The 141961-nt window shown below is 32.1% G+C and overlaps 15 protein-coding genes, 1 long non-coding RNA gene and 1 other non-coding gene across 29 annotated transcripts; 7 read left to right on the forward strand and 10 right to left on the reverse strand.

The window, feature by feature from the left end:
• The first annotated feature begins 19072 nt into the window (after positions 1-19072).
• Positions 19073-20589, forward strand: LOC25484712 (elongation factor 1-alpha). The gene is made up of 2 exons (XM_013613654.2): positions 19073-19534; positions 19627-20589. Exons 1-2 carry the CDS (start codon positions 19073-19075, stop codon positions 20491-20493), a joined length of 1329 nt encoding a protein of 442 aa, XP_013469108.1. The 3' UTR covers positions 20494-20589.
• Positions 20590-22357: 1768 nt separating this feature from the next.
• LOC25484713 (mannan endo-1,4-beta-mannosidase 4) lies at positions 22358-24835 on the reverse strand. Its single transcript, XM_013613655.2, has 5 exons — positions 24357-24835; positions 23886-24080; positions 23669-23791; positions 23238-23443; positions 22358-22712 (listed from the first exon to the last, which is right to left on the reverse strand). The coding sequence occupies exons 1-5, from the start codon at positions 24687-24689 to the stop codon at positions 22358-22360; spliced, it is 1212 nt and encodes a 403-aa protein (XP_013469109.1). The 5' UTR covers positions 24690-24835.
• A 9415-nt stretch (positions 24836-34250) lies between these two features.
• LOC25484714 (mannan endo-1,4-beta-mannosidase 4) lies at positions 34251-37900 on the reverse strand. Its single transcript, XM_013613656.3, has 5 exons — positions 37687-37900; positions 37248-37442; positions 36838-36960; positions 35298-35503; positions 34251-34605 (listed from the first exon to the last, which is right to left on the reverse strand). The coding sequence occupies exons 1-5, from the start codon at positions 37846-37848 to the stop codon at positions 34251-34253; spliced, it is 1041 nt and encodes a 346-aa protein (XP_013469110.2). The 5' UTR covers positions 37849-37900.
• A 3095-nt stretch (positions 37901-40995) lies between these two features.
• On the forward strand, positions 40996-42958 carry LOC25484715 (uncharacterized). The gene is made up of 4 exons (XM_024776347.2): positions 40996-41098; positions 41842-41910; positions 42013-42156; positions 42257-42958. The coding sequence occupies exons 2-4, from the start codon at positions 41851-41853 to the stop codon at positions 42365-42367; spliced, it is 315 nt and encodes a 104-aa protein (XP_024632115.1). The 5' UTR covers positions 40996-41098; positions 41842-41850; the 3' UTR covers positions 42368-42958.
• Positions 42959-46274: 3316 nt separating this feature from the next.
• Positions 46275-47750, forward strand: LOC25484717 (putative expansin-A17). Its single transcript, XM_013613659.3, has 3 exons — positions 46275-46552; positions 46710-47031; positions 47314-47750. Exons 1-3 carry the CDS (start codon positions 46411-46413, stop codon positions 47621-47623), a joined length of 774 nt encoding a protein of 257 aa, XP_013469113.1. The 5' UTR covers positions 46275-46410; the 3' UTR covers positions 47624-47750.
• Positions 47751-48307: 557 nt separating this feature from the next.
• On the reverse strand, positions 48308-53306 carry LOC25484718 (protein COP1 SUPPRESSOR 2). Its single transcript, XM_013613660.3, has 6 exons — positions 53128-53306; positions 52816-53040; positions 52607-52730; positions 51972-52045; positions 51400-51560; positions 48308-49053 (listed from the first exon to the last, which is right to left on the reverse strand). The coding sequence occupies exons 1-6, from the start codon at positions 53250-53252 to the stop codon at positions 48887-48889; spliced, it is 876 nt and encodes a 291-aa protein (XP_013469114.1). The 5' UTR covers positions 53253-53306; the 3' UTR covers positions 48308-48886.
• A 3748-nt stretch (positions 53307-57054) lies between these two features.
• On the reverse strand, positions 57055-57250 carry LOC112418827 (U2 spliceosomal RNA). The gene has a single exon (XR_003008907.2). It is a non-coding gene; the product is annotated as a U2 spliceosomal RNA (small nuclear RNA).
• A 2730-nt stretch (positions 57251-59980) lies between these two features.
• Positions 59981-64353, forward strand: LOC25484720 (50S ribosomal protein L15). Of its 6 annotated transcripts, none has more exons than XM_039829751.1 (6): positions 59981-60221; positions 60874-60994; positions 61732-62201; positions 62883-62966; positions 63057-63146; positions 63792-64353. In XM_039829751.1, the coding sequence occupies exons 3-6, from the start codon at positions 61800-61802 to the stop codon at positions 64056-64058; spliced, it is 843 nt and encodes a 280-aa protein (XP_039685685.1). In that variant the 5' UTR covers positions 59981-60221; positions 60874-60994; positions 61732-61799; the 3' UTR covers positions 64059-64353. The 6 variants fall into 6 exon arrangements, with proteins under 6 accessions (XP_039685685.1, XP_039685689.1, XP_024638911.1 ...); XM_039829755.1 differs by having other exon boundaries at positions 61777-62201; XM_024783143.2 differs by lacking the exon at positions 60874-60994.
• Positions 64354-65566: 1213 nt separating this feature from the next.
• On the reverse strand, positions 65567-67193 carry LOC25484721 (germin-like protein subfamily 2 member 4). Its single transcript, XM_013613663.3, has 2 exons — positions 66857-67193; positions 65567-66307 (listed from the first exon to the last, which is right to left on the reverse strand). Exons 1-2 carry the CDS (start codon positions 66966-66968, stop codon positions 65760-65762), a joined length of 660 nt encoding a protein of 219 aa, XP_013469117.1. The 5' UTR covers positions 66969-67193; the 3' UTR covers positions 65567-65759.
• Positions 67194-68669: 1476 nt separating this feature from the next.
• LOC25484722 (pre-mRNA-splicing factor SLU7-A) lies at positions 68670-74342 on the reverse strand. The gene is made up of 7 exons (XM_024775067.1): positions 74333-74342; positions 70773-70954; positions 70599-70711; positions 69592-69987; positions 69346-69481; positions 68936-69235; positions 68670-68711 (listed from the first exon to the last, which is right to left on the reverse strand). Exons 1-7 carry the CDS (start codon positions 74340-74342, stop codon positions 68670-68672), a joined length of 1179 nt encoding a protein of 392 aa, XP_024630835.1.
• Positions 74343-76399: 2057 nt separating this feature from the next.
• Positions 76400-83183, reverse strand: LOC25484724 (protein phosphatase 2C 32). Its single transcript, XM_013613667.3, has 4 exons — positions 80339-83183; positions 79505-79618; positions 78235-78499; positions 76400-76683 (listed from the first exon to the last, which is right to left on the reverse strand). Exons 1-4 carry the CDS (start codon positions 82520-82522, stop codon positions 76568-76570), a joined length of 2679 nt encoding a protein of 892 aa, XP_013469121.1. The 5' UTR covers positions 82523-83183; the 3' UTR covers positions 76400-76567.
• A 13019-nt stretch (positions 83184-96202) lies between these two features.
• On the reverse strand, positions 96203-99892 carry LOC25484725 (uncharacterized). The gene is made up of 3 exons (XM_013613668.3): positions 99345-99892; positions 97363-97530; positions 96203-96646 (listed from the first exon to the last, which is right to left on the reverse strand). Exons 1-3 carry the CDS (start codon positions 99789-99791, stop codon positions 96437-96439), a joined length of 825 nt encoding a protein of 274 aa, XP_013469122.1. The 5' UTR covers positions 99792-99892; the 3' UTR covers positions 96203-96436.
• A 1225-nt stretch (positions 99893-101117) lies between these two features.
• Positions 101118-104208, forward strand: LOC25484726 (peptidyl-prolyl cis-trans isomerase, chloroplastic). Its single transcript, XM_013613669.3, has 7 exons — positions 101118-101331; positions 101640-101795; positions 101922-102063; positions 102182-102270; positions 102375-102429; positions 102614-102699; positions 103770-104208. The coding sequence occupies exons 1-7, from the start codon at positions 101263-101265 to the stop codon at positions 103926-103928; spliced, it is 756 nt and encodes a 251-aa protein (XP_013469123.1). The 5' UTR covers positions 101118-101262; the 3' UTR covers positions 103929-104208.
• On the reverse strand, positions 104100-106410 carry LOC25484727 (uncharacterized protein C24B11.05). Of its 7 annotated transcripts, none has more exons than XM_024783173.2 (8): positions 106295-106410; positions 105800-105866; positions 105614-105682; positions 105372-105469; positions 105116-105241; positions 104847-105038; positions 104646-104711; positions 104100-104531 (listed from the first exon to the last, which is right to left on the reverse strand). In XM_024783173.2, the coding sequence occupies exons 2-8, from the start codon at positions 105846-105848 to the stop codon at positions 104379-104381; spliced, it is 753 nt and encodes a 250-aa protein (XP_024638941.1). In that variant the 5' UTR covers positions 105849-105866; positions 106295-106410; the 3' UTR covers positions 104100-104378. The 7 variants fall into 7 exon arrangements, with proteins under 7 accessions (XP_024638941.1, XP_024638946.1, XP_024638942.1 ...); XM_024783178.2 differs by having other exon boundaries at positions 105614-105679; positions 106295-106409; XM_024783174.2 differs by having other exon boundaries at positions 105614-105679; positions 106289-106355.
• A 12313-nt stretch (positions 106411-118723) lies between these two features.
• On the reverse strand, positions 118724-121592 carry LOC25484729 (uncharacterized). 2 transcript variants are annotated; one of them, XR_003008053.2, is made up of 4 exons: positions 121249-121592; positions 120016-120290; positions 119588-119664; positions 118728-119069 (listed from the first exon to the last, which is right to left on the reverse strand). It is a non-coding gene; the product is annotated as an uncharacterized lncRNA (long non-coding RNA). The 2 variants fall into 2 exon arrangements; XR_003008052.2 differs by lacking the exon at positions 121249-121592 and having other exon boundaries at positions 118724-119069; positions 120016-120417.
• Positions 121593-127621: 6029 nt separating this feature from the next.
• Positions 127622-135783, forward strand: LOC25484730 (protein ABC transporter 1, mitochondrial). Its single transcript, XM_013613676.3, has 8 exons — positions 127622-128342; positions 129285-129510; positions 130257-130409; positions 131228-131386; positions 131689-131848; positions 132925-133034; positions 134344-134460; positions 135112-135783. Exons 1-8 carry the CDS (start codon positions 127792-127794, stop codon positions 135505-135507), a joined length of 1872 nt encoding a protein of 623 aa, XP_013469130.1. The 5' UTR covers positions 127622-127791; the 3' UTR covers positions 135508-135783.
• Positions 135784-138005: 2222 nt separating this feature from the next.
• On the forward strand, positions 138006-141699 carry LOC25484731 (pectin acetylesterase 10). The gene is made up of 12 exons (XM_013613678.3): positions 138006-138380; positions 138989-139071; positions 139248-139377; positions 139523-139596; positions 139794-139880; positions 139955-140079; positions 140169-140229; positions 140525-140578; positions 140669-140746; positions 140888-140993; positions 141141-141286; positions 141415-141699. The coding sequence occupies exons 1-12, from the start codon at positions 138221-138223 to the stop codon at positions 141526-141528; spliced, it is 1218 nt and encodes a 405-aa protein (XP_013469132.1). The 5' UTR covers positions 138006-138220; the 3' UTR covers positions 141529-141699.
• Positions 141700-141961: the final 262 nt, after the last annotated feature.

Here is a 141961-nt window from a genome sequence, read left to right on the forward strand (position 1 = left end):
CTCGTACAGCTATTAATGTGGTACCCTCTAGTTGGAGATTTGGTCAGTCTTTCATCAGCAAGGTTCAGTTCCGATTGAAAGAATACTCATAGATATGATTTAGAAGGGAAAAGATAAGATTATTAGTGAATCTCTAATTTGATCTTCAAAGTGTAAGGATCGGACAATTTAGTCCTCAAAATTACGAAGTATGTATTTTGGCCCTTTAATTTTAACAACATCAATTAATTGTCTGTGCTAAAACATCTTTTTACGACTATTGTTGCATCATGACAATCACAAGGCTTTTAAATTCAAAATGAAAACTATTACCATCACATCGAAACATTCTCGGCCACTGTTGCCACTCAACCTTTCTCATCGAACAGGTCAATTTACATTCTTATATTCAAAGAACTAAATGTGACTTCATAAAAGAAAAATTGTTATTTCAATGCCTTCCAAATTCAACTATGAGGACCACACCAACTTGGGCAAATATGTAAGCAATCAAATGAAGCTAGCCCAGTGGTGCATTCACAATCAAGATATCTATTTTTGGTATTTAAATAAGTTTTATGTGTACCGATTTTTTAATAGTAGTACTTAATAATCACTCATCTCTTAAACTCAACATTTCACTCAAATTTTTTAAATGAGACTCATTAATCAACTATCAATAATTTTATATTATTACATTTCAGGTTTTTTAATATTAAAAAGCGTGAATCTCCCTTAAAATTAGATCTTAAATGAGACTTTGAGTCTTGTAAGATCTCAAAAACTTTTTTCTCCAATGAAATACCTAATAGGTACTAGGTCTTAAAAGTTTGAGATCCCTCGTTAAAGGAGGTTCTTAGAAGTATTTTTTATCCTAATAGTGCATATTTTTATTGTAAAAAATTTAAAAAATAATTAATATTGTTATGAAAATTTAGAAAGATTGAGGCATTCAAAGCTTTTTTTGTTGTTGCAGGTAATTGAGAGTCTAGTCGTTGGAATATAAAATTGTTCCACTAAAAATTGAATTCACATTCTCTTAATAATTCCTATCAATAAAACTCATTAATCATTGAGCTGAATTGTTTGGTTGTGTGATTTTGAGTTTGATGACTTTCTTTCTATCTATCTTCTAATCAATAATTTTTTTTTTCATTATCCATTCTTTTTTTCAGGGAATCATTTATCTATTCTTTCGTCTGATCTAAAATACACTAAACTCATTCAAGTATTTTCCGATGAGAATTGTTGTTGACACATTTAGTTTGACTGAGACACACGAGTAATTTATCTAAATACCCTTTGGCAGTTAACTGTCGAATTTTGTGGATACCGGCTGCAGTTAACTACCGAGGTTTTCCTCGGCAGTTAACTGCCGCTAGTTTCATTTTTCCTCGGTAGTTAACTGCCGAGGCGTCCTGAAGCCATAAAATGGCAGAACCTGTTATATGTGTTTTTACACATTGTAAACACATTGTTTCAATGCCAAATCATAAAGTCAACCAAAGAAAATTACCAACATAATTGAAAATATGATACGGAAACGAACAATTGTCATAAATATATGTCGTCGAAACAAAGTAACAACAAATGTCGTGAAAATACAACGAAACGGCCAAATGTCCTGAAAATATACACCAAGTCATGAAAATATATCCTAAAACATAAAATATTACTACTCCTGATCCTACTGATGCTGCCGGTGCCTCCTCCTCGGCCTTTGGCCTAGCCTCCTGGTCAAGATCGGCACGATCTGGTCCCTAACATGGGTCATCGTCTGAAACCACTGCTGAGGGCTCATGACCTCCTCTTGACCTATCTGCGCATCAGTGTAGGCAACAACGACACTAACCATGTCATAGGTGTCAGGCGAGCTTCTCGCCTCGTACCACTCCCACTGCTCTACAATGATCTGCTCTTCATTTGCTGGCATCGGAAGATCTCCTAGAAGAGGTGGAAAAATCTGAGGATGGGTTACCTTAGTGTACCATAACACATAGCCCTCCCTCATACGCCATGTCTGCTCTGCTACCTGCTCACCCCAATCGGCGGCCTGAAGCGTGTGAGTGTGGAAGTCGACGAATGCCTGCACAATCTGAGGCAGTGTCAGCTCTACAACATCCGTCAGATGTTTAGGGATCGTCTGGACGTATCCGTACTGCCTCAACACCCTCTCAGGCAAGTGACGGTACACCCTACGAACACCGCTCCATCCTGAATACTAGAATATCTCCTCAAAACCCTAGATCTCACTGTGCTCTTCGTACGACCTCCAGCATACATCATCAAACTGAATACGATCAAACAATGAGCGATACGTCAACCCCTTTCCATTACCCTTCTGTAGCTTCCACCTCGTCGCAACCGGAAAGTTTTCAACATAGTCGGTGTTTGGATCAACACTGAAAAACTTCGGAAAATGGGCCAAAAACCATGCTTGCATAAATCAAACAAATCACATTTATAAATTATTACGCACGAAAAATATAACAAAAAAAATAAAAGTTAAGGTTCACATTTATAAGTTTCTTACAATGAGCAGTGTCACGCTTTCCGCAAGAGCTTTGTTTGCAGGCTTACAGGCCTCAGCTAACTCGCCGTATAGGTATGCCTATGTCATCCCTCCCCATGAATAATTACGCATCCCCGCATAGCCGTCCTCCATGGTCGTCAGATAGACCAACTAGATGCGTTTGTTGTTTCTATCACCAGACAACAAGCATCCTACAAGATAGAGAAGATAACACCTCACACAATATTTTCTAACCCTCTCCAACTCCTCCATCTCATCTGGATCCTCTGTATCCGCCAATATGTTAGCCCTACCAAGATACCTTGTATATAATTCCCTCAACTTCGGATAACTAATGTACCCGCCATACTCTGTACCGCAAATTTTCTCTGCCTCCTGCTGCGACACACCCAAGTGCCTCACCATTAGTGCTGCTCCCTCATGTTTTAACATCTTCTTCCCATGGCTCAACATCCGTCTTTCAATCTGAAGATGCATAAGAGATGTGATGAAGGATTTTTACCTCTCATAAAATTATTTACACGTAAGTATAATAAGATCGTGTCCACAGGGAGTTGCGTATTTCATAAGCATTTTCACAATATTTGTCACGTTAAGTGTTTGGGTATAAATTGTTTGTTTGTGTGAAACTATTTTCCTAATCGACATAAAAGTAAAACGAGAAGAGATAGGGCTATTCCGCTTGCGGTCAGAGACATCAACCAAGCGTAACAGCTGCAATCTCTCGATCGATTAACGGATTCTAGCTTTTTAAACTATATTATCACAATCACTCGACAATATCATTCGTGTACAAATGATATCATTATTTCTAAGGGATCGTTTAAACATCGATTTCCCAAACATTTAAACGATCACAAAGTCGTTTGGGTAGTTTAATCGACGATTTCCCAACCGATTAAATTACCCAAAAGCATTAAGTTCTAGATTAAAAGTGATTATCAAATATTAACATCCATGTCTAGAGTGATAACTTAAGATAGATTGTTATTCTATTTCTAGATTCAAAAGTATGTGTCCATATCATTCTGAATCTCAATAAAACAATAAAAACAAGAATAACAACAATATTGAATAAATAAGCTAGAACCATATATTAAAAGATCAAAAGATTACATAATAGCTTGTTTGAATACCTCAAAACTACAAGAGTAGATGTAGCTACATATGTCTATGATAGCTTTGCAAAGGATGAAGAAAGGGTGAAAATTCCATGACAAGATCCATGATGTCTCAACAAATCTTGGCTTGAATCTTCTCCTAACTACCTTGCTTTGTGTTTCTCTCTCTAGAAAAGCCCTAGTCTCTCTCTAAAACCAGAAAAATATGAATAAAAATGTAATAGAAATGTTTGGAAAGAGAAGAGAAAACTATTTATATGGGCTGACTGCGTGCCAGTTCGCTTAAGCGAACATCCAGGAAATCTAATGTTGACCATTAAGGAGCTGCCACGTGGTCCTTATCTTCTGAAGTTGGATGAACTTCGCTTAAGCGAAACGCAAGCGAACGTGTGAGCGAACTTTCCTGGAGCTCTCTGTAAGTGGTTCGCTTAAGCGAAATGACCTTTTCTTCATGAGCGAACTGGAAGCGTGCTAGTAAGCGAAGAATCCTTGTGCTCTCTGGAACTTGTTCGCTTAAGCGAACCATAGGTCGCTTAAGCGAACTGAGCTTTGTCATGAGCGAACTGAAGGCGTGCTTGTAAGCGAATAGAACAGTTGCTCTCTGTAACTGGTTCGCTTAAGCGAACAGGGGTTCGCTTAAGCGAACAGACCTTGGTTCAGGAGCTTCCTTCTTTTGGTCCTTGCTTGTCATTTCCTGCATAAATTGGGTAGAATCAGGCATGTAAAGCATAAATGGTAATATTACACTCAAATGGTAGCTTTTCCTTAGATAACTTGCAAAACAAGTCACTAATTTGCCTAAGTTAACACATGAAATATGTTACTTTTGAGCACTTATCAAGATGCGACATCATCCAAAGTCACAGTCATCTCCCCCAAGGGCATGTGAAAAGTGTTGGTCTCGGGATGCCACCTCTCGCATAGAGTCATCGACAAAGCATGAGGCACATTGGCGTAACCCAGGTAAACCAAATCATGTAATCCGCTCTCCCTAAGCGGATCCCAAAACCAATCATGATTCTCGTTTGGACGTCCGAGACTTAAAGTCTTAGCCCCATGATTAATTGATTTTACAACACGCAGCTTACGAACATGAAATAATAGAAAAATAAACATAGTTTAAACAATGTAAACATTTAACTAAACTAATTAAAACTTAACAAATGCAAAAATAAAACATAACACATGTAAACCTTAAAACTTAAATAAAACACATAACAAAAAAATTTAAATCATAATTAAACATAAAGAAAACAATAAACGTTGAAATAAAGAAAATTTAAAGAAAAGAATTAAACAAACACACATATAAAAAAAAAATTATAACAAACACACATATAAAAAAAAATTAAAACATTAATTTGTGTTGCATATGATAATTTAAGATAATTAAAAATAACATTTACATTATCTGAATTATACCAAATCGGCAATGCCTCATGCTTGACATAAGAGTGTGTGCTCGCGATTTTCGGATGTCAAACCATTAATTGATTTGAATCGTCAATCTTTGAACTCTCGATTTTTATTCTTGGGAAGGGAAAAAATGAGTAAAAACCCTTTCGAGACTTTGGATTCGGGGGTTGGTTACGCGAAGGGAAGGTGCTAGCATCCTAAGCGTCTATGGTATTCCATAGGAACCTCTTACCTAGATTATCTTGTGCTAAACTACTTGTTTATTTGAAAAATTATTGCCTAATGTCTAAGTGAAAGAATGGAGGGAGAAGAAGTATGTTTTTGGTTATTTTTATTTGATTTGGAAGGATAAAAATCCTATGCCTACATACCCTTAAAGAAAGGGATCAAAACCAATGTAGTTCACCTCAAAAATTTCTTTGGTGGGTTAGGTTGGTTTTAAGATTTTTTTTGAAAAGGGTTTTAAGAAGAGAAAGAGGCCTCAAGGCATGAGATAAAAGAAATGAGTGAGGTTGATTGATTTTAAATTTTGGAAACGATTGAAGTTGAATTAAAATTGATTGAGAATTTGATTAAGAAAATAAAGAGAAAAATGTTGCTAAGAAAATGATTTTTTGAATTTTGACATATTTGATTTTTTTGTGAAAAATGATTTTTTCTAAACTAACGGTAAAAACTAACGTAACGTCGTAAAAAAAAAAACGGAAAGCGGTAAATAAAATGTGGTAGTGTCGGTGTATGTGTCGGTGCTTGTGTTACCTACATTATTACATCAATTCCTAAATACAACCCTAAGGCCTTTATGCCAAAATAAAATGCAAGAAATAAAATTACATCAATTCCCTATTTATACATACTAATCCAATGACAAGATAAAATGATGAGAAAATTAAATATGCATGCTATGATCTAAGACAAAAATTAAATGGTTAGTGATCACAAGAAATATTATGATGAATGAGACATAAGAAATAATAAGCAAGAAATAAAAATAATAAAAAAAAAGACATTTAAGATCATCATATAAGAAATAATAAATAATAAGTAAAAAAAACAAATTAAAAGAAAAAAAAATAGGATGGATTTTTAACAATGAGAAAAAACATTTTTTTGGAATTTTTTCTAAAACATAAAATGTCAAAAAAGAAATAAAAAAACAGCATTTAAAAAATAGAAACAATAACAAATGAAAATAATAAACAAATGGTTCAGCAGGATTAATTCTGGACCATTGGATTAAATCAATGGTCCAAGTTCAAACCCCTGGATTCATCATAGCCATAGGATCTAAGATCCAACAGTTGGACAAAGCAGAACATGGAACACTGCAAGCAAAGGACATGCGTGTGATTTAACAGAATCATCCCTGACCGTTAGATTAAAAATCAAATAGGCTAGATCTGAAAGTGTACTAAGGAACACCATAAATTGCACATTCATGACCGTTAGATTAAAAAAAAAAGAAAAGATCTAAAGGTTTAGAAAGAAAGAGGAAGGAATCAAATGGACCGGTCCGGTTCAAGTGAACCAGACCGGTTCACACATGCTTATAAAAGTGGTTGGGACCGGTTTTTTTTCTCATTTTTCTCCTTCCTCCTTCTCTCTAAAACTTTTGCTCTCCCTTCTCTCTAGAAAGAAGAAAAAGCAGCGCCCCCTTTTTCCTTTCTTCTCCGGCGAGACCAACTTTCCGGCGCGGTGGCCGGTGGTGGCACCACCGCGCCGGAGTTTCAAAACTCAACCAAATTCAAAAAAAAATTCAGTTTTGAATATCCTTTTTCTTGCTTTGTGCGAATCTGAACTTAGATTTTTGAAAACAAACTCCCGCAAACCTAGATCTAACAAAGAAAAATCAAAGAAAAGTGAGCTAAAAACACTACCTTTTGATCTTCTCCGGTCCGTTTACTCTTCTCCGGTCCGTTCTTTCCTTTTCCGGTTCGTTTCCTTGTTTTGGTTCGGATTGTGTTGCTTTTGGTTCGGATTTGTGTTGTTGTGGTTCGGATTTGTGTTGTTGTGGTTCGGATTTGTGCTGGTTGTTGTTGTTGTTATTGAGTAAGGTATTTGAAGTTATGGTGTTGCTGGGTTTTTTTATGAATCTATGAATGTTCTTCCTAAACTCATACTATTTTCTTTGTAATTTTTGGGTTTGATTTGAAAAAGGTTGGAACAGTAGAAAATTAGGGTTTATGAATTGCTGCTGGTTTTCTGACGTGAACAGTGACTTTTTTTTCTTTCCCAATGATTGACAGTGTTTAAATAGTGACAAATTAGGGTTGGCTCTGGTACAAAACAAAAGACCAAAATGCCCCTGCAGCTGAGACTTGGAGAAAAAGATTTGACCAAAAAGATAAATAGATAAATAAAAAAACAAAATGAATAAAATAAATAAGAAAATAATAAAAAAAAAAAAGAAAAGAAAAGAAAGAAAGAGGTCACGTGAGTGACTTCTTTTTGTTTTTTTCTAAAAAAATAAAAATAAAAAAGAATAAATAAAAATAAACAAACTAGCCTAAAAGAAAATAAAAAAGTCCCTTCGGAATCTGACATGAGGTACTTCAAAGTATCCTCCTTGCCGAAATTTCGATTGAAAAGATTAATAAAAAAAACGCCTTTTAAAATGCGATTAGCCATTTTAAAATGACTTGTCTGTTATGACTAAAAGGATTATAAAATGCGTTTATAAAAATGCAAATGGAGTGATTTTAAATGTTGTAGAAAATGCAAGCGAGGACTTAAATGCAAGATGAAAGTTTTTTTTTTTTTTTTAAATGATTAATGACGAAAAACACGAGTTTTAAAAGGTAAAAAACGAATAAAAGAGAATCTGAACTATTAAAAAATGTGGACAAAAAAGATTTCAAATGGTCCAAATTTGGGGTATGACAGAGTGCAGTAGAGATATATCTTCCGGTCCTCCAGAAAAGAGAGGCTCCAAAGGTAACACTACTGGGGCAGCCGCTGCTGCAATGTCATCATCATCTACTATATGTTGCTGCTCTGGTATATGATCCTGGTCATACCCACCATCAGTCACATCGTTGTGTACCTGATCCTAATAATTCAGGTACTCCACCTCCTGGCTCGGATCAACCACCTGCGACTCTTCAGGCTGTGTAGTATGAAAATCCTCCTACGAAGTCCCTGAACCATCCCCCTCCGACCTCTTCCCCTCTTTGGGATGTGCCCACTTTGCCTCTCCTTCCGGTGGCTTTGAGTCATCGCACGCCTACCACCAATCATCTTAGATGGATCAACCGGGTTCTGATCAAACATATCTACACAAAAAATTTAAAAATTAACATCATTCAACTTATACATTCAACCACTTTATCAAACACATTAAACCTAAACATAACCTAAACTTTCACATTCAACCACTTTATCAAACAAACACATTGAACCTAAACATTATCATACACACTATCATTCACATTCAAACGTAAATAATCAAATGCGTTATCATACACATTCAACCTAAACATAACCTAAACTAAACATAAACATTCATCTTCGGTGAAAAATCAAAACCACATTCAACCTAATTCAATATACACGTTTTCAAACTACAATTAACATCATACCCATAACCTAAACTAACTAAGTAATCAATAAAATTTTCATTGAGACATTTTATCAAACACTTTGTGTGCAAAGTATCAAACATACTAAAAATGTGTTTTTTTTGCCACCATTCAAAATTACATTATACTCTAACATCATTCAAACATCAATTAAAGCAACAACATTCAACTATAAAATACATGCAATCATCAAATTTTCAATTCCAACATCAACCCTAACCACGTGCAAACTACCATTTTTTTTTTTTTAAAAAAAAAAACCTAAACAAACTAACATTATGATTAAAAATGAGTCAAGATACTTACTTGTGATTAAATGGAGATGATGCACTTGATTTTGCTCAAAAATCGAAATTGGAGGAGTTGGATGGTTTTGGAAGTTTTTTGAACAATTGAAGGAAACTAGAAAACTGAGTTTTTGTTTCTGTTTATGTTCAGCACGCATCGGCAGTTAACTGCCGAGGAAAACTTCGGTAGTTAACTGCAACCGGTATCCACAAAATTCGACAGTTAACTACCAATAGACATTTAGGTAAATTACTCGTGTGTCTCAACCTAACCAAATGTGTCAACAACAATTCTCTTTTCCGATTGTTTCATGCAAGTTGTTTTGTGGTTCACCACGAAGTAACTTATGGGACCCACCCACCAATAAAAAGAAAATGCTTAATTACCTTTTTGGTTCTCTAACTATTTAATTGGTTTCGGATTGGTCATCTAACTAAAAATTGATTTATTTCGGTCCTCTAAGTTTTTCACTGTTACTATATTTAGTCCTTGCTGTTAGTTTTATTCAAATAAACGTTATGGTTTGTTTTATGTGGGTCCTCTAACTTTATTTATTAGTATCATTTTGGTCTTATGCCTTATTAAGGTATTATGATTAAATAGTGAATGATATTATTAGTAACTGTTATAGTTCATAAGATAAACAACTTAGTTAAGCGCTTATAACTAGTAAGTGCTTATACTGTATTGGATTATACTGTTTTCGGTAATAGGGGAATAAGTAATTGATCAAGTAATGATGGAAGATATTCAATAGAATGGACTGAACTTTGACTTGTGATTACTTTGTAATCTTTTCAAAATAGTAGTATGCATGTAAGAGTATGAATGAGTTGAATTGAGAAAACACTTGAAACTTAGGTTTTACTTGCTAATAATGATGAAGCTCAAGCTTGAATTTTTTTTATTTTTTCTTATAAAAATATTAGAATCATAGGATTAAGTTAAGAAGTTTGAAACTTTCCATTACACATATCTGTTTTCCAAATAACCAGTTTTTGTATTTATATTTAAGTTTTGATTTGGACTTGCTCAAAAGTTCGAAGTTTGAGCTCAGCTTACATGCATAGCTAATCTATACGCTCTATTTTGGTTCTGGTTCTGCAGAGCTAATCTTACTTGTAATGAACCTGTTAATAAAATCTTCATTTTAGGTAGAGTAGCTTGGTAGTATTTAACCAACTACCCTTTTTCGTTTCATTTTCTCAAACATAAAGCAGATACAAATGTCTCTGAATCCTAAAGGCCATGCAATCAAGGCATTCCAGGAGCATGATAGTCAAACAGTACATGAACTCCTAGAACAGTACATCCTTACTCTGGTCCCAGCAGGGGTATTATCTCTGATTTTTTTTTTACCTCTATTTACTAAGATGTATTGCTATCTGCTGGCACTAAATCTGTAGTCTGGTTGTATTTTTTTAAGGAAAACTGCAATTTACTCCATCCAACTTAGCATTAGGACCATCTTCAAACTGATTTTATCGTCATTGACTGCAGATGGCAAGGGGAAAACTGCTACAACTGAAGCAAGTTATAACAATGTGCTTGAAAGAGGGTTTCTAATTGGACATGATTTCTGATGATTCCTTACAAGATACAAACTTTGCCTGTAAGTAAGCCCCCTTAATTTCACCATAACCTTGGCACCGGTGCCATTATAGTTTTACACGTACTAATATTATCCCCGAACCCCTCTTTTAAGTGATGCTACTTACAAAGGTACCTTTGTATGATTTGGCCGAGTTCCAGTCTCCAATCCTGGATTTATTATGCATCATTTGCAGGGGAAAGATAAGATACATCTCATTTGTTAGAAGGGAAATTGTTTTTTTTTAAAACTGATATGCCATATTAAGAACATCCTATTGTATTGTTTACTGTTACTACTATGTTAGATAGGAATGTGTTGAAAGGAATGTTTGTTCAGATTACGTGGGCTGAAAGGATTGTTTACACGATATGTCTTGGTCAATTATTGAGAAATCATACACTAGAGTACTAGACAGTAATCGAAGATGTCGAAATTATCACAAACATAAAAATGAATTGAAAAAAAAAAAAAAAAAAGGGTTCTAAGATAGGATATGTAATATATATAATGTAATTGTCAATTATAGTGAAATCATACACTTGACACTAATCGACGATGTCGAAACTAGCACAAACATAAAAAGAAATTGGAAAAAATAGCAGGGTTCCAATGTATAATTGGCAATTATTGTGAAATCATACGCTATACACTAATCGACGATGTCGAAGTTGTCTCCGAAGCTCGACTGCACATCAGGTTCCACTGCGGGAGGAGCTGGAGGAATGGGATGAATGATGTTAATGACATCCCATGGCAGTGTCAAGCTATGTGTGTAAGCATTTGCTATTTCACGATCAATCCTTGATTGCATCTCCCAAAGTGGATGTTGGTTAAAAAAAGGCGCCAGCTCTTGATCATTGATTATAGCTTCAACACTATGATATCTTCTGTACCCATAAAATAGAGCATATAATTCCACGTAGGTCCAGTTTTCCCTGAACAAATAATTAAAAAATAAAAAAAATGGTTATGATTTGTTTTAGATAATAATTTTCAAACAAGCATACAGTAAAAAGATCACTAATACGTACATGGGTATTTCATGCCTGTAATTTAATTGAAGCCCTAGAGGAAATTGAACTTGAGGAGCTACTTGAGCTGCAGGAACAAGAGGTATTTGAGGTACTGGATGGAACACATTAGTGTAGTCCCACGAGGTTCTGTTAACAGGAGAAATCTGAAGCTCTTCCTCAAATCTATTTCTCATGGACTCAAGAGATTGCCTAACCAGGATGTACCCAAGATGGGGATCAAGCTGGATACTGCGGATATTGCCCCTATATCTCACAACGCCGTGGAACAAGGCAAACATCTCCAAGAATGTCCAAGAAATTCTGAAAGAAGATATGAAAACATTATTGTAAAAACCTTAATGTCCAAGAAATTCTCAAAGAAGATATGAAAACATTATTGCAAAAACTTTTAAAATTTAGGAGGAGTTGTTAAAGAACTTACAAATGCATTCGGAGAAGATGGTCAAAGTTCATCCCTCCACAGGTTGAAAGCCCTCTACCTCTACCATTGTTGTTCATCATCCTTGCAAATAACAGCAACTAGTAACAAAAAAGAATGCTCAGTTAATAGAGAAAAGAATCAGAGGAGATATCTAATGATATTAAAGAAACGTGATTGAAAAAAGATCATACACATGAACATTGTACAAACAGATCATACGGATGAACAATACCTTGGGAAAAATCAAGAAGGAAAGAAGCAAAGAAGTATCAGGATTTTTCAAACAGTAACTGTGAGAACTCAAAGATGGAGGGAAAATGACGAGCGTACCTTTAACTTCTTAAATAATGCAACACTTTTACTTTTCTCACCCTACTTATTACCCGTGCACCTTATTTATTTATTTATTTATTTTATTATGAAAATGAAATGCCCATGTGATTTTTAGATTTTATAATCCTAATTAAGTTTTTCTTTTGTATTGGGTGGAAAAAATGAGATTTACATCAATTTGGATTTTATAATCCGAACACCCTAAAAAATAGGGTGTGTTCCTTGTTTTTTTTTTTTTCTTCTTTCCGGATTATAGAATTCGAACATCCCCTAAACACCCTTATTTAGGGAAAAAAAATAGCTCGGATTATATAATTCAAACTCTATCAAATCAAATTTTTGTAATATGAATAGTCAATTCAAGGATCATATTAACCTTCTTAACTCTCATCTTTCTATTTTAGGTCATTGCTACCTGATCAAATTGCTCCACAATTTTCCTAGAAAATCAGAAGAAGAAAAAAAAATGAAGGATCAAGACTCCCCTAAAATGAACTTCTTTCGGGACTCTGCCCCTCAAAATCCAAAACTCCATCGTTTAGACTCATTCTTAATTTTTTTATTTTATATTTTTCATAGTGTCAAAAAATTCCGAAAAAAATTGCATCAGTTTTATTTCATTTTATTATTATTTTTTATTTTATTTGACATGTTTTATCATTTTTTTACTTTATTTTTTGTTGTTTTTAAAAGTAAAATTTGCAACTATTGAAATAAAAGAGATTCTAATACCGCTTATGTATAAGGATATTTTAAATTATATAATCCGAAACCTCATGAACATTTTTGTAAAATAATAGGACGCGTGAGAAGGTAATAGTATGAGAAAAGTAATATACTCATAATACAAAGCACTTTAAAAATTGGGCCTTAAAATAGCACACAAACACGTACAAACTTAGATTAGATAATTGATATCTTAGATGTGCTTTTCTAGCACCCTTCATTGCTTCCGGACCCTCAATCAAGCTTGTAAATTTTCATTTTCCATATTGATTAAACGAAAATTTTGAAGGAGTAGGATATGCACTTAATCAAGCTTGTAAATTAATTTTGAAGTCAAACAATCACTTATCGTGATTTTCTTTTTTTCTTGTTAAATAAGTTTTTAGTCTACTTTCAAAAAAAAAAAAAATTCAAAAAAAAAAAAAAAAGTTTTTAGTCCTTGTAAAATTCATGATTTTTTAAGTTTAATCTCTACATAAAAATTCATCGGTTTTAGTTATGATTTTTCTTTTATAGAGCTTAAATATTTATAAAAACTGAAACTATATGTAAAAATTAAATGAAAACAGTATATAATTTTTTAAAAATTTTAATTTTTCTTCATATTTCACTCCCTCGTGAAAAATAATACGACTTTGTCATTATTTTTTTTCCACCAAACATCACATAAAACAAAAAGTGTTATTAAATACCTTCCAAGTTCATCCTATCAGGTCATGTCTAATGATTTTCCGTATAATATTTATCTTTACTAAAATAACCTTACTTTATAGGAACAAGACATACTTAAAGTTGCATTGAAAATTGTGTGAGAAAGAAAAGTTGGAAGAAAAAAATTAAAGTTGTATTGGAAATGTAAAGTGACATTCATTTTGAAACAATTTTTTTGGCTAAAGCGACACTCATTTTGAAATGGAGGGTGTACATTCGCAATTAAGATGTATCCATATTCTCGTTTCTTAAATCTATAAATTAACCATAATTTTTATGAAATAAAGAGTTCATTATCAACTTTTATATTTTAAAAAATTTTCTTGTTTATAATGATCATAAAATAATTTATTTACTTTTTGTTGGAAAAAATAATCAATATTCTCTATTATGAGTAAGAAAAATTAAATTTTATTTCGCCGGCACTTTTAATAAATAAGATTTACTAAATGAGGTCAGGGGTGTTTTCGAAAGAATCTTCATATTTCAGGGACGGAATCTAAACTTTTTTTTTATTGGGGAATAAACCGGAACTCGCCCAAATTACAGGGGGTAAAGACATATTAACCCTAATAAATATTTACTATTTACTTGTTTTTTAGGGATACTATTTATTAGTAGTAGAATAATCCTAAACATAAACCCTAAAAGGCTCCATTTGTGCCGTCTAATAACATAAAGTCACATATTTCTTTTAAAAAATAATAATGTTTTTTAAAAAAAAGGTAAAATTGAATATATTACCAAAATAAAGTGTCTTCCTTAAAACAAGATGTACTAAGGATGCGACAACAAAGTCGAAACAATATTTACAAAGGGAACCGATACAAAATTAAAAAATTAAAAAACACAAGAACATAAATAACCACTAGCTTATGCCCAAATGGCAAATGGACTAAGCCACCATCCATTGTAGTTGAAGGGAAGAAAAACAAATCTCGCCTTCAACCACGTATAAGCAAAAGACTTAATGTTATCTATCACCTGAATAACCGAGCAAACTTTGTCATTGAAGAGCCTGTCATTTCTTTCCTTTCAGATTTCGCACACCGTAGTGAACCATATAACCTGAATAATTGAGCGGCGCACCTTGGAGATACCACCTATGAAACTGAATTGATTAAAATGGTTCGACACATAAAATGGGACAGCCGCTGATATGCCAATCCACCTATTAATGAAATGCCAAATTGACCAAAAAAAATATCACAATGTAAAAATAATAATGTTAGATACTATCTCTCATCACTTCATAAACAAAATACAATTTTTTAAATTTATTAAATAATTAATGTATCTGATCATATTTATAGGTCAAATATATTAATTATTCAATAAATCAAACAAGTTGTATTTTACTTATAAATGTGATCGAAAAAGTAAAAGCATAATGTAACACCCCATTACCCAAAAGTAATTAAATAACAATTATTCATCAGAGTTAAGCACCAAACGGGCATGCTACATTGCAAATTCAAAATTCTTTAAATAGAAAATAAAACTATTTAAATCGACATCATTCATAACCTCAAAAATTATGCAGCGGAAAGTTTGCATTTCAAATAACCACAACAACGGTTAAAATCCTCCAAATAATATCTTGGCATAAAGCCTAACAACAATATCAACCATCAAAGGGCCACATCATCAAGTTCCAAAAATTGATACATAGGAAGGAAAAACAACAATAATATAAATAGTAATTCCCATCCCACGTATCAGAGCCCTAGACACGACATTGAGCCACCACCGACTACTCAGGATCACCTGCAAGTTACCCATAGGAAGGGCAACATTTTCAAGCAGAAGGGGTGAGATTCACAACAATAAATATAGATATCAAAATCTTCAATTGAATCTAACACCCTAAACATCAAATACATCATCTTGCAAATATAAACATAATAATTCACAAGCAACAACAACCATCATCAATATCCACACATCACCATATGTATATAAATATTTACATATATTTATCAACAACATCAAGTGGCATCTACAACCAACAAATAAGACTCATGCAATGGACATGACAACACTACTAAGACAACACCTTAGACTCCTCAAATATGCAAATATGCATGTGGTACCAACCAGGACCGAAGCCCTCACCGCTTTTGAATGGTTAAAGCATTCATCAGGACCGAAGCCCTCACCGCTGTTGATCAACTAGTGCTCCAGGACATGAGTCCTCTCCGCTGTTCATGCATATGCAATGGACCTACTTGTGTATATCTACATACGACTGACCATGCATACAAACTCCATGTGACTCCACTTAAACAACATGTATGGTTAATAGTTAAAACATACATTTCAGTCCTCAACAACAATCAACAAACAATAGAGATTCAACCATCCAGAAATATGCATAATTAAATATAATTATGCTTAAACAACAACACTCAATCACTACAATTCATGCAAGCAAAACAGCACTCAACAATGCACAGCTCACCTCGCGAGCACATCTGCTCGCTATGGCGAGTTCACAAAACCACTTGCTCGCCATGGCGAGTTCAAGGCGAACTCGAGGCGAGTGAAAATTAGGTGTTCTCGGGAAAAATGACATTTTCTCACTCAAACCTCAATTCTAAGTTCCCTATTCATCTTTTTAACCTAAAACTTGTTCCAGTCATCATTAGTATCATCTAGGTACCTTAAACCATCCCCAAAACATCTTATAACAACTTTTCAAAAATCAAGTTTTGATCTGGGCTACTCGCGAGGCGAGCTATGAAGTTGCTCACTCGCCATGGCGAGCAAGGCTACTCGCGAGGTGAGCGATGAACTTCTGTACGGGCAGAAAACAGGTTTTTCCCAAAAATCCCATTTTTCTTCAAATCACTCCCCAAATTAGTTTACAGATGAAAAATGAATGTTTCTATGCAACCAGAACCCAATTCTAACATCAGAACAGCAATATCTACCCCAAAGACCATTAATTCAACTTATACCCAATTCCTCAATTTCACTTCAAAACCTGTTAAACTCAAAATCAGAAATTAAAATCTACACTATTGAAGTAAACCTCACCCTTACCTTAAATTTGCAGAATAAATGCACAGCAAAATCAACTCTTGGTTCTTCCTTGGTTCTCTCTTGCTTTTCTCCCAAAACTTGTTCTACGTGAAACTGGTTTTCTAACTTCTCTGTCTTAACTTCCCACTTAATTGTAACTTCCTTCTATTTACACTTAACTCCCCATAATTTCTATCAACTCCTATTAATCCCCCAAGCACCAAGATAATTATTATTTCATACTCATTTTAATTATTATTAAATAAACCATATAATAAAATATTACACCACATAAATCACCCAAAAATCATATATATATATATATATATATATATATATATATATATATATATATATATATATATATATATATATATATAGACTCCACATAAATCAAAATAATTTAAATATAACAACTAGGGCGTTACACATAATGTCAAAAAAGGAAACTTATACGGTTCACCCGTAAATTAAGGTGTACTGACACTGCTATTTCAAAACTCTTTAAATTAACTATTATTTTGTAGGGTTAATAAAATTTTTAGTCCCTGTAAATATTCACAGTTTTGTTTTTAGTCCCTAAAAAATAAAATCACAGTTTTTAGTCCCTGTGACATTTTCCTTAAGCATTTTAAGGACCAAAAATGTTGATGGAAATTTTTGACAGAAAAAAAAATCTGCATCCGTGGATATCCTCGAATAAAATCCGCTACGGACACGGAGCATATACCTTAATGGATACGAATGAGGATTTAATGGTATCCAGACCCGCGGATATCCATACCCGCTATTAAACTAAGTAAATTACATAAATAACCTCAATATCATTCAACTTCCTAAGAAAACACCATAGATATTATGATTGTTATAAGTTATTACGCTCCTTTAAAAGGAAGTGAAAGTGGTTGGGATTGTTGAAGCAATAGCTTTGTTTTTGTTGAATATGATGAGTTTTGCTTATGTTTTTGTTAAATCAAAGAATTTTATTTTTATTAAATGAAAGGGACTTTATTTATGTTTTTGTTGAGTCAATGATCTTTGTTGTTATTTTAATGTATGAATATTATGTTTTGCTAAAAAAGAAAAGAAAATGCATGTGAAGAACCTTTGTTTCTAAATTTTAGCTAAAAAAAAATTTAAATTTTTTTTATTTTAGTTTTATAAATGTTATCCATGGATATCCGTATAAACCGACGGATACCTCAAAATTCGCGGATTACCCGTTAAACGGATATCCGCGCGGATATGGATTGGGTACGGATTTCATATTTATCTAACGGAGCGGACACAAATATCACATTATTCGATCCATGGATATCCATTTACATCCCTAATTTTAGTGATAGAAAACAATTTTTCTCTTCAAAAAATAATACATTTAATTATTAATTTATTGATTTAGTGCACCAATACACTCAAATCTGCAGGTGTACCATAGAATTTGCGGTCAAAAAACAATTTAGGCTAAAATATGGTTTTGGTCCCTGCAAATATGTCTCGTTTTGGTTTTAGTCCCTGCAAATTTTTTTTGTTGTTTTTGGTCCCTGCAAAATATTTTGTTTTTGGAAATAGTCCCTGCAGGGACTATTTCCAAAAACAAAATATTTTGTAGGGACCTTTTTCAAAATCAAAAGATTTTGCAGGGACTATTTCTCTAATAAATGGTTAAGTCATCATGTGACACGTGTGCAAATTATCACAAAAGTGGAGCCAGGGACCAAAACCAAAATGAGACATATTTGCAGGGACCAAAAACAACAAATTTTTTTTGCAGGGACTAAAACCAAAACGAGGCATATTTGCAGGGACCAAAATCATATTTTAGCCAACAATTTATTAAGGTTTAGAGAGTAACAAATTAGGAAAAGAGTGGGGAATCTCGTAAAAATAGAAAAACAAAGTTGCACCTATATAAATTACGTAACCCTGTTTATTCTTCATTAATAACGATTCTCTTCCCTAATCGTAAAAAGAAAAAAGCTTCTTCTTCTCTGCCGTCAAGGTAAATTTTTCCCCACACTTAGTGTACTTATTTGGTTACATAAAATCGTTAGATACTATTATTTTTGTTTTTGTTTGTTTTCTGCTTTTTCTTCTCTTTTCGAATATGCTGTATTGTTGTCACATTTGCATTTTTTGACTTGTTGTTAGTATAGTATATTTATTTTAGGGAAACGAAAATAGAAATATTGTGTTGGAAAAAATTGTTGTTTTTCCTTTATTGTAGTACTGTTGAAAAACATTTATTTTACTTATAACTTGTTTTTTGTGTTGAATTGGCAGATATTTTTTGTGATTTCAAGTTTAAGAAGTAATGGTTAAGGATAAAGTTCATATTAACGTTGTGGTTATTGGTCATGTTGACTCTGGGAAGTCAACTACTGCTGGTCATTTGATCTACAAACTTGGAGGTATTGAAAAGGATGTCATTGAGAGACTTGAGAAAGAAGCTACTGAGATAAACAAGCCATCGTTCAAGTATGCTTGGGTGCTCGACAAGCTCAAGGCCGAGCGTGAAAGAGGTATCACTATTGACATTTCTCTGTCAAAGTTTGAGACTACCAAGTACTACTGCACTCTCATTGATGCCCCCGGACACAGGGATTTCATTAAGAACATGATTACCGGGACGTCCCAAGCTGACTGTGCTGTTCTCGTCATTGATTCCACAACTGGTAGTTTTGAAGCTGGTTATTCTCAGGAAGGTCAGACCTCTGAACATGCTCTTCTTGCATTCGTTCTTGGTGTGCGCCAAATGATCTGCTGCTGCAACAAGGTATTTATATTTTCATCCTGTTTGAAGTTGTATTTCATTGTTTTTATATTTCATTTGTATAAGTACTAATTGTGTGCTATCTATATTGACAGATGGATGCCACTACACCCAAATACTCCAAGGATAGGTATGAAGAAATTGTGAAGGAATTTTCACCCTTTTTGATTGATGTTGGCTATAACCTAGATGAAATTCCATTTGTTCCCATCTCTGGTTTTGAGGGAGATAACATCATTGAACGCTCTACTAACCTTGACTGGTATAAGGGTCCCACCCTTCTTGAAGCTCTTGACCAAATCAAGGAGCCTAAGAGGCTATTAGACAAGCCTCTCCGATTACCACTTCAGGATGTCTACAAGATTGGAGGAATTGGAACTGTGCCTGTGGGACGGGTTGAGAGCGGTGTCTTGAAACCAGGAATGGCGGTGACTTTTGCCCCAACTGGGCTGAAAACTCTTGTGAATTCTATGGAGATGCACCATGAAAAGCTCAATGAGGCCCTTCCTGGTGACATTGTGGGATTTAATGTTCAGCATGGGTCTGTTAAGGATCTCCGGCGAGGCTATGTTGCCTCAGACTCCAAGCATGACCCAGCCACGGAGGCTGCTAAATTTACATCCCGTGTTATCATCACGAATCAAACTGGCCGGATTCAAAATGGCTATACACCTATTCTGGACTGCCACACCTCCCACGTTCCTGTCAAGTTTGCTAAGCTTGTTACCAAGTTTGACAGGTTTTCTGGTTTGGAAATCGAGAAGGAGCCCAAATTCTTGAAGAATGGTGATGCTGGTGTTGTTAAGATGATTCCCACCAAGTCCATGGTGGTAGAGGATTTTTCTACTTATCCTCCACTTGGCCGTTTTGCTGTCAGAGACATGCGTCAAACTGTGGCTGTTGGAGTCATCATGGTTGTGAAGAAGAAGGATCCTCATGCAGAAGGTAAGATCGCTAAGTAGGCATTGAAGAAGTGAATCTTGCAGGATGATCTGTCTAGGGAAGTCTATTGTATTTATTTACAATAATGGTCTTTGATCCATAGTATGCTATTTCTAGTCCAGTAAACTTGATTCAGGTTAAGTGTCAAGTCTGCACCGTCATCTCACAGCTTTTGTTCCAAGAACTGGCTTCTAGATTGATGGTGGCAGGCCGTTTCTTTTTCGTTTTTATGCTATGATTACTGTGTCTTGTGTGAATACTTGATTTTGTAAGCAGCAAATTTCCGGACCTGCTGATTTTCTTTTGAATATCAACTATTTATTTGTGTTTATTCCTTGTTGTGATGTTTTAAGTTTTTGCTGGGTCATGTCTCTGATTTTTGCTGGGTCAGGCATGTTTTTGAATGTCACTTGTTGCATAATCTCTTATCATTTGTTATTTGTGTCTAAAATTTACATTTGCCTAGTAGGAACCCCCACATTTACAGAAGTTATATTTGCCAAATGCCAATGTTATTATATTAGCATATACTGTAAATATTATACCTAGGTAATTAAACTGGACAGGACATTGAAACAGGAGGGAGGTATCAGTTCAAGTTATAAATGTCTGACGGGTGTCATGTTACTAGTATATTTTTATTTTTAATTACTAGTTTATACACCCGACGTTGTCCAGATTAGACATATGTACTCATGAGTCATGACATTTGGTGAATCTTGTTGGTGGTGTGGTAATAGTAAAGACATAAATCCGGTGCATTTTAATTTTAGGGACGGCATTTCAGAAACAGGACCAACGTTTTCTTGAATTTTACAAGTGCTGCATGGTAAAAAGATGCAGTAATAGTCCCCCTAAACAGGACCAACCTTTTTTTCCCCCTAAATGTAATACTGTTTTGAACTTGCCTTTGTTTGTATTTAACTTGCCTTGACCAATTTGTTGATGATGATTTGAGCTTTGCTAAAGATTTGCATTTTTAAGGGTTACTATTGAGAATGAGATTTTAGTAGCAGGTTTTCCAACGTCTACTGATTAAATGAACATTGAATTAATTATGTATATAGTTAAATGTTAAGGAATTTTGTTCTAACATTTCCAATTTAGCATTATTTTGTTTTGTGGCAAGTGAAAAATAACACCCAAATTTGTTGTACCAGAAGAGGTTTGGCTCTGGTTTATACTCAAAGTCTTTGCTGTAAATAATGAGTAATGAGTCACTGAAGACATAAGGATAAAAAATATTCACAGTTGATTGTGATCAAACTCATGTGTGATATAATTTTATGTCGCGACTTCTGAGTAAGCTTTGGTAGATTTAAGAGATGATATAGTTTTTGAAAAAAATAAAATAAAGTGATGCTAACCAAGATAAGGCCGTTGCATGTTACTACTGTACTTCCAAGTCACAGAGTAATAAAAACACCAGTTTCATCCTTCAATCTTTTAGATATTAGAACTTTCATAAAAGATGACTGTGTTTGATCTCAAACAGAGTTTTGGCTTGAAAAACTTATGGGAAATGTTTTGCATTGGCAGCTTGGCAGAAAGTACGCTATACTTTGCTCTCCCTGGTGACAATGGTGGTTGGTGTAATCCTCCTAGAGACCACATTTTGACATGTACATTATACTTTTGTTTACCGTCTTATTTTTCAATTTTTTTACATTAGAAATATATGGTGCTACTCTTTTATTAAAAAAAGACAACATGCCTTGAAACATTATTTCTTAGGCAAACACGACTCACGAGTAAGAATATTTATTTAACTTACATAAATTTGTTCTTCCATAAAATGTTCTTATTTTCTATGATATGGTGTGATATATTATATCATGCACATATTCTGATGGACAAAGAAATTGGATACTTTCTGCAATTCTACTATTTGATTTTTGACATTGTCACAGATTGTTGTTTGATGACCTCGGCAGTTGAAGGATTGTTCTCAAAAATGACTTCATAGCCATCTCCATAGGTATCCATTCCTTGAGACAGAAGTAGCCAGAAAATTCCACCTGCACATGAGCCTCCACTCATAGCACTTTTAGATATGGCATTGTATACTTTCTTAAAGTAACTATCCCTTATAGCTATGCTAAATCCAGGTGTCTTTGAAGACTTTCCAAACTCTTGTACAATAATGGGTTTTCCTAAAATAGTATTTGAGTCATGAAAATGAGCTTCTATCCATTTGTCAACAAATGCACTTTTGGCTGTCTCGTTTGAGCCTTGTAACCTACATTCATTCATATATAATCCAGATTGGTATTTTTTTTTTTATGTGAAAAAAATTAGGTTGATAAGATGATGCATCAGTCCAAAACGAGTTGATATTATGTTTGGATACTTATTGGAAAATTTAATAATGACATATTACTCTAAATGTGTGTTTTTATAAAAATATTCCATTCAAAATTGGTTTTCTCTCCAAAATTCTATTTATAGAGTGATAAAATATTTAAACATAACTTATCTTACTTCAAACTCAATACTAACCAAATTAATAATTTAAGCTCGTATTTGTTTCCATTTATAAGAGTTAACTATTTGACTAAAAAATTTATGTAAATATGACTCGGTTGGTAGAGACATTGTTATATGTTGAAGTTAGACGTTTGAAACTCAAATTTTTATTTATTCATCTCAAGAGATGAATTTATAGTCATTGAATTACATGAAAAAAACAATTTGGCCAAAATTTAAAAAGTTAAGTTTAATAAAAAAAAAAAAAAAGAGATTAGATGAATTTATATAGGATTACCATGTATCGGGGTATAAATGAATGGTTGCAAAATCAATTTGAGGAATTTGATTGTTGGAGATAAAATCAGTTCCAACCGGAAGAGAATTGGGATTGAATAGCTTCTTTTGTGGCATCGTTTCACCGTAGAACCCTTCAAGTCCTATTTCCAGCAAATGATTGCTATCAATGGATTTGACATAGGCCGCCATCTCAACAACCCAATTCTACAATAAATAATTAATAATATAAATTATGTGTCAAAAATTCATAGTAATTTGATTCCAATGACGACATTGTTAATGAATGACCATAAATATAAATATATGGGTTGTTAATGAAATTCATAGTAAAAGTCAAATGTTTCTAATTATATAACGATTGCGAATGATTGACAATCTTAAAAAAATAACACTGAAAGTGTATATGAACAAATAAAAATAAAAAAGGACCTGAATTGATTTTCCGGAGTCATTAAATATGCAACGAGGTTCATTCATAAGCTCCCATGCAAAAATGGTTGGGTCATCCTTATACAATACTCCATTAATGGTGTTCTTTCTTGTCAGCACAGCCTGCAATCATCAATCCATCCAAAATATTGTGATACCACACTTGAGTTATATATAAAATCATTAAAAATCCATACAGAATTATGTATGATGATACCTTAACATTGTTTTTGTAGTATTGCTTAACAAGAGGATTAATAAAGAAGTCATCTTCAATTTTGACATTTTGACCACGTTCTCTTGCCCACTGCACATATTTCTTTTTGCCTCCAAAATCATTCCAATTATTCACTAAGCTCAGTATAAGTTTCACTCCATATTTGTTTGCCTCTGATATCACAAAATCCAATCCCTACGTACACATGCAAATATTCAACGAAAAATCCAGCAAGTAAAATTGAAAATGATGTAAAAGTATAGTGGAGTAATAACACTTTTTATTTGTAGGAACACATTTTTTTTATATACTGTTTTTATAATGCGAGAGACACATTTTCATGCAACGTCAAAAAAAATACCACACAAAAGGTTTTAAATTTGTACATATCAAGCATTTACCCATTAAATATATATTACATTTAGAGAGCTTTTTATATAATTAAGCTAGTTACGAATCAAGAAATATTACCTTGAAGACATTTTCATCGTACTTGCCAGGAGAGATCTGAAGAGGTTTATAATCTCCATCGTTGAAAGCCAATGTTCTTCCCACATTTAAACCATGTTGAGAAGCTTGTTGAAAATTGGACGTGACCTTGACCCTTGTAGATGGGTCAGATGCCATTGTCATCAACCAGTAGGAATTGAATCCATTCACATAGTGTGTCTTTCCATTCAGAATAAAATGAGTACCTTTTCTTTGAACGAAACCGCCACCAACGTTAACTCTTTGGCAATTCCCATGTTGAAAAATAACCAACGACACTATGAAATACGTCAATAGTAAAATTTGGAACCCCATGACTTAATTTTGAATCACAATATCACAATAATCAAAATGTGTGTAGCTCACACCCAGTGTACGTAGTCCAATTTATAATCTTTGAAGAAAAATGTAGAAAGTTTATTTTCACCAATCAATACGCACAAACTAAGCAACTAATTAAACTCTCTGACCATACATAATATATATGTAATAGTTATTTTTATTAAACAGGTTCACATTAGAATTAGAATTAGGAAGAAAAACAAAATACTACCATTTCAATAGTATATATAAAGTAATGTTTTTGATGTCACGTGTCACTTCCACGTTTATTCTTAATATTTTTATTTTTTTCTATTTTTTTAAAACAGAATTATCTATTTGGACAAAACTTATATACAATACCTAGGGTTTCTGTTCAAACTGGTATCCAATAAAATCCTGACACATATGTTTTCATTCCAAATTGAACTAACGCTATGAGTGCTTCTCCGTTACTAAAACTAAATTAAAGTATTAAACTATACAATATTGGGTCACAAATTTGCATAGAGGGTTTGACACCAGGCAGGGAAGACATTAAAGGACATTGTGAGCAGCCACGGATATAGAGGCATAGTGGATTGGGGGCAACTGCCCCCGCCACTCGTCCGATTATGTTTATTAAAATTTTGATATTTTAATGATTGTCCTCTCTTAAAATAATAATTGCCTCATTAAATAGAAATTTATATCATAAAAAGGGTTTCGTGCATGAATTTTATAAAATCAAATGTGTAAATGCATTTGATGTGAAATTTTGAATAATTTCCACCATTCTTTTTTAATATAAAGACATGTAAAGAACAATTTTAACTTGTAGATGTTGACGAGTCTCTAATTTTTCTAATATATAATAGGATAGTGATTATAATCTCGATTATTTTGCTCAATGATAATGATGTTATTATTATATCATTTTTACATTGCTAAAAAATTTCTATATATAAATATTTATCATATAAAATCTTGCCTCGCAAGTCAACATTTTTGTATCACTCGCTGATTGTGAGTACTTCGTAGAACTTAAGGACATAGATACTATTGTCAAAGATTTCCACAACGGTGGCAGAATATCGTTAGGGAGTGGTGCATCAGATCCTGTACTGATAAAAATTTCTCTCCTCTGCTTTCCGCCGGTGCCAACGATGGTGGGTTTTCCAGTGAGACTCATCGATCTGATTACCTCGTTGTGTAAGATGGACCGGATAGCCATTGGTCGGAGGATGGGGAACCGACAGCGCCGGTGGTTGAGGAAATCAAACCCATTGTTGTTATTGGCGTTAACGGTGGTGTCGAGGTTGAAGGAGTGGTGAGGGTCAGAGGTTGGTGGAGTGGTGGGAACATAACTGCACCTTGAAATGTTTGTTTAATTGATCGGGTTGAGTACAAGAACCGTCTTTTTTTTTTACGGAGAAAGTATAGAAGCAACGCCGTTAGGTTTGAGTTGGAATAATTGAAACGTGTCAGATTTTTATTGGCGACCAATAGGAACAATACATAGTGTACTATGTATAAGTCTCGCCCTAACTATTTAACATAATTATCTCAACAAACTGCATATATTGCTTTGATCTTATCCAAAAATATATTTTATTTACAGTTTTAATTAATTTTTAAAATTTCACATGGCATAAATATCTCAACAAACTCATAATAAATCTTATCTTTAAATCCTAACTTTTATGAAGACTTCAATTGGTTATTACTTTATCTTTTATGAATGTATTCGATTCAAACTTCAACTATAAATAAAAGGTTTTCTTCAACAAAACAAAAAAAAAAAACTATAAACAAAAGATTTCTCAACTAATCACCCGATCACAAATTTAAGCACATACAGAGAGACCCATCTCTAAATCTAACCTTTTTCATTCTCCGTAAACATCTTACATATACTTTGTTTTTAAAGATATTTTTACATATACTTTTAGGTTTAAATTTATATAATATTTCAATATCAATCGCTTCCATGATTTGTTATTTTTTTTTTCTTTTTTTTCCAAGACATGCTTTTCAAAGTCATCCTTTTCTTTTTTCCTTCAAAAAAAAAAAGTCATCCTATAAAGATTCAACAAATGAATTCATATTTAATTTTTCAAGCTACTACGTTACCATATGAAAACTATACATTTATATTGAATTTTTTTCGTGATAAACACTATTTTTCTGTTGTTCTCTTTAATAATATTTATGGTTGCCTTTTCAACAATTCAAACTTTGAATTGCTCAAATATCTGCCATACAATCTTATTATATACGTTATTTCTAAATGTATATAATAAAATCATACATAAAAATCCTATAGACAAAGTGTATGAAAATACTTAAATTTATGAATTCATAAATTTCTTAATGGGCAATATTTGAGACTGAAAAGTCTCTCTCGGTGATTCAGATCGTCCAAAAATTATGTCATTTCATTTTCAACTTTATTGATATAACTCTTTTGTGATATCCGAATAATCCCTTGAGAAGAATCTCTAAGTATTGAAATGCCTAATACAAAAGAGGTGTCCCCAGGATCTTTCATCACTAACTTTTGTTAGAGATTTTGGTTTCACATAACAAACATATATCATCGTTGATTGAATAAAATAAAATTGACATATTAAACTAGAAATATAAAATTACTTCCAATGAACTTGCTAAATCCACAATTCTCCATAATATTATCTCAAAAGCAAATAAGACAATTACTTTATGAGAATTTTTGCCAACACTAAAGAGACAAATTTCTTAACTTATAAGTGGATTTCATGACCATGCAAACCGTTTAATTTGTATCAATTGACACAAAAGTTTTATTCAGATGCACCATATTGTATCGTTAATGTCACCATTAAGAAACACTATATTGAAATCCATCTTATGCAGCTCCAAATTTATAATAAGCAAACTAGTATTATGACTGTCCTAATAAAGTCTTTCAATTAAACTAAATAGAATTTCTCTTTTCAGTCAATTCTTAATGACACTAGAATCCCTAATTCTTGAGGGTGTTGAGTTTGATCTAGATGAAATAGTTTCTTAACTTGATTGAGAGGTAGAACAATAATGTCCTCATGAGGATCCAAATATACTATAATAATAGTAACTATATGAATTAGTTTAGAACTAATTCTTCCTCATTCAATTTTGTTCTATTACCATATATCTCCCCCAAACTCAATATCCTCAAAAAAACTTAACAATTTATGTCTCAAAATTTCCTTAATTTGTGGGACGAAAAACTTATAGTTTTCAAATCCTTCAAAAATATAGTATGTCACAAATCATAACTGAATTGACTCTAAAAATTGAATTTAAAAGACACGTTGAATCATCATTTGTAAATAAAAATCAAAATATCTTGATTTATTCAAAGAGAAATTAAAACAAAAATTCATTCAAATAATGATTCACCAAATTGTCTTTTAAATACAAAAATAAGCTAGTAACGACAATCTAAAATTGGTTTAAAAATGAATAAAGCAATCTTTTTTCGAATTTGTCCATTCTAAATTGATATATCTTTCAATATCATTGGACATAAGTCAGTCAAGATTACTTTTCTTTATTTGCCCTTATCTTTTGAGGTATATTCCGAATGAGCACTATTTTATTTTCTCTTGCTTCAGCTTTTCTTTATTTGCACACTTTATGAATTGATCATTCAAAAGATCATTTCTAACTATAACAATTATAAACTTAATTGTGCAAATAGAATATTAAATGCTGAATTTTCGAACAAGTCAACTGATAGTCGAAATTATAGTGTTTCAGCAAGATTAAATATTTACATAATGTGCTCATAATATTTTCTTTGCTTAATAATCTTAATAGAATACTCACTCTCCAATGAGAGATTGTCTTTCTCTGTATTGCTTAAAAAACATCATAGTTTAAACAAAGGAAATATGACCAAAAAAAAATCATCTTAAACAGCACCTCTAATATATATATGATATTTTAGCTTTATGATCACACGTGACCTATGAAATTTAGTGTATACTCACTTGTCAAACTTGATTCTCACATTAGGTACTGAATTTGTGAAAGAATGTGAGTTTCACCATCCTTATCTAAGGTCTAGATCTAAGAACAATATCAATGTTCTTCTTTAAATCCTAAAAATTAGAATTTTAAGAGTTAAAAAATTTAATTCAAATTAGCAGATACCCAAACTATATTAGCTTAAAGAGAACAAGAGTAGCCAAATGTACTCACCAAAATACCTATTGCACTATCAATATCAAGTCTTTAAACAATAATATCAATTGCTAGTAGTATTTTACAGCATTGATCAAACAATGACAATTTACTTTGACAAAGATTAAATTCTTATAATTGTCATATGTTTAGAATCACATGTGTGGATGTAAACTCTTAAATACTAGAATGAGTTTACATTCACACAACTTTAGTAGACATGTCAAAATTAATTAATTATAAGACATGCACAATTGTTATTTATTTGTAAATTAAAAGACAAAAAACAAGATACCAAGCGCACCATATATTAAAACACAATCTTTTGATTGCTAAGAATTAATTGCAAGCGGTACTCTCAATGCAATGATCAAATATTGGTAATAAGTCATGTCAGATAATGAATGCATTTTGACATCCTCATTACCCGCATGAAAAACTTAAGAAGTCTTGTAAGATAATGGGTGTCTTTTGACATCCTCATTACCCACATGAAAAATGTAAGAATTACCACATATTTAACATCACAAGTTGTAAATTAAATGACCAAACAACAAGATACCAAATCACCATTAAAACACAATCTTTTGATTGCTAAGAATTAACTGCAAACGGTAATTTCAATGCAATGATCAAATATGGTAATAAGTCCTGTCAGATAATGGGTGCCTTTTGACATCCTCATTATCCACATGGATGAAAAGAAGTCCTGTCAGATAATGGGTGTCTTTTGACATCCTCATTATCCACATGAAAAAACTTAATAATTATCGCATATTTACCATCGCAAGTATGTAATTATCCGGTCAAACTGTGCCTTCCTTTTAGCCGACTAAAACAGCTCGCATGAACAATTACATACTACATCTTTTGTAATTCCAACTGAATCAAATCTACGCAACAGAGGTTACTTTTGCAACTTGTTGTTTCAACCAACTCAACCAAAATTACTAGACATTTTAATAAATAAATTTAAATGAAAATGGTCTTAAATTTACATGTTAGATGGGAAATATCTTAAATTTACGAGGCACTATCGACATAATGTAGGTCGCCGAATTAGTTCATTATGCTGCTGAGTAACCATATTCAACAACTCTTAAGTGTGAAAACAAATTCACAATAATTGAAAATAAAAATAAAAATGCAAGTCCCAAAAACAACACCAACGTGTGTATGACAATGCATTTACAAATATCACATAAAAGCGACAACAAACATAGCATGAAAATCATCCAAATTGCATGATTAACAAATATATTATTGTAGAAACTTAATAACAATAAACTCTAACATCATAATCATGCTATAAGAAAAATATTCAATTTCAAACCAAAAGAAAATTGAATCTTATATACACAGAAATATTCATGTCACAATTGATTCATATATACCAATTGATTCTTTAAATAAAATAATGAATAACTCTATACTCAATTATTTCCTAAATAAGGAAATATACTTTATGTTTATAAATAAACAAACAAAACTAGAATTATTATATCTCAAATTTTAAAGAACCAAATTCTTACCTTATGTACAAAAAAGAAAAAATGTTCATAATATTTTGAGATTCATTATTAAAAGGCAATAAATATATCATAAATATATTTTAATTTTTTTTTTAATATAGAATCAAATCACCAAAATCAAAAATAAAATCCAAATATTTGTCACTGCCATATTCAAATCCTTATTTTATTTAGGAAACCGACAATCAAATGCAAATAAATTCAAAAGCATACACAATTGATTTCACAAATTTGAAATATGCAAAATGCATACTTCTAAAACTTCAAGTATGTGATTTCAATTGCATTAATGAATGTATCCTGCTTTTGGAAACTGCAGCAAACCAAAATCATATCCCAAAATAAAAAAAAACAGCTCACACAAATATGTTGGTGGACGAAAACACAAGCAATTGAATCAAGTTTCTCGTTGCTTCATATTCCAAAATCAACACTTTACTTTTATGACATTCACTTACCGATCAAAATATTTGATTTTAAATTACACAAAATAAAAAATAAAAAAAAATCCATGACCAAACAACACTAAAGCAAAGTCATTGAAAAATACTCCTTCCGTTTCAAAATATAAGCAAAATTCACTTTTTAGGTTCATTCATTTAATGATGTATATAGTTTATAATATGGACCACATACATCATTAAATGAATGAACTTAAAAAATGAATTTTGCTTATATTTTAAAACGGAGGGAGTAAGAGCCAGCAAATTAACAAAAGAAACTTTATATCTTTGTATTTCAAATTCAAGAGAAAACATAATTGATGATTCAAGAGAAAACCATAATCAAAGATCATAAACTCACATTATATCAAATATATATGTTACCGGAACTTACTTGTACCAATATTAATTGCAAAACAACTTGATCCACCGAAACTCTATTCAGTCATATGATTATCACTTAATACTAGCAAAGTTCCCAAATAAAATAGGTTTCATGCGAAATAGGAAAGAACATAAAATCCATTCAAAAACAAAACCCTTATTTCTTTAACCAACTGAAAAAACTAGTGAGTGAAATTGAAGCCAAAAATAAACACCAGAAATTGAACGACAGTGTATATAGAGCAAACGAAATTCCAATACACCGATCGTGATCTCCGGCAATCAAAACAAAAAAAACGTGTAAACACCATGAATTTTCAATATATTGATATGCGGGTGGGTGAGGGAAAGAATTTCCCGAAAGATACTTTTAAATCATTAGATCAAATAATGACTATGATAATATCATAGTCTCTCAACATTAAATTCTTTTTCTATTATCTTCCATCATCATTTTCTCTCCCCTCCATCCATGTCTCTACTCACTCACCACCACCACCAACAACAACAATAACAACAACAACCTCTCAAAATCCATTTGTTCCTCCCAACACTATATTTTTTTACACTATCTTTCACCATCTTTGTTTCTCCTATGTGTCATGTCCTCCCTTCCCTCACCACCATCACTACCGCCACCAGCAACCTCAAAAGTTAAATTTCACCTGGTTACCACCGTAGTTCCTAATACAATAGCTTTAATCACCATTTTAAAAAACAAAAATATCTCAGGTTAACAATTTCTAGCATTTTTGTAAAATGACCCAAATCCAAATTCACAACAGTTCACATTCTCCGTCTAAGATCTGAAGAAAATCAAAAGATCTGTTCAACATAGATGAGGCACGTTTATATTTGTTCCCCTTTGCTGGATTAAGCAACTTTAAAGAATATTAAACAGCATATAAAAGAATCAATTGAAAGAATCAATGAGTTTTTAGAAATTAATGGGTTTTTACTTTTTAGAAATTTAACAGTTAATTATATTCATTTTCATTTTTGTTTTCAGAATCAGAAATTAATAGATTTGTTCTAATTCAAGAGAGGCTCGAATTGGACATGCAATAGAGGTTAAAGTTATTGATGGTGGTGTAGATTAATTGCTGGTTTTAAAATCTGAGGTTGAAGACAATGCAAAGAAATAATATAGTAATGGCAGACCATCATAAAATCTGTGCTCCTCTTTAATCTAATGACCAAAAAAAAAAGGTTAAAATATGGTTTTGGTCCCTGCAAATATGTCTCGTTTTGGTTTTAGTCCCTGCAAAAAATTTTTGTTGTTTTTGGTCCCTGCAAATATGTCTCATTTTGGTTTTGGTCCCTGGCTCCACTTTTGTGATAATTTGCACACGTGGCACATGATGACTGAACCATTTATTAGAGAAATAGTCCCTGCAAAATCTTTTGATTTTGTAAAAGGTCCCTGCAAAATATTTTGTTTTTGGAAATAGTCCCTGCAGGGACTATTTCCAAAAAAATAATATTTTGCAGGGACCAAAAACAACAATTTTTTTTTACAGGGACTAAAACCAAAACGAGGCATATTTGCAGGGACCAAAACCATATTTTAGCCAAAAAAAAATTTCCATGGTAAAAAAATATTTCCCTCACCCACCCTAAATGCCACCTGATATGCGTGTGTACAGACCAAAAAGTTCACATCACAAAAAATTCACAAAACTCAATCAATTTAACAACAAAAATGCTAAATGGTGCGAAAGGATATTCGCACAAAACACACGAATGGATGTAAAACCTTTGAATTGCTACGTGTGTTTTTGTCAAATTTAATCTCAATTGAAGACATGCCTTTTAACTACACCTCTAATATAATTTTATATTGATGTAGCATAATCCTAGTCCTTCTTCTATCTCTCGTTTGACACCAATAGTGGCTTCTTGTAACAGTTATATCCAACTTCTACCTGTTTTACTTTTCACTCTACTTTTTCATTTTTAATTTAACTTTTTGATTATTCATTCCAAAAAAAGAAGCTGGGTTGTTGTAGTTCTGAAGAGCATGCACGTGGATGAAGTTTCATAGGAGAAGAAAATGAATAGAATGAAGGGTCCTTATTATGATCAATTAGATGAAGAAATTCCACCGTCAAAAAGAAAAGAAAATTCCCAAGCGGTTATATTAACTTTTCTGTTATTTAAAAAATTTACAAGTGGGATGAGTAGGACAAAATAAATCACAAGAGTTTGTAGGATAAAAAATTTACAAGTATTTTCGTTGAATTTGCGCGACAAGTTTATCGTGCGATATAGCACTTCTCATTTAATAAATCAAACATGAAGACTCGCTCTGATACCACTTGTTAGAAATCCAAGTCTTAATAAAATAGATTTCATAAAACATGTTCAACAATTATTAATCAACAGCGGAAGCAAACAAAATATTGAACATGATCAGATCTACGACATGTTTGATTTATCAAACATATTAAGAATTAGGGTATTAGGAATACCTGAATGAAACTTTGATGACAATCCTCTCAACAACAATGATGGAGAAACCATGATCTGAAATACACAACATACGTTAGCGGCAGCTAATTTGGTTCTTCTTCAACCGGTACCTTTATGCTTCAAGTTTTCTTTAGATGGGGAGAAGAACGAGTTTGTCGTGTACGGTGTATTGGGAACCATAGCCTCTTTTATATTGGATGGTCATTAGGTTTCCCATTATTCCGTTAATGGGTCATCCGGACATCATTGAGTTCATATCAACTAATTAAATATTTAATTAATTATCCAATTAGAAATCTAATAGCCTTATTACTTAATTTGATCACTAATCAACTAAGGCCCACAATTGATAAATAATTAATATAATTATTGTTACAATATTTGTCCGATAATGATATTGAAATATAATAAAGAATAAAATATTTCAACATGATAAACGTTAATTTATATTGAAGCTATATTAGACTCTTATTTTGATGGATAAGGAAAATGGATTGGTTCTGTAAAAAGAAAAATGGGTACTTTCTGCAATTCTACTATTTGATTTTTGACATTGTCACAGATTGTTGTTTGATGACCTCGGCAGTTGAAGGATTGTTCTCAAAAATGACTTCATTTCCATCTCCATAGCTATCCATTCCTTGAGACATGAGTTGCCAGAAAATTCCACCTGCACATGAGCCTCCACTCATAGCACTTGTAGCTATGGCATTGTATACTTTCTTGAAGTAATTATCCCTTATAGCTACGGTAAATCCAGGTGACTTTGAAGACTTTCCAAACTCTTGTACAATAATGGGCTTCCCTAAAATAGTGTTTGAGTCCTTAAAATGAGCTTCTATCCATTTGTCAACAAATGCACTTTTGGCTCTCTCGTTTGAGCCTTGTAACCTGCATCATTCATATATAATCCATATTGGTATTCTTTTTATGTGAAAAAATTAGGTTGATAAGATTGTGCAATATCCAAGACAAGTTGATATTGTGTTTGGATACTTACTGGAAAATTTAATAATTACATACATTTTACTCCAAATGTGTGATTTTACAAAAATATTCCATTCAAAATTGATTTTCTCTCAAAAATTCTATTTGTAGAGTGATAAAATATTTAAACATAACTTATCTTTCTTCAAACTCAATACTAACCAAATTAATAATTTAATACTTTATCCGTTTCAAAATGCATATCGCAGTCAATCAGTTCACATATGTAAATGCACAACTTTGACCGTTAATATCTTTAATTATCTAAAGTAAAAAATTATAAAAATTTAATATTTTATAAATATTTATCGAAACAAATCGAAGAACATCTTACATGATAACATTTGTATTTATATGTTAGTTAAAAAGTATGGTAACAGTAAGTCATGTGAATAGTGCACATTATAAAAATGCGACATGTATTTTGAAATAATTTAAGTTTGTTTCTGTTCACATTTATAAGAGTTAACTATTTGACTAAAAAGTCTATGTAAATTAAATTCAGTTGATAGAGACGTTGTTATATGTTAAAGTCGACGTTTGAAACTCAGATTTTTTATTTATTCATCTCAAGAGATGAATTTATAAAGGATTACCATGTATCGGGGTATAAATGAATGGTTGCAAAATCGATTTGAGGAATTTGATTGTTCGAGATAAAATCAGTTCCAACGGGAAAAGAATTGGGATTGAATAGTTTCTTTTGTGGCATTGTTTCACCGTAGAACCCTTCAAGCCCTATTTCCAGCAAATGATTTCTATCAATGAATTTGACATAGGCCGCCATCTCACCAACCCAATTCTACAATAAATAATTAATACAAATCAGGTCAAAAATTCATAGTAACTTGATTTCAATGACATTATTAATGAATGACCATAGAGGTAAATATATGGGTTGTGCTAACATGTGTTTAAGGCACAAGTTAAGAATTCTATAAATAGTAATTTATAAGGATATTTAGTAAAAGTATTATTCTTTCTCTCTTTCTTTTTTATAAAAAAAATAAAAATAAATAGAGATTATTACTTTTTCCATCATTAATTTTTGCAAATGTGCTTTTAAGTTTTAACTAATCATGCAACTGTTACATGTTTCTTTGTCTTAGAGAAATGCATATCTATATGGACGTCTCATATATATCTGGTCCAAAAGTAGACCTTACTATTTTTAATAAAAAAAATTAAAAATATATTTTAATTATTCCCTAATTTTTATTATTATAATTTCATTTCTTACTAAAAATGGTAAGATCCCACCTTTGGGCAATTTTTCAAAAAACCATATTAGATTGAGTATTTTATAATGCAAGTATACTACAAATACCTAGTAAAAATAAAAATAAAGTACAACTAATGTATACTCTCACTTTTTAAGGATATAATTAAATGAAAAAAAAATCAATTATTTCTTACTTTTTTAAAACAACTAATTAAACCATTGAAACAAAAAATAATAACCATCCAAATTTAAAGATATATATATATATATATATATATATATATATATATATATATATATATATATATATATATATATATATATATATACACACACACACACCATCATATAATACAACTCAAAAGTTAACTACCAATTAATTACTTTTTGATCAAACAACTTTTTAGACATTTTTAGATTTAACAACTCAATTTTTTAAAAAAATTTATTTAAATTTAAGCTACACCATAATTATAGGAAAATTGAAAACTAACTACCTATTTTTGTGTAGTTCTACAGCACATTTATATATCATTAACAACATATATTTTTCAATAAGAAAAAAAATTAAAAACACATAAATTAAATATTCAAAGTAAAATTTAATTAATTTGGATAAAATAGATATTATAAAACAACATAAATAAAGTCATAAAATTAAAGTAGATATTACAAGATAAAAAATATGGATAGACGGACATGTTCAATCGTTTTGCTGGTATATATAGTACGACCTTTTATAATTTTGAGAAAGACACACACGAAAGGCTTGTTTTAATATGTAGAGCAAACAGAAAGGAAATATGATTATAATAAAAATCAAACGTTTTTAATTATATGATGGTTGTGAATGATTGACAATTTTAAAAAAAAAAATTACACTGACAGTGTATATGAACTAAATAAAAAAGGACCTGAATTGATTTTCCAGAGTCATTATTTATGCAACGAGGTTCATTCATAAGCTCCCATGCAAAAATAGTTGGATCATCTTTGTATAATACCCCGTTTATGGTGTTCTTTCTTGTCAGCACGGCCTGCAATCATCAATCCATCCAAAATACTATGTTACCAAAGTTTTGAGTAATATATAAAATCATTAACAATCCATAAATTAAAAGTGTTTCTGAGTTATCCACTTACTATTGTAAAAAAAAAAAAAAAAATTGCATCTGTTAAACTTAGTTGTTAAAAAAGCCTCCTATACTAAAACTTGTTTCAGGACCAACTTTTTATTAAAATTATTGGATCGACCGGATAAATGAGAGATGAAAATATATAGAGCTAACGGTAGAAGATATAGAGAAATAAAGAATTATGATACCTTAACATTGTTTTTGTAGTATTGCTTAACAAGAGGGTTAATAAAGAAGTCATCTTCAATTTTGACATTTTGACCACGTTCTCTTGCCCACTGCACATATTTCTTTTTGCCTCCAAAATCATTCCAATTATTCACTAAGCTCAGTATAAGTTTCACTCCATATTTTCTTGCCTCTGATATCACAAAATCCAAACCCTACATACACATGCAAGTATTCAACGAAAAATCCAGCAAGTAAAATATGAAATAATGTAGAAGTATAGTGCAGTAATAACACATTTTTTATATACTAATTTTTTTATAAGGGGAGAGACACATTTTCAGGCAACGTCAAAAAAATACCACCACAAAAGGTTTTAAATTTGTACATATCAAGCATTTACCCATCAAATCAAAGAGAGATTTTTATATAATTTAGATAGTAATCAAGAAACATTACCTTGAAGACATTTTCATCATAAGAACCAGGAGAAATTTGAAGAGGTTTAGAATCTCCATCGTTGAAAGCCCATGTTCTTCCCACATTTAAACCATGTTGAGAAGCTTGTTGAAAATTGGACGTGACCTTGACCCTTGTAGATGGGTCAGATGCCATTGTCATCAACCAGTAGGAATTGAATCCATTCAAGTAATATGGCTTCCCATTTAAAATAAAATGAGTGCCTTTTCTTTGAACGAAACCGGCACCAACGTTAACTCTTTGGCCGTTGCCATGTTGAACAATAACCAGCGACACTAGGAAATACATCAATAGTAAAATTTGGAACCCCATGACTTAATTTTGAATCACAATAATCAAAATGTGTGTAGCTCACACTCAGTGTATGTATTCCAATTTATAATCTTTGAAGAAAAATGTAGAAAGTTTATTTTCACCAATCAATACGCACAAACTAAGCAACTAATTAAACTCTCTGACCATACATAATATATATGTAATAGTTATTTTTATTAAACAGTAGTTCACATTAGAATTAGGAAGAAAAATAAAATACTACCAATTAATTAAAACCAAAAGTATATTGGTCTTCACAAAAATTCTCACTGACATTTTTTTAAAACATTCTTTTTGCAACAAAAAAGAAGAAGTTGTTTTTTTTGTTTTTCCTGTAGAAGAGGCCTACTTTATTAACTCAATGGATGTGATTAATAGAAGTTAGTTTTTTTTTTTTTTTTTAAGGTATAGGAGTTACTTTTTAGTATATGCCAATTTATTTAAATCAATATATTAAAACACGTCAAATGGGCATTTAATTTTTTAAACTAAAAATCAGATTAGCAAATCTTGAAGCACTTATTAGTTATTAAAGACTTAAAAAGAAAATAACTGATAAATTATATATAGAAAATGTTGTTTATTAATGATTCAATATGTCGAATACACAATTTTAAGATAACATTTTCATTTTTAACTTTTTAAGAAATACCTAAATGACATTTGTCAGTATTTTTCTTAAACAAAATCAATAAATGTTTTCGTCTTTGATAAATATATTTTTTTCTTTTAGAGTGCAAGGCCATTTTTGAGACATGACTCAAGTGATTCAACCGATAAAAATGTTGAAATTGTTAGATCGAATGTTGTGATCGGGTTTTAAACTCCGGCTACTCTACTTGTGTAAATGAGTTTCCAATATTCATTGTTATTTCGTCTATTTAAAAAAAATGAATGCATTTTCTTAAGGATGGAAACGAATGTAAGGATTTATAAAAATATATAACTAGAGTATTTGTTTTCTTATAACAAAAATGTCAAATATATATAGTAAACAACAATGGTTAGATCTAGCGTTAAGTGTGTTTGGAGGAGAGTAGTACTAGAATGAAGGATCTCGTAAAAAATTCTTGTGTTGTGTTGCACCTCTCCCACCCTTTTTATTTCACAAAAAAAAAATGGTTAGATCAAGCGGAAAGGTTAGATTCTCATATCCTACGCATTCTAAATAAAACTACCTCAAGTAGAGAAACCTACGAAGAAGAAGAAGAAGAAAAGTTAAATAATATGAATCAAGATGGACATATTATTTTAAAACCACTCCTATATTATTTTGGATTATATAATCGTTTATAAATTCTGTAATAACTTCTGCTCTAGAGGGTTTAACATATTTTAAATTATATAATTCGAACTAGTCAGATACATATTTTTTCTATGGTTTACGACATACAAAAACTTCTATAAATTGTTGTATTCATTTGATTCATTCTATGTTTAATGATTTTTAAAAAATTTCCGCATTATGTAATCCAAACTCTGTCAAACCCTCTAAACCTCAAGTTTTAACACAACCTAAGAAAGTTTCAGATTGTATAATCCAAAAAATCATGAGAATGAATTCAGATTATATCTAATCATTTATTTTTGCATTGCACCCTTGCAAGTAACTTGTGGTTTAATGTGTGGAATTGGTTAGGCATTTCATCAGTGTTATCAGGTGATCTTCGACACCACTTTATTCAGTTCACCAAGATGGCGGCTATGCCTCACTTTACTCACCATTACCTTTTCATTATTTGGTTCGCAACTGTTTGAATGATTTGGAAGGATCGCAACAACCGTGTATTCCAAAATTCGGCTTCTAATCCTTTAACGTCTATTGAAAAAATTCAATGTTTGTCATTCTTATGGTTGAAAACTAAACAGGTTAATTTTGTTTATAGTTACCACGACTGGTGTAACCAGCCACTTCTTTGTATTGGTGTTAGGGTGTAATCTTTATTATTCTTGGTTGGTGCTCCTTTTGTAGCACTTTGACTTTGTAAATATTTAGTGGTGATTTTTCTATTGCACACCTTGTGCGGGAGAGTCTACCGTTGTGTTTGAATATCATTTTCATTTGTTCAAAAAAAAGATTATATAATCCAAATCACTTCAGAATATGAATTGTGGCGTTACAAACAGTATTTGGATGATTTATGACGTGTTTAAATATGTATTACAATTTTCTCATCCTATCTATTTCTCGCGTATGGGTTTCAGGTTATAAGATCCAAACACAATTTGGATGTGCTCAGATTATATAATCCAATATATATATAGCAATCAGAATCTCTTCCAATTCAGCAATTGCGAATTTTGCTTTTAAAAACAACAAAAAAAAAAACAAAGTAAAAATGATAAAAACATGTCAAATAAAATAAAATGTATATAAAAATACCACTAAAAATTCTGAAAATCAAATAAAAATAATGCAAATTTATTCTGGTTTTTCTGAGAATATGAAAGAAAAAAAATGGTATAAACGATGAAATTTTGAATTTTGAGGGGCAAGGTCCTATAAAAAAGCCTCTGCTATGGTAGTCTTGATACTTGATTTTTTTTCTTCTGATTTTCTGAAGAAAAAAAAAAGTCTCGACTAAATGAGTACAACTAACAATGACCTAAAACAGAAGGATGAGAGTTAGGAAGATTAACATGATCTTTATACATCCATGTTAAACAGGCTCATAATATATGCTTATACAATTTGGATTATATAATCCAAATTATTTTCCCCCTAAATAAGGATGTTTATGGGATGTTCGAACGTCTTATATTTTGGGGTCTTCAGATTATAAAATACAAATTGGTTAAAAACTCTTTTTTTTTTCCAACCCAAAACATGGGAAAAACTCATTTCGTTTTATTGAATCTAAAATCTCATAAGTATTTTCGTAAAAAAAATAGAACGCAAGGGTGAGAAAAGTATTAGTTTTTTTTTCCGTTATATTCAGCGCAATATGCAGTTTCATGCGAAAACGCGCGCATTTCAAATTCTGAAATTTAGATTTAGAAAATTTTGAGATCGCTCTTCCACTCTTCTTCAATTCTCTCACAACTTGGAGACTCCAACAATCAAAAAACCTAACTGGTAAATTCATCTCAACCGTTTTTCGTCTTCTTCGCTCTTGCATCCGTAATTTGAATTCATCTCAGTATCTGATTAATGCATAGAACTTCCCTTTTTACTTCGTTAATTAATATTTTTGTCTTTAATCGAAGCTTATTTCTCAATCAATCAATTGAAAATCTATGTGATATGATATGAGCTTACTGTTCTGATTCTGTTCAATATTATTGTGTTATTTATCATCAATAATTTTATCTTATCTGTTTATTTTCGAAAATCTTCAGATTTTGCGTTCCATTTGGTGTTTTTGTCTAATTGATGAATTCTCTACATGTTTTGGTTACGTGTGTAAATTTGATTTTAGATTAGTATTTTTGGATGAACTTCTCTAAAAAGAATTCTGTAAATAAATGTTATCTAGTTTGAAGATAAACTTCTAGTATCAGTTTGAAATGAATTTTAGTATCTTAATTATATTTTTTTAAATATCTGATATGATATGTTTGTCAACATCAGAAAAACCTGTAAGAACTTTCCAATAAATGATAATAGTAAACATAGTCCCTATTTAGATTGACTTATTTCAGCTTATTTTTCATAAATTCTCCAAGATAGCTTATACGAAAACAATTGAACTTTAGTTTATCTTTTCTCTAGAAATGGCTTATACATAAGCATGTATCATGATAAGCGTGTAAAATGACAAGGGCTTGCGTAAGCCCCAACTCTAGAAACTATAATTCAAAATAGTTTTGTACCTGTAGGCTTAACCAATGTCTGCTCAAAAGGGAAGCATGGACAGTGGAAATACAAGGAAACGTATGAAACCTGAGGTAATTTTTTTCTTTCAAACTTTTTCTCTGTCATAAATTTACTGCATTTCTAATTTTGTAGTCCTTTGATATGTCATTTCTATTTTGTTTCACAATAAACAGGTTCAGGAAAAGACACGAGATGAAGCAGAATCACAGATTGTGCTTGTACAGGAGGAAGGATTTGAGACTAACCAAATTGGGTCTGAGGAAATGGAACTCAATGTTTCTCTTGTTCTTGAGAAGATTGAGAATTTTACTCAGAGGGTAGCTATATAAAGTTACACCTACACACTGTTTGAAGCTTGAAATCATACTGTAGATGAATGTTAAATCTTTGAAATGTTTAATTGTGGATTTCTTGTAGGTATCTGAGCTCTTGGAATCAGGGAAAACAATGCTTAAGGAGCTATGCAATGAATTTGAAGAGAAACTGATTATGCGAGTTATGAAGTTACCATTGAACATTCAAAGCTGAAACTATCTTTCACTTTTAATATTGTTAGTTTTTGACTTTTTGTGGTGTTATTCTTTTAACTTTCCAATATGCAGGATTCACAAGGAGCAGGTCGAAAAATGGCAGGAAGAAATCAAAGAACTGCGTGCACTTGATGCCTCAAATGAGGAAGCCAATGCTCTTCTGCAAAATGCTCGATATGTACTTCAGCTCACTCGAAATGATTAGTCAATGTAGATGCCTCTTGTCATGTCTAGGTATATGCATAATCTCTCACCCCTTTAAACATTATTAATCAGGTAAAGAGTATACTTCGATAGAAGATGTGTGAATGTGCCAACTCTGGGAATACTTAGGTTGTTTTGGATCATTAATATCCAATTCATTTCTGTTGGGCTGTGTTTTACGGTTTATCATTAGGTTGTTTTGAGTCATGGCATTTGGTTACTCTTGTTGGAGGTAGTGTAATAGTAATGACAGATAAATCTGTAGCATTTTAGTTTGAGGGCTGGCATTTCAGAAACAAGACCAATGTTTCTTGAATTATGTAAGTGTGCATGGTAAAAGAGATGCAGTAGTAACAGGTTTTCTGTTTTGAACTTGCCTTTGTTTGAATTTAACTTGCCTTGACCAATTTGTTGTTGATAATTTGAGCTTTGCTAAATCCTAGCATATTTTAAAGGGTTGATATTGAGAATGACATTTTAATAGCATGTTTTCCAACGTCTACTGATTAAATGAATGTTTATGAGGTTTATAATATGTCTTCTTAACCTTTACCTGGAACCCATTTGTGCACTGTTAAAAATAATATAGTGAACAATGGATTAATTATGTAGATAGTTATATATTACTAAAACTTGTTGTACCATCTCAATACTGTATTGTAATTTATAATTTCTACCAAGGTTCACTTAATTCACTAATTCAGTATCTTTATAAGAGGGAAAAAGTTAATTGGTAATTCTATAAAAGGGATCTTTGTAATTAATTCCACGTTCAACAATCACCAATATGGACCTCTCTTGTGTGAACTGTGAAGCAGTGGTTGTTTGCACATGGCTGCGGATGTCATATGACATCGCACAATATATGACATTTATTAATAATCATTTTATAGCAAACTTGTTCATGTTTGTCGATACTATTTTTTGTTTTTATTATATAATATATTGCCAATTCTCTTCTTTGACATTTGATACTAATATAAAAGATTTCCTTTCTTGTTAACTAAGATAAGGCCATTGCACATACTTGGCCATTGCATGTTACTACTATACCAGTAAAAGCAAATATCTGTGCACATTTTCTTCTATTCACTTGCGTGTACGAATTGACTTTTATTAATACACATAACTATTAATACAAGACTTAGGATCTGTTGATGTTGACACCAGGTGTAAGTTCCAAATCTCAATCATTAAAATTAATCAATTGAATGACTCATGTTAAATGAATTAAAAAATAGTTTCCTTTCCATGCTCCTGCACTGTAGCTCAGTATTGTTACAGGAGATCAAACGCACGGCTTCGTATATCTCCTTCGGTCGTTCAATACATAGTAGCACATTATCTAAATTTTTAGTAAAATTCCCAATTTCACAATCGAAACCATGGTATTGATTCCAGTTTTATCTCATTGGAAATTTCCATCAGTGATTAAAGGTTTGAATCTCTCCTTCTGTTGGATAATTACTTTGAATTCATAATGAAATTTTCTCAAATTTGAGACTCACAATTGTCCAATTTTAAAGGTTCAGCACGCCAGAAATTGATATGAATTCAGTCTAATATATGCTTGAAATCAAAAACCCAAGTTGTATCTAATCGAAATCTCAAATGGCCTATTATTATAATTTGCATCTGATGTTATAATTTCATCTCGACAAACCACAACTTGATCATATTTCAATCCTAAATTCTGAAGATCTCAATTGGCACTTTGGAAATAGAAGGATAGAAAAATAATCTAATGATTATAGGAGAAGAAAGGGAACAACCCAGATGAAGTCTTCTTCAAATTTGGGAAAATCCATGGGTTCAAGTAGCATCGCGAGAAGGCAGAAAAGGGAGACGAGAGGAAAGGGAATTACATGTGACTCACTTGTGGTGTTTTTTTTATGGGAAATGTTAACCGGTGCCTCCGGGGCACTGGTTAAGGGTATGAAAAAGAAAATTATATAGTAGTTAATGCATTGAAATTGTGTAATTAATTTATAATAATGTCAAAAACAGTTTCCTTTTATGGTAATAATTCCCTTTTATGGTATGCTTAACCCGTGCCCCGGGGGCACCGGTTAGCAGGACCTTTTTTTATTTTAACTTGACAGATGATTATGAACCATTTGATTAATTAAATTTAATGGTTAAAATTTGGTGTCAGTCTTTTGACATCTGGTATCAACGGATTCAGACTTTTAATAAAAAAAACTGATTTCATCATTTATTCTTTTAGACATTAGGACTTTCATGAACAGTGTGTTTGATCTCAAACGGAATTTTGGCTTGAAAAACTTATTTTAGTTTTGCATTTCAAAATTAAATGAGATTAAACCAGCTAAAATTCCATATTACGGATTTACTGTTGGACCAGCCTACTACAAACAGTTAAATCATGGATGAAGTAGATAATATTTAGGGTTAAATATGTTTTTGGTCCCTATAAATATATCAACTTTTCGTTTTATTTCCTCCAAAATTTTCCTTCAACTTTTAATCCCTATAAAATTTTCAATCACTACTTTTGGTCCTTATTTTTAAATTAACTTTTGTATTTTTTTTTTAATGAAATTGTGCAGAAATGTGTAGAATATTGTAAAAAAAAATAGAATTTTTTACCAAAACATAATTTAAATATGAATTTTTAACCATCAAAAACATAAAAATTCATATTAAATTCATGCTTTGTTAAAAAATTCTTTTTTTTTTTTTGGAGAGATTCTTCTGATATTATGAATTTTTCTGCAAGTTTTTATTCAAAAATATGAATTCTATGAGTTTACTTTAAAAGAGGGACCAAAAATGAAGATGAAATTTTTTTAGGACTAAAAGTTGAAGAAATTTTTTAGAGGAACTAAAATGAAAAGTTGACATATTTATAGGGATCAAAAACATATTTAACCCTTCAATTTAAAACATACCTAGTTCACATTTTAATTTGTTCAATTGATTGGTTCATTCCAATTGCTCCAATTTTTAAGAAGGTTAAAATATGGTTTTGGTCCCTGCAAATATGCCTCGTTTTGGTTTTAGTCCCTGCAAAAAAAATTTGTTGTTTTTGGTCCCTGCAAATATGTCTCATTTTGGTTTTGGTCCCTGGCTTCACTTTTGTGATAATTTGCACACGTGTCACATGATGACTTAACCATTTATTAGAGAAATAGTCCCTGCAAAATCTTTTGATTTTGAAAAAGGTCCCTGCAAAATATTTTGTTTTTGGAAATAGTCCCTGCAGGGACTATTTCCAAAAACAAAATATTTTGCAGGGACCAAAAACAACAAAATTTTTTTGCAGGGACTAAAACCAAAACGAGGCATATTTGCAGGGACCAAAACCATATTTTAGCCTTTTAAGAATTATTCTGACGAAATAATAATTTAATCATGTACTTTATCATGCATGTTAACTAAGAAATTGGCAGGCTGTCACAACAACTACGTTTGATTGTACCACTTACGTACCACGGATGTATGACCGACAAAGCATGTTCTTTCACAGGACAATGAGACTTTGAACCATATTGGAGAATTAAACACTATATTCTATATATCAAATTTGCATCCATCGTAGTATATTTTGGATGGGTCGAGTCTTGTTCACATTTCCATGCCTGTGTTTATTTTTTTTATCTTTTTTTGGTCAAGGCCAGTGTTTATTTAATGCGAGTATATCACACAATAATTATTTCTATAATAAGAGAAGAATAAGTTTTCAGTCAACATCACGTTATTTATTCGACAATTTGAATTTGAGGTAGCTTTTTCTATGGACTAAACATCCTCAACTAGAGTTATAAATACCCACATGAGGTATAATCTTAAACACAAAAGTAAGAAAGTTTGACAATGGAAAGGGCAAGTTTCATTGGTGCAGTAGTACTAGTAGTGCTTGTGGGGTTGTTCACCTCAGAAGTAAGAGTAGAATCAGCAGCTTGGCAGAAAGCTCATGCAACTTTCTATGGTGGAAGTGATGCCTCAGGAACTATGGGTAAAAAAATGCAACTACACTTTGTCTTGTGTGTGTTTTTCTCATTATTTATAAAAAAAAAACTTCCTAACCTGCTATATTCATGCTATTGCAATTACGTAGAGCAATTTAATTAGAACCGTGAAAATTAACTTGTTGAATTTGTCTGTACTTGTAGGGGGTGCATGTGGGTATGGAGACTTGTACAAAGATGGTTATGGAATAAAAACAGCTGCATTGAGTACTGCTTTGTTTAATGATGGAAAGTCATGTGGTGGTTGCTATCAGATTGTTTGTGATGCAAGTCAAGTTCCCCAATGGTGCCTCAGGGGAACTTCCATAACAATTACTGCCACTAATTTTTGTCCCCCAAACTTTGCTCTTCCTAGTGACAATGGTGGTTGGTGTAATCCTCCTAGACCACATTTTGACATGTCCCAACCTGCTTTTCAAATGATCGCCAAATATAAGGCTGGGATTGTTCCAATCCTTTACAGAAAGTATGTTATACTTGTGTTTACTGTCTTATTTTTCAATTTATTTTTTTCTTATTAGGAATCGAGTTCGGTACTCTGGAGTTTACAACACTCGCACACTTTGTGCATTATTAACCATTTGTTCTAAAAAAATCTGTCTATTCTAAGAAAAATCTTTTTTTTACTTACATGTAGTACAGTTTTCCATCAAATTTTCTCCGGAAAAACCATTTAGAAAGTTAAAACTTGTTAAAGTGATTAAGCTAGCTACCTAATGTTGCTGAATGTTGTATTGAATCTATACAGAGTTGAGTGCAAAAAAAGTGGAGGCATAAGATTTAAAATCAATGGAAGAGACTATTTTGAACTAGTGCTTATAAGCAATGTAGGGGGAGCAGGTGATATCTCCAAAGTTTGGATCAAAGGGTCTAAAATGAGAAACTGGGAATCTATGTCAAGAAATTGGGGTGCTAACTGGCAAAGCTTAAGCTATCTAAATGGTCAGAGTCTGTCCTTCAGAGTCCAACTCAGTAATGGAAAGACTCTCACGGCTGTTAATGTGGTACCCTCTAGTTGGAGATTTGGTCAGTCTTTCATCAGCAAGGTTCAGTTCTGATTGAAAGGATACTCATAAATATTACTCAATATACATTAGTCTTCACTTCATCCTTTTACAAATATACATCCATGTCAATTTACTGACTTGTCTTCACTTCACTTCATCCTATTATATTAGTGAATCTCTCTATTTTCATCATCAAAGTTGAAATAATCAGACAATTTAATTTAATGAACATTAATTAATTTAGTCTCTCTACTAAAACATCTTTTTACGACCATTGATGTATCATCACATACATAAAATGTTTAAAATTAGGATTTAAAATTAAAAAATTGATTAACATTCTTAAATTTAAAGAACTAATTGTGATTTCGTAAGACAAATTGTCATTTCAATGCCTTCCAAATTCAAGGATGAAGTCCACATAAACATGTGCAACTTTTTTCCCTCCGTATAAAACGAATTTAGGCAAATATGTAAGCCAACAAATGAAGCTAGCCCCTTAGAAGTTTTTTTCATCCCGAGTGCATTTTGGATTGTGAAGCATTGTAGTATACAGTTTAAAGTTGTTTTTGTTTTATGTAAAGTCCTATTTAGAATGGAAGAGCGATATAGGTGCAAGATATATTTTCATATCAACGCAAGGGAATGTGAAGGAAAAAAAATGTAGAGTATATGTAAGCTGTATCTAAAACGCACAACTTATAACCTTTTCCGATTAACACGATAATATATTGGTACGAGAATGTTTTTAGTCACGAGGCAAAGCAAATAGCTACCCATATCATGACCATTAAGCTTACATTGAGTGACGAAGCAGAGCAAATAGCAGCTATTGTGGAAGAAAACAGAAATCTAATGAATTAGTCAATTCAGAATCGTGAATAACAGAGTCAGTCCTAAACAAGCAACTCTTCACTTGCAAAAACATTCTGGAAATATCATTACAGTATAATATTTGAAGTTCGCCTAACAAAGCCCCCGATCCTATTTAGCCATTACCAGAAGTTCATACAATATCATCTTACAGGCTAACAGCAAGTTATTGATGACCAAACAAAGATGTAATTAACACAATTCTGTTGCCTCAGTATTGGCCACAGCATACCAGACACTGCTCGGCTATGCTTTGGCTGAATTGATACATTCTTGGTACATCTTCGCAGTTTTCCTCAGAGATTCTTGGTACTTCTTCGCAGTTTTCCTGAGAGAGTCAACAAAATATAAAGCACAAGGAGCTGCATGTTCTGCTTCTCTTTTTTAAATAACGATCTTGCACAGATTAATGTAACATATGGCACTAACATCACATTTATGCTAACGCCGAACACGGTGACGTTCTCGTTTCTTGAAACGCTCTAACATGAATTGGTCTGTTGCAGCCTGCCTCTGTACTGCTCCAGGAGCATCACTGCTGGACTCGTTTTGTTTGGATGCAGAATTATCATCCTGTTGACTTCTATCTTTGTACAACTCAGGATGTTCTGCAAATTGGTTACATTTTTTGTCAGTAATAGGAATGGTTTAAAACAAAAGCAAAAGAAATCAAAAGTCGTTTATTTATGAGGCAAATGGGGTAAGATAAATTCATTGATAACTAAATCAAGGCTAAATCAAAACTCAATTTATCAAAACACTACGAAGGTGTTCATTCCGTTAAACAACAGTTGAGCTATTCTAATTATATAAATTAACATTAGTTGAAAAGGAAAGAAAAAAAAAAGACAAGGCACGTCCAAATTATTGTGTTTCGTGGGCTAATATTCTGTAAGAGTAAACAGACACTTTAGTCCCTAAAAGTGACTCGATGTCATACTACTCATCGTAAGAAAAGAAACATTTAAAACTCTACAAATGTAACTTCCGTTAGTCATTTTCAACCCTTCCATCAAATGCCTTTCATTTTTCTGTTTGTTTAGGCTTCAATATTTTTTTTACACATTACTCGCTCATATGGCATTTTTTTCATTCAAAATTGAAATCCACTCAGGACCAAACTGCAAGTTAATTAAAACATATAGGACACACACATAGACCAGCTAAGTTAACCTGCTTATGAGCTATGATACACTTGTAAGTGTCACCATCACCACTACCGATTTATGTTTCTCAAATTGCTGGTGCTATCTTGTTACGAGTATGATTGCTTGCTATGCTCCCCCTGTTTCATACAACTTTATCAATCTTATTCGCCTATTATAGCTCCTACTTTTTTTTTTTTTGGTACAAAAGAGGGCTCTCAGAGCCCAAAGGAAAGAAAACTAAGAAATTAAACGGACGTTCCTAGGCATGCAAGCCCCGGAAATATCATCAAACAAAAGACTCTGAAGCTCACTAGGAGGAGTCTCCAGAATATGAAAATCTTCCTACTTTATTATGGGTGTATTCGGTTAACAGTTTAATAAGGCGTATTTAGTAAACTATTTTACGGTGTTTAACTAGTTAAGCATTTTATCATAAGCTATTGTGGAGAACTCCATGTGTATGTATAGATGGATTAGGTATTTAGGTACAAGACTAAAAGAAACCCTACTAACTAATGACTAAAAAACCTACTTGAAAATCAAACAAATTACTAAAATACAGTATAACTTAATCAAGAAACAACATGTCAACAATATATGATAATTGATTCCACAATGTATTCTAAAGAATATTGTGTGATATTTGAAATATATCCTACTAATTATATACACACTTTTGATTGCAAGTAATTTCTTTGACAAGGTATTTGAAGCTGAAGATATAGATGGTTTTGATCCATCAGGGTTAATTGTCTTGCAGAATGGTTTACATGCCAAGTCTTAGCCTAAGTTGTTTAAGCTCTAGTTCAAGTTAAATGATTGATCATGTCTAAACAAGGATACCTTAATGTAATGTCGGATATGGGATATTGAATTTAATTGTGACACCGTTATTGATGATTGAACTCATAATTTGTAGGACGGTGTTGGTCTGTCAGCCCAAAACTTTGAAGGAAGAGACAAATAGATATAGATTAGATTGAGTTGATCTGTCTGAGTGTCAACGAGTAAAAGTGTAAAACATCAGCCTTCCCGGAGAGGACGGAACCAGAAAAAAATGTCGAGGGTGGCGAAAAAAAATGAAAATTATTACACTATTATTATACTATAAAATTAGTGTAATCATTACTTGATCAAGTGTAACAACTTATATTTTCAAGATAAAGCTTCTATATATGGATTCCTTAACCAATGCCCTTGGGCATTGGTTAGCAACACCCTATATATAAAATGATACTCTTACACTACTGTTATCATACTATTATCAAGCGTGTGAATACGATATTATTTTAAAAAGGTGCCTTGGATGATTACTTTTATACTAATTCTTTGTTTTGATATTGCTTACACAAGGGTGGCGAGTGCTATTATAACATAGAGGGGTAATTAGTTCGACATGGTTGTGGGGATGTCGACCTCCCCTTTTGCAATGTACTTAGTTCCATCCCTGCTTCCAGTTTTGAACAAGAATTATGTTTTAATAACTTTCAGCTTGGTCCTTGCTAGAGTGGGTTTCAATTTTGAATGAGAAAAATGACATGTAACCATGTGATGTATAAAAAAATTGCCATTTCAGACAAAGCAAATGGAAAATTGAAAGGCAATTGACGGAAGGGACGAAAATGACTAATGGAATTACATTTAGGGAGTTTTAGATGTTTTCCTTTCTTACAGGGAGCAGAATGACACCACATGTCACTTTTAGGGGCTTAAGTGAAGGTTCTACTCATTTCATAAAGAATATAAATGAGGTAAAAGTAAATATACATATGTAATTTATAATGAAAGAATCAGGGAAAATGATACCTCTTCTAAGTTTTTCAGCATAATCCCTGCCACGCTGGAAATAATCAGCACTGTAACTTGATGGAATGCTGAAATCTGACTTTGCTCGACCCACCATAAGCCTCTTTTCCTGCAGAAGCTTTTTGGCAGCCTCGGTTTCTTCAATATTTTTCAATTTATATCTGCAAACACAGAAACCCATTAAGACACCACTGATTTTTCTTGCTCAAAAAATTCATACTTTAAACAAAGACCACAAAGTACCAGCATCATAAAAGAAAGAGAAACCACTACACTTAAAAAAGAAAGATAGAAACCAATTGCAAGATGAATCATCTAGATTATATCATTGAGATTGAGAAAAATATTTTTCAACCGAAAGGCTAAACTTGTTTCTTTTCTAGTTGCTTTTTTCTAACTACAGGCACTCAGTAACCATACAGATAAACTTATCACCCCAATTAGATAGACATTGACAAAAACTAACTTGAAAGCAAAATATGAAGAAAAAAATTGCTAGATTACTAAATGCTTCTTAAACAAACAAATCTAACAGGAACTTTGTCCATGGGAATAAGTATGAGAAAGCATACTCTATTGGAAGCTGAATCTCAGCAATACCAGTTGTCCATTGTGTAGAGCTTTCTTCTGAATTTCTCTTTTTTACCTGACAAGGCATAAGATTTACATTTAGAGTTCATTCTGATAAATTTCTGAAAAACCACTTATAAATAGAGAAATATTACCAAAAAAAAAATTCTAATTATAACTCTAAGTTTTTTAACAATAGCTTCTGAACAAGTTGGAATTAGCTTTTGCATATCATTTTTTTCAATTGAGAAAGCCTATTCAAATTGACTTATTTAACCTTATATACTGGCATGAACACTTGTGAGACTGCTTGGGAGAGCTTATGAAAACAGCTTATGACATGTTCATAAGTTGTTTTCAGCTTGTTTTCCTAAGCTCTTCAAATTAGCTTACAAAAAAACAATTTATAGCTTATACGAAAATAATTTAACTTTTATTTTATCTTTTGTTGTAGAAATATCTTATAGCACGATAAGTGCTTATGCAATAAGCTGCAAATTTAACTATTTACCCGGGTCAAACTCCTATAATTCAGATGTTAATCTAAACTACAAATAATATTACCAGCTGCTAGAAACTAAAAATAAACATAGAACAGAAAAATTGTAACCATTGTAAAAGGGAAAAAATGACTTACTTTAAGATGGTCAGGGATTGTATATAATTCATCTTCAGCACGTTTCAACTCATTCTCAACTTGATCTTCTTCATCAATATTCCTACCTCTCTTCTTCGCCAATTCCTGCTCAATATACTTAACCCTGTTCATTCATTCATTCATATATCAATATCCATTCAAAATCAACAACTTCAAAGAAAAAAAACTGAAATTCAATAAACACATACATATTGGGATCTTCATCCATAACAGCAGTCTCTTGAGCAAAAGTATCTTGAAGTACAAGATCATCCTTATCACCGCCATCGCCGCCGGCGTCATTCTTATCAACGGCTTTAGAAGCTAAACCGCTGGAAATTCCAGGCTGAGATTGCTGCAGAGTGAGGGTTGCAGGGATTCCTGATTTTCTTTCTCGTTGTTTCTGGAGAAGCTTGATTTCTTCCAATGCCAATCTGTTACACGTTAATTTGATTAATTATTGGTGATAATGAAAACCTAATATAAAAAAATTTAAGTGAAAAAAATAAAAAGAAAGAAACCTTCTTTCGCTTTCGTCATCGGAATCGTTGTTTTGTTGAGATTGTGGAGGTTGGTCGTGTTCTTCAGTTGGAGTTCTCTTTCGGTAGTTTTTCCTTCGCGGCTTCTCTTCTTTCGAATTTTCCATTGTTCTTTTTTGTTCCTCTTCTTGGTTCTAGCTCTAACTCAACATATGCTGAATATTTTTATTTTTATTTTTTTTTTGGCTTAACATAGCCTTATCTTTTTTTTTTTTTTTTTAATCTTTTTTTTTTTTTTTTTTAAGTTCAGTTTTAAAGATGAGCATTTATTTTTGGATGCACTCTTTAAGCATACTAAGGCTCCGTTTGCATTGACTTATTTTGAATTTATGTGAACTTATCTACTCACATAAACCTTTTTAAAGGTGTTTGGATAAATAAATAAAAACAGTTTATCATAGTTTCATAAGCTGCTTATGTGCCTAAATTTTCAGCTTATCCTCCGGCTTAAGAATGAGCTTATGAATTTATGTAACCTCCTTCGATTCTCTCTAGATCCACTTTTTCAAAACATATATTTTAATTATAACTTTTTTTGAAGGAATATTTTAATTATAATGTTAGTTATCTTTTGTGGTGCATGAGTAACAAAATTGCTATATACTTATCTTACTAATGTAACACATCTAACTAAGATTTATTTTTTTTTAAGGAAGATTTTTGTTACGTAACAAAATGAAACTGAATAAAAAAAACAAACTTAACTTGTCTTTTTTTTTTGCAACAAATTGTACACTAATATCTATATATATGATAAGTTTATTTACACTTCTAATGTTAATTTTGTCTTATATGAATATTGATATTTTTTTTAAGGACAAATATTGATTATATTATATATATAATTATAATTAATATATTATAATATTGTTTTTTTACACCTTGATTAATTTCATCAAAAAAAAAATTTGATAATTATGGTTCAATTCTTTGATTTTTTGTTAAATTAAAAATATTTAAAATTTCGATAATTGCTTATATAATGTTACATCCAAACACTTCAATTTATGTAAGTACTTTTATCCAAACATAAATAACTTATCAAGTATAAGAGCTTATGATGTAAGCTCTAATGTTATAAACCCTAATGCTATAAGCATCTATATAAGATGTTTATCCAAACGGGGCCTAAATTAATTATTCTTTAAAAATGTAAAAGTTTTTAATTTTTAATGCACTGATTACACAAACTTTTATAAAAAGTTATCATTTAAAGTCCTTAACAAGTGCCCTAGGCCACTAGTTAACACTTCCCTTTATTTTTTCTTTGAAATCTCAATTTTTTTTTTAAGATCCGACTAGTTTGAAGGACCGACCGTAGTCGATGTCCACTAAAAGAAGCTCAATTAAAGGCAAAAGAAAATCATGTATAAACCTACTCAACGTGTGAGTTGTTAACACGTAAAGGATTCGAGCATGTGACTTTGAGAGTATTACAGTTTGACGTCTCATTTCTACACCATCATGTCAACCCATGAACATTAGAAAAAGACATTCTTTTATGCAGTCATCGACCAATAAAAGTTGTAAAGAGAAAGGGGGTTGGACATTTCTATAAAATCAAATACCTCGTTGGAAACTAAATTAGTGAGATTATTGACACGATGAGTTGACGAATTTTGTGATACCAATTAGCTCGATCAAAAGAGTCGAGATTTAGAGAGAGTAGATGATTATGAGTCTTTTTGCACTCTGATCATAGAGATGTGAGATAAGAGTGGGAGCGCAAAAAATATTTTGATGTGCACCACCAAAGCTCATGGTGAAGTAGAGATGTGGGATAAGAGAGGAAGGGCAACACAGTAGTAGGTCAAATAATATTTTTATTAAAAAGGTCTTAACCAAAAACGTAAAGCAAGAAGATAAAAAAATGCATAATTTTTACTCAATACTTCCTCCAATCACATTTATAAGAAAAAAAATATTTTTTAGGTTACAAAATGTATTTAGTCTATATTATAAACCAAATACATTAAGTATTTCAATGAACCTAAAAAATACTTTTTTGCTTATAAATGTGACTGGATGGAGTATGTTATAAATAGGATAAAAACGATATAGATTCGAATGCACTTTGTAAAAACAAGAAGCTTTCATGTATGAAGCCCCTTAAAAAAAATCTATGGGAATTACGCCTCACGGGCCGTGTGAAGCTTAGCTTGCTTTAGCAGCCACATGATGATTCAAGATTCGTGGTAGGCGTAGGAGTTGGGCGAAGCGGTAGCGAAGCTCAGGTGGTGATGCAAGTGCGCGGTAAGCGTAGCAGCCCCCTCGGGCGAGATCCAAGTCAGCACCGGCAAAAATCTCTTGATTCCTCGCGGTCCAATTTAGCTTTATAGAAGCACCTTTATCTCCGCTTCGCCCAATAGTCAAAGGCATTATAACTACTGTACGCTACCTCCAAAATCAAGATCTACATTCCGGAAAAAGATAAATTATAGGTACTAGACTACTTCAAAAAAAAAAATCAGAAAAAATAATTTATTCAATTAATTAAATAATAGAGAATAATTATTAAATTTAATTAATTATTAGGGTTAATATGTCTTTACCTCCTGTAACTTGGGCGAGTTCCGGTTTACCCCCTGTAAAAAAAAGTTTAGATTTCAACCCTATAAAATAAGATTCTTTGATTTTAACCCCTGACTCATGTGACTATGCAGAATTACTGACGTGGCAAGTTGAGTCGCATGCTGACTATGCATATCTCATTATGTGGTGTGCTGACTGCATAATTAATTTTTTTTACAAAATTAAAAAAATTGTAAAAGTTAAAATAAAATTCAGGATTTTTTTTTTAAGAAAAATATTTTCCAAAATTTATAATTTACGCAAAAATATAATTCAAAATATTTTAATTTTCCATAAATTTTTAAAATTAATTTCAAAAATTTTGAAATACATATTTCAAAAATTTTATCACGAAAAAAAATTCAAAATATTTTCGAAAAAGTAGTTTTTTAAATTTTTTAAACAAAAGAAAATCTGGAAAACATATTTATTTTTAAAAATTTGGATACAAATTTATTTAAATATATATATATATATATATATATATATATATATATATATTTCTCAAAAAATAAAAAATTCCTAAACTTATTGTATTTTGAAACTTTTGAAAAAAATTTAAAAAATCCAAATTAAATTAAAATTTTAAAAATATTTGAAAAATTAATATAAGCTAATTTTTGAATGTTTTGGTAAATTTTTTTTTTTTTTTCTGAATATTTTTAGTTTTTGAAAAAAATCCAAATTTTTTCGCTTTTTAAAAAAATTTGATTTTTTTTTCTTATTTTTAAATTTTTGAAAATTAATTTTCAGGTTTTTAAAAAATAAAAATTATACTACCTTCATCCTTAATTATAAGACCATTTTGATAATTTTTCTTGTCCCTTTTTATAAGACTATTTTGCTATTTTTAACTACATTAATTATTTTTTACATACACGCCCTTATTTATTATACATCTTTTCATTCAATCAACAATAAATAACATGTTGAAAACATAAACCAACACTCTCAAAGAATAAAATTGTAAAAACAATAACAATTACAAACATATTTAATACAAATATTCACTATCTTTAATTTCCATTATTTTTTCAAAAGAGTCCTATAATTAGGGACGGATGTTGTAATAAGGGACGGATGTTGTAATAATTACACAATGGCATGCCACATTAGTGTCCTTTACACACATGTCAGGTTTTAAAAAAAATGGCCGGATGAGGTCAGCGGATGTTTTATGAAGAATCTTGTTAAAGGCATGTTTTGCGAAAAATCTTCATATTCTAGGGTTAAAATTTAAACTCTTTATTGACAAAAGTAAACCAAAACTCGCCTAAATTGTAGGGAATAAAGACATATTAAACCTAATTATTATTTGAAAAAATTGAACTAGAATTGGTGGGGTGCGCCAGGCTTATGTAATAGTGCAACACATAAGCGACACATGATAAACCCAGCAGCAAGCTACTGAGGTGGTTTCTCCCCCTCAAAAAAGTAATTTAATATCGTGTGACCCATTGGATCACATATCAGATATTAAACTGATAAGAACAGATACTACACTTGATCTTAGCCAAAAGGCCGAGAAAGGTATGAGTTGAAATGAAGCCTCGCATCTGCTTTTATATGAACTGTATACTTAGTTTCTTTCTTCATTACCCGATGTGGGACTTATATGCAGTACCACCTTGTGACCGACTCTTACTTATACACCACTCCCGTTTATCTGCTGCTAAGTTTCGTTTCCCTTAAATTTTTAACGTGATGCCTCCGGCATCAAAATGGTAAATAAATATCATATCTCAAATTAAAATCAATCATACAAACTATGAGGCCACACACACAAAATTTTACAAACTATGCAATCAATCATATCTAAGAAGTTGATGGCTATGTTCACAACCAGGGAATTCACTTGATAACTTATGACTCTTATACACTACAAATTTCTTTATTCCCAAGCATTATCATCAGAAGGAATTTCCCCTGTTACCAATTCAGATAATATACTTCAAAGCTACAAACACTGCCCTATCCCTTAATTCAGATAAGAGGAACTCTGAGTTTTGCTTCCACCAATATCAGCTATTGTGTCTTAGCAATATCCTATAACTGTTGGGAACAAAGAGTTACTTTATTCTCATGTAGTTATGCAACCACCATGTACCTTATTTTGAAGATCACCCAGCATGACAAGTCCTTAATGTAACTTTTTGGAATTTTATCTTCTGATCCAGAAACTTCTTAAATACCAGTAGTTGTTAATAAGTTTTTACCATCCATCCCTACTAAACATATTGATCGACTACATTACTGCTTAATTCATGTATTGGTTGACATAGGTTAGTCCTAAATTTGTATATGTCATCGGCACGTTGACAAGTTCGTGCATTCTAAGGCAACCACATGCCTGCTAGACACATGGCAAGATCTTGTTGGTATAGTGGCAAAAAGTACAATTGCTCCATGTTATAGCAATATAAGCTCTTGTCAGTAACCAGGTCATCGCACTAAATAAATGCATGCTTTCAAAATCTAATATACGTTTTGTTGTGAACTTTGGTAGAAGAGGTCAAGATGATGGATATACTCTGATGTGAACAAGTTCAACACTTTCAATTCTAAAAAAACAAAGTCTAAGGGATCTCAAGTTCAGCAAATCAACTAAAGCATGCTGATTACAGATGCCAAAAGTACATGTAATTAAGATTAAGCTGTAGTAATTAACAACAAACAAAACAAGTAATTAATTTCTAGTTGTTGAATCATGACACATTAAGAAAACCTTGGCCCTTAAGACAAGAAATTAATTTCCTCTATCTTGAATATTATTAGTAGTAGTTGGTGTTCTTTCTACCCCTAATTCTCTATATCTATGCAAATACCTTCTCATTGGTTAAGCATAATCATCAAAACCAAGTGTCCCCAAAGCCCAACATATATCATCACCATTCACTGTCTTTCTCCTTTCCTTCCTGCATTTCTCTAATGCCTCATTTGTCACACACTCTTGCATTGTTTCCTTTTAGATTTTTGGATTCTGTGGTAATATCTGCTTCATTATCATCCCAACATTTGCAATTGATAACAACCTATCTTGTTCCTTTATTAACAAAAACTAACACATAAAGGATTCGAACATGTGACTTTCACAATCTAAGAGACAGGTGATACTCGTGAAAAAATCATCAAAAGTGTACCACTTTACATCAATCTCTGTTTTACGCTCTTCCATATAAAAAAAACCAGCAAATAAGAATCTAAGATGATGATGATGAACCATAGTGAGGTACATTTGCAAATTATTCAAAAGTTGCTTAGATCAAAAGAGGACCCTAAGAAAACAAGTTGAATTTTATCGATCTATAATAAGTTAGTCATGATTCTAAATAAAATAGGTCAATTTTAGCTAAACAGTTATTGGTTTGAAGATTAAAATTCAACCACATTGATAAACAAAGACTAAAAATGAGTTCCAAAGAACATCTTTCAATAAAGCAAACATTTTCCTCAAGGTCATTGACAACATCACAATATTATAGTGTGAATACCGGCGCCAGTTTTAAAATCTAACTTTTCATTGGATCTATCATCTTATTTATTTTTTTTCAATAATATTATTCAAACACATTATGGGACGCAGATATGAGACATTCCATTTTATTGTTCATCCCATATTGTGTCTAACACAATTCAAATGAATGATTAATTCATATAGTAGATGATTAATGATAACATACATTTATTTAAGGCTGATTACATAAACGTTGTTCATTTATTTATTTACATAAAAAAACAACAAATTTAAATTATGTTCCCTAAAAAAAAATTACGTTAACTATGAAAATAAAAAATATTAGCATTGTTTCCAATAAATATTTACATAAAAAAAAAAATATCACCATTATTGCCAATAAATATTCATTCACTTATCGCTAGATGGTCTACCATTAAGTAATTTTGTAAGCATTCTTTAAGTTTTTATAGTTTGCTGTTACTTTGATAAGTTTTAAAATTCAATTCACCTAATTTATTTATTTTAAATAAACAGTGTTGTGTGAAAGAAAAAAATCAACTATTTAAAGATAATTATATATTTGAGTGTTTGTTTGTATCTCCTAACTCAATCGATAATATCAAAATTATTAAATTAAACATTTTTGTCCGAGTTTAAACATTGTAATCAGGTAGACTTACATGTAAGTTGAGTAGTTGATTTACGTCAAAATAGAGTTAACATAACATTTTGTGTGAAAAATTGTGGTAAATAACATTTGTGAAATTCCTTACAAAAAAAAAACATTTGTGAAATTAAAATGAGGGTTTAGAAATGGTTACATCACACTCTCCCTCTTCATTCTCATCTCTCTCACTGTCGCGACCAGCAACCTCCCTGACCCCCGCGGAGCATATTCTCCTCTTCTCCACCGTGCCGTCTAACACTCTCCTCCACCTCAACATTCTTCCACCTAGCTGCGCCACCGGTATCCATCACGCCATTCCATATTCACATAAGTTCCGCGTCAGAATCCGCATCAGTTCCACCAACTCTTCGAAATTAATTGGTTAGTACACTATTGTTAGGGTTTTAGTCTAAAGGAATTTGGGGGTTCTTTTTCAATCATTTTTAAGTTTGTATTAGCATATTCCATTTTCATTTTTTTTTTTATTTTAAATTAATCCAGAGATCAATTTAATTTATATATTCCATTTTGTACGTTATTCTATTAGTGTTGTAATGTCACTAATGAACCTGAATGCAAGTTTTGTGTTGTGTAGTTCTTTTTTTTTTTTTTTTTTGTCTATTTCAGACTTTGAGTCACAAGATTAATGCTATGTCATTTCCATTGCTTAGGTTTTGATAACTAAATCTAGCTTATTAATTTAATTTATATATACGAATTTACTAGATATGAAGAAAAATTGACATCAGGTATGTTGGTTGCTCTCTTGCATGTTGTAATATGTCTATAAATCAAGTATGTTGTCATCATGTGAATTTAGAGAAATGCATTTTCAGGGTTTTATTTGATGCTTAAATGAAATCCCATGTCTTTGTAATGTGTGATTCAGAAATCCGTGCTTCTGGTTATGAACCTCTTTATTTTGCAATAGCCATACCAGCCCAAGCTTTTTATTTTATTTTTTATCTGTCCATCCAGTCTAGTTCATCAGACACACTTTCTTTCCTTCTTCTTTCCCAACACGTACGCGCAGCACAACCTGTCAACCACTATCACCAACCGTCATCTCTCCTCTCTCAGCCCAGCACCCCGCAACAGCTCTGTTTTCCTCTTCTCTCATTGACCCATCTTCTCCTTTTTCCTGACAATTTTAGGTTAGTGGTTTTATGAAACATTGAAATTGAGATTGAATTGTATAGAATTTATTGAGATATTAAGTTTTGATACATTAAATTGAAATTGATATGTGGTTTTAGGTTTTGGTTACTATACTGTTGAAATTGTTTGAATTAGGTTTTGGTTACTAAATTGAAATTGATTTTAGTTTTTAACAGGTAATCTAATACATTGCTTGAATTTTTTTTGGTTAAGATTGAAATTGTTTGAAATTTCCTTATGTTGTATTAGTAGTAATCTAATATATTGTTTATTGTATAATGAATCCGAATGAAGAACTTTTTTTTATAGTAGTGATTTCATTTTCAGTAAATGGATAATAGAGTATTTTCTTTCCCCTCAAAAAAAGAACAAATAGTATTTTGACAAAAAAAATAGCCCCATTGGTATTGTCTGTCCAGGTCTGTCCCTGTTTGTGACAGATAAGATATCACATTGAACAATGCCATTCTTTGATGCGTACCTGTTGTCTGCGGGTTTAACTTTGCAGCTGATTTTTCGTGTTATGGTTATTGATTTTATTGTTGGTTGTACATTTTGGCATTTAAGTGTTGTTTACAGACCTCACTTGTTTTTGTTGATTGGAAACTTGGATTCAAATTCTACATGATTTATTTTTTATTTGGAATTGTAATTGTAATAAACTGATGTCTGATGCGTGTTATCTGATTCTTTTAGCATTTTTGTTTACGGTTCTATTTTTGTTGGTTTTAAGGTTTGAAGTTATTACCATTTGGAAGTAACACTTCCTGTTTGTTAGTGAAAGATTAGCGTTGAAGAAAGATGCTAAGGAGAAGGCTTTCTGTTCTCTCGGCTTCAATCATCAGAAGTTCGACTCACAACAAATCTGTTTTCGGATACCCGTCTATCCAATTTCATCCCTTGCAGCTCCCTCACTCTCTCAACGTTCGTGCCACATTTAATCCCAATGCTCACCCAGATTTTCAAGGTTTTAGAGCTTACAGTCTTCTGGCCTTGAATGATCTGAGAGATAATGTTCCCCGAAAACAGAAGACAAGGAAAGGTCGTGGTATTGGATCTGGAAAGGGAAAGACTGCTGGGAGGGGTCACAAAGGCCAGAGAGCCAGGAAAGGTTCAAAGTTGGGGTTCGAAGGAGGCCAAACCCCTCTTCGTCGTAGGATGCCTAAACGTGGTTTCAAGAACCCATTTAGCCTCACTTTTCAGGTATACTTTTTCCTGTTTATATATCTTTTTTGTTTTTGATTAATGATTTCAGAGTCCTTGTGAAGCTAAAGTGCTATGCTTAATGCAAATATTAGGTTTTAATTTTATTATTACAAGACATCATATGCAAGATAAGATTTTTCTTTCAAGGACTCTGAAATCTTCTGTAAACATATGTGGCCGAGTGGCTTGACTGTGTTGGTTTTGATTGATAAACCTCTTATTTCCACATATCAATCGCCAAGTATGATATGCACTAAAAAGTAATGTGAATGCCGACAACAAATGTATGTCAAAGTTTATACTTTATTGTATTGACATTTGACGGATATTTACCTAATGTATTTAACTGTGTGTGATTTTTGATATAGAATGACATAATGCCAATTGTGTACTTCGCTTTGGCTGATCTATTTGAGCCTTCAGATTTATGAGCGTTAAGTATTCCAGGGGCCTATTCAAGTTGTATTAAATAATTGTGTGCATAATTTAATTCCTTAATAATTATTATTTTAATGTCTAGATATGTTTATGTGGAGTAGAGTAGTCATAATCCCCTAGCCATGGTTTGAGCTCATATTTTTCGACCTTCCCTGTTTGTTATCCTTCCCCTTTTTTCCTCAATATATTATTCATGTGTATTGCTATATTCAAAATTTTGTTTTATTTCTTCTTTTGCAGCCAATAGGTTTGGGAAAAATTGCAACGTTTATCAATGCAGGCAAGATAGATTCTTCTGAATTGATCACAATGAAAACACTCAAGGTTTTTGTGACCACTTCCTCACTTAAAATGAATTTGTTTGCTTCATGTGCTCCCTCTCATTCTTTTGTTTATTATTCTTACCATACACAGGATGCAGGGGTACTTGGGAAGCAAATTAAAGATGGAGTACGATTGATGGGGCGTGGTTCTGAGAAGATCCAATGGCCAATTCATCTTGAGGTATGTATACTTTGATTTGAAGGCTAAGTAAATAAGTGTTTTTGAGGACCACGATAATGCCTTTTGATCCTTAAATCTTAACTTTAGAAATACTTTCTAACTTTTTTGAACTTATCTTTATCTAATACGATGAATTTAACCATTGATCCTAAGCTCATAACTAATCACCATTCTTGCATTGTTAAATAATTTATTTATCATTATTTAAACACTGGCTTGAGAGCCTGCACTCTCCTTTCTCTTTTGGAAAGCATAAACCATCAAAAGTGTGGGCAGCCATGTTTTAACTTTGGCAACATGAATGGTATATGAAGTTTCTATAGTGTCTAAGGATAAAGAACAAAATGTTGGCTTGCGGTTTTGTAATTTCGATTTTGCTATGAAGAGATGGAATAGCTCTTATATTTTCAAAGTTTACTCTCTAATTTTCTCAAACTTAGGTATTTTCCGTTTTGTATTTCAAATAAAGAATTAAACTCATATAGTATGAGATTATGATTACATGTTATACTTCTGTTTATCAATGAGATAAATAAATGTAAAATTAGTACTTTTTTCAATTCTAAACACTTAAGGTGTAGGTTTTATACAGTCATAAACTTTATAGGCATATAAGAGGGGTGTTATAACATATTGAGTTTACAGGTAACAAGGGTCACTGTCAGGGCCAAGGAAGCAGTTGAAGCGGCTGGTGGGTCCGTCAGAAAGGTCTATTACAATAAGTTAGGCTTTCGGGCACTGTTAAAGCCCGAGTGGTTTGAGAAGAAAGGAAGATTGTTGCCTAAAGCAGCTAGACCTCCTCCAAAGCAAAAGGATAGAGTTGATAGTATTGGACGGCTGCCTGCCCCGAAGAAGCCAATTCCATTTTTAGTTGAAGGAATCAAAGATCTTCCAGTAGGTCAGCTCAGTTAAATAACTAACATGTTTAGTACTCTTTTTTGCTGGAATTTGTAATTTTTTGTAAGCGGTTTGCTCTAAAGGTTTTTATACAGGCTCTCACGATGTCTCGGTAGTTCATTCCTAATAGATAAATTAATTTCATTTGGGACAAATGAAATGAGGAAATCTTGTTTTTTATGTAATTTCTTTTCAAGAAACTAGTGTTGATCACTCAGCTGAACAGAACTAATTTTTGTGTGTGCTGGGAGGATGATGCTGGCCTCTTCAATAATGAAAAATGGCTAGAACTATTTCACCTTTCTTTTTACTCGTGTAAGATTCAAAAGGATGGTAGGTCAAATAAATTGGTTGATTTTTTTTGTTTTTTTTTTTTAATAGAAAAAGGTGATATTTTTAACAAACATAAAAAATCACTTGAGTGGTTTTGTAATGTCAAAGAGAGTTTGTGTCTCCAATATTCTTGTGGCAGATCATGCATCTTGATCCGAACTTAGATATGAGTTTGTTTTTGAGTGTTGATGTTAAAGTTAGGACCCTTCAGAAAATAATGTTGAGTTAGGAGACCATTAAGACAAACGAAGGATACCCGGCTTCGCACTCCATGCATCCACCATCCAAACACTGCGTAAATCCTCCAGAGAAGAGAAACTGAATTCACATAACCCCTTTCCTAAAGATACCATCTTCCACAAAGCGAAAGGTTTCTAAAGTGAATATAGTTTGGTTTATTTTCGGTGTGATAGAGTATCAAGCGATTAAGGTTGAAGGGTATATTTTCAACCAAGTGATTCTGGGATATCCGGCATATTGTTTGGTTTGTAGTTTAGGAGCAGATAACCTTTCTCACCCACCCTTCAACACGATGATATAACAGTGTAAACTTTTTTTTTTCTTTTTCAACCCTCATATTCATCCTCAGAGATTTTTATGGATATGCAATCACCTTTTACACAAGGTTAATGTAATTGAGTCGGTCAGATGAATATCACTTGAATTATTTAGCACGTGAACATCAATAGAGCTTTACCACCAGGTATGGGATTGGATCAGGTTCCAGAAAGTATGATTGTAATATGCAATCACCTTGTAAGATTGAAAAGTAATACCATATATGGTCCTAAAACAAATTCTGCATAAATTGACTGACACTTACGTCTAATATGCAATCACCTTGTAGTATTACTTTTTTCTTTCTTTCTAGCAACACCCCAAAAATATTCAGTTATACCTAAATTTATTTTAAAAAAATTGGATAAAAATATTGAAATTGATCTTATTCATATAGTTTTTTCAAAATCCCTTTTTTTTTTTTTTTTTTTTTATCTCATTCCTTTTTTATCTGATATATTTTAAGATGTATGCATCTCACCATATTGATTTAACATCTAACTATCATGAAAGAGAAAGTGAGGTTATAAAGCTACAAGTACAATCCTTGTTCAATGCCCACAAAAGCATCTAACCACAGACAGAAGAAAGAAACAATATATCCCACATAAAATGTGACACATTCTAGCTACTTCATAGAATTTGCATTATTATTATTAATATCATCAACAGTTCAACACGTACTTACTATATGTAACACCATAATAAATGGTACAAATACAATAATCATCATAACCCTTCAAGAATTATTTTCAAAAATAGAAAGTAAAAATGATTGAAAACAGTCAAAACACTGAACTTTTTTCCCCTCTTGAACATTATAAATTAAGTCTTCTTAGGAGCAACCTTTGTCTTTATTTCATCAACCTGTTTAGCATCAATCTGAAAGGCCTGAGCAAGAACATCATCAGGAACAGTTGGTGTAGAGTCAAACAGAGATGAAACAATTGACAAAGTACCAGGAAGTTGACTATTAAAAGCAGAAATCACAGAAGCAGCTTTATCCCCATTATTCTTCTGATAATGCACCAATCCTTTTGGGAACACAAAGATTTCACCTTTTTTTATGGACTTAGAAATGAGTTTGTTTGATGTGGTGATAAAACCTACATCTAATTCACCTTCCAACACAAAAACAACCTCAGTGGCACGAGGGTGTGTGTGTGGTGGGTTAAGACCTTTAGGTTTGTAGTCTATTCTTGATAAAGACACCCCTAATGTGTTGAGTCCTGGAATTTTGTCAACATTTGCTGCAGTAACCAAAGATCCTACTGTGTTGTTGACAACTTTAGGGTTTGCTAAACCATCAAAGAAGAAATCAACTGCTGTTACATTTGACTCTTCCTTGCAAGCAAATCCATTCACCTTAACACCTACATAATACATACCATATATGTTGAGCTTTCATAGACATAACTCTGCTACTTCTATTAAAATAAGTTACAAATGCATAAACAGTTCAATTAAGTGTTTATAGCATACAATAAGTCAAAATATTACAATAAGTTATAGCTTGTTTTCATAATCACACGGGAGAGTTTATAGTAATAAGCTGAAAATTGCTTGTATAGTGTGTAGTTCAACTCGGTTGAGCTAAGGGAATTGAAGGAGTTAAAGAACCGGAGTTCAAATCTTAGCGAAAGAGAAAATACTAACATAAAAACTAACATATTCAAAAAACCAATCCAAACAGACCTTGAAGAGTACATAAGGGAATCAAATTAGTAAATGAGAGTACTAGAAACTCAATGTGAAAACGATATAACAATGAACCTCCGCAATTTTAGCAGAATCTACGCATTGAAGTTTCAACAAAAAATTTTGGCATCTCTTAGTTAGAGATACCAAAAAAACGATAGTCGCATAATGTTTTGCTGCTCAAAAAAATGATAATAGTGTATACATGAAACATTATACATTACCTGAAGATGGAAGAGCTACACAAAGGTCTTGAAGTGTATCAGGATCAGAAGCGATGGTAAATGAGATGGCACAGCACAAAATGACCAAAATTGTCCAATTTGTTGGTGACATGATTATTATTATTATTTTGTTTCAAAAAAATGGTTATTATTATTTAATGCGTTAGATCAATAATGAATGGAAACAGAAAAAAGAGAAGAAAGTTGAGTTGGATGGTGAGAAATGTTGCAATAAGATTTTATTTATATATGGCATAAGGCAATGGTTGTTATTGACAGAGTAGATGAACCAAATATGATGGTAAGTATTAGTATCAAGTTCTTCAACTTAAATTCAAAGCAATTGCCTAAAAAGTCTTTATTTGAAAGATAACTATACGTGTGAAATTATTGGAATAGAAATCAACATACACATTAGTTTGTTTGCTGGTTGCTGGGAAAATGTGAACATTGACAGTCCAATGAAAAGAGGTTTGGTGAGAGATGTATTGTAAGGTGATGATAATTAAGCAGATCTAAACTTTTATATTCCATCATGCACAGTACTATTAAGCAGATCTATCCCCTTCTTACTTCTTTTTTTTAATTTTTAATGTTGGTCGAATGAATCGTAATCAATACTTGGAATTAGTCTTCGCAGCTGCACACATAGAACATCCGATTTAAAAAAAAAGATTGTAATTAATACTAATATTTAATTACTTAAACTAAGTATTACTAGACTATCACATTATTTACAATTTAGTCTCTAAACGGTGTAAATATAATAAGTAGTCCCTAAACATATAAAATTCGTCAATTTAGTTTTTGAAATTAAGTTGTTATATACTAAATTACTGAATTTTTCATATATTTTAGGGTTTAAATTAACTGATATCATTCACTCTAGGGACTAATTATTTTTTGTATAGATAGATTATGGACTAAATTGGAGATAGGGAGATAATTTGGAGACTAAATTGATAGTTTATTTAGCAAAAACTATTAGACTTCCACAACAGATGAATAGTTGATGTTCATAAAAAGTTATATAAAATTATTGAAATACATTTTTTATTAATTTAGAAATTTAAAATATTACAAATTAGTCTGAAAAATATAATTGTTTCACAAGGATAATTTTGTCGCTTGAGACGAAGAGAAGCATGTCAAACAGAAAGAAAACACACAAGGGAAGAACACGGAAAGCGTAGCATATGGTCACGTGACAATTTAATGGAATAATTTTGAGCCTCTAATTTAATTGAAATCAACAGATATGATTTAGTGTCATTTAAACTTTGACACCTTAGTGTATTACAAAATAGATGGTTCAATTGAAAGATATTATAATATAAATAATGTCATTTGATATGTTAATGAGATACACCAAAATTAACATCTTATGAATTTTTCCGATTAACATCAAATTTTATAGATATGATCTATGTTATAATACCTTTCAATTCAACAGTCAATTTTGTAATACCATTATGCGATAAATAATTATCCGAGATGGCATATTAATCATGATTTCAATTGATCATGTATCATATAACGTTGTCATATTTGATATCATGTGCGTGTCAAAGGCATAATAGGATAATTGTTATCTTGTCTATATCATATCAAATCCTGCTTTATATCTTACCCCTCTCGATCATATCTTAGACACCAAACATGTCCTAAGAGGAAGCATGGAGTGAATCTGGCATTTTATTTTGCATGTGAGGTAGACGGTGAAGACTGATTAACATATGTATTCTAGGAAGATGGTATTTGTAGAAAAATGAAAACTACTCGTTGGGGAGGTGGTTTCCTACCACCATGAGCCCTAAATATCTTCTTCATCCTTGCTTCTGGGGAATAAAGCTTCCTGTTAGAAGCAACAAATATATATATAACAGTTATTATCATCCTATAGAACAGCAAAGGCTAAAAGCATAATGCTTAAGAGTTGAACAAAAACCAATAATGAATCCCTAGGGAAATTAACAGATCATGTCTAAAACCAGTGATATCACAAAGAAGGCATTTAGTGTAAGACTGATATGCAACTTGAAATTATGAGGCAATAAATATATAGAATGCATGTCTTACCTCTCCCTTAATAATTCTACCAGCGCGATCATACAGAATTTGCCTCTCACTCTGACCCAGCAGAAGTTCTCTTGGAAGTGGGTCCTTCAGAGCTACATAGTTATACTTCTCTATGATAGTTTTCTTCCATTGAGACATCGATTTCTCCTTCATGACCTTGAAATTCTTATGGAGCAATTCAACTTGGGAAGGACCTGCTAGCATGTGAACATCTTGTCCCTTGTCAAATGCTTCCCGAGCATTGTTGTTTAATTCCTTGACTTCCAAAGCTTGACCACTATTTCTATAATGGTTATCACCCTACAGAACACAAACAGATTTTAACCCAAATACAAGATAAGCATGCAACAAGCAATAACAAATCAAACCATCAAGTTCCTTAAAAAAAATAATCCTTAAGACTAAGTTACCAAGTAAAACTTTTCATTTGGATCTGACTCTGGAAGAGGATCTTCACGCATGGACCTAGTCTTGGGGTCATAATGTGCAGAATTGACATCGAGATTGAGAAGATATTTTGCAGTATCCTCTCGGATACGTAGGTTCCTGAAGATTAAGATATTTCAGTTACAATCCACGTAAGAAAAATAATAGAAGTGATAATTACCAATCAACTCTGCTATGCACTTTTACAATGACAGCATCATAAAAATTACCTCACAGTTCCTCTACTCCCACCACCTGTTGTACGCACACGCTTCTCAACCTTTGCGAAGTCCATTTGTTTCATTTCATCAACCTTTGCCTCGTCTAACCTTAAATCATCTTCAGACTCATCAATTGCAGCACCCTCGTCATTTTGGTCCCCCTTCTCCAATTTCTTCAGCTTCTGTTCCTTCAAGTACTTCATTCGAGCATGGTCTCTGGCTTCATACACCTTAACGACTCGGGCGTATGTTGATACATCAAAACCCTCCCACCTGTCCCGTTTTCTCTCATAGTCACGCTCAGCAGTTTCAAAAGTTTCTTTTTTTTCATCAGCAGCAATGCTCTTGTCTACCTTTCTTGCTCTTTCCATGCATTCCTTGGCAACATGTGTCATAGCTCCACAGCTATAAAAACAAGATTAATATTAAAGAACTAACCTAAACTTGTAAGAGAGAATTTATTAATTTGGCCATGAACAGAATTTAAAATTGTTATAGGTAGAGACAAACAAGGTTATCAAACTTGATAGTATAGGTAGAGACATGGAATCCTAGACAACTCAAGTTGAAAAGAATTTATTATATTCTGCCTTTTTTTATCTTGGCAATGAACATAATTTAAAAATTAACTAGCTCTATTACTTATAAACCTAATGAGCAGTGCAAAGTAGATGCAACTCAATTCAAATATCCAACAAAAACAGCGAAAAGGTCATTTTGATGCAAAAACCATGTATTAATCCAAGCTTGTAAACTAACTAGAAGAATTTAGTTAAAAGACTTTGTGCATGTTCACTTGTATTAGTTTGACAGTGTTTACAAACAAGGCGAGTGCACAATTTTCATAAACTCAAAAGAGAGTTCGACAACTATTGAGACAGGCATAAACACAGTCCGAGACAGATGTTACCAAATACTAAGTCTCAATTTCTTATTAAGTTGATAGACAAGAAGCGTCCATCACATTTTGAGGCACAACACACATGCATTTTGTAACAGTGAAAGAGATAACTTACTTCTCACATGCACCTTTCCTATACTTGCTGGCCTGAAAAGTTTTAGTAACTCTAGAGCTCCTTGATGAGGTATTATTGGGATGAGATATCCGTTTCCTTTGATGTTTCAAACTCTACATTGAAAGGCAAAAACAGAAGAATATGTCGGTAAGTAGTTTTTATGTCAAATGTGACAATTCTATGTGAATGTGATTCTAAAAAACTGATAAAATACCAAGGTGGAGATGAAATAAACCGAGGAATATGGGGATTGATTTCCTTTCCATCTTCATCAAACTCAGCAGGGGCAAGCCCGGATTTACAGGCTTCCTCAAGCTGAATCTGTTTTTGATGATCCTCCCTGGACCTGAATGTCGCTGCAATCCACCACCATAAAAATTTAATAAACATGCACAAACCGTCTAACTAAGGCATAAGGCGAATTGAAAAGTACATAATCAAATTTAAATTTAAATTACAAAGAGGCAAAAGCAACTCGCTAAACAATTATACAGAGAGTTTTAAATCCATGAAACCCTAAGGGGCAAAAGCAACTTCACATTCACCGGACACTACAAGCTAAGTATTACCATATTGTTTGCATCACAAGTAACGAAACAGAATTAGATCATGTTTGGATAAACAACTTATTTGCAGTTTATAGCACAAGTAAGCTTACATAAGCTATTTCTATAGCAAAAGATAAATAAATTGTTATTGTATGTTATAAATTGTTTTCATAAGTTATTTTTCTTAAGCTATTTTGGATAACTTATGAAGATAAGCTAAAAAATTTACGAGAAAAGGCATAAATTGTTTTAATAAGTCAATTCAAACAACCCTAAGTATTGAGTAATAGCTTTGAATAGAAGTCTATGTGTGATTTCATCAGGATATAACTGAAAAAACAATAGAAACTTCCTAAGGGGAAAAAAGTTCAATCGGATCCAAAAGTTGCACGATGAATAAGTTGTTACTTGTGCAGCAAGAAAATAATTTACTTATCTTTTTCAATGATATCAACAATATACCAAAATAATAATATAAATTCTTATCTTTTTGAATTACAACAATAAAATAGTATTCTTATTCTTATGATCAAATTTGTTTAAGGGTATAATTGCAAGTAAAAAAAACAAACCTAAAATCACGTATTCCCTTAATATATAGTAGATTATTATAGGTACTAATGTAGATAAATTACGAACGGTGATTTTTAAGCAATTTTGATTTTGAACAAAATTATTTTGATTTTAATTAAAACTACACGTATAAATATTTTATATTGTAACAAACTATGTTATCTTTTTCAATGACACAAATAATATAGCAAATATAATATAAAATCTTTTTTTTTTTTAATAACACCAACAATATAGCATTTTTATGGACAAATTTGTTTACGTGTATAATTGGAAGTTAAAAAGATATGTCAAAATCATATATTTTCTTTATATATAACTAGCGTTTAGACGGGAACTCGGTGCTAATTTGTTCACTTTTCTTATTGCGTTAACGAGTATAAATCACGAACGGTAGTTTATATGAAATTTTGATTAAAATTAATTTGATTTTGTTTAAAATTATAGGGCGAGTATAAATTTCGAAAGGTAGTTTTTATGAAATTTTGATTAAAATTAATTTGATTTTGTTTAAAATTATAGGTTAGATATAGATATAGATTGCTTCAGTTTCTCCTTAAAAAAAGAAGAAGAAATTACTTCAATTGAGTAAAAGTATTCATAAAACTCAAAAAGTTCACCTTATTTTATGTTAATATTTCCACAATAAACATGGGTCCAACTACAATAAACATATGTACTCCCTCCGTTTTTTAATATAAGCAAATTTTGACTTTCAGATTCATTCAATCAATGATGTATATGGTTAATATTATAAACCACATACATCATTGATTGAATGAACCTAAAATTCAAAATTTGCTTATATTAAAAAACGGATGGAGTACTAACAATATAATCATTATATTGTTAGTATATATGCAACATATAATCATTAACTACTCTCTATAACTCCTTAACACCCGTACATTTCCTTTGACAAATTTAACTAGTGCACTTGTAAAACAAAACAAAGAAACAAAGTAGAAAAACGGATAATCTAATAAAAGGAATATTTTTCTTTTAAAAAGTGAATAATTTAACTGATAAAAATATAAATAAGATTTTGAAATATATCTCTAAAATATCAAAATTTAATTTTACTAACAAAAGATTATCTTAATGTTGATTTACAATTATAGCATTCTGTCTAATGTCTAATGTTGATTTACAAATATAAATAAGATTTTGAAATATAAACTAGCTCTTCCTGTTCCACACCACCAAATCACACTCAATTTAGTAGCAACCTTGGAAAAGAAAGCATTGAGAAACACGATACAATAATCATAATTAACTTCTTTACAAACCAACATCAAGAGCTTTGAATAAGTAAATAATTGTCATCTAAGAAAATGAACTTGGTTACCTTCATGTTAGGTAACTTCCTTAGATAATTAGTTGCACTAGCTAATTATAAAGTTGGATACAAAGAGAGATCATAGGTTATAAATAATAGGAAAGAAGAGATTAGAGAAGCTTACATTTTGTTTTGGAAATGAACGTAGCATGCGAAAGATCCAATTATAAAGAGTTTTCTATCAATTATCATGTAAGCTTTTTGAAAAAAATTAGACTATTCTTTATTTGGGTGAACCTGACTAACAATCCACAGATTTTACATGTGTTTTTCTTTGCATTTTGCTATTAGCGGACCAACCATAGTGAGCTGAGACATTCAATGCACTTTCCTAATTCAACTCGCCCCGTCCCATTTTAGGCCGATTGGTGGCGAGGCTGTTTGGTCTGTTTTATCAACCCTAGTTGCTGGTTATTATTTTCAAATTGAGTTTTACTATTGCACAAATTCTCTCTGAGGCATTCATACAGAGATTAGAAGTTTGTAATGATAGTGATTAGACTTTTGAGGGGAGTTGGCAGCAAAATGGTGAAAGAGTTTCTCATTTGATTCTGCTGAAGCTAGAAACATTAGACAATGGCACCCTAGAGGGACTGTTTTTGGTTAATCTGTCTTAAGATTTTGAGATAATATATGGTGTTAAGCTTAGTGAGGTTACTCTTTGCCAATTGAAGGGATATCTTCAATTTTGGACTCCACGTGACCTCCTAATTAAGTCCTAACTAACTATTGTTTTTGTCGGAAAGTACAATGAATATATTTATTCAAAGGTTTAGGATCCCCTTAGCTACACAAGGTTTACCATCACAAATTGGCTAAGGGAAGAAAATGTTTTACACCTGCATAGTTGTAGTGCAATGTGGTAGCATAGGATTATTTGGAATTTTCTGTTAGAAAGAAAAATCAGCATAAAATAGAGTCTATCAGCTATAACTATAATCAGACAGCATAAATTTACAAGGTCTACCAAATGTTTCAGATTCTTCTTTCCCAATCAAGCTCGATCCAATAGCTTCCTAAAAAAATAATTGCTTTTAAATAAAAATACCAAGATAATGCACATAATGTTAAAGAACGATAGAAGTTCATTGATTACTTGACCATACACATTAGCAATACTGTATAACAGTTGATCAGGTTTGATAGGTTCAAACTTGAAACAAGGAGATTAAATTTATGTACCTAAATAGTTAAAAGTAACCTATGTATTTCTATTCAATCAATGCAAAATTGAAAAACATCTCCCCTCAATCTTATTTCCTTCAATTTTATACTGCCAGCCATAACGCTTAGGATCTATTTTGGTGGAAAGAATGGAGAGAAGGGGAGAAAGATGGGAGTAATTTTAATGCAGGGAAGAGAATGACTTGATGAGAATTTGATTGAGTGGATAAAAGGGAAACTTAAGGTCCTTTTCTTGGGATCCCGATTCAGTGACTTTACGGCGGAAAAGTTATGGAGACTTTGTGTTTATCCTTCTCTTGTATTACTCTCTCTCAACTTATTATGTCTCTTTCATCTCTCTCTCATAAACAATATTATCAATTGCGGATCACCGAAGGTAGTGGCTTGTTCAAATTCTGCTATGGAATAGTGTTATAGTGCCGCTATAGCCTCTATCCACAATATTGTGTACTACATAGCTTATTGCAGAACAATTATAGCGCTATAGCGCCGCTATTTAACAACACTGTTCATAAAACACACAAAATTACACTAAGTCATTGTGACTTTCTCGCCTTAAAGTCATCGAATACCAATCCCCTTTCTTGCTTGACACGCAAGGAAAATAGATAGATATTAATGAAGAGAAAATGCTAATTTATGTAAAAATATTATTAATACATCTAAATTTTTTTAGAACTTTACTTCTCTCCTAGACTAGACTCCTATATAATTACAAATCCCTCAATTTTGGAAAACAATCAAAATTGAATAGACATTACATATTTAAAATAATCTGTCCACTCGCATATCCTTCATCTTCCCCAATCAAACACAAAGTAAGATAAACCTTGAATTTAGTTACACAACCCACCATTAACAAGGAAACTTTAAAAGTGAATTGTTAGAAAAAATTTCAAAACAAAATAAATGACATCTATTACTACATCATCTTTAAAGTCTTAAACATATGATTCGTGAAAATTCTTGATGATACGGAGTTCAACAAGTAAATTTTTATTAAGAATTGTTCTTGTAAAGTCTCACAAATATATTATCTAAAGAGAGGTATAAAAATCACAAAAGAAAGTATGTTTGAATCGCCGCATAATAGTGAGCATTAAATAAGTTTTTCTTCCCTATGAAATTGCAAGCGAATTGAAAATAAAATTAAAAAAATGTTGGTTTAAATGCAATTTTGATTCCCCTATTTTCAAAATCGTTAACTTTTGATATCTATTTTCTAAAACCAACTTTTTGATCCCCTAGTTTGAAAGTCAACAAAAAACTTCGGTCCCCCTCCTCTCAGGAATTAGGATGATGTGGCATGCTCATTAATGATGTGGATTATACAGGACATTGTCTACATAGTACATCATTTGACACATCATTTCCTTGTCATTTTAATCAAAAATGTTTAAACTTACCAGAAGTGAAGTGAAGGAGAGGAGAAGCAAAGGTGAAGTTAACGAAACAGTGAGAGAAGAGGAGAAATCGTTGTTGCACGCGAAAGACAAGTTTGTGTCACATCTTGTAATGATAGGGATTATAGGAGTTGGATTGGATTTAACTATATATGTATAGGGGGGCATATCACATGAAAATGAGTATCTTATATGAGAATGGTGAGAATAAATTGCAGTCATCCTATGTATAGGTATACTTAAAAGTATCTTTAAAAAAAAAACATTGAATTAAAGAACAGAAAAATAAAAATAGGTAAATTAGTAGTAATTGATTAATTAAACTTTTTTGACTCAACTGATTAGTTTACTCAAAATAAAAAATAATGATTGAATTGTATTAATGTCATAGTAAAAAAAAATAACTTGCACACTTATAACGAGGAGAACGGAAATAATTAAGAGATTGGGATAAAGAGATCTAAGTTTCCAATATAGCTAATTCCTCTCACTGTCTCTTCTTCATTGCATCTCAACGAACTAGACTAATCCAAGAAGTGGTTGTAAGGCTTCCACGAGGATTTCAAGGGACAACAGGAAAACAAAAAGAATGAGTGAATCATGTTTGAAATCCCAATCTACGGAGAACATTGAGTATCACGAATCTACGGATGAAACACAGAGGCAACAGAAGGGCAGCAGTAAAGGATTTTAGGGTTAAGAACTTTCTTATTTATGAGGTAAATTTGAAACCAATTAGGAAGGACTGCAGTGGATTAGAAGGAAAATATATTAAAATTAAAAGACTAATTTTGATTTCTAAAATCAATTTACTGGCCCAAAATTGTTTCAATATCAAGACAATATGCAAATATGGGGGCACCTAGCCAAAAATTAACAGAGAAGCACTTAAAAGGATGAAAGGAAAAAAAAAATAAGGTTTTATCCCGATGATCTCCAAATCCTTCCCTCCAAAGAAACGACCATGACAGATACATCATCGTGATATTTACGCCGATCTCCATGAGGAATATCAAGCAGTTCATGAAAGTCCATTCCTGCGTATTGGAGGGAAAATCATATAAGATATAGATATAAAACCTCAAATATTTAATTTAGGATTGAGGTATTTGTCACACAGTTGTAATGATTGAGAACGAATATTAAGAATGTCTCAGACACCCTTATTAGTATTGATATTATGTCATGGACAATGTTTATTGTTACGAAGGTTAATAAGAAACACAAGAATCATAAATGGCAGCCTATGTTTGTTGTTACAAATAGTAACTACCTACTCTGGTGTATGGTCAGCCACAACTTGATTGGTCAAATCTCCTAACTGTATGCATTCTTCTCTTCCTTGTATAAATCATCAGCAATAAATAGCATTGCTCTTATATTATTAGGCAGCAGTAACTACCTAAGGGCTCTTGTTAGCATATTTTCCTTATGTTATTAGCCAACAACCAGTAGTTATGTTATTAGGCCGGCTTTGAAAACAGAAGGAAAAATCAGAAAGAAAATAAGAAGGAAAAATCAGCTGGCAATTATTTGGGGAGTGAATATTGATTGAGAGAGGCTAAGCTCTCTAATTCTTGGGGGGAAGAGACCGAGACTCTTGAACTTCTAGGATAGGAATCCTTTATCTTTTATTCTATTTCTGTCAAGATTGTAAGTGCTGTGTGTCTCTATATTGTACTACAACTTCCTCTGTTTTGAGAATCATCATCATCCAGAGGGCAAAGTAATAAACTATGAGTTTATTCATTTACTTCTGAAAACAAACTATATGTTTAACTCCCTATGTTGTGACAAATTCAGAATAAAAACAATAAGTCTCTTGTAGAGGGATTGGATGGGATGAATTACTGAATGACCCTACATGGCAGTAAAAATGGAATTCTAATAAAGATGTTTGGACTAGAATGACTGTGTGTGTGCTCGTGCACGCATGTGTTTGGATTCTAGATGCGATGTGTCAAAATTAGCTGTCTTTCTATTAGTGTATGCTTAGTTTTGCAGCGGTGAAAATTGATTTTTTTATAAAATTATTTTGCTAAACTGATTTTTGTTAAAAGTAAAATAGAATGAAAAGTGACTTATGCTTGGATACACATTCAAATGAAAGTGAGTTGACAATATATTTGATGATATAACTCAATTTTGGAAACAAAGGCTCTAAATCCCAACTTCATGTCAGAATGGATTCTGGAGGCATCAAATTTTATGCTTCAAAAATCAATTCTGCCCCTCCCAAAATTGAAACTAAAGATTTAGTTCCAAACTTCAGTTTAACTAAAAGTACTAAAAACAACAACTAGAGTTGGCTTGAAAAATAAAAAATATGCACTAAGTTTTACATTCAACTTAATTTTAGAATAGAAATATGCAAACAAGTCACTTCCCTTCCCTCTAAATTCAATTATAGCAGAATGTTTTTACAAAATCAAGCTCGTTCAAATCATGTTAGTCAATTGCTCATCCAAGCACAGAAAATTATGAAAAACTTGAAAGGGAAGCCAAGTTAAAATGAAAATTTACTCAGATATATAAGTCTTTACTGTTAAAATAATATCTGGGGGGAATAGGAAGGCGAAGAAACTGACCATTCTTTTTAGCAGCACAGAAGAGAAGCTCTGCAATAAGGTATTGAGCAGGATCGCCTTCTGGGACATTTTCCATGAACCATGTGACATGGGCAACCACTTCTTCATTGCTGAAATATTGGTAAAGCCCATCAGAGGAGAGTACCAAGAATCGATCACTTGAAGAAAGTCGATGGTGAAGTATAGAAGGAGTGCAACTTAGGTAAGGAGCATGGCCGATATATTTAACTTGAAACACCTCGAGTAGAGCTTCATTAAAAGATGGCTATACCACAAAAACATTAGGGTTAAAAAAGGCCTCAATGTTTCCACATTACGCAACAAAAAAACAATACAAGTTTAGTGGGTAGCTTAAGACCATTTAATTCACAACATAAACATATATACATAGATTCTTTCCACAATTAATACCTATTCCGAAACCCAAGAATCATATACAATCATGAGCCATATGAACCTTTACAACTACAAGTAGTGATCAATTAGAAAATGTATCTGATGCAATGTGATGCAACAATAACATGTCAAAGAAGACACTCCTAGAAGCTTGTTTGTATAAAGTAATTGTACTAACACAATCCAACCCGCTCGCTAATCCAATGATCTACGCTTTAATCGACTCTCCTTCCCTTTGAACTAGAATAGGGTCCGTTTAACCTGACTTATTTTGGCATTAAAAGCTTTTCTAAAATTAAAACTAAAATAAGAGCTTTAGAAAAAAAGATAAACTTGTTCGGTAGTTGTTTAAAGGTTTTTTTTATATAATCATCAAAACTTGTTTTGAAAAGCTCCTCTCAAATCTCAACAACTTTTTTAAGATTTCTTATATCTAATTTTTTTACATAAAAGATAAGCTCTTTTTTAATTAATATATACTTTTAAAAATACTGATTGGCCTGATTTCTTCCTTAAAAAGAAGAGAAGTAAAAAATAAGTCAGACCAAATGGAGCCTAGACCTCAATAGCAAAATTATGTTGGATCCACCATTGACTATTTCATCAGTTACTACACACCCACATGAGATATAGTTTAGCTATCACACACATGACCCAGGCCCAGTGATTTGTATGATTCAAGGTGCACTTCCTACCATTTTGTCGACAAATTTAATGAAGACACTGTTAAAATGCATAAGCCTTTTCTTCCTAAGTTTTCTGTATGTTATGGAAAAAAATAGACACGAGTAGATTCCCTACTTATATAAACTATAAACAAAGGGACTGCATCAAACTGAATTTCAGATGGGTCAAAGTCAGATGATCAACTGACCCTCTTCAAGAAACCGGCGCCAAATGCTCTGGTAACTTTTAAGTGTCCTTTCACTCGATCATTCAATATGGCCTGACTATCATCAGGGTGTTCTGCTCTTATTCTTGAAACTTCCTGCAGGAAACAGAAATTGAAAAATATTAGATTACACATTTTATAAGATACTAGTGTACTACTGAAGGTTACTTTCTAGTAAATGGTTTGTATTCTAAACAAGTTAAAAAACATTTGACACTCGACAGGAATTGGATTCTTGTCGGTGAATGTGAGAGTATCCATAAAATAGCAGAAATCTTTGGAAAAATAACTTGCAAAACAAACTTAGTCTTATCTAGAGAATTGTACACAGAAATGATTTCCCTGTTTAGTAACACACTTCATTTCATATATTTTTCTAAAGCCAGTGAATGCAAAATCACCAACAGATCGTTCTGTTGTGCATTTAGATTCTTAATGTGAATGCAAAATGACATACTTTTGTTGATCATACTTGTGAATGCACTTAGCAATTCAGTGTATAGGAGAAAGTTTTTGAGATCAGAAAGTTCAAAGATGATCGGCACATAAAATAGTCATAGTAAATATGCTAATTCTAAATAAACAAATTATCAACATACTTGTGTGGGCACCAAGAAGCAGAACCAAATACAAAAATTCAAGTCTGATAAAATTTTAGAACAGGACTAGAAGATTTGACCATAAAAATTTTCAGATCTTCAAACAAGTAGCTGTGAAATTTTAGATATAGAATATTTGACCATAACTGTTTAGATCTTCAAATAAGCATTGCAAACTATTTGATTCACCAATAAACAGGAAGGAGGGGGAACATACCTCTTCAATACTGGTGCTGTGGTCTGTAGAAAGCTGCAGAGCCCTCATTTTTAATTTGCAAAATGATATCTCACGGTTTTTATTCATCTTGATAACATGATTGTTATGGTTGTGAATTGGAGACTCCTCTGAAATCCTATCAAGCTCCATGCGTACTAATGACTCTCTAGATCTATTTCTATGCCTCATGTCATCCTTGACTGAGCTTGAATTAGGATGACGATCGTTTGATCTTTCTTGAGCCAGAATCACACGACTATCTCCCAGATTCATGACATAAACATCTTGATCCTTCATCAACATCACTAGAACACATGACCCCATTATAGCAAGTTCTGGATTTTTGTCCAGATTATTCTCCGCCGTTTCCATGTATGCCTCTTCTGTTCTTTCAAGAGCTCGAGCCATTGCTGTTAAAACTGCATTATGATCTACTCCAGACCTGCATTTTCTAATAGGTCCTGAGGCATCTAATATTTTTTCATCAACACTACTTTCTTCCCTATGCCAATCATAACTCCAAGGAAAGAGTTTCTTACACAAGGACTTTGGCTTCCTGTACATTTTTTTAATTTTTGCACCGATAAATGACTTTTTTGAATTCTGCCTTGATACAGAAGCAGGAAAAACAGCTTCATGCTCCTTGTTGGTTGAACCAAACCCAGTGCTTCCATTTTCCCCTGATGTAGACGGGCCTTCATCCTGATGTTTAGAGCCATCTTCTCTTACAGTAGACGAGCAAGGTCTTGTATGCTCATCTAGTTTTGACTCCGTCGGAACTGAGGAATCATTACATTGATCATCCCAAGATTCCATTTGAAGTAGCTCATAAAGCCTTAAACTTCTTTTACCTTTTCCAGTCAACTTTTCATGTTGAACAGAATTAGAAACAGTAGACAAGTTACTTCCACAATTAGATAACTGGTGTTCAACATTTACATTAACTTCATCCTTTTCCTCAACTATCTCATTGTTAAATGATTGATCCTTGATTAATTCAGGACCAGAACAAGCTTCAAAACATTCTTGATTAGAATTAGTATGAGTATCAGACATTTCCGACCGACTGCATTCTGGAGCAACGGCGGCTTTTACAGTTTCAGGGACTTCAGGTTTAAGGGAATCTACAGGATTATCTTCATAATCCCAAAGTAAACCTTCCAATTCTTTGTCTAGAAATCTATAAAGATGGCTCATCAAAAAATCAGGTGCATCTGGTCCACTAAAACCGTCATATATCCCAATAAACAACCACCCTTGTTCTTCAGAAAGAACTACATGAACCCTATCTTCACCAGCCTTTCCCTGAGCCCACTGCAGATTATGCGTGTGTTTATACTCAGCTTCATACGGTCCAACATCAATACCACAATTCCTAGAGATGTCCGGCCTACACTTTGTATCTCTGGAAGGCCATGCCAATTGAGTAACCGGTTGAAAGAACAACCTTTGCATCCAACTTCCACCGATGGAGTGCTTAGAGAACGTTCGAGAAAATGTGTTCTTCACCGGTCCACTAACACTTCTCATGAGATGTTGTAGACGCGGCCTCCTACGACCACGCGCAAGCGGTGCCGAAAAGTTGGATTTGTCAGTGTCGTCGAGAGGACCTGACATAACCCCCTTCTCTATCGGCCCAGACATGAAACCGCCACTTCTATCCAATGGACCCGAGGCAAAACCTCTCTCCAAAGGACCAGACATAAAACCATTCAAAGGTCCAGAACCACGAGGAACCGGCTGCAAAGGAATCGCAGCAAACGAAGCAGTTCCCTCAAACGATGCAGCAGGTTCCAAGAAATCACCAGCAAACAAAGCACTCTGGTTACCACCACCGGTCCTTGCTGTTGAAACATTAGCACTAACAGAAGCCCCCGAAATTGTCTTAAACGTAGTTTCAGGGAAATTCTTCCCCTGCTTATGTAAACCAGAAGAACTAGAATGCTCCATACTATCATGCCTAAACGAACCACTCAAGGTTTCAGAATCAAGAGTACTTGAATCAACTGTAAACCTCTCGGAATTCGATGGACTAATAGCAGGAGATTCAAACATAGTTGGTCTCACATAACAAAAAGAATGTCCTAAACCTTCATCTAATGGCTCTAAAAACTCCAAATCAACACCATTTTTACCATTGAATGGCACTAAACAACCAACAACACGAGAAGTGCCGTTACCCATTTTTATTATTGCACAAAATTCCTAAACCTCAAAACCCTCAACAAATACAAATACAAACGAGAAACCCAATTAGCTAAAAACCCATCAAACACCATAACCACCCCATTATTACTCACTTGACCATGCATCATCATCAAATTCCCAACAACCTCAAAAAAACACAAAACAACCCATATGAATTTTTCAATAGTAGAAACATAAAATGAACTAAAAAAACACTCTTTAACTCAAAGGGTCAGATCAAAGCACATAAAAAAAAATCTTAAAAAACATGTTGATCTAAACTCTTGTGAACAGATCTAAGAGCAACATAAAAAAAACACAAAAACCCATTTCAAGGTTATTGTTTAATTTGATTGGTGATGGTGGAATCTGAGAAAAAAACGCAGAAAAGAACCTTGAATCATTGAGACATAAACACAAGTAGGTTGAGGGGGACAGGGTATAAAACTGAGAAAAGAGTGTGTTGAACAAAGATTGAGACAAAGGGGAGAAAAAAAAAATGTGATGTTTTTGGCTGCTATATTTAAAAAGAAAAAAAGAAAAGATTTAAAAAAAGGAAAATAATAATAATTGGAGATTTGGTTTGATGATGAAGAAGAGTCAGCGTTGAGATCCTATCAAAGGACGGGACGGTCTCTTTCTTTCTTCTTTCTTGGGCTTTTCAAATGCTTTCGGAGGGTAAAATTTGGTAAAATGTGGTAAGCTTTTCTTTAGAGGAGATAATAATATTTTTCTATTTTTATCTCTTTTAATTTAATTTATATGAATGATTGGTGTTAATTATTTTAAATATGCATTTAATCAAATTAATTAAGGTGGATGATTATTGAGATATTTTGTTTGAGGGAAATTATTGAGATATTTTATTAACTACTCCCACCGTCCCACAATGTATGACGTTTTGGAAAAAAAATTGTCCTAAATTATAAGTTGTTTTGCAATATCAATGTAAAATTATTCATGTTCTTCCTAATTTGCCCTTGTCTATTCTCTTTTTCCAAAACTTTTTATTCAAGGTTCTCATAATCGATAATTCACTTTTTATTCACGGTTCCCATGTATTTATTGTTATTCACGGTTCCCATACTAATCAATATTTTGTGCTACATTGATGTTTAAATCAGGAAGATGATGCATTTCATTTGAATTTTGTTGCTGGACGTCTCCATTATCAATTTCTTGATTAAAAATTTCAGCATTTAAATCTATATTAAAAAGAGAAGATTCATTGAAGTCATATTGGTATGTTTTTGTTTAGTTCAATAATCTTAATTTATAGGAAAAAAAAACAGCTACATACTAATTTTTTTGAAGGGAAACTTGAAATATTTTCATAAACAAATCGGAGGTTTTTTTTTTTAAATCAAATGAATTTTTTCAAGTTTTTACATGGGAGAAAGAGACAAAGAGGTATCGTTGGATTGTTTCATTATTTCATTGTCTTGGTACTGCAATTGAAGAGAGAGAAGGAACCGTGTGAATTCATTGCCTTGGAGTTGGAGGAATTTGGGACGGTGGCAATCAAGTTGGAGTAATTGTGTTGCCAAGGGTAAAAGAGGAAAAAAACATATCTAATTTTAACAAAGTTCACAAAAGTTAAATATTTCTTAATATGTGTAAAAGTGTCAAAGCAACATACAATTTAGGACAGAGAGAATAACATAGTAAAGTTACATTATATTGGGATTTGATGTTGATGAGATAGATACATGCCTAAACATGGTTTCTAAATATTAATCTTTTTAAACTTTAGAACTATCTATTTTGTTTTCTTCTCAACAAAACTTCTATTTTGTTTTCTGTTTTTACATACTTATTTTGAATACAAAAATTCATAAAGATATAGATGTAAATAAGCTAGATCAGGATAACATTTATGTATTTGACACATTTTAATTAATGAAATGCAATAAATTTCTTCCATCAATTTTTTTTCAGATTAGGATAGACTTTGCAAGACATAAGTATGATCTATAATTTTTTTATTTAAGTCAGATATTATTTTAAGTATAGTTAAGATGTTTTTATCTACTTAAATGATAATTTAATATTGTCTTTGAATAAGTAATATGTTATGTAACCAAAAAAGGAAGAGCTAAATATGTTTTTGGTCTCTATAAATATGTCAACTTTTTGTTTTAGTTCCTTTAAAAATTTCTTCAATTTTTAGTCCCTCAAAAAAATTTCATCTTCACTTTTGGTCCCTCTTTTAAAGTAAACTCGTATTTTTGAATAAAATTCTGTAGAAAAATTCATAATATTATAAGAATCTCACCAAAAATTTTAGAATTTTTTAACAAAACATGCATTCAGTGTAAATTTTTATATTTTTTACAGTTAAAAAATTATATTTAATTTAATTTTTGTTAAAAAAAAATAGATAATTTTTTTGGGGATCTTTTTTACAATATTCTACACATTTCTGCATAATTTCATTAAAAAATAAAAAAATTAACTTAAAACTATGGATCAAAAGTAGTGATTGAAAATTTTATAGGAACTAAAAGTTGTAGGAAAATTTTAGAGGGACTAAAACGAAAACTTTGTATATTTATAGGGACCGAAAAAAGAATAAGTAATATGTTCTATTTTTAAACAGCTTAACGGGCATGGATGAGATTATGTTAGGGGACGTTTGTTTCAAGTCATATTTGGAGATTCCGGGTAGCAGGAAATATATACTCATATGTTTGTTTCAAATTTTTAAAATTTTATTTTTGGGAATAGAAGTTTCCAAGGAATGTTGTTTTATTTCTAAGGAAATTAGGAGGAATAAAATCATTAATTACCATTCATAAATATTGTTTTATTTGCCATTTCCAATAATACTTTGAATACTAACCAAACACATTTTCTCAGTAAACCCAAGAATAAAATTATCATCCTTGCATTCCCAAGAAAACTATTCCAAGCAATAGATGTTGAGGCAACGAACGAGCTTGACTGGCACAATCAGGTTCCACTGAAGGTTTCTTTAGTAGCTTGGAGGTTGATAAAAGACAGGTTACCGACAAAGATCAATCTTCAACATCGCGATTTAATTCAGGGGGACACTACTAGGTGTGTCTGGGTGCGGCGCCGAGGAGACAGCATCCCATTTGTTTATTCATTGCAATATTTTCGGTTCATTATGGCAGCATATTAGGTCCTGGATCGGTGTGTCTGGAGTGGATTCTCTCACTATTACAGACCATTTCGTTCAATTTATTAATTGTACAGGTCACACTAAGAAACACATGTCTTTCCTCCAATTGATTTGGCTTATTGGTATGTGGCTGGTCTGGAACGAACGCAACAACATGCTCTTCAATAACATAGAAAATATTGTGTTACAGCTCTTAGATAAAGTGAAGTTTAATTCGTTTTAGTGGCTAAAAGCTAATAATGCTACATTTGTGTACGACTCGCAAAGATGGTGGTCGGACCCTTTGATTTGTTTGGGTATCGACTAGCCTTTGATTTGTATATATTTTGTATTGACACTTTGGTTCTTGGGGTGGGTTCTCTGGTACACCTTCTACTGAGGGACCTTTACCATCGTTATTAATATATCTCATTTTAGTTTCTTAAAAAAAAAAAACTATTCCAAGGTTTATATTTTATAAACTTGAAACAAAAACCCCCTTATATTTTGATATTAAAATAACGTTTTAAAAAGGTGATTTTATATGAAATCATATTTCAATTATATTTTATAATAATACTTCTAAAAATATGAAAATTCAATATATATTAATATGCCTAAATTAATGAATATATGTTGATATGAAATTTATAAAAATTAAAAAAAAATTGTCACAAAAAATTTAGGTATATTGAGCTCTGAGATTCACTAGGATTAGGGCAAACCTCCTCACATCGACAATGAAAATTGAATTCACGGTTTTGCGGATAAATCAACAACTGGATCAACTTTTATTGATTAATATGTTTTACCACAGAGTCCCCGTGAGCTTAGTCCAATTGGTATGGACAATGCATAATGAGGGATCGGGGTTCAAACTCCAGACACTTCACTTTTCTATATTTAAAATGTGTGAGCTTCAGCCGCTAGACTACTTGACAAAAAAATAATGATAGAAATAATAATATTATTTATATTTATTTAAGTAGATTTTAAAGGCTTATTATGCAATGAAGTCTGAAATTTTGAACTAAACACACTTATAAAAAAAAATATTATTCTTATTTATTAAAAAAAAATTGACTTGATGTGAATGTCACATTCACTGGATTGTAAGTATTTGTCGAAACAAAGGAATACGTGTTTTAAAACTCGGAATAACATTTTTTTGAGGCTAAATATGTTTTTATCACTATAATATTCTAATTTTAACTGCGAAAAAATATATTATATATACTATATTTTGCTTTTATTCAAGTGGAAACAATATGTTTATAAGGCTCGTCTCCAACTCTCCTACTTCCCATATAATTTCTTTCTCGACTCATCAAGTAGGACTATATCATTTACAAAAAACATATATCTCGGTTCAAACTCTTGGATATGTTACGTAACTACATCCAAAACTACAATAAAAAGACAAGGTCTTATAGTCCAATTTTGCTATGGGAAGATTGCAGGTGTCTTCATTTTGTGTCCATACATTAGTCATGACTCCCTCACACGAATCCTTAATAACTCAAATATAGGTAATCACATCCCCTTTCTTCTATAGTATTCCACAAATTCTCTCTAGGCAATCTATCATATGACCTCATATATATAAATTCAAATTAGTTATCAACAACTTGTATCTCTATTCTTAGTCTCCGTGCAATTGTTCTTTTTCACAACTCTATGACATGACTCATAAGTTTAACCCCCTATAATTTACACACTTTTGCATATACCCTTCTTTCATAGGTCAAAATTAAAGTGTTTCTTATCCACTCATAATCTTGTTGAAAGATTTGGTAAGATATCAAATGACTATATCTCCGAGACTTGTCAACACTTCGATAAGTATGTCGTATTGTCCAATCGCTTTGCCATTGCTTGTCATATTTGACGCTTCTTTACCTCGTATTCTTGAAAGTGGTGATAATATTTATAATTTTGACCCTCCTCTCTAATATTTAGCTTGTTCGTGTCCGATAAGATCTTTTATGTGTTATTAAATAGATTTGGAAACACTTATAGACACACACACACACGAGATGTGTCAAGTGATATGACTTTTATTGTGAGAGAGATAATAGGGTTAAATATTGACTATTGAATTAATATCAACGATCTATAAAAATTTATAACATTTATGGTCCTTCTGTATGTGAACACCATTCTTCCTCTTCTTCTTTCGGTTCCCCTTCGTCTCATTCCACCATATAAAATTATCCCCTTCTTCTTCCTTCCAAAACAAAAAATTGTTCATGTATCAATAAAATTAAAGTTTGGGAAAGAGGGCTTGAAATGATTCCATAGAAGATGATTGGTCAAAATTCAAAATACAGTTTGACGAAGAAACCAAAACTATTATACTCTCACAAAGGAATTATTCTACTCATAAAGGATCCAACTACCCTTGTTTTTCAAATAATTCCTTGTCCATTTCTTCTATATTTGTTTCATGTTTTAATTGATGAAATTTGATAATGAATGATGAATTTTAAAGTTAAAAATTGGTGTGTAAAGATTACTGCAACTTATCAAAAGCTTGAGTTATTTCTTCGCTCAACACCTTCTTGGTCTCTTACATAACTTCCTTATAAAAAATTTAAGTGCAAGTACTTTTAATTACACTTAGGCCTAGATTTAAAACATTTTGTTTTAATTTTAACCTTACTCTTAACACTTTCATTCCACCACCAAGAATTTTTTACCCTGGGAGACAAAAACTCTTGATTCTCGCTGTTGAAGTATAATTAATATTCTAATGTTAGTTAGTAGAGGATAAATTCAACTATGTTTGTTGGTTAGTTAGTTAGTAACTAACTAGTTAGTTAGTTTGTTAGAGGCTTGTAGTGCAAGTTACTCAACTTAGCTTATAATAAGTACATGTTTGTATTCAGTAGATTACAGATTGTATAACACACATCTTGTATCTCTCATATTCAATAATAGAAGAGTTTTATCATTCCTTTATAGTTTTCTCTCTAAATGTAAATGTGTAGAGATCATTCTAATCTTTCTCTTAATTATGCATGTGCATGTTCTATCACTCGCAACATTTCTTTTGTTCCTTTTCTAATCACATATGCTATCTTGTCCCAAGTATTATTTGCACTTCTCGTGGTTGTCCGAAACTTCTCTCTAGAATATTGTGTTGAATACTTATCTATTTTCATCCTTCAAACGTCGCCACTTGATTCGTAGAGCCTGCTGTAACTTATTGTCATATATATACGACTATATCATTGCACAACTTATATAACTAACATAGATAACTATTTCAACGTTACTGCTTCTCTTGTGACAAAATTTGGTAAATTGAAGATGTTAAAATCTCATTTACGATATATACTATCATGTATTAAGATAGATTGAATAATATAATACTTTAGTTTCTAATCTTTTTTTTGAAGGATTTAGTTTCTAACCTTGATAATTATAAAAGGGAACTTCTACGGTACACCTCATAAATTGAGGTGTATCGGTACTTCTGCTTCAAATATTTACAATTTAACGATTATTTTATGAAATGAAGAGTTATTTATCAATATTAATATTTTATAAGTCATCATTTTATAAGAATAAATATCATTTCATTGTTTATAAGAATCATATTAAATTTTTAACATTTTCTCATAAAAAATGTAATAAATATTCTTTGTTATATGTAACAAAAATTCAAAAAATGTAAAATTTTATTTCGTCGACACTTTCGGCAACTAAGATCTAATTATTGTAATTGTTAATGATAGAAAACAATTCTTTTTCTTTGAAAAACAACTCGTTTCAATATGAATTTGATGATTTGGTGTACCGATACACTCAAATTTTTGAGCGTACCATATAATTTGCGATATATACTATCATGTATTAAGATAGATTGAATAATATAATACTTTAGTTTCTAACCTTTTTTTTTGAAGGATTTAGTTTCTAACCTTGACAATTATAAAAATGTTGGTTTCAAAAACAAAAACTGTATTCGTAAAAAACAAAAATTGTAAAAATGTCACTACCTCCAATCTTTGTATAAGGTGGTTTTTTCGGATACTTTTTTCTTGTTCATTCATAAAAAAATGCCACAACTCTTAAGACCGTACTTATTGTTTAGATTTTTTTTTACCTTCATTTTGAAATATTCATCTTTTAATATCAGTGTATGTATTTTTTATTAGGAAATCATTAAATTGGTTCTGTCTTTATACTAAATTTTTAATTTGGTCTCTGACTCTATTGATAACTCAAAATGGTTTATATCTTTGTCAAATATTTCTCAGATTGGTCATTGACACTATTAATTATTTTGTATTTTGAGTGTAAATGACTCAATGTCTCTTGGATATTATTTAGTGGTCTCTTGGATATTATTTAGTGATTAATGACATAATGTCTTTTGGATCTTATTTGGTACTTTAGTGGTTTAAAATGCAGAACAACTAATAGAGTCAGGGACCAATTTGAGAATTTGGTACAAAGACAGAGACCAATTTGGTGGTTTATTCATTTTTTTTGTACAATATCAGTGTATGTATTTAATGTCTCATTATTATTTTAAAGGGTATATTTGCAAAATATTAAAAAAAAAAACCAAGACAATTAGTAACTGTGACTAACTGAATTGTTGAAAACGACGAATTGATGAAATCGACTAATTCGAGACAGCTATTAATTAAATTAAAAGACCAAATTTTTTTTTTCAAACCAAACCCCAAAATTTAAAAATTTAATGAAAGACTTTTTTTTTAGAGAAAAATTTAATTAAAGACTTAAATATATGTTTAGTCCATACAAATATGGCTCATTTGAGTTTTCATCCCTATATTTTTTAATCCTTCTAAATTGTGTTGCAATTACCAATCATCTGAGTTTTGATCTTAATCTCACTTAATTACTTATGTGGCACATTGATCAATGACATGATACAAGTTGATCGGATTAGAACAGTGATGACTCAGCAAAAGCCACATGAAATGACCATTTTACACCACGATCTTCTTCTTCCTTCTCAAAAAACCAGATTCAATAATTCACGAGACTTAATAATTAATTAATTAAATGATTCTTCTCTATTTTTTTTTTTAGGATTACTTGCATAAATGTAATTTGATTATTGGACTTCAACGGCCAAATCCAGTAGAAGAACACGAATAAATAGAAAACTACGTAAGGTTTCCCACTACGTACTCTATTAACCAGACGCTGCATGGCCATTGGACGTTAGTGATTAGTACTAGTAGTGATTCTAGTTCTAGTGAAAAAGAAGAATGGATAATTAAATTAAAGAAAATAAGAATAAAAAAAGTGTTAAAAAAACATGATCACCGATTCCATAATAAGCACCAACTCCTCCACAAATGTTGACCAACCAAACCAACTAAATTATGACGTTGAGGTAAACTATGTGGTCCCCATATGTTCTATTTTCAACGCTATATATGATGAAAAAAAGTGAAACAAAAAGAAAACCATGACTTCATGGTACATCTTATAAAGTAGATATGTGGATGAAATAATAAAATACCCTATTCATTAATTAATTAATATATTAATTTTATGAAGCCCACCATATATGTCTTCAATCAAAGTCTTCGCTCAGAAAATTCTTAATTTATACAAGGATAAGGGCAGGGCAACACGACAATTATGCAATAGAACCCTCCACGTGAAATCAAACAATACCATAGGCTTTGAGAATGGCCACTATGGACATAAAATAAAGCATAAAAGTTGTAACGAAAATGGAGCAGCTAAAAGGAATATATTTGATGATGATATACATGTATCTTCCAAAACCACTTATGAGTCATTAATTAAGTTAACAAAGAAGGTACTAGTAACTTGGGATTTGATTCTCGGTAGTCAGCATGCACGTTTGTTTCAACCAATTTGGGAATAAAATTGTGTCAAGTCATTTGTATACTAAAACTCAATTTACTAAAACTCCGATCAGGATCCCATGTAACAACCGCACACGGTACATCTACAATTGTTCTAAACAACAATTCTAAACGTTGTGAAATTGTTTAGAATTGCACTTATCTAAAAACTCCATTGTTTTTGTGATGCTTTATTTCTTATTAGGTATAAAAAAATCAATTTTTGATTCTTTACTTTTAAATTTAATTGAGAGGGAGAGTCCATCTTGTGTGTTCAACAGATTCTCTGACGGAGATTATTCACCGCTAAAAGATGGTGAATGTTTCGTTCCAATATCATATTCATATTTACTATCAATCCACCCTAACTAGAGTTACAAGTCAAAAATTGTCATTTGTGTATGCCTCGGTGTGGTTCCGTGGCGAAACTTATGTGTTTTCAGAAAACCAAGGTGAAATTTCCACGTTAACATAGAAGCTTCATTTTGTAACTTCTTAAAATCACGGTAAAATTGCCTAGTTAAACCTGCAAGTACACGTCTCTTGTCACCAAACGTGCAACTAAGCACACAATGTCTTACACTATACCCGTTTTTTTTTTGTCGGTACAAATACCCGTTTTAATTAGTAAGAATGACATTACAAAAATTAATAAATATTTTTTAAATATTGTAAAATTGAAACAAAAAAAAAAATTAATAAATAGAATTCTTTTGAACGAGACACTTATAAAACAGAATGATTACTTTTGGAGGTTATACTTTACTAGACCATTGACCCGTGCTAACGCACGGGTCATTTTAAGAAGTAAATATTCACTGTAAAAATAAAACAATGTAGTTCGTTTGAATGTAAAAATTGTCGTGAATCAAAACATAATGTCAATTACCATAGACTTTGTTATTGTTCCATAATTCTAAGACGCAGTTCCTGTTACTTTAACATAACATATAATTTTAAAAGGGAAACTGAAGTTCGTTGACATGCAAATAGTTTCAATAAGTAAGAAAATGAACAGTACACAAAAAAGTCCTACACATTACGGAAAACTTCTTTGTAGACCACATTTGATGCAACATCGGTATCATCGCCGTCCTCGTCATTAATCAATATCTTTAAACCACCCCTCGAAGTAACTCGTGATATTGCGACGTACAACTGTCCATGTGAAAAAATAGGAGACAGTAGGTAGACACCAACATGTTCTAGCGATTGACCCTGACTCTTGTTAATAGTCATTGCAAATGAGACAGATATCGGAAACTGCCTTCGTTTAAATTTGAAAGGAATTCTATTAAACTAATTATAACCTAATTGTCTTTAGTAACATCATACTCAGTTATTTTTTTTCGAAATCAAGATTGCATAGCGCCCAATTTGATCTCCGAAATCACCGCCAAACATGTTTGGCAAGCACACTGCACCCTAAAAAAATAACAAACAAAAACATCACAAACGTTGATAAAATAGAAACAGTATAAACATTGATAAAATAGAATGCAAATAATTAAGAATATGTATATTTCGCCGCAAACACATACAACATCAATGTCATATTCAACGATATATGATATGTATTTCAGTCTCAGCTTGTTGATTACTTTGTCAAGATCGAAAATAGGGTTTTTCACCAACGGACCTACAAAAGATTGAAAGGGATTGAAATTTATATAAGTGCAAAAGTTTCAAGTTGATTACCAGTGAGGGAGTGGTACGTATGACAGCAAAGTCTCAATGTTTCTGGAAGCCATGTTGATTAAGAAATTTCGGGTTAAGAGAAAGGTGTGGATTTTGAAAAGAGATTTCGGTTTTGATAAGTGTTAAATGCAGAAGTTGTTAAATATAATTAGGTTTTAAAGGAGGGAAAAATGGCTACAATTTTTTAGGTTAAATATTAGGTGGAATTAGTGCAACATTGTTAGGTTTATAAATAAAAGATACTTTATAGTCTCGAGTACTCAACTTGAAAATCGCAAACTTCCTGTTTTTTTCCTATTATTAAGGTGATGATGGACTTTTCATTTTATATGTTTAAGTTGAATGAGATATGGGACGAGGAAGGTAGAAGTTCACTCTTTGTTGGTTAATCAATAGAATTTATTTTTTTTATTTTTTTTATAAAAGTTGATTAATAAATAGTCGATACTTGCCAAAAGAGTCATAGGTTATGAGTTATGACAATTAAGTGGCTTAGACCATTTACAATGGTTTCTAACACTTAACACACACATTTTCTTTTCTCAACACTCCACGTTATTTTCTTTCTTTTCCACCTTATAGTTTAACACTCATTCAACTTTTACATTCTTCAATTATTTTTTTAAAAAACATTCAACACTCTACCCCCACTTTTTATTTCATATTCTTATTTAATTTTATGTTTTTGTATTTATGATTACATAAAATTACAATTATCGATTATAATTAAATTAAAATAATAAACACTTAACAATTTATCTTTTAGATTTTTGTAAAAACAAAATTTATTTAAATAATTTATTTTTATTTTCTTATCTTATATTATTAATAAAAAGTTTCGTCTTTCAATTAAATAAACTCTAAAAATATCAATAGTCATTGTCAAAACAAACAAACATTACAAATAACTTAAAATGCAATACAATAAACTAACCACGCGACACACAAATAACTTAAAATGGGTAATGATAAGAATTATTATTGGGATCCATTTCACTTAAAATAAGATTAAAACTTAAAAAATAAAGCAAATAGAAAGATAATAATATTAAGATAGTGAAAAATTTCGTTTTTTTCTGTGTCCTAATCAAATGAAACAAGATTCTATTTATAGACAAAAAAAAATCATGAATTTTGAAAGAAAAAAAAATCATTTGGATTGAAATAATTGAGTTCAAATAATTAAGATGAGATATATATAGCCAGATGTAATAAAAAAAAAAGATAAATCTAGCCAGCCAACCAGCAAACGCCACATGACATTTCTTATCCACCCGGTTGCACGCGCTCGGTCATGCAATAAAATGGCGCCATGTCGCCTGCTGTTGCCCCATCTTTGCAGATTTCAACATTTTGAGTTCTTTCAACATCTCTCTCTTCCACTTCATTTTTCCTCAACTTTCAACTCGCATTTGCATGTTTTTTAAGGGGTTAAATATGTTTTTGGTCCCTATAAATATATCAACTTTTCGTTTTAGTCCCTCTAAAATTTTCCTTCAACTTTTAGTCCCTAAAAATTTTTCCATCTTCACTTTTGGTCCCTATTTGAAAGTAAACTCGCATGTAGAAATCATATTAATGAATAAAATTTTCCAGAAAAATTCATAATATTATAAGAATCTCTCCCAAAAGAAATTAGATTTTTTTAACAAAACATGAATTTAATATGAAATTTTATATTTTTGACGGTTAAAAATTCATATTTAATTTATGTTTTGTTAAAAAAATCTTTTTTTTTTAGGATTTTTTTTTACAATAATCTACAAATTTCTGAACAATTTCATTAAAAAATATGAAAATTAACTTAAAAATAGGGACCAAAAGTAGTGATTGAAAATTTTATAGGGACTAAAAGTTGAATTTTTTTTTTAAAGGGACTAAAACGAAAAGTTTATATATTTATAAAGACAAAAAACATATTTAATCTTTTTTAAGTGTTGAAAATCACATTCAATACACCATTGCACTTGGTCTTAGTTGCTATTGATATGATGACTATCAACTCTAATATTAATTCATAAAGTCTTTCCTTCATCATTCTGATAGTTTGTCCCATCCTATCACCTGCATTATGGGTATTATATAATATATGCAACATCATCTCCTAGGTGGTAACATACTATCATGAGCAGATCAAATGGCAGCATCTAAGAAAGAATAGTTTTTTTTTCCTTCCTTGTACTATGGCATGGAGCATAAAATCTGTAAATAAAATTAATTTTGTACCTTTGACCAAAAAAAAAAATTGTACCATCGACATAACCATAACGATAACGATGATGGCATATTTTTTAACATAATGCTAAATATCTTTTTTTGGTGGTGTCCAGAGTTTGAACCCAGACCTTATATATATTATACATTGTTCCTACTAACTGAGCTAAGCTCACGGGAACACGATACTAAATATCTAGAGATTTTCTAGTATTATAATTGATTCCGGCTTAAGAAAATCCAAAGGTAGATGAATTGACTCTTGAATTTGTTTAAAGTCTCTCAAATCAATGTGGGTTTAGAGACGAGGCCAGTACCTCACTTGTGAGAACCACATTTTAGGCTTTAGCGTTCATATTTTGTATCCGACACGACATCGGAATATCTTTTATTCTTTGGCTCATATCTTGAAGTTATGAACCAATGACTGAGTCAATATTATCTGATGCTGGATCATATACAAAATAAAGATGATATTGTGGAAACCAATAAATTAAACTCTCCAACCTATGTCCAAAGCAGCAACGTTTATTTGAACTACAATATCAGCTTTTGATATCCAAATTCACGCTCGTGGGAAGTAATTGAAAACCCAAAACAAAACTAATCCAAAAGATATTTGTCCATTTCTCAAGTTTTATTTTTATTCTGTAAAGTATTTGTATAAGTACGTGCATTCTTAACTGATAAATGATATTATTGTTGCTCGTTCAATCTTCTTGTTGGGTGTGGTTCAGCCAAATACATGGCTCAAATCCAGCATTCAGCACAAAAGTATTGAGAACTGTTGCCAGTAACAGAAAATAACAAGTTGGTAGTAGATAGTATTCACTTTTTCTCAAGGAGTCTAAAGGGGTCTTTGTTCAAAGTAAAGATCAGTGTGGTCCAGTCCAGAACTTGACGATATTTTAGCGGAAGAATATGGTCAAGCTTGCAGCTTTACCTAAGTGAGAATTGACACCAAATGAACTTTACTTGTATTCATTTTTTCTATGATATTATTTACATAACTCATTCAAATTGATTTGCATTCACAGTTCTGTCAGTAGCTTTCTGAGCTTCACCCCTTACGGATTTAAGGTTCTTTTTTATCTCATTGCAAAGTCTACCCTCTATCAGCCGAACGGGCAACCACATTTTCGGCTTAACATCAACAATGTATGAAAGTGTCGTGTTAATTTCTCGAACCGGAGAGTCCTCACAACTTCCATTGCTGAAAGTCTGCAAAACCATCGTTGTCTAGGAAGTTAGCATTTTATTTGTGAGTCAAACTTGTTAAATACTCCTACATGGTTTCAAAATGTAATACTAGAATTAGCATCTTTCAAAACAAAGCAATTGCACATATTGAAAATTGGGGAAGGCTGTCTATGTGAAGAAAGTCAAGTCAAAAGCAAACAAGATTCCTTTTTGTCAAGTCAAAAGCTATTAAGTTCATCATAATCACAATCCCACTTGGTCAATAACCTGAATAATCGCAGACTTTCCAAGATAAGATGCACTCCATTTGTAGTTGGTTACCAAAAAACGCTAGCTAGAATCCACAAAGTTTATGTAAATTTTAGAAACTAGGACCATGTTTGGTTTAAGAAATTGTTTTCCTAATTTTCAACTCCTGTTTTTACTTTTAATTACAAAAATGATACATTTTTTTCTTAGTTTCATGTTTTCCAAGACCAGCATAGGAAATGGTGAAAATAATGAAAAATTGGAATTTATACAATTTTTTTTAAATCGAAAACAAAATAAAAATAAGGTATCATTTAAAGAGGAAAATCGAAAAGTTTTCACATACCAATTCAGTTCTAAAAATCCAACATTTGAAAAATACTTGTGAAGTAGAGAAGTGCATAAAACTCTGGTTTGCGCGAGTTTGCATGGTTTTTATGCTGGATCCAGAAGAATTCTAATAAGAGGGGAAGAATAAAAAATCATACCTGCAAAATAGACCATTTTCCTTTGAAGAGCTGAAAATCCCCTTCAATCATCTTGAAGTCTATGTCACGCTTCGTACCAGATGGAAGAGTCTCCAATTCTTTCTCAAAACAATCTATAACTCCTTTAGCATCAAATTTTAACCCAAATGCCAAGTTCTGCTCTCCAATCTGTTAAGATAATGGAACCTCAATAAATATATTTCAAACCAAATTTTCTTTTCAAAAAAATAATTCAAACCAAATTTACGAAAATGGAAAAAACAGAGAAAATATATCAGTTTGTAGTTCATTTCAGGGGGAAATAAAACCATGCTTTGCCATTGAATTTCTAAAGGTTAAGGTTGTAACTTGGAGAAAGTAAATTAGGCAAAAGTTTTGAAAGCAATTCTTTGCAGCAAAACCATACTTGGCTATGTTATGATGTAGTAATTCCTTATACAGTTTAATTTTAACCTAATATTCAAAACCATACACTGTCTATCTGTCTCAAAAAACTAAGCATAAGATCACTCTGACTCAGTTTGAAAGAAAAATGATGCATCAACTGATGTGTATCGTGTGGACATTTCATTCACCAACATCAATACTACAGTTACATTTGCATTATCATGACCCACGACCACGATTGATGCATACATAATTTCCATGCCATATATGGGAACCACAAAGCTAGTTCTAACCAAATATGATACATGATTGTATGTCATTAAGTAGGATGCTTCACATCTTTAAAATAAAAAAATCACTCATGGATGCCTATGCTTTAACACTTTAGGAGAGTTAATGCTTTTCAACATAATCATGTTGATCTATATATTTTTATCTTATCTACTCCAGTATGAGGTGGTTGTGGTGGCTACGCCTGTGGTTGTGGGAGTCTATTAGGGTAATGCAAGTTATATTTGAGCATTTAAAACCAGTCCAAAGGACTGACCGTATTTGATGAAAATAACAATCGAAAGAAGAAGAAAGTACAAGACATATCATATACCAAACTACATTGCATCGAAAACTCGCAAGCCTTAAAAGCCCCTCAATCAATAAGCCTTTTGTTTATATTGCAAATTTCAGTAGCAAGGGCAGGGTAATACGGTCCATTACAGAAAAAGTAAAACCAAACTATTAAATACAGCATTTCATACTGAGCATAACATTCTAAATTTCTAATGCATTCATTTCACATGTTAGATGCAGCTGTATTTGGAAGCTCCCTATTTAGAACTATACAGTTTTTTTTGGTAACTTCTAGTTTGCTCAGGGAGTCCACATAAAATGACCTTGTTGATAGATGAGGAGGAAGCCCCTTCCTACTACTTTTATACCTAGAATGACTGTGAATTTAATAAAATCAAGTTGGCACCATGATCTTAGCTTTGGCACATTTTTGCTTGCCCAATGATTCAATGCCACTGTGGGGCAAAGTAGAAGCTTCTCAAATACAGCGACAAAATAAATTGTAGTTCTATCCTATGTGTCTCGGGACGTGAAAAATGAGACTTTACTCAAAGTGTAGTATTTGTCAGAATCACAATGAGTTTGACAAAATAATATGACATATTGTGATTCTACCAAACTTGCCAAATCAAGCATGCAACTAAACTTCTATACCTTATAGCACAGTTCTTCGTGAGAACTCTGCCGAGTCCAATACAAATAATCTCTAAAACGGATAATGGGCAATAATACAACCTACGAAGTACAAATTACTCTAACTCTCCAATTTTTTGGTTTGTAGACGGAGTGACAAGCACCAGGTTCAAACCTGTCAACATGGTTGAGCTGGGGTGCTCTTATACTATAATTTTAGCTCCGCCGATTAATAAAAAACGAAAGCGTAATCAAGTCCAAAACAACACAAATGTAATATGAATTGAAAGATATAAAATTAACAAAAAAGTATTGAGACATAATTCGAAAAACAAGCAACAAAATTAATAAATAAAAAAAAAAAAAAAACTTTTAAGACCCCAATTGCATTTTACCTGCAAGAGGCGAGCAAAATTTGGACCCTTTTGGATCAATTTACTGAGAGCAAGACCAGGAATAAAATCAGCCAACCTTTCATAATCAGTTAAAATGTTCCAAATGGAATCGAGTGAAGCGTCGATGGAAATCCTAGACTCAATTCTGCGTGAATTCTTCTCCAGCTTGGTGACTTCTATGTACACCCCATCTTCAATCAATGATTGTGATTCTTCAATTTCAACGTCCTCTGTCACCAACAAGTTGCCAGAATTTTCATCGTCGGCGTTTAAAGTGGCTGTGTTGGGTTTGGAAGCGCGATGCAGGAAAGTAGTGATTTTAGAGTTGGAGTTTAAGGAGCATGGTTTGGGAGAAGGTGTGAAATGAAAAGGGGGGTGAGAGAAGAAAAGGGAGGAATGTGGTTGAGGAAGTAGGAAAGCTTGCGTGGAAACTGGAATCGCGCGCATTGTTGTCTTTCTCTTCTATTGTCTTCACCTGTATATTCTCTTCTCTTATTTAACCAAAATAGTTAGTTGTAATTGTCGCCCATAATTGATAATAATGCAAGGTATCTAAAGTCTAAACATAGATCATCTTTGACTCAACTAACTTAGGAGTTAGGCTATGAAGCCCGATACTTCAAAATGGATGACGTACCGTATCCCTTGCGTATCTCCGATACTTCTTGATACGTATCAGAAGAGTATCCGAAGATTAAATTTTATTTTTTTAAAAAATAATTATTCGATACTTCCCGATACATATTAGGAGAGTATCCGATCATTATCCTACACCAGTATCTGCCCCGATACTTCCCAATTAATATTAGCTAAAATAACTTAACTCTTGAGTATTGATGTGTTCTTTTTTTAATATAGTGTTTTTTTTAGATCGATATAATATAACACTAACAATGTTACTTTTGGATATAATATAACACTGATGACGCCCTTTTGGATATCGTCAATATTATTTATATTTATGTTGATGTACTACGAGCCTATGACTGGTTTATGTTGTTTGTTAATATATTTTCATATTAAAAAAATAGTATAATTATATTGTAAATTTATATATATAATTTTTTTTATTAACGTATCTCAGCCGTATCGTATCTTGATTTTTGAAATTTTTCCGTATCGACGTATCAGTGCAGTATCGTATCTTGTATCCGGGCTTCATAGGAGTTAGGATATATCTATCTAGTAACAAATTACCAAAATATTTGTTTCTTTTCGGTCCACAATCTAATTATGTAAAACCGAACCAAATCAACGAAACTGAATTAGTTTGGTTCGATTCTCAAATTTTGAGATTCAAAGAATCGATAAACTAGTGAATAGCTCCAAACCAAATCTACATGTTTGGTTCAATTCCACTTTTAAAAAGCATCGAAAATCAAACTAGATCAAATCAAAGTTGATAAGGTCGGTTTATACATTATTTTAACTAAAAATCGAACCAAATTATTACACCCTTATATATAATGACCAACATTTACTTTTTAAAGTAATGTGAGATTTCTAACTCACACTTATTATATTACTCACTTTGTTGTAGAAAGTAACTTCGCATTTGATTCGCAAAATAGTAAATACGTAACATAAAAATACATAACAAGACAAAACAATACTTAAATGATATTTAAAGAAGTGCTCTTAAAAGTTAGAATATTTTTTTCCCTTGGGAAAAAACCTATAGTTAAGGACAAATGTATTGATTGGTTTTGAAAAAAAAAAAAGTCATTTGAAATAATTTATGTGAACGGATAAAACGTAAAATCAGTTTATCCTTTTAGATAACACTGCGTGGTTGTGTGCCTATAAGTTTGAGCTGAAGTGAGAAGTGATAAGCTAAACTCGAGTGTGAAGAAGATTAGGTGATAAACCTAGAAAGTTTTGTGCCACATTTTCCACCCAAAAAAGTTTATTGTTAGTCATGGCATCTTTGTTCTCAACACAGTTGGTGCAGAGTCAGAACCTTCTTTCTGGTTTCAATGCTGCCCAGGTTACTATCTAATTCTTATTATTCATTCTCATCTTCTTAGACCCTGTTTGGATAAACATCTTAATTTGCAGCTTATAGCTAAGCACTTATGAAAAAGATAAAATAAAGTCAAATTGTTTTTATATGAGCTTCTATAAGTTGTTTTCATAAGCTCTCTTGAAGAACATATATATTAAGAAAACAGCTTATGAATATGTCATCACTCATAAGCTGTTTAATACGTCTTTAAATGTGGATTGATGTTTTCTGTAATGTAATTTTTATGTATATCATTTTATCTTCAATGCATCATTTTGTTTTCATTTTAGGGGAAGTCACATGTAGTCTGTAGCAGTACCAGGGCACACCTTGGATGCAGTAAATTGTCATCAGGATATCATTACGCAGCGAGGCTTTCTGCGTCACAACAATCTAAAGCGAAATCAATCACTTCTCGGAGAATAAAATGTACCAGTAGTGCTAATGTAAGTGTACCATTAAAAATTTAGTGATTTGGAATTTCGTTTGCAGAAAATCTTGGTTAGCCAATTCTGCAGTGATTCAAAACATTGGTTTCATTATCTTACATGGTTGTGTTGTGTTACTTCTAGGCTGCAGATCTGCAAGCCAAAGTAACAAGCAAGGTTTTCTTTGATGTAGTAATTGGAGGTGAATCTGCTGGAAGGATTGTTATTGGCCTATTTGGAGATGTTGTTCCCAAAACAGTTGAAAATTTCCGAGCTTTGTGCACAGGTAAGCAATCAAATTTTTCTTTGGTATTTTTGTCGTTGTAGTTGTATGAGTATTTTGTTGAAATTGGTTATGTCACACAATCATCTTATTTATCAATTTGAGAATAATAACTGTGCAGGAGAGAAAGGATATGGTTACAAAGATTCCACCTTCCATCGCATAATCAAAGATTTCATGATTCAGGGAGGGGACTTCACAGAAGGAAATGTGAGCACCGTTATATTTTGTTAGTACGCTTGCATGTACATATACACATGATGCTAAGGGTGATAATGTTTGTTTCACATCAAATATGTTTTAATTGGATGCAGGGAACTGGTGGAGTCAGTATCTATGGTGGTAAATTTGAAGATGAGAATTTTGCTTGTATGTATCTTTTGTTGCTTGTTCAGTAATATCGAGTTTTAAATTCTTTATTCGTAATCAGTATTAAAAGTTTTGCTTTGGCCATTATTCAGATTTAAATTTGTGATTTTAAATCTTTTTACTGGACCGTCAATGGATGACTAATATCTAGCATACATGTGAATAATCGAAAATTTCCTTGCAGTGAAGCATGTTGGTCCTGGAGTTTTGAGCATGGCAAATGCCGGTCCTAATACCAACGGAAGTCAATTTTTTATTTGCACTGTACCGGTGAGATACATTTTCCCACCTTCTATTACTTTAAGAATCAGATAAGGGGAATCCTTCTGTGTTTGGGTAAACAGGTTAATGAAACTCTAATCTAATAAACTATTCTAAGGAGCTTAATTAAGTAACTACACCTAAGCTGTCCTTTGAAATTTATTTAAATAAGCTTAAAACAATTTCTAGACATGTCACAAGTTACTTTTATAAGTGTATCCAAATGTTAATACAAATGCTAATATCATGATAAATCCTTATAAGTTATTCTAAATGCTATTAAAGCTTATAAGTTTTTATGCATATCCGTTGAGAGTCCCAAGTTAAATGAGATATGGCCTGGAAATGTATTTTTAAGTGGGAGACATCCCTCACCTTACAAGTTGTTTTTTGAGCTAGGTCCAACCCAAGTTTTAATAATATGTTTTCTAAAAAGAAGTTCCCTTTTACATACAAGGAATATTATGGGAATAACGTTACTTCAAATCTTAACTGAAAACAGTGAAAGATGACAGTAGAAGACATTATCTCTTTTAGTTATGTGATGAAATATCCAAAATGAAACACACAGCCTATATTTCAAAACTCTAATTTTGCCTATAACTAAAAGTCTGTACTTTTTATGGATTTTAAACTGCGGTTATTGTCTAAATTGTTTTGACCTACTGAAAAAATAAAGGCTTGACGGTGCTTTTAATTATCCCAATCCCACAAATGCAATTATAGTCTCTCTCATTTCAATTGCTACAATGTTATCTTGGTAATTTTTGATTTGACAATTTAACATCAACAGGGCACTATCTTTTGCTAACATGAAAGTGCCTTTTTATTGACTTTGATTGCACAGAAATGATTTACTTCATATCAGCAACAATGTTGATTCACATATTTTAATGCTCAGTCACTTAATCCTAATATTTAGCATTTCAACCAGCACACACACACACACACACTTTTTTTTAAATGACAAATGCTAGTAGTTAGTTGTTAGATTGCACAAATACACATTGTTGAAGATTGTTTAAATTTGTTTAGATTTAGGCTTTGATACTAAAGTATATGCTGTGATTTTCTTGTAGACTTCATGGTTGGACAATCGCCATGTTGTATTTGGACATGTCATTGATGGAATGGATGTTGTGACGACACTTGAATCACAGGAGACAAGCAGCTACAACAATGGTCCCTTGAAATCATGCAAAATTGTTAACTCTGGAGAACTTCCTCTAGATGGTTGATCTCTCCTCTGAAGTGCTGTACATTCTTCTGACTGTCAATTACAATTCAGTTAAGGAGGGTGGTTTTGGGGAGGAGGGAGGGGGTAGTTCAATTCATGCGTTTGGATTGTCATTGCTCTCTGCTGAAATCAAAATTAAATGCCACCGAAAGGGCATTTAGCCAATTACTTATTTTGCAAGGAGAGATACATATTTTGCATTAGTAAACTTTGTACCAAAATCCTTATACATTAATTGTCATTTCCTATTATAAATTTATGCTCCTGAACTTTGCATTTAATAGTTGGCATCCATCTTGTGATGCCAATTGCAAGATTCATACATTTAAGCACTGCCATGCTATGGAGACCATTACAAAATTATTGTAGATTTAGATAGACAAAACTCTGCTGAGGTAGAAACTCTTGATTTGCTTGATATTTGTACTAAAACATTTCATCGAAGCAAAACTTATGCATGGACCGTGGCTTCGACTGCAAGAGATCGGATCATTTGTTGTTGGTTGCATTCTTCAACCTCCCATATTTCAGGTAATGCTTCTCTGATATTATGAATGCTGTTCAGAGCATGGTCAGCACCAGGCACTAAATCCGATCGACCCACCTGCCATCAGTATGTTGTTACTTGTTAGCTTTCATTACATATGATCACAGATTACAGAATTATCGATTGCGTAGATCTCCATGTATGATACATAGATAGAAAAATATATCTTACAATAACAGTGTGAAGTCCAGCTACTTTTCCGCTTGCAACATTTCTAACACTGTCATCAAAGAAAATCTACAGAAGATATAAGAGAACTGTCATGCATTGATTCCAAGAGTTTCAAACCTAGGGGTAAAAAAACCTATAGAAATAACCACATAAAAGAAGTAATCTCTCCATGTCACTTTTTAGGTAAGTAATCAATCTTACTGTTTTCTTTGGGTCCACGTTCACAATTCTAATAGCAGCCTCAAAGGCTTCCACAGATGGTTTACAGAGGATTCGTTGGTAGGAGTTGATAGGGTTAAGCGTTTCGAAGCATATAATGCCCTCAAAGCAATCTTCCAAGCCAAGCCTGCTGAGAACTTCAATCGCATGTGTGTGATCTGCGTTGGTGAATATCTGCAAAGAATATTGAGTATTATGGATGCTCTTTAATGAACAAACTGGTATAGAAGATTGAACCTTTTTCCACATACGATTTTACGCTGAGGCATGGAAAGCAGAAGGTTCCTTAACACGAAATCTGGCTTCAGTTTCTCATATGGTAATCTTCCATGCACATAAGCATGAAAATCATCATTGTCAAACTCGTAGCCAAGGGCCTGATAGTAGGAAATTAAGACTAAAACTTAGAAAAACTATTAAATTATATCACTGATCATTTATATTGAATTAGTATTTCAGAAGAAATTAAGAGAAGAGAAAACTGAGGTTAATGCCAAATCTGTATACCTTCATTCCTGCCATAGTTGTCCCGTGTTCCAGATACAAATCTAGGCACATTTTTGGTACTTTACTTTCTTCAATATGTAAGTGTTCCAGCATATACTCTGTAAACAAAACAAGATTGAGAAAACTATAGTAATTTTTTTTTTGGGTACAATAAACTATAGTACTTCTATTACATAAGCATATAAAATAATCTGAACACATGAAAATTATATGCTCTGAAATAAATTATTTATGTTTTGTACCTTGTATGTTCTTGCGACATGCCAAATTGATCCCTAAGCTCAATGGGTAGAGAGTGTCATCCATATCTGCTACCAACATGTGGAACCATAATCAATATTTACTTTTAAGTTCCTTCTATATTAAAATTTGAAGAGGAAATGCATCATCATTAACCAATATTCTTGCAAGATTATTATCCATCATACCAAAAAGCAAGCACTCGTATTTGACTCCAGCAATCCTTTGAGTATCCATCTTGAAAGAGCTTTGAATCTGCATAAAAATTTCAGTAAACAAAATTTAAATTTTCTTTGTTCTTTCTCTAAGGCAAGTTTTGAGATCTTAAGTTCAAGAGCACATTCAGTAGCTTAATATTTGAAGTTTGATGAACATAACCGAAAAGTCTGAAATAGAAAAGCTACTAAAAGTAAAACACACCTAACAAAGTAGTTTCAAAGAAAAGACTGCCAAAACCTAAGCCATCAACACACCAAATTTGACCATAAGAAAGACATACTTGTTGATCACAGAATTAAATGCTAGGAAATTTGATCATCAATCATTTCATGGGTTTGTGATAAAATAATTCAATGCATATAACGTTGTCCATCATTATGGACCATAATAAAATAATTACATCAATCATCAATACTTTATATGCACGTTAATAATATCAAGACTAAAGGAAACAATACCTGGACCTTAGACTATGGTAAATTGTTCCACCTCTGAAGTATGAATTTGTTCTGGCTAGCAAAATTCTATTTATAGTTATATACGTGTGTATAAATTTGAGGGAGGACCCACCACTAAACCGAAAGTGGGATCTGACACAATTTCTGAGGTGTTCAGCATCCATTATTTTTCAATTGCGATTAGTATAATTTATCATCTTAATCAGTCATTTTCTTTGCCATAATTGATCTATTTTTTAATGTGAAGTTATGTCACACATGACTTATTAGGTGCATTTAGTTATATAACTTTATGCTCCATTGTTATATTTTTAATTTCATGATCTGATATAACTTCATATTCCATTGCATGTGCTGGGTGAACAATCCTATCTCTCACCAAATATAAATTGGGTCAAAGAATGGGGGAAGTTTATGCTACTTTGGGACCTTTGTATCAAAGAAAAGTGAGGCATATTCTAGAGTTTAGATTATGAAGATGAGGTTTATTCTTTAAACTGTGATGGAATATAACTATATAGCATCATTGTTATCATCATAAAGCATGTGATAGTTGAAATGCTTGTTACTTGGTGTCTTTTGTGTCCATATCAGATGCCACCGTCCTGTTAGGTTAGGTTGCTTGCAACTAGTAGAAGCCGAATCATCGCCACTAGCTAGCACTACTTTGTGAGATTTTGAGAATTAAAAAATTAGATCAGTAAAAGTGGTGGGGAGAAAATAAAAGGAAAGAAATATATAATACTAGAAAATAAAATTGTTATATTTATTTTTGTTAGGAGAGAAAATAAAAATTAATATTTTTGTTTTAATAAAATTGTATCTTCTTTCATACATTTCCATGCATAGGATATAAAAATATTTTATGTATTCATTCTCTTTCATGCTCTATGATTTTTTTTTTTTTTTGAACAAGCAAAAATGGATTATATTAACACTGCTAAAATAGCCCTTTCAGCACAAGGTGTACCGAAAAAACTACTTAACACGAAACACACAGTTTACAAGATTACAACCAAAAAGTTAGCCAATGCCAATATGCGTTTGGTTTATAAAGTGTAAGTAAGAGTTTCACATTGAATAGACAAATGGATGCTAAACAACTTATAAGTGAAGGGATTTGTATATTTAATGCCTTAGAGGTTTGGATGAAGTTGTGGTGTCCAAATCTACTTGTGCGGTTGCCCTTAAGTTAATATGATAATATATCATATTCCCTTCATGATCCAACAATGACACTAGGATTGATAGTTAGAATAATGGTGATCAACTCCTTGTACCGAGAGTCTTTCTCAAAATGGTGATATGAAGTGTCTCATTGATGTTGAGTGCCACAACGATGCAAGTCTATATGTGGATGAAAAAATCTTTCACTTAAGGAAGTGCAATCTTAAATGAATAGAAGTACTCACATTTTAGGGGGTGATTTTATAACAGTTTGACAAGTGTACCAAATTATGGCTCCGTTTGGTGAAAAAATGTTGATAGTTGATAAGCTAGCTTATAATTGATAGCGTTTGGTATCAAGTAACTTGTAAATATGAAATGGACATAAAATTGATGAAGGCTAACCAAACACAAATTGATGAAAAATGATTGGGTCACTAATATATATTATGAGGAAAAAAAAAGTGTAACTTACTTAACAACACACAAATTGATGAAAGTTGATTGGGTCACTAATATGTTTGTTTGTCAAAATGAGGCATATATGTAAAAGCATCACAATGAAGGTACTGATCCACGTGAGCACATTGAAACACAATCTAACCGTAAAAATATATCTAACAACGGTCACAGGTTATTTACACAGCTATGCATGGAATAGTAGCATATGCCGTCGATTACTTTAAATCCAAGGAAGGAAATCAAAACTGAAAACTCCTTTGAAATTAAGGGAGAGACAAATGTATATTGGTGACCCATTTAATGCTCAGTTAAAACTCATCTAGACATTCTTCAAAACAAGCAGCATCTCCTTCAATTTCAACCCTCAACTCCATCATATTTTCATACTTATTTAGTGCAAATAACCTAGTTAGTTTAACTCAAACAAAATTAGAAGATTAAGACAAATGTAAAAGGTGTAAATTGATAAACTAAACTTTATATATATCTTGTAAGCAAATTGCTCAATAATTCATGATGATACATTACATGACAACGTCAAGGGTGTCCATCCCATCATAATATCATTAAAAATCACAAAAAAATATAAACTATGACGAGACACTAATTGGTTTTATCTTCAAACTCATCACTTGGAAGCTCGTTCAAATCTAAATTCTTCACAACTTTTGACCCTGATTCAGTTTCACCTTCATTATCATCACTTGGAAGTTCGTTCAAATCAAAATTCTTCACATCTTTTGACCCTAATTCAGCTTCACCTTCATTATCATCACTTGGAAGCTCGTTCAAATCAACATTCTTAACAACTTTTGACCCTAATTCAGTTTCACCTTCATTATCGTCACTTGAAAGCTCGTTCAAATCAACATTCTTCACAACTTTTGACCCTAATTCAGTTTCACCTTCATTAATCGTCTTCTTCTCTTCAATATCATGACCGCCACTAGTTAGTAGCACACCTTGTTCCTTTTTCTTCCGCTTCTTCTTCTCATTATCATCCATCATATTGCAAGAGAGATTTTTCCTTTTAGCACCACGGTGATTCACATCCTCATAACCCATGCGAGATAGTTGCAATAGAATTTCTGCAACTGTTTCAATAACATCATCATCGTCGTCGTCAATATTCATATATCTTCTTCTCCTGCATGGCTGTTGTTTCTCGAAAGAGGGTGCTGCAACTGTTGGACCGTTTTGACGACAGTGACATCTCATATGTCCATTCAATGCTTTGTTAGAAGTAAAAACCTTGTTGCAAACATCACATGAGTGTTTCTTCTGTTTTACCACATCATTATGATTATGAGCAACAGAATAAGAAAAACGCCATATGATCTTCTTCTCAGGGTTCTCTTTTCCAGCATCATTAGTTGTTGAAGACTCAACAAAAGAGAAAGACGGGTATCTGGTTTTTTGAAGAGACTGATTATTGGTTTTTGGTTTTTGATGGAAAGAATGATCATGAGAAGGAGATGAAGAAGAATACATATTCTTCTTCATGATGATGCGATTGATGGAAGCAACAAAAGAAATAGGTTTTGAATTGGAAAGCGTGGAATTAAAGCCTCCAGAATAGGGTTTATATATTCCATAGGGTTTAATTAATGCTAGGGTTTTTACTTCCCTTGTTTTTCTCTATATTTAAATGGTTCGTTATTCTTATCTTAATCTTATAACATTGTAGTCTCCATCATTAGATTTAAACTAATCAATATGCTGATCCGTGCATAGTTGTGTAAATATATATTTGTGACCGTCGATAAAAATATTTTGACGGTTAGATTGTATCTGCATGCATGGATCCCTTGTTTCCTGTATTGTGATGCTTCTACTGCATGCTAGCGTTTTTGTTGTTTTTAAGCGTTTAGCAAAACTATTATTTTTTTACGGTTCCCTTGTTTTTTCTAGAAGATCTTTTTTTGAGGGGTTAAGCAATTTTTTTTTTAAGGAAGTTATATAGAAAGTAGAGTTCAATTTATTATATAAATCGATCTTTCTTATAATCTATTTTTTATATTAAAATATAAAATAAAATATGGGAACTAATACACGTTATCTATAACATTTCGTCAATTTTCGCCACCAGTTAGAAGGATTAAGATTATCGTTGTTTATGTCATGGAACAAATATACAATCATGCAATTTTTTTGTTTGTTTAATTTTATAAATATATATGCTCCGTTTTGAAGAAATAATTTTTTAAATATATATATTGCATGCTGATGAAAATGAGATAAGTGTGCTTTCTCACGTAGTCTTAAATAGACAGAGAGGCGTGTTTAATTTTGTTTGCAAGTTGGCAGAGAAAGATACTTTCTTTTCACAAGAACATGTCTTTGGAAACACTATACTACATTTGGTGGCAGAGTTGCCTCATTCAGTTCGTGCTCTTCATAAATGGAATACTTATTTTAAAATACAAGAAGAATTTGAATGATACAATGTGAGTTACAATAACTAACTTTTATTAATTCTAAAAAAAACTTATATTTATTAATGATATAGTCTAACTTGATTGAAAACATTTCCTTATTTACAGAAGGTTGAAGACATTTTACCTACCTTCAAAGAAAAGAAAACCAAGATGGAAAGAAGTCATCCGAAGTGTTCACCATAACACACAAAGAATTTGTTGAAGAAAGTGTGAAATAGATCAAAGATGTCTTTATAACGTTACTTATTACTTTTTTCGCCGCCAATATTTGGGGCGAATCAATGGCTAATATTACCCACAAGCCTGAAAAAGCATCAGAGTATTTTGTGGTGGTAAATAGTGTAAGGTTTTGGACATCATTTGCATGTTTTTTTGGGTTTTATGGGGGATTAGAATTGCGTTCAAAAGCGATGAAGTGTTAATGAGAATCATGCAGCATAAGATTTGTTTTGCTCTTATCACTTTGTTAATTTCTATGGAATTGACCGTAACTGCCTTTTTGTTTTACCCAACCATGGTTGGACCAAAAATGTAAACACAAAATGCGTAAGTGTTGTATTTATATTTATATTTATGTTATGCTTTCTCCTTTGGTAATAATTTGCATTAATGACCGTTAATTTTATTTGGAGTACTTTTTTTTTTTTTTGGTACAATTATTTGGAGTACTTTATTGGATGTTAATTGAGAATGTGTTAACTTCTTTATAAAAGTGTTAAGTATTCCTTTTATACAAAAATGTGTTATCTTCTTTACAAAACGTGAAAACAAAAATCTTTCTTAACATGTTAAAAAATTTCTTAACATATTAAAAATTTGTGGTCTCTTGAAAAAGTGTTCTTATATAGCAACAAAAATGAGTGTCTTAGATCTACACCTTAACAATATTTTTAACATCAAACATTATTAAGAAATATGCGTATTCTCTACAACATAAAACATGGAGGAAACTTCTTCGCAAAATGTGTTAAGTATTCATTCTATACAATAACGTATTAACTTCTTTACGAAACGTGAAAACAACAAGCTTTCTTGACATATTAAAAATTTGTGTTCTCTTAAAAAAAATGTTCTTATATAAAAACAAACATTTATACCTCACAAAACTAACATACTAGAAATGAGATGAGAGAAAGAATGATTTACTGTTGTTGTGTTGTTGAAGTTTAAGTGAAATGAGATGAGAGAAAATGTGCGGTTGCCGATGAGAGAAATGAGAGAGAATACATTGAAAAGAACGTGAGCAATAATGAGAATTAACTTCATTATATCATACTCGCTAAACAAATTTAAATTTCAAAACAACGAAACCTTTGGGTCAGAGAGGTAAAGTACAAGTCCAAAAATACTTGAAATGTATAATGATGTTAAGTAGTATCATGACGTTGTCTCCCGTGTCTCTGGCACGGTGCATGACCAAGAATGGTTCACGTTGACAATTAATGGAAAACTATTGGATTGGCTCAAGAATGATTGGCATTAAAAGGCACGGTTACATGTAAAATTGAGCTTGTTTATATTTCATAGATAATCAAATATGTTTTGGAAAATGGAATGTCAATTTAATAATTAGGACAAATCATAAATTAGGAAAGTAAATTTTATCATATAGTATTAAAAATGGTTAAAAATTAGAACAAATCACAAAAAAATGTTTCTTCTAAGTTTCAAACCCCTTTCATCTACTAATAATTATTCATTTGTTTTAAAATACATTTGTCTAAATTACTCGATGTTGTAATCGCTAATCCTCGGTAAGTAAATGATAAATATTACTAAAGATGTCAATATATATTCGTAAATAGTTATCCTCAATGAGTAATTTAATTGTCTTTTCATACGGTATATGTAAAGAAATTTATCTTATATGCAATGTTTGCGATAACGTCTTAAAATTATACTCATTTAATGGTGAAATTTTATATTTTTTCAACTATATTGATTGGAATTTGATAGAAATTTAGTTATTTTTTTATATCGATGGTAGATCCTCGTGGACAATGGGGATATGCAACGCTGTGGAGGAAAAACTTCATGTGGTGGGGAATGAAGACAACTAATAGATCATTTGGATGAGAAAGTAAAAAATCTCTTTCAATTTAACCATAGGTCTTGGAATTGAGTCATGAGAATATAACAATGTTAAATCTCTTGAGAAAGAATTTTGCCATCAATTATAGTCTTATCCATCTAGAGAGATTAATCTATGCAATTGTGCAAATAATACACGGTTGAAAAAACATTCAATGCTAAAAATGTTCATTAATTTTTTCTTTGAAGCAAGAAATGTTCATTAATTCATTTAACCAAAGAAAAAGAATGATCACTCATTACATTTTTTTTGAACAAGTCAAAATGGAATTATATACGAAATAGGGTAGTCCCAAACGCACAAGGTGTGCCTTAGAGACAACATCAGAAACCAAGAGTTACAACGGTTACAAACAAAACACACCAGGAAAACATTAGCCAATACCCAAACAAACAAGAGGGCGTGACCACCACTGATGAGTCCCAAAAACGAAGGTAGCTTTTTTAGCTTTCAACCAACCTAGAGACAACAGCTTAATCTTATCTAGTAAACAAGGGATGGGGGTAACAACATGATTAAACATACGGTTATTACGTTCATTCCAAACAACTCAGGCACATAGAAGTCATATTAGTTGCATAAAAGAACGTCTAGCAACACCACCACCTGTCAAAAAAGTGAAATGTAAAAAATGATATGAAATATTATCTGTATCCACTGATCATTCATTACATTACATTTATATATAATTATTTACCATGTTCTAATGTTCATTCATTCGATTTTTAGGTACTGAGAAATTTTTTATTTACCTATGTTTTTCAAAAAAAAGTATTTACCTCTCAAACAAATGTCAGGTTACCAACTTCGTCCTTTGAATACCGAGGATTAAAGAAAATTGCTTGTATCAAATCTAATGAAGCTATAATATCATGCACATGTAATAGTTCTACGGCGTGAGTGGATAAAGTTCAGGGCGAAAATTGATACAATAATTTGTGCAAAGGAAATTGATAAAATAACTTTAAAAATTATCCTAATTGATTATGAAAATTTAGGTGGAACATTGGAGAAGAGGAGGCGTGATATAACCTAAATATAGGTTAGAAATTCCAAAGGTCAAATAAGGTAGGATTAGACAAGGACTTAATTTATCATACCTCATTAATGCATTAAACACAAGAAATAAATAGGATATGATATGTTTATCATATCTTACTTTCTTATGATGGCCATCAATCATGCCCTTAAGAAATACGACTTAGATAAGAATGTGTTAATAAAAAAAATAAACATAGGGTTGTTTCAGTTTGCATCCTTTGAGCACTTTTTCTTCTTCTTTGGATTAGTCAATATTTTAATCGGATACCGAGTTAAAAAAAAAAAAAACAATATACATTTTTTATAAAGATTTTTTTTGGTGAGGGGATGGATCCTATTCAACCCCTTATTTACAATGGTACACCATACTTTTCTTATTTAATCTTCAAAATTTGATCCTTATACTGTTGTTTTTTAAGATTTTAATTTTTTTAATGTTACAATTAATTTTTCTCAAGGACTGAAGTTTGTTTTTATTTTTTAGGGTCTAAATTGGATAACACAATATTTCGTAGACAATAATATATTTTCACTCTTCTTTATTATATATATAAGATGTGTTTTTTAACATCAAAACTTATTAGATATTAGATAATGAGAGAAATACAGAGAGTACTTAACTTACAATTTGAGAAATTAATGTACAAGGGATACTTGCCCCTAAAGAAAAACATCCAACACAGAGAAATAAGACAAAAGAGAGGGTTCAAAAACCATTTATAATACAAACAAGGATCCACTAATTTTCTACAATAAACCATCTTCAAGAGGTGACTTTGATAACTTCTACAATCTCCTCCGTCTCCCAATTTTAGAAGAAAAATAAACCTATTCCAAGCTTCCAAAATTTTCCAATTGTTGCATGCCAAATGAAGGTAAGCTCATTTCGATGTTTTTTAGCCAAAAAATATGATGAAAAATAGTCAAGGAGTGAAACAATATAGTTGGGTAAAATCACCACCATTCCTTTCCATTTAAAATTTGCATACCAAATCCTTCCAACGAAGCTACATTTATAAAACAAGTGATCATCCATCTCTTCAATACTCGGGCAACACACAATCCGAAGTCACATCAACAAGTCTATAATATAAGAATGATTCATGTTGATTTTATAAATCAATTTCATCAAAATTTACCAAGTATTTAAGAAAAAAATAATTTATTTTAGCATTCACGATGATGTGCTTAAAATCTATATATTTATTTTCGAAAAATTGACAGTTATTTGTTTTTGTAATTCATTGTAATTATAAACTTTTGACATGACACCAAAGTGAGTCCACAGAGACATCTTCACAACTTCGATCTTTACGATAGGTTATACACTAAAAGAGAAATGATGTATGTACATCCATTTTTTGACAATTTTTTAACAATTTTTTCTCTCATACTCACATTATATTCTTAATCTCTCTCTTCCTTTTTCTCTCTCTATTGTTTTGGACCAATAGGAAGAGAGTAAATAAAAGTTGTCATTAAAATTGTTAGATATGGTTGTACAAATATCATAACTCACACTAAAATTAGGTTCAACTGGTTGAGTATGACTATTTCCATTGTTGTTAGACACCCAATACAGGTGACTTGTGCAAGTGTCAATCTCAAATCCTCCAAATCGTTCTTCTTATGTGGACAAATTTCTTACATCGACAAATGTCACATGGATGTTTAGGAAAACTAAAGTAGTAGTTACAAATAAAAACAAAAAATTTTGAATTCATAATTTCATATAGAATCCTCATGTTCTTGATAATTTTAATCCCCTAAAACCCTAAACCCAAAAGAAATTATTCTTCTCTCAATTTTCCTTTCCTTTTCGGATCAAACAAACAAAAATAAATTCATTTTAACTTCATCATCTTCTCTAGAGTATAAAACACTTTTATCATGACTCTTTGGACATGGGTAGGGTGTCGTCATGACTCATGAGAGTATAAAAGAGTTTAGCCTGCATAAAATTCATTTTAACTTAAACAAAAAAACTCTCTAAAAAAGCAAATTCCTCACTTTCTCTCTCTCGTTCTGGAAATCAAAACCGCCCTTCTTTGTTTCTTCTCCGGAGAACTGAACACCTTCCGGCACGGTGCCCGGTGGTGCACCACCGTGCCGGAGTTATAAACTCCACTTTTTTTCAAAAATCTTTACACCTTTAAATATCCTTTTCTCTCCTAAACCCAAATCCGGTTTCACAAATTCGAAAAAGGTTCGAAATAATCGTAGATCTAGGTTTTAAAATTCGAAAATCATTGATGTTCTTCGAAAGTTGGCTCTGATGTTTCGGATTATGCTCTGATGTTCTTCGAAAGTTGGCTCGATTCTGTTCCACTTTCTTTCGATCTGTTCGGTTTGATGGATGATTCAGCTGTTTGATGGTGTTTTTGTGTGATTGTTCTTCTTTCCTTCTTCCTCCCTTCAAATCGGTTTTGTTCCTCTTGATTATGCTCGTTTTGGATCCGGTTTGTTTGTGAGTGGAGGTGGAGTTTCGGTTGGTATGGATTTGGGTTATGGTTCGAACAATAACAAACAGTGGTGGTTGTAGTTATTATTTTTGAACGGCTGGTGATTGTTTGTGGATGAATTTCGAAATTGTGGTTTTGAATGAATTTTAAAAATTGTTGGTGTGTTCTTGAGGTTATGTGATGAACACTGGACGATTTTGATTATTTTTGTTTGTTTGATCCGAAGATATATAGAAAATTGAGAGAATTTTTTTTATTTTATGCACAGTGGAGATGCAGATGGCAGATTACCCGTGATAGGGTAATTGCTCTTCTGGGTTTTTGTTTATAAAATTCTTCTTCATCTCAATTCCTATTCAGATTATGAAAAGCAACGTCTTCTTGTATTCTTCATGCATTTTTGAAGGAAAGGAAAATTGTTCTTCTGGGTTTTTGTTTATAAAATTCTTCTGCATCTCCAAGTAGAATTTTATGATTTTTGAAGATGATGCATATGGCAGATGAAAAAATAAACAAAAATTATGAAAAGGAAAGGAAAATTGAGAGAAGATATTTTTATTTTTTTTTGGGTTTTATGAAGCTGATGATGAAGAAAAAAAATTATGAAGATGATATTGAAGGATGAGTGTAGATGAAGATGAGGGAAGAAGAAGAAGAAAGTAAATAAATTAGGTGTTGGTGATACACTGTAAAATCTTATAGACATTCGTAATCCAACGGTTTGTTTTTTTTGGGATTAAACTTATTAAAATTGGACCAAATTTAATAAAAGAAATAAGTTAAGGGACGTGTTTGAGAAAGTTAAGACTTATATGACCAAATTGAATAAAAGAAATAAATTAAGGGACCGGAATTAATCCATTATTTTATATATGACAAATATTATGACCTATCATAATCAAAATGGAAATTTAACCAGTGTAAGTACTGGTTCAAGGTTTAATGGTTTTACTAGGGTTGGACTATAAATAATATGTACGTATATTTTTATATTTGTATAATAAATAAATAAATATTAACAAAAAAATTATTAATATTGATTAATTTGAACAGTTAAAAACGTAAGTGCATTAAAAATATCATTTCTCAAAAGCCAACATACAACATAGTGTAACATGTTTTTTTTTAAAACCTGTTGTACGTGTAGTTTTTAAATGAAACAATTATGATATTTGTACACACTCTTAATTGTACACCCCTTTGTACACACTGATAGAGCTGTCAAAACGGGCCGGTCCGTTTAGCCCGAATAAATATAGGGCTTGAGTTTAAAATATTGAGCCCGAATTTTAATAGGGTTTTTTAGCCCGACCCTTAAAAGTCCGGTACCCGTTAGGGCTAGTCCGAATGGACCGCGGGTAGCTCGCATAACAAAAAAAAATCTATAAATTATATATATTTTTCAAATAATTATTTATTTAGTTGATTATCAAAGTAAAAAACAAAAGTGAAAATTCAATGAATTAACACAAATATAAATGTAATATAAAATTATATTTATTCATTTTGTTATTTATAGTTTTAAAGATCGAATATATAAATATATATAACCATAACATATCTAATTTATTTAAAATCATTTTCCTCGTCGTTTTAGTTTACGACGTTTGTATGAAAATGATTACAATTTACTTTTGTGCTAGACATTATTTAAACATATTAAAAATATTATTTATAAAAAAATTATAGCAGTGTTTTATAGTACTTTTTTAAAATAAAAAATATATATAATTTTTAATACGGGTCGGCCCGTTTAGCCTGCGGCCCGTGTAGGGCCGAGCTCGGGTAGTATATTTCAAGCCCGTTTTGTCAACCGAGCTTTTTGACCCGACCCGCTAAAGCCCGAAGCCCGCAAGAGCCGGTCCGTTTAGGGTCAGGCCGCCCGTTTTGACAGCTCTCACTGATGCCACTAGATCGTCTACCCGTGCGGCAGCACGGGTCATATATAGCTAAAAACATTAGTTGAACTTCATTCTAATATGTCAAACGTAATTAATACAACTTATGTGACAACCCGTGCGCTATAATACACATAATTTTTTGACTAAGATGACCTTAATATTATCTTTTTAACATCATTGTCAATGTTCATACATTATGGAAAATTTCTTTGTATACGACATTGGTAGTAGTATCATTGCAATTACCATTTTCATCGGTTAAGATAACATATCAATTTCAATTTAGATTTCCATTTTCATTCCCGTTAACTTTCCTTCCTAGTAAATGAGAGTGTATTTCGATCCACGTATATAGGTCGGAAATGCATTCAGGTACCTACCTACCCAATCTTATGTAACAGGGATTAAGGAGTGGATTATTAGTTTATTTTAAATGTCATTTACCTTATAACACTTTACTATTTTGTATTTAATCTTGTTTTGTGCCTCATATGAAATCAATAAGATAGTGATAATTTATCACAAACTTCACCATTATTATTCAGCAAGACACTACCAATTTACAGTGAAGAATTGTAGTGGGCCCACAAAATAATGTGCTATCAAGATGGACAAACACTAAATAAAGTTCCATCAAGAATCTTGATATCTTATGCTTCGGTTTACACTGCTACACCTTAAACAGTGGTTGTCTTTACGCCCATCATAACAGAAGACCAAACCTACTACAAACATAACTACACTAATAGGCAGTACAATGTAATGACACCAAGAAAAAAACCATTGTCACATACACTATCATAGTTATCATATCAGATCCACCATACTCCAATGATTTAGTTCAAACCACCATTGTCATAGTAACAGAATTTTTGAAATAAGATTGATAGTACAAAATTAAAGATTACAGAAGTGTTCAACACCAAGAAGTTTGTAACATAACCAAATTAGACCATTACAATGTGGCAAACAAAAGAGATATAACAGCAAAACCACTAAAAAATTCATCAAAACACATAAACTCGTCAAACTAAACCAACAGAGGTCCCTGCTGCTACAAAGAAGCATCAGCTGCATAGTCATAAGGCACCTCTCACAAAAAAAGCAACGGGAGGAGAATTGGATATCATAACTATTGAAAGTGGAAGCTAAGACTATCAAGGTGAACCTTAGGATTATTGCACTTTCGGCAAGCAGCGACAATGGTCCTGCCAATGTCTGCATTGAAACAAAAAATCAATGGTTTATAAGTTACTTAATATTCATTCTAATATCCATAATAAATTTTGCTAATTAAAGGAATGGTTGTGTGGATGCTACAAAATCTATTCAAGGCAAAAAATAAAAGGAATTGGTGGATTGACAACAATCAATGATCATGGAATAGGCATGTGTCAGAGTTTCCAACAGTGGTCAAAACTTACTAATATTGATCTTCAATAATTTCATAATTACATATATTTTACTCTATTGAAATCTTAAATGATTCTCATGTTTTTTGACAGCAATCAAAGGTAATGATGTTATTTAAATTATATAATTGGAGGGGTTAGAACTCAAAAGGGAGTGGTTACACATGAATTCAAAAAACTCCTTATAAACAAATTTACTTTTACATAGTAGATAAAATTTCTAGATGTATCAAAAGAAGAGTAGTAATCTTTAAGTTTCTTTGATTGTACACAATTCAAGTAGTTCATTTCATTCACAATATTTTCTCTACTTCCAATTCATACCTGAAAATTCTTATTTCATCTTCACCTTCGAGATCTCTGCAAATGTCCATTCCAAATTTGTTGAAGTGGTCCTCAACCTATCATGTCCGAACATATAAACTTAAGTATTCTTAATTCAAATACGATCTAAAAACACATTAACTACCAACACTATATAGCAATTTGAAAATGAGATACATAACACCATCTGCAAAGACACATTCTCAACATAAAATATCATGCTAAATAAACCTTTTGGGTTATAGGTTGCTTTAAGATCCAAATGTGTCATACATTTTTGGTTCATGCCTAAAGATTTTATGAAGAATCCTTTTTCAGAAAATGATATAATTGAGTTTAAAATTGTTCAAAACTGAAATTCATTTCAGTTGGCAAGCTATCATAAGAAATCACAAAAAGTAAAAGGTAATCAGTTTTTGAAACGTTACCATCAATTCAATCTGTCCTTTGACGCGGTTGATCAAATCAGATTCAAAACGAAGAATCTCAGGGGGGCTGCCTTTTCATTACGCCAAGCTCGCTTGAGAAGCTCAACATCAGTCGTCGAAATCAAGGCATCCTAATCGTCAGCGAGTGATGATTGTTCTCCTTCCACAAATCTAGAACCCATTGATCAAATTTACAATGAAAATGTTCTGCAAGTGTTATTTTTCAATTTTGTTGCTCAATGCTATTCAATAAAAAGAACCAAGAGCATGGCCACCTGAAAAAAGTTAAAGGAGAGAATGTATTAATGTGTTTTCTGTTCTAACCTTGTTAGATAAAGTGATGGAACATGAACAGTGTCAGAATGATGTTCAACATCAGTCAAACCACAGATAATTATATACTCCCTCCGTCCCAAATTGTATGTCACTTTAGAAAAAATATTTGTCCCAAATTATATGTCGCTTTACAATACCAATGAAAAATTAATATTATTTTTCCTATTATATCCTTAACTATTTATTACTCTCTCCTTTCAATTCCTTCATTTATCTTTCTCATATCATTTATTGAGGATAATTTTGTAAAACAACTCATAATATCTCTTTCCTACACAATATTAATTACATTTCTTAATATGTGTGAAATGCCCAAAACGTCATACAATTTGGGACGAATGGAGTAATTTTTAATTTTTTTACTACAATATATAAGGTTTTAAATAGAGGTCCGTGACCACAGTCTGGACTGCGACGTGATAACCTTTTATGTTATCGAAACAGGAATTCGGCCACGACTGAAACCGCATTGACTGCATCTCACTGCAACACTAAAGATCGTGATACAACCACGACATTTACCACAACTAATGTTCAAAACATTGATAATTTACTAATTAAACAAATAATATAGAGACATTTGATACACTGGGCCGCGGTTTCAAATCCACAATTCCCAACTTCTTAGCACTTAGTTTCTCTGAGTTTCGCTGCACTATTCTTTAAAACCAATAATAATAATCAGTAGACTTAAACATGGTCATTACTGAACCATAAACATTGCCATCAAACCAACTACAAAATATACTACCCAGTACCCATAAAACACATTATATTCTTATAATCACCCAAATTCAATCAAATTTACTTACCCGTAAACAAACACTGAAACACATAATTCAACCAAATTGGAATAGACCGAATCCACTAAATTGATAACAATGATTGAATGAATACCTGCTCGTTCTCAATTGACTATTTAGTACACCTCCGGTGCTGATAAGGTCGGGACCGTGGCCGTCCGTCTCAGGTTTGCCAACGCGGAAGAGAAAAAAGGTGATGCTTTTTTAGGGATTTGAATTTGATTTATCGGGAACAAATATCAAAGAAATACCTGGTCTCAAGAAAAGGAAAAACGACGGCGGTGTGTTGAGGCTGAGGTGGACGGTGGCGGTCAAGTCGACGACGGCGAGGGATGAGAGGAGAAACACGATTGTGAAAGTAGAAAAGACGTATGGAAGAGAGTGAAATTTTTCATTGGCAGAGAGAGAGAGGTGTAGTGAAATGAAGGTAAGCAGAAAAGAGTTTCACAGAAGAGTGTTTGGAAAAGAAAAAAACGTGGAAAAAGAAAATATGTACATTGAAAAAAGACCAGATAATAACAGCTGTTTTGTTTTTTCATAGGTGTGTTTCATTTTTCAAAGAGTGTGATTTGATCTAACGGTTAGGATAAAATGGAGCCAAAAAAGTAGGGTTAGAGGTTGACAATTAGGGTTTGCATTGCTGCTAGGATTAGATATAAAGGATGACATGAATACTTTAAACTAATGTGACATGGTTAAACTTAAGATAGATTAAAAAGAAAAAGGAAAAGATTTCATCGTGACTTACCTCTCTCTCCGCCCATTCTCTACGACTGCTCCATCTCTCCGGCGATGGCGTAGCGTGATTTGCCTCTCTCTACCCATTCTCCGACGACGGATCTCTATCTCTCCCTCAACTCTCCGACGACGACGTCTCTTCCTCAATGGTTCCAACAAATTCCGATATGAATACAACGAAGGAGATGCATAGCCGAGAAAGATTGGTAAAGCCACCGTCCCGGAGGAAAACCATCACGGGAATATCCAATTGGGTTTGAGTTGGACTCCATCGTTCCAAAACCGAGAACTACCCTTCTTCATCATTCATTCTTGCTCCAAACCCAGATCTGTGAGTTTGAAATTTCTCAATTAATTTTCTTATCTGATCCCTGCTAATTCTTAATCCAAAATTTACCAGTAATATCTCTTGTTCTGTTTTGTTGATTTTGCCTTGATATTTATAAGTTTTTAAATGTTGAGGAGTTTGGTTTTTTTCTGCAATTTGAGTTTGTTAGAGGTTGCAATGCACATGCTATTGTTGTAGTTATATAGTTATTATGAATGAATTATGTTGCTTGAGTATTATTTTCCATAATTAGTTTTTTTTTCATCAAATATCATTTTTATTTACATGAACTATTTATTTGGTAAGACAAATCTGCTATAAATAGTAAATGATAAACATGTTTTGCTTCCATTGGCGTTGACGATAATTGTTGAGGTACAACCAGAAAGCTGACCCTTTGTTGGATTTTAAACTAATCATGAAAGTTCATGTCTTTTATCTGAAGGAATGAGAAAAAAAAAGTGAAAGAAATGTAGAAAGAAACTGAGTAATGTCTCATTTCAAGTACAATCGTGGCTCAATATAAGGAAGCAAAAGTGATGGAAAAATTGAGTTGTTTGTGTTGTGCCTAACTGTCATTGAAGTAACAAACGTACGTGTTAATTTGGTGCTTAATATGTTTGACTTTATTTTAAAATTACTTATAAAAAGATGTGGGTAGGATTATTGGTTGTTGCAATAGTAGTTATGGACATGTCAACACTGCATAACAAGCCAAACATTGATTTTTATTAATCAAATTTTGGATTATGTTGATTAATTTGGTAGGTTCTTAGATTTTGTTCAAGTGTTAGTGGATGATATGTTGTTATTAAGGATAATCTTGATTAATTCGCACGCTTTCAGGGAACTATGATTGTGTGCTGACAATGTTGATATTGGTATTTGTCGGGGTTTTGGCAGGCCTTAAGGTGATGTTTATCTCATATTTTGCATTTGGTGAAGACTAAAATTTGTTTTGAAATCATTAAACAAAAGTTACTATGTTCTGATATCTCATAGACATTCTTGCATCCGTAGACAAGAATATGGCTTCAACTCATAATTAAGGTGATAATTTGTCTTTAAGCGTGGCTTTTATATTTCATCTAATGTGTTTCATCAATTCACTCATAAGTAATTGTTGTAGAATGCAAGTGGGCTATGAAATTAGAGTTACTACAATATTTTGGACAACTATGACTTTTTGGATAAAAGCTCAACCGTTCATTGCTAATAAGATGGGATGCCCCTTTTTGTGTATATTACCTACAACTATTGTAATTAACGTGAAATTGTTGTTTTGTTTCTTGTTTGGCCCAGCTATGATAATCACGACCATTACATGATTATAATATTTGTACCTAATCATGTATGCTTTAGCCAAATTTTCAATGGATTATTAAAGACACTCTAATTTCAGTTGTGAAGTCGAAGCACATAAAGATGATCAATTTTGAACGTAGGAAAAAATTATGGTTACGCTTTGGTTAGCAAAACATTCAAAGTTACCACAACCATTTACTTCATATTATTAAGGGCATCATATTTATGTTGTTAAGTCGGATATGATAATGACGACCAATTTTGAACGCAAGGAAAATAATGGTTACGCCTTTGACAAATTATGTCTTTACTAAGGGCATCATATTTTCTGTTGTTAGGTCAGATATGATAAACGACCTCTAGTGTAATTTAGCCTTCATAATGTATCATAAGTCGTTAATTGTGCAAACCTCAGATGAGATCATGTACTCAGTTTAGACTCCAAGAAATATGGAGGTTCATAAGCTTTTTGATTCCATGTTTGTATGGCTCAAAACTAAGTTTTTCAATCTTAAAATTTTAGATAACCAAAACAGTGAACAATGTGACCACATTTTTTCAGAGGCATCACCATTATTATATCCAGGTTTTCAAAGTGTTCGTCTTTATGCGCGCAAACCTCATATGAGATCATATACGCAGTTTAGACTCCAAGAAAAATGGAGGGCCCATAAGTTTTACGATTCCCTATTTGTATGCACAAAATTAAGTTTTTCTTGAAAACTAATAGTAGGTAGTTACACATTTGATAAATAGTGGTTAAATGCTTTCTCAATATGGTTAGTATTTGTAAAGTGTGTTAAACTTACAAGATATTGCACTTCTCACTTTATTAATATCAGTCTACTCTCAAGTGTGTTCAAATATATTCTCTTCCCTCATATCACGTGGAGGAATAATGAGAAAGACAAATTGGTAAGGGAAAGAAATTGCGGTAACGCCTTTGATATTTAGTGGTTAACTGCATAAGAAATATAGTTAGTTTTCCTAAAGATTGTCATAGATATAAAATAATTTACCTAAGTCATGGTCGGCAATCGTTAATCACTTATGTCTTTCAACAACATTATTTTTACACAGTTCAAGGAGGGAAGTAGTCAGAAATTGACAAAATGAGCAAGAAAATAAATTTTGGTTACACCTTTGATAAAACATGGTTAGTTCCATCTCATACATGGTTAGTTTTCCTAAATCATGTATCAGTCATGCTCATTAGTAAAGATTCACTGGAGTGCCTCAAATGTATTCCTTTCAGAGAATTCACGTGGAGAAATAGTTAGAAAGAAACAAATGGTAATAAAAAAATGTGGTTATGCCTTTGTTAAATACCGGTTATGGATAACTCATATTTGGTTAGTTTGTCTAAAGCCTGTGAAACAAAAAATAATTCACTTCTTATTTATTATCATCAGTAAAATTCTTAAGTGTGGCTCTGTCATATTCTTTTCACTTATATCACTTGGAGAAATAGTTAGATAGTGACAAATTGATAATAATAAAAATGTGGTTACACCTTTGTTAAAAATTGGTTAAGTACAACACATATTTGGTTAGTTTCTGAAGTCTGTCAAACATAGAATCATTTACTCTTACTAAGAAAAGTGTGCATACAAAAGTCACCTACTCATGCTATAAATACTACGTGTGCGTTGGGCTAAATTTTAGTCTATAACTCATTACAAAACTCATTTATAATTTACAACATGGATAATATATAGTACCCTCCAACATTAGTGCCTTGAGTATGTCAGCACAAGAGAAAAAAGAGAGAATTAATAAGTTAAAACTATATAATTCAATACCTACCTTTGATTCACTACACTACTCATTAACTCTGTATTATAGCATGTAACACAATTTAGAAGCTAATAAATATGTCAACAAGAATAACAAATTCATAAATCAAGCACAATTATTAATTTAGTTAAAAAATGGACTGAGAAAAATGGATTAATCTATCAAGTGTTCTATAAATAGACAAAGAAACTAGAGTTTAGAGATAATCCACAAATATTGGCATTTCACTACACTCTCCTCTAACACTTTCCTCAACCCTGAACCAATTGATAAATAACATGATTCTTCATCCTTCATATGCTTGCTAGAAGGGATGATGGAAGCCAAATTCAATCATATGGCTTCATGGTTGCTACAACAGCTTTCTTTTGGTGATTTATTCAGGATTAGAGTAAACTATTAGTTCATCATCTTGTTGTCGATCCTCACAATAGTTCATCATCTGACGATTCATTTCAAAGTTTCTAGTACTACTATGCTTTCTATTTTCTTATCAGTCAAAGAATAGAGCTTGTTTATGCCATTTGTTGAAGGATATTCCATCAATGACCTTACTATCCTCAATGCATTTAGAGTTTTAGGAATATGAACAATAACAAAAGCCATCTGGCATCCATCTTGCCTTAATCAGAAACCACTAGAAATTAACAGTGCAAACAAACCTACATGAGAAAAGAAAAAAGTAAATGGAAAAACCAAAAAGAAAGGGAAAACACACTTATGTATCAAAAACAAATTAAGCAGAAAAACTAGATCACTAGAATGACATTTTTTTCTTAGGCTAGCAACAAATCAAAACAAGCCTTTGTTAGAACAATAAACATCATAATCAACAAGTTAAATTGAGTCTAACAAAGTCATTATGAAAACTATGAAAAATGTGGTCACACATACCATATATTTGGCGAATCGAACACCGAATCACATTTTATCACTGCACTAAAAGCCTATCCAACAATAAACTACTTCTTTTATAATCTGCGAGTTTTTTACGCCTAATGACGGACAAGTTCTAATTTCTGAAAAGATAGTGGTCACGCAACTGAAAAAATGTGGTCACACAGACCATATATTTGGCTAACTTAAATTTCTTAGGTATAAATAATCCCTATTTTTGGCGAATTGAACACTGAATCACATTTTATCAATGCACTAAAAGTCTGTCGAACCATAAACAACTTCTTTTATAAGCTGCAAGTTTTTCACGCCTAAAGACGGACAAATTCTAATTTCTGAAAAAATAGTGGTCACGCAGCTGAAAAAATCTGGTTACATAGACCATATATTTAGCTAACTCAACTTTCCCTGGTATAAATAATCAACAAGTTATAGAGTTTAACAAAGTCATTATGAAAACTATGAATTTACCAAGAGACTAACTCAAGCTTCAAAGACTGTCAAACAAACTTTATCACTTAATAAAACACTCATAACATCAAACTCCAACCACCATTAACTTCAGATCTTCCATAATCTAAGATAAATTGATATATATTTCTATAAAAAATCACTTAATTAGGTGTCACTGTTATGGATGAAGCAAATTGATATTTACAATGTTCAAAGAAATACTTAAATCTAATTCAAATTAGATTGATATGAGGAACAAAGAACATTAGATCATCCAAAAAGTGAAGACCTTACATAAATCACAAAATGTAACAACCAAGAGGAATATGGAAGAAAATACCTGAGTTGAAAAAGGAAATCGAGAAAGAGAAGAGATCGTCGCTGAATGAATTGAAAGAGAGGGTACGGTTAAAGTTTTGAATTTTTGTCATTTTTAAATTTTTTGTGTGACATGGAATTGACTGATATTTTTATTATTAATGATATTGCCACACAAGGGTGGTACAAGGTGTATTGCCATGTACGGTGGTATAAGGACTCGGTTATTTTAGATCGACATTGCCTATAATTAGGAAAGGATCGAAACATAATATTGTTGTTTTTTCAATTAATTCATCCATTCTATTGGTAGATTGTATTGTGCCGAGGTTTACTATGAATTTGAGATTGACATCTTTCGTACCAGCAAAACAAATTGCAAATTTTCCAAATTAATTCTTAATGCAAATTTTTTTAACAAAAACTATACAGTATTACTATCAAATTTTATATTAAGTTTACGCTGAAATAACTTAAATATAAACTAATTTTGTCCAAGATATATAATTTTGTGTCAATTATTTTTAAATTTGATTTAAAAATAATACAATTTTTTTACTAAAATTTTACCGGTGCTTAGCACATGAGTAGTGTTTCGTCCCTAGCAAGTTTAATGGAAAGGACAGAGGCCACGTAAGCAAGTGTGGAAAATCACTTCTTTGGTTTTGGTTTCGGACACATGAATTCAAAACTAACCACCAAATTCTCCACCGCGCTTCTGGTAAGAAGGAAGAAGAAGACGATTCAGACTCTGTGAAAATTTCCACATTGTTATTAATCAATCGAATTCATAAACAAACAATGCCATCATCATCGACGAAGGATCTTACGAGACTATTCAACGGTCTCACTTTAATCGCTAACGAATATGCCAAACGTTCATTACCCGCCAGAACTTCAGATTTCGAAACCCTAATTAAAACCGCTCTTCTCTCCGCCACCAACGTCTCCGGCATCACCAAAGGACAACTTCGTCAATTCTCCCCTCCTCAACCCTCCAACGACTCTTCCTCCGATTCTTCTTCCAGTACTCCTTCCGTTGTTGTTTTCTCCGATCAACCTTCTTCTTCTGCACCCGATTCAACACCACCGCCACCGTCACCGTCACCGGCAACTACAAAGATAGAAGTAGTTACGAATAATGACGTTTTTGCTGAGGTTTCTAATGAAACGAATCGACCAGTGGAAACTACCGATGCAACTGTTTGTGCCACGGCGGGGAATGAAAGTGAGGTTGTGAGTTCTAGTGAAACGGTTAAGCAAGGTGGAACTACGAGCGAGGAAGTGCCGGTGAGGAAACGAAGGCCGAGGGAGAGGAAGGTTCCTGCTACTCCATTTTCCAGAGCTCTTGGGTTAGTTTTGTTTTATTTAATCTTCTCTAATTCATTTTCATGTTCATGCTACAACATAAGATCCTTTATAAGCACTTAGACCCAAATCTGAAAGGAGTAAAAGAAATAGCTTAGATATGTCCTGTTTTTAGTTTATTGTCATTAGCTCATCAATGTAGCTTATGAAGCAGCTCAAGGAGAATATGAGTTTGCTTGGATAGACTTATTTGAGCTTATCTACTGACGTAAGCAATATTGGAGAACTTATGAAAACCACTTATTACACGTTCATAAGTTGTTTTCAACTTACTTTTATAAGCTCTCCACGATAGATCATGAAAGCAACTTATAGTTTATACAAATGCATATCATGATAACCGTTTATGCTATAAGCTGCAAATTAAAATGTTTAGCCAATCAGGGCCAATATCTATTCACTATTATTTTCTTTCCATTCGTAGAAACAACTTATAAATAACTTTTTCTACGATTAGTACTTGTTTAAGTTAAGGAGAATGCTGACAAGTTCCCTTAGGGTATTGATTAAGGGCCTGTTTGGATAAACAGCTATTTGCAGCTTATAGCACAAGCACTTATCATGATATGCACTTATGTATAAGCTCACATAAGCTGTTTTCATAAGTTCTCCCAAACAGTGACACAAAACTTATGCCAGTAGATAAGTTCAAATAACCCAATCCAAACAGGCCCTAAGTAGTGAAAATAGGCAACTTTTGCATAGAAAGTGATGTATTTATTACTTTCAAGTGTTTGACTTGTATTTTCAAGACAAAACTTTTCATGGATTCCTTAAACATTGCCCTTAGGGCGCTTGTTCATATGACCCCTAATTAATTATCAAAACATTCTCATGATGCTTTGACCTGTGAACTTGTGATGCGTTGGCGTCTGCATATTGTTGTTATCTCTAACTGAAGGGTATGTTGCACTGCCAAATTGCAGGTTTGCTGGGCTAGGAGCTGGTCTTGCATGGGGAACAGTTCAGGAATCTGTCAAGAGGCTTGCATATGGTACACCTACTTCGCAAGGCAATCAAACTACACTTTCACCGTTCTTGTCTGATAAAAATGCCGAACGCTTAGCTCTTGCACTTTGCAGAATGCGTGGAGCCGCACTTAAAATCGGGCAGATGTTGAGCATACAGGACGAGTCTCTTGTTCCTGCTCCGGTACTTTGATCTATCTTTTAAATTTCATGTTTGTAGTTTGATTTGTACTGGAAAACTTCATCTGACATGAGAATGTTTCTTTTATCCACACTTGAATTTTATGAAGATCACACTAGATTTTAAATTAAATGAAAATGGATTCACTATTTCTCATGAGCTCAATTTTTATATTTTAAACTTTATTTCTATGATATAGTAAACAAACACCATTGCATCATTTTCAACACACAATTGAAATATTTAATAGGTTCCAAGTGTTTGTTTCAGTTTAGTGAAATTATATTCATGTTCACAAACTTATAGTAAATGTCATCAGCTGTCAGACTTGAATTCTTCTTTTTAATGGAAGAGGTTGGGCAGAGTGCAAGAGTGCAGATTTTGAAAACAAATAACTAAGAATACTTGATGGATAGCGATCCTTTCATTATAATTTGCCATGAACATGTGTAATGGTTGTCATCTTTCACCAACTTGCTAATTAGGTCCAACTCTGTTACTTTTTTTTTACATTCTTTTATCTTGTTTCTGGAGTCTCTTGATCAAAGGTAGTAATGATTGTAATATTTACTGCTGCCATTTCTTGAATTGCTACAAATGCCAGAAAAGTAAACTAGTACGTTAATCTACCCAATCAGATATTATTTTGCTCTAATAGAAGGGTCATAAGTTTCACGAAGGAACCTATGAATGACTTTTGTTTATATTTACATGACTTGAAAAGTAAACTCTCAATCTTTTATTTGTAGATCCTGGCTGCTTTGGAAATTGTTCGTCAGGGTGCAGATGTGATGCCAAAGAGCCAGCTTAATCAAGTTTTAAATGCCGAGTTAGGTCCTCATTGGTCATCAAATCTGCATAGTTTTGATTATGAACCTTTAGCTGCTGCAAGTATTGGTCAGGTATGTATCCCTGTATTGAACTCTATAGTTTTTTATCTGTCAATTTTCCATCATTTCATTCTTTTTATAAACCTTTGTGCTTTTGGAGCTTAATTGTTTCTTTCTGAAAGATCATTAAATGTTTATCATCAGACAAATTGATATGCATTTTACTTGTTAGAGATATGTACAAAAACCATTCACGAGTCTTCATCTTAAATCTCAAGCTTTTAGCAAAGTTCGTCATCAATACAGTATTATAGCCTCTATGACCAAGTACTTATAAATTTGATCGTTACTATCCCTATTTTACTCTTGAAAGAAAGTTGAAGTTTTGTATGTGAGTTTAGACACTGTCTATACTTTGCATCTAAAATTTTGCATGAGGATGCATGCTAGAGATATATAAAAACCATTTGAGATAGGACGTAAGCTTTTAATAGAGTTAGTCCTCGATATTGCAATTGATTTTATATCTTGAATAAAATATTCATCTAGTAATCATGTTTCCATCTCTCACATTTAAATATATGTTATGTGGATTTTGGCGAGCTTTGAAAACTCAAAATATTGCCTTCTAAACTATTTTCATGGCCAGACCGAGGTGCCTTTGAACTAAATACTTTATTTTGAATTCATATTAGCATAGAAGTTATTTTTATAAGAATGCTAAACTTTACTACTGTTCTCTTACTTAAATATGCAATCTTATGTTCCATATAATTCCATTGAAGGCAATTTGTGTTGTCGTAATCTTAAAAGCAAAATCATGCCGCACTATATTCTGCCCTGCTGTGTTGCATAGTTGTATTGCCTAACAAGACCCTCATGAAATTTAGGTGCACCGAGCTGTCATGAAGGATGGCTTGCAAGTTGCAATGAAAATTCAATACCCTGGTGTTGCAGATAGCATTGACAGTGACATTGAGAATGTGAAACTTCTTTTAAACTACACCAATCTAATTCCTGAAGGACTTTATCTTGACAGAGCAATTAAGGTGCATGTTTATGAATATAATTCATTTATGTATTCGGTTTGTTTATATCAATATTATTTGAAAGTCATTCAGCCTGCAATCCTTTCACTGATAGTTTTGTCTTCGAAGTTCTAAGTTAGATTTTAAAGCCATATTTCATGTTTTCTGTTCTAAGTTGGATCGTGCAGGATGATACCTCTCTGTAATGGACATTGATTCAGTCACTTACCCATCCTATAAAAAGACATTTTTCCTTAATTTGACAAACATATCCTGTTCATATGTTAAAGTTTTTGTTGTTAATTAATCATATATTTTTCTAGGTTGCCAAAGAGGAATTATCTCGTGAGTGTGATTACAAGTTGGAGGCAGAAAATCAGAAGCGATTCCGAGATCTTCTAGCTGGCGCAGAAGGATTTTATGTTCCAATAGTTCGGGATGATATTTTAAGCAAAAGAGTATTAACCACAGAACTTGTTCATGGTAATTATAATAAATTTCACCACTTCCTGTGATACAATCTTCACTTAAGTGAAGCTTTCTTAGATCATGTTTTTTTTAAATAAAAAAAAAAGCTTTCTCGGATCACAGCTTGCATAACATTCTTCACTCATAATTGCTAAAAATAAAAAGCATGGTGGTGTTTGCTGCTGTTACAACTGCATTTGAGACTTAGTTTATGACGGAGCTGTCGATGTATTGTTATCTGCCGCAATATAGTTCTCCAAATTCAATAAAAGATTTTTCCTGCAAATGTTCCAACTGTCACTTATACAAATAAATCGCATTTGTGAATTATCTGCTCAAATATTTCATCTTGTATGTTTTCAATTCATTGAAAATCGAAGATGAAAGGAAATACATGCTAACAACAATAATCAACATTAGCCAAATGCATTTTGTAATGCTTATTTATTGTTATAATTATGGATATGGATAATTAATGATCGTCATCAATACATAAATTTTGTCAATGCCCCCACTTTTTCTTTTATGCAAAATCTTCTAAGTTGGCTGTTTGGAGTGAGCACTGATGGATAATAAAACAATATACATGTGATATGTTGTTAAATCTTAAAAGAAGCCCTCTTTTTTTCATGGTGTATGAATCATTGATGAAGATTTGTTTTTCTAAGTATCTTCTGATTATAATCTAGCACTTTCTTAAAATTGTTGAATAGATAAACTAATTTTAGTTTATTTTAATGTGAAATTGTCAGTGACATGCTTTGAGAAATGTTATTATTGAGATAATTTTACGAAGAAAGCAAAATATGTGCATAATGTTTTGATTCATTCCTTGCTCTAGCATTTTTGAGCTTTACATGACAATGGTGCAATTTTTCTCTTCATTAAACAAGGGATGCTATTCTTTCCATTACAATCTTTTACATTCTGTTTAATTCAAAAAAAGAACTATGGATTTTTGTTTAATTCAAAATGAATTTATTTATGTTATTTAGAATAAATAATTAGAAGGTATTCTATTAAATTATTCCATTTTATTCAAGATATTTATAGCTTTTCTTTGAACACGGGATGGTTTACTTTTGCTACAGGAATTCCAATTGACAAAGTAGCATTATTGGATCAGGAAACTCGTAATTATATTGGGAAAAAGTTGTTAGAACTCACATTGAGGGAGTTATTTGAATTCAGATTTATGCAGGCATGTCATTCCACCCTCTCTTAGTATATGTCTATATGTGTAACTAGTCCAAGTATAGAAAATCTGAAGTGTAGCTGCTCGTATCTTATATGACAAATTTTGGATTAATATGCAGTTCGGGCATCATTTAAAACAAGTAAAGATAATTTACTGTTGAATGATGTGGCAAAGGAGCAGGTTTGGGTGAGACACTATTAATGTCCTCTTCACTGGCATATTCCCCTTCTCAAATTCCTTGTTGGAAGCTTGTAAACTAGTTAATATTTAAGAGGAAAAACCTTTTAGTTTTTTTTTGTGCATAGTTTACATCTTATACGCTGTAAAGAGCAAGATTGGCATGGTGTAACGAAGTTACAAGTGATGACTGGGGTCGCTGTAGAGTTACGAATACCAATATTAGGATATCTTAATAGAAACAGTTCCTATCTATCAGAGATATTGTATTATTGATAAGAAAGTAGAAGATACAAAAGTAGGAGTAAGTTCTTATGGTAAGTTCTTGTGGCCCCAAGCCATAAAGCCGAAACTGAAATGGAAACACACATGACACCCCTTCTCTCCCTTTGAACCGCCCCATACAACATTTTCGCTCTCTCTCTCAACTAACTGTCTCTTCCATTTATTTCGTGTGGGTGTGTTCTCTGATTCTCTCCCTTTGAACTGCCATGTACAACGTATATGCTCTCTCTCATAAAAACTTTTCTTTCCATTTCCCCATGTGTGTGCGTGTGGGTTTGCTTATGTGTGTCTTTTCACTAACTGTGTCTACGTGTCTTATCACTAATTTGGCCTATTCTGAAAATCCCGTGGTTTCTCAATGAAAACACCGGTTGGTAGGAACACAGGACTCCCTTCTCTCACTGTAACTATCCGACTAATTTGTTCTCTCCTCGTACTATCTCACAGATTTGTCATCTACATGTTAGTCTCCCTCCTAAACGGTGAATCAGCCCATATAAGTGATCATTAGGGCCTTATTAGGCCCCTTCCTATAACTAACCGGGTCTAGGAGCCATCAGGCAGAATCAAATTTCCTGCCTTGGTAGAGCTGCACTTTTTAGACTGCTAGAGTCAAATCCACTTTTTTTCTTTTTCTCCCAAATACTAAGTTTCTGAAAAAGATAAATACAATGATGTCATATTTGTTCATAGTTTCAAACAGCTACCTACTTTGTGTTCATCAGATTCACTTTCTGTTATGTTTTGTAGATTCATGTTTTCCTTGTTAAAATGAAGTTTTCCTTTAAACCTAGCATCTCAAAATCCGATTTTGTTGTCTTTTCTAACCTTGGAAGTGTTTTTAATGCAGACTGATCCTAATTGGGGTAATTTCTTATATAATGAAGCTACAAAGACAATCAATCTTATTGATTTTGGAGCAGCGCGGGATTTCCCCAAAAGTTTTGTTGATGATTATTTAAGGATGGTTGGTTCCTTTCCTTTTTACTTTATCCTTTCGTATCTGCAACTAAAGATTTAAAATTTTATTTCGGTTTATTGATTTCTCTTTTTAATTCTTATGTTTACTGAGATTTGAGCATTCAAGCTAGCTAGTGAAAGCTGTTATTCTCGATTGCTTTTTTTAATCTTCTATTTTAAATCTTTTTCTTCTGATATGAAATAAAACAATCACCTTCTGCTGACTCTATTTTGACTGGAAGGAGACAGACTCTGATTTGAAAATTATTTAAGGTCAATTATTTTACTGAAGTTGATATTTATAGAGTAGGACATTATTTAAAAAAAAAGAAGATATTTATATAGAGTAGGACATGGTTAAAGATTATGTTGATGTGGTTCTGTGTGACATTTTCAAAATTTTGGAAGAATATAGTAAGGAGAATTAAGGGTCTGTTTAGTTTCGTTTATTACAGACTCTGAATTCAGTACCTTCTTTTTTCTTATTCAGATTGGTCCCATATGTTCTCGTATTATGACATGTTTGTACTTGATTGAGTGTACCTTCAATACAACAGGAGTTTTAGTGTTGCTTTGAATTTCGACTTTTTCTTAAGACGAGCTGCAAATTCATATGGATTCTTATTATTGTTAATTTTTATGATGCATAACTGATTAGGTTCTAGCATGTGCTAATGGGGATAATGATGGCGTCATTGAGATGTCCAAGAGACTTGGGTTCCTCACTGGAATGGAATCTGACGTGATGCTAGATGCCCATGTACAAGCTGGTTTTATTGTAGGGTTGCCATTCTCAAAACCTGGTCCATACGACTTCCGATCAACCAACATTACTCAAAGCATTAGTCACCTTGGGGCGACAATGCTGAAGCACAGGCTCACTCCTCCACCTGATGAAGCCTACAGTCTGCACAGAAAGCTTTCTGGTGCTTTTTTGGCATGCATCAAGATTGGTGCTGTTGTCCCTTGTAGAGAACTATTGCTTGATATGTACAAGCATCATAAATTTGGTGAAGTAAATGATGATTTATTATCCAGTGGCTCATATATTTGATCCAATTATTTTTTTGCTAATTATAATAAGTTGCACGATGCTTGTTTGCATCACAGCTCCGTAACAATTATACTTTGATTCAGTTTGTAAATGGAGTCCTTTATGGGGACCATTTCCCCTCTCACATTTGTAACTTTAACTGTAATTAGAAACTTTACTAGATTGATTCTTTCAAAGGTGATTGATCCTTTCAAACAGGGTTTGGATGTTTTCCATGTTATCCTGCTATGAACTGAATTATTAATCTTCAGAATCATTATTAGTCCTACTTATGCACATTGGGTTGCCTGAAAATGAACCAAAATGATATTTTTGTGTAACGTGTCCTTACTCAACCAACCATCGTTATAACTTATAATTGCTTTCGTGGCTACTCATCATCATCAACAATAAGTGCTTATTGTCAAAAAAATCAACAATAAGTGCTTTAACTTTTTTTTTTCTTTTTTCAAAAAAAAGTATAGTGGTTAACTATGTTGATGTTATTGTTAGTATTTTGTTGCATGAAATAACAATTGTGATAAGTTACATTGAAGGATGCTTAGCAGTTGGAGGTTAGAGGTTCACTCTCCATAGTAAATCAGAGCAGATAAATGAAGATAAGGTTACTCGTTTTAATTTGAACAAATTTAGATTCAAAATTCAAAATAGAAATATAACAGCACTATCATGAACAATCCAGTTAAGCTATTTGATTTTGTATCAAACAGCTTAGGGTTCGGAGATATCCAAAAAACTTACATTATAAACCCTACTATTTGGGAAAAGGGTAACATGTGCATTTCTGGTTCTTTTATGTCACCAAATGTGAGATACATATGGATGTTGTATGTCGCCTCCCTTTTCACTTATCAAACAATAATAGACTTTCTCCAGTGCGATATTCATATTTTTCCCTAATAAAAGAGGTCTTTTCAAGACTATCCCAAAATCCTTATATTTGCTCATAACTTTTAGCCTTCGTGTATGCATTTATAAGTCTACACCCGAAAACGAGTTGGAACTCTAGTGAATACTGAATAGTTGGTTGGTTTTATTGTTTTGTTGCCATTCTCTAAACCCAGTCGATATGATTTCCGATCGACCAACATTACTCAAAGCATTAGTCACCTTGGGGTGACAATGCTGAAGCCTACAGTCTGCACAGAAAGCTTTCTAGTGCATTTTTGGCATGCATATGTACAAGTATCATAATTTTGGTGAAGTAAATGATGAGTCATTATATAATGGCTAAGGCTATTTATTTTTTGTCGAATTACTTTTTGCTAATTATAATAAGCTGCATGATGCTTGTTGCGTCGCAACTCCTTAGCAATTATACTTAAATTTGGTCCTTAAATGGAGTCCTCTGTAGGGGACAGCTTTGGTCCTTAAGCAATGTGAAATAAAGTATATTTTTTATCCTTAACAAAATGCTTGTTTGGGAATTTCTAACCAAAAGTTAAGGCTGTGTTTTTATCTCTATTGCATGGCTCTAATCTTCAATTAAGCAAAGCCAACTCCAAAAAAGAAAAAGGCTATTGTTAGTGTAAGTTGATAGTTATATTTGTGCCTTACAGTAGAAGCAATGCAACTTTATGAAGAACCACGTTCCACAATAATTGGACACAGCAAACTACAGATCGTAAGGTGGAGTGATCGAGAAGGTTTTGGTGTGTTTTTGTTCTTTGAAAAAAATTGATTCTAGCAATCATGTCTTGCAAAAAATCTAAAAGAAAAGTGTAATTTATGGATGTGAATGTGATGATTGATAGCCATCTTTGATTCCCTTGAAAGCTACAGTTAAACATTAACGTGATTGGCTCCGTCAATTATTCATCACAATCACTGTAGCTCGTTTTTGACAAATCACTTTTAGTTTAATAATTAGTTTGTAACCAGAGGTGAGTAAGAGTCACACATTCTGAAAATGTAGGTTGAACTTTTATTAATTCAATCAAGCAATAAACCTAATGTCTTAAAATGATTTTAGGTTAAACGTGGTATTCAATTTATTTGGATATTGATGAACTCACACTTAAAGGGAAGATTGTTGGGTAAATATAATATATTAGATTTTGAGTTAAAATGTGACGTCCAACTCACCGGTGAACAAGTTGTTCTAATAAAAATAAGTAAAATAATTGTCAATTACATTCTAAGATAATTTAAAAGTTATTAAAATCAATTAAAAGATCTTTAAATTATTCTTTCATCTAGCTACTCATTTGTGCTGCATGATAATCTAAAGATTAAAGCGATGTATTTTCTATAATTTAGTTGATTTTGATAGTTAATAAACCAAATTGGTGAGAGATTAATAAATTTAGAGATTCCTTAAAAAAAAAAAAAATAAGAGATCAAATTAGGTGTTTATTTTAAGGTAAATGTTAGTAAAAACTCTTGAGACATTAATTAAAATTTTGTTTTTGTTACTTTAAAAACAAAAACACAAGGAGTAAGTTGATTATAAAGATCTTGCGTAATTTATAAGATATGATATGATAGATTAAAGTTTTATTATAAGAAAAACATGATGATAAAAAAGACAACACACGACAAGGGTATACTATCTCGTAGATGCTTGTTTTGTTAGATAACCTTTTTGTTTCCACCTCAATAGTTGAGAAACAAAAAATGTTCCTTACTTAAAACAAATCAATAATACTCAGAAACTGAGTGTGTGTGATGAATTGAAGAACCTTAGTATCCATCAGTAGTAGCACAAACAAACATGAAAATGAAGCTGCTGCTGATTTTGTTGACATTCTTAGTTTCTGGGTTTATCTCCTCTGGATCTGACACAACACTTTCTTTCTCTGAAAACGATGTCGTTTTGCAACCTCATATGGTAGACCTCACTCTCATTCAAGGAGCTGATTCCAAAGGAGCTGGTGTCTCTCTTTTTCTCACTTAAATTATTTTCATAAATGCCACATTTTTTAAATGTGCTTATTTGTATTAGAACCTTGCATAGAGTATACCCTTTGAGTTATTGTATGAAATGCCACATTTTGAAGCCAACCCATTACTTTAGTTGGTGAATTTTAGATGATTAACCTGTTACCTCATCATTTTAGATTCTCTTTATTGTAGATTAATGGATATTATTTTGATTGATTACTGTCTGAATGTGTCTCATACTGTTGTGAAGTGGAGGTGTATTATGTATGCTTTTTAATTAATATAACGCTGAATGACAAATTTCATTATGTGCATAACACAAACTCTTTCTGATTGAAAACGTGTCCAATATTCGACAAAGACGTCTCACTGACATACGTGGTTACATTTTAAACACTTTTGTCGTATCAATTACTAACAGTGTCTATGTGTCAAGTGTGGTGTCCGCTGTCCATGTTGTGTATGTGTCGGTGCTTCCCAGAGTATTCTTATGCTTGTTTGAGTTAGTTTTATTTGATAACATAGCAGAACCTATTGTGTTAAAACGAGTAAAGATTGTCTCAAATCAGTGAATTTTGTATTTGTCTTATTACCACAGTCTGTTTGGATGGAACATTGCCCGGTTACCATCTGGATCGTGGATTTGAATCTGGCGCGAATAGTTGGCTTATTCATCTTGAGGTATGTAAAAGAATGTCCAAAGTTTAATAACAATATTTTCAAGGTTTAATAGTTTCTAAAATTTGCCTACTATATTTAGAAGAAAGTCGATGGAGAAAATTTTGTATTTGCTTCAACTCTTTCTTTAACGATGCCTTGGCTAAGTTTTTTTCATGATGCTTTATGAATACCTGTAGGGAGGAGGATGGTGTGATACTGTCAGAAATTGTGTCTACAGAAAAAAGACTCATCGTGGTTCCTCAAAATACATGGAAAATCAAATACCATTCACAGGAATATTGAGCAATAAACCTGAAGAAAACCCAGGTATTTTCTTTATCCTACATAATTTTGGCATTAGTTTCTTGTAGTTCAGTTAAACTCTGCCCTCATTGATGCTGCAACTTATGTAGACTCAAGTCTGTGTTTTAATTGTCATGAATCTGGACATAATCTTCTATTCCATGCACAGATTTCTTTAACTGGAATAGAGTCAAATTAAGGTACTGTGATGGAGCGTCTTTTGCTGGAGATAGTGAAAATGAGGTGAGTGAAAGTATCAAAGTTTTTTCCCCCTCTTATCTATAAAATCCCTTAACATTTTTATGGAAAGCTGTTACTTCTGATAATAACGAGATTTCTCTTACATAGCCTTTAGTGCTGAGTTAATTGCTACCGAAAGATTGATCATTTGGAATTTATGATTGAGTAACATGTGTGTGAATTTTGGTTCTTTTTTCCAGGCTGCAGGGCTTCAATTTCGAGGACAAAAAATATGGCTAGCTGCAATAGAGGAATTATTGTCTCAAGGAATGCAGAATGCTGAACAGGTTTCCCATTTTTCATTATGTTGTTGTTCAATCTTAATTTTCGTGGATTGTTCTAATCAATATATGTATATCAGGCCCTTCTCTCTGGATGCTCTGCGGGTGGTCTAGCATCCATAATACATTGTGATGAGTTCCAGAGCTTGTTACCAAAATCTTCAAAAGTGAAGTGTTTTAGCGATGCAGGATTTTTTCTCGATGCGTAAGTTCAATGTTTTTATTTACATTACTTCTAGCATGTTCCATTGACTAGACACTTATATATAGTCTATGATCTGTTCAATTGTGTAGAATTGATATATCTGGAGGACGCACACTGAGGAATATGTTTGGAGGTGTAGTTCAGTTACAGGTAGTGCTTAACTTACTAATCGAATGAACTATTTAGTAGAATATAGCATTGGTAGATTTATACCATAAATTTGTAATTCTTATCATTAATTGATAGCATGATCCAAATTTCAAACCATTAACCACATAGTTCTTCAAGTTTTGGTACATTTTTAATTACTAATTCTCCTAAAAGCTTAGGTTGTCAAGTGAAGGCACATTGCAATAAACTCTTTTATTAGTTGTTTTACTTCTTTGATAAAAGGTTAAGAGAACCTTTGCAAATATTTGATATCACTACTGTGTTGAAATTGTAGGAAGTCCAGAAAAATCTGCCAAAAAGTTGTCTCAACAAAATGGACCCAACTTCGGTAATTCTCATTCAAGATGTCTTGCTATTCCTAATCTTTAAAATAATTTTAGACATCAAGTTTTGAATATTCAAAGCATGTTTCGTCCAGTGCTTCTTTCCTCAGAATGTGGTCGAACATGTCGAGACACCATTGTTTCTACTCAACGCGGCTTATGATGTGTGGCAGGTAAAATGGATTAATACTAATACTCTGTTTCTTACTTTATCTTGTACTCCTATTACATTAATGATATATCTGATTTTATGCTAATTACGTATAAATATATAATTAATACTGTTTTCATGACATGAACTATGTTTCCATCAGATCCGAGCCAGTTTAGCCCCATCAACAGCTGACCCCCTTGGCTCTTGGAATGACTGCAAATCGAACAATGCAAATTGTAACTCATCTCAAATTCAGCTCCTCCAAGGTGTTTTCAATCTCTACTATTGTAAATGATGCTAAAAAGTTCATGCACATAAATGAAATTTGCTAATTTTGTTGCAATAAAAGATACATCAACTAATTTGAATCATAGACAGCAATTGTGACATATTATATCTCACCTTCGAAACAGACTTCAGAAATCAAATGCTTGACGACGTGAAAGACTTCTCAAGATCATCTCAAACTGGACTGTTTATAAATTCTTGTTTCGCTCATTGCCAGTCCGAGAGACAGGAGACATGGTTTGCAGATGACTCTCCTCTTATTGATGACAAGGTATGTTCAATTTTGAATAGTTCCACTGATGACTTTAATGCCTTGGATGTAATAATCAATAGTTAAGCTTTATTCGATTTTATTTTCTGTCTATTGTTATCAGAGAATAATCATGTTTTGTTATACAGCCAATTGCAGTTGCTGTTGGAGACTGGTATTTCGATCGAGAAGTTGTCAAAGCTATTGACTGCCCTTACCCTTGCGACAATAGCTGCCATAATCTGGTGTTTAGAAGAGTATAATATGTTCACTCTTCATATGATATTTTATTTACACTTTCATCCTTGTATTTGTTTTAGTGTATTTAACATTTCATCAATTATGTTAAGACCTCCTTTCAAAAAAAAAAAAAAAAAAGAATTATGTTATGACCTGACCATTCTTATCTGATAAAAAAAATTGATTATCATCAATTTTACAGATAAAAATTGTTGGTATATCAAATGTGAGTAAGAGTTCTACATTAATTGGAAAAATGGATATTGATTATTGAACACTACATAGGTGGGAGGACTCTTACACTGCCTTAAGATTTTGGTTAAGTAGCGTCCAAGTCACCAATGTGATTGCTTTGTGATGATTCCCCAGACCCAAATAAGTGTTAATAAGGTTCAAAGAATAATGCGAGCAACACACTCCATGAGATATCATATTCATTAGTACTTACTAGTCATC

Source organism: Medicago truncatula, chromosome 1, assembly GCF_003473485.1.
Source record: "Medicago truncatula cultivar Jemalong A17 chromosome 1, MtrunA17r5.0-ANR, whole genome shotgun sequence".
In the NCBI taxonomy this organism is placed as follows: domain Eukaryota; kingdom Viridiplantae; phylum Streptophyta; class Magnoliopsida; order Fabales; family Fabaceae; genus Medicago; species Medicago truncatula.

What these genes read in the sequence shown, in the direction of transcription:
- LOC25484712 (XM_013613654.2), top strand. Translation starts at nt 19,073, where the DNA reads ATGGTTAAGGATAAAGTTCATATTAACGTTGTGGTTATTGGTCATGTT. An exon ending in TGATCTGCTGCTGCAACAAG is followed by an intron (nt 19,535 to 19,626) that starts GTATTTATATTT and finishes CTATATTGACAG; the next exon opens with ATGGATGCCACTACACCCAA.
- LOC25484713 (XM_013613655.2), bottom strand. Translation starts at nt 24,689, where the DNA reads ATGGGGTTCCAAATTTTACTATTGACGTATTTCATAGTGTCGTTGGTT. An exon ending in ACTCCGGAAAATCAATTCAG is followed by an intron (nt 23,444 to 23,668) that starts GTCCTTTTTTAT and finishes TATTTATTGTAG; the next exon opens with AATTGGGTTGTTGAGATGGC. An exon ending in CATTTATACCCCGATACATG is followed by an intron (nt 22,713 to 23,237) that starts GTAATCCTATAT and finishes GAATGAATGTAG; the next exon opens with GTTACAAGGCTCAAACGAGA.
- LOC25484714 (XM_013613656.3), bottom strand. Translation starts at nt 37,848, where the DNA reads ATGACAATGGCATCTGACCCATCTACAAGGGTCAAGGTCACGTCCAAT. An exon ending in ACTCTGGAAAATCAATTCAG is followed by an intron (nt 35,504 to 36,837) that starts GTCCTTTTTTAT and finishes TATTTATTGTAG; the next exon opens with AATTGGGTTGGTGAGATGGC. An exon ending in CATTTATACCCCGATACATG is followed by an intron (nt 34,606 to 35,297) that starts GTAATCCTTTAT and finishes TGAATGATGCAG; the next exon opens with GTTACAAGGCTCAAACGAGA.
- LOC25484715 (XM_024776347.2), top strand. Translation starts at nt 41,851, where the DNA reads ATGTCTGCTCAAAAGGGAAGCATGGACAGTGGAAATACAAGGAAACGT. An exon ending in GGAAACGTATGAAACCTGAG is followed by an intron (nt 41,911 to 42,012) that starts GTAATTTTTTTC and finishes CACAATAAACAG; the next exon opens with GTTCAGGAAAAGACACGAGA. An exon ending in TTGAGAATTTTACTCAGAGG is followed by an intron (nt 42,157 to 42,256) that starts GTAGCTATATAA and finishes GATTTCTTGTAG; the next exon opens with GTATCTGAGCTCTTGGAATC.
- LOC25484717 (XM_013613659.3), top strand. Translation starts at nt 46,411, where the DNA reads ATGGAAAGGGCAAGTTTCATTGGTGCAGTAGTACTAGTAGTGCTTGTG. An exon ending in TGATGCCTCAGGAACTATGG is followed by an intron (nt 46,553 to 46,709) that starts GTAAAAAAATGC and finishes CTGTACTTGTAG; the next exon opens with GGGGTGCATGTGGGTATGGA. An exon ending in GTTCCAATCCTTTACAGAAA is followed by an intron (nt 47,032 to 47,313) that starts GTATGTTATACT and finishes GAATCTATACAG; the next exon opens with AGTTGAGTGCAAAAAAAGTG.
- LOC25484718 (XM_013613660.3), bottom strand. Translation starts at nt 53,252, where the DNA reads ATGGAAAATTCGAAAGAAGAGAAGCCGCGAAGGAAAAACTACCGAAAG. An exon ending in ATGGATGAAGATCCCAATAT is followed by an intron (nt 52,731 to 52,815) that starts GTATGTGTTTAT and finishes ATGAATGAACAG; the next exon opens with GGTTAAGTATATTGAGCAGG. An exon ending in TGCTGAAAAACTTAGAAGAG is followed by an intron (nt 49,054 to 51,399) that starts GTATCATTTTCC and finishes ACCAATTTGCAG; the next exon opens with AACATCCTGAGTTGTACAAA.
- LOC25484720 (XM_039829751.1), top strand. Translation starts at nt 61,800, where the DNA reads ATGCTAAGGAGAAGGCTTTCTGTTCTCTCGGCTTCAATCATCAGAAGT. An exon ending in CATTTAGCCTCACTTTTCAG is followed by an intron (nt 62,202 to 62,882) that starts GTATACTTTTTC and finishes CTTCTTTTGCAG; the next exon opens with CCAATAGGTTTGGGAAAAAT. An exon ending in AATGGCCAATTCATCTTGAG is followed by an intron (nt 63,147 to 63,791) that starts GTATGTATACTT and finishes TTGAGTTTACAG; the next exon opens with GTAACAAGGGTCACTGTCAG.
- LOC25484721 (XM_013613663.3), bottom strand. Translation starts at nt 66,968, where the DNA reads ATGTCACCAACAAATTGGACAATTTTGGTCATTTTGTGCTGTGCCATC. An exon ending in TGTAGCTCTTCCATCTTCAG is followed by an intron (nt 66,308 to 66,856) that starts GTAATGTATAAT and finishes TGTATTATGTAG; the next exon opens with GTGTTAAGGTGAATGGATTT.
- LOC25484722 (XM_024775067.1), bottom strand. An exon ending in CAAATGAAAAGTTTTACTTG is followed by an intron (nt 69,236 to 69,345) that starts GTAACTTAGTCT and finishes TGTGTTCTGTAG; the next exon opens with GGTGATAACCATTATAGAAA. An exon ending in GTAGAATTATTAAGGGAGAG is followed by an intron (nt 68,712 to 68,935) that starts GTAAGACATGCA and finishes TGCTTCTAACAG; the next exon opens with GAAGCTTTATTCCCCAGAAG.
- LOC25484724 (XM_013613667.3), bottom strand. Translation starts at nt 82,522, where the DNA reads ATGGGTAACGGCACTTCTCGTGTTGTTGGTTGTTTAGTGCCATTCAAT. An exon ending in GCGCCGGTTTCTTGAAGAGG is followed by an intron (nt 78,500 to 79,504) that starts GTCAGTTGATCA and finishes TTTGTGGTATAG; the next exon opens with CCATCTTTTAATGAAGCTCT. An exon ending in CTGTGCTGCTAAAAAGAATG is followed by an intron (nt 76,684 to 78,234) that starts GTCAGTTTCTTC and finishes TCCAATACGCAG; the next exon opens with GAATGGACTTTCATGAACTG.
- LOC25484725 (XM_013613668.3), bottom strand. Translation starts at nt 99,791, where the DNA reads ATGCGCGCGATTCCAGTTTCCACGCAAGCTTTCCTACTTCCTCAACCA. An exon ending in ATTTTGCTCGCCTCTTGCAG is followed by an intron (nt 97,531 to 99,344) that starts GTAAAATGCAAT and finishes TTATCTTAACAG; the next exon opens with ATTGGAGAGCAGAACTTGGC. An exon ending in GAAAATGGTCTATTTTGCAG is followed by an intron (nt 96,647 to 97,362) that starts GTATGATTTTTT and finishes ATGGTTTTGCAG; the next exon opens with ACTTTCAGCAATGGAAGTTG.
- LOC25484726 (XM_013613669.3), top strand. Translation starts at nt 101,263, where the DNA reads ATGGCATCTTTGTTCTCAACACAGTTGGTGCAGAGTCAGAACCTTCTT. An exon ending in GGGACTTCACAGAAGGAAAT is followed by an intron (nt 102,271 to 102,374) that starts GTGAGCACCGTT and finishes AATTGGATGCAG; the next exon opens with GGAACTGGTGGAGTCAGTAT. An exon ending in TGAAGATGAGAATTTTGCTT is followed by an intron (nt 102,430 to 102,613) that starts GTATGTATCTTT and finishes ATTTCCTTGCAG; the next exon opens with TGAAGCATGTTGGTCCTGGA.
- LOC25484727 (XM_013613672.3), bottom strand. Translation starts at nt 105,872, where the DNA reads ATGCAGATTCAAAGCTCTTTCAAGATGGATACTCAAAGGATTGCTGGA. An exon ending in ATGTCGCAAGAACATACAAG is followed by an intron (nt 105,470 to 105,613) that starts GTACAAAACATA and finishes TTTTGTTTACAG; the next exon opens with AGTATATGCTGGAACACTTA. An exon ending in CAACTATGGCAGGAATGAAG is followed by an intron (nt 105,242 to 105,371) that starts GTATACAGATTT and finishes TCCTACTATCAG; the next exon opens with GCCCTTGGCTACGAGTTTGA.
- LOC25484730 (XM_013613676.3), top strand. Translation starts at nt 127,792, where the DNA reads ATGCCATCATCATCGACGAAGGATCTTACGAGACTATTCAACGGTCTC. An exon ending in CTGCTGCAAGTATTGGTCAG is followed by an intron (nt 130,410 to 131,227) that starts GTATGTATCCCT and finishes CATGAAATTTAG; the next exon opens with GTGCACCGAGCTGTCATGAA. An exon ending in TTGATGATTATTTAAGGATG is followed by an intron (nt 134,461 to 135,111) that starts GTTGGTTCCTTT and finishes ATAACTGATTAG; the next exon opens with GTTCTAGCATGTGCTAATGG.
- LOC25484731 (XM_013613678.3), top strand. Translation starts at nt 138,221, where the DNA reads ATGAAAATGAAGCTGCTGCTGATTTTGTTGACATTCTTAGTTTCTGGG. An exon ending in TAAACCTGAAGAAAACCCAG is followed by an intron (nt 139,378 to 139,522) that starts GTATTTTCTTTA and finishes TTCCATGCACAG; the next exon opens with ATTTCTTTAACTGGAATAGA. An exon ending in GAGGTGTAGTTCAGTTACAG is followed by an intron (nt 140,230 to 140,524) that starts GTAGTGCTTAAC and finishes TTGAAATTGTAG; the next exon opens with GAAGTCCAGAAAAATCTGCC.